This window comes from Lytechinus pictus, chromosome 16 (genome assembly GCF_037042905.1).
Source record: "Lytechinus pictus isolate F3 Inbred chromosome 16, Lp3.0, whole genome shotgun sequence".
Classification (NCBI taxonomy): domain Eukaryota; kingdom Metazoa; phylum Echinodermata; class Echinoidea; order Temnopleuroida; family Toxopneustidae; genus Lytechinus; species Lytechinus pictus.
Genome location: NC_087260.1, coordinates 27,145,051 through 27,266,946, shown reverse-complemented (window position 1 = coordinate 27,266,946; position 121,896 = coordinate 27,145,051). Strand labels below are relative to the sequence as shown.

General features: G+C 35.1%; 3 protein-coding genes across 11 annotated transcripts in view; 1 reads left to right on the top strand and 2 right to left on the bottom strand.

The window, feature by feature from the left end:
- The first annotated feature begins 2,431 nt into the window (after positions 1-2,431).
- Positions 2,432-64,894, top strand: LOC129279440 (phospholipid-transporting ATPase IF-like). Of its 4 annotated transcripts, XR_010296152.1 has the most exons (32): positions 2,432-2,561; positions 5,628-5,717; positions 11,770-11,850; positions 15,079-15,186; positions 17,322-17,450; positions 19,281-19,453; positions 19,951-20,015; positions 21,312-21,393; positions 22,310-22,460; positions 23,373-23,454; positions 24,641-24,699; positions 26,683-26,877; positions 27,134-27,303; positions 27,826-27,968; positions 28,728-28,831; positions 30,701-30,814; positions 31,074-31,196; positions 32,464-32,612; positions 33,950-34,103; positions 34,577-34,679; positions 35,157-35,302; positions 35,469-35,528; positions 36,482-36,668; positions 37,217-37,296; positions 39,120-39,185; positions 39,572-39,675; positions 40,804-40,821; positions 42,379-42,544; positions 50,121-50,226; positions 54,381-54,447; positions 57,711-57,781; positions 62,509-64,894. XR_010296152.1 is itself a non-coding variant. In XM_064111642.1 (31 exons), the coding sequence occupies exons 3-31, from the start codon at positions 11,839-11,841 to the stop codon at positions 62,620-62,622; spliced, it is 3,234 nt and encodes a 1,077-aa protein (XP_063967712.1). In that variant the 5' UTR covers positions 2,432-2,561; positions 5,628-5,717; positions 11,770-11,838; the 3' UTR covers positions 62,623-64,894. The 4 variants fall into 4 exon arrangements, 3 of the variants coding, with proteins under 3 accessions (XP_063967712.1, XP_063967713.1, XP_063967714.1); XM_064111642.1 differs by lacking the exon at positions 54,381-54,447; XM_064111643.1 differs by lacking the exon at positions 57,711-57,781 and having other exon boundaries at positions 62,509-62,581.
- An 8,037-nt stretch (positions 64,895-72,931) lies between these two features.
- LOC129279327 (cysteine protease ATG4B-like) lies at positions 72,932-94,413 on the bottom strand. Of its 5 annotated transcripts, XM_054915418.2 has the most exons (11): positions 94,287-94,366; positions 91,401-91,744; positions 85,521-85,691; positions 84,598-84,696; positions 83,822-83,920; positions 81,186-81,338; positions 80,215-80,562; positions 79,156-79,298; positions 78,510-78,566; positions 77,837-77,942; positions 72,932-76,321 (listed from the first exon to the last, which is right to left on the bottom strand). In XM_054915418.2, the coding sequence occupies exons 2-11, from the start codon at positions 91,480-91,482 to the stop codon at positions 76,251-76,253; spliced, it is 1,329 nt and encodes a 442-aa protein (XP_054771393.1). In that variant the 5' UTR covers positions 91,483-91,744; positions 94,287-94,366; the 3' UTR covers positions 72,932-76,250. The 5 variants fall into 5 exon arrangements, with proteins under 5 accessions (XP_054771393.1, XP_063967090.1, XP_054771392.2 ...); XM_064111020.1 differs by lacking the exon at positions 91,401-91,744 and having other exon boundaries at positions 94,287-94,413; XM_054915417.2 differs by lacking the exons at positions 91,401-91,744; positions 94,287-94,366 and adding an exon at positions 90,406-90,481.
- An 8,508-nt stretch (positions 94,414-102,921) lies between these two features.
- Positions 102,922-121,896, bottom strand: part of LOC129278618 (protein IWS1 homolog) — a 22,191-nt gene continuing 3,216 nt past the window's right edge. Inside the window, exons 3-16 of one of the 2 annotated variants that reach the window (XR_010296172.1) lie at positions 120,279-121,683; positions 119,628-119,727; positions 118,237-118,303; positions 117,508-117,559; positions 116,670-116,853; positions 115,099-115,246; positions 114,187-114,269; positions 112,671-112,800; positions 111,188-111,305; positions 110,425-110,536; positions 109,109-109,165; positions 108,663-108,774; positions 104,473-108,211; positions 102,922-104,062 (exon numbers count right to left, since the gene is read on the bottom strand). Coding sequence is in view for 1 of the 2 variants with exons in the window: in XM_054914763.2 (XP_054770738.2) it covers positions 108,086-108,211; positions 108,663-108,774; positions 109,109-109,165; positions 110,425-110,536; positions 111,188-111,305; positions 112,671-112,800; positions 114,187-114,269; positions 115,099-115,246; positions 116,670-116,853; positions 117,508-117,559; positions 118,237-118,303; positions 119,628-119,727; positions 120,279-121,683 (2,694 nt within the window). In the remaining variant the exon portion in view is untranslated. Of the gene's footprint in view, positions 108,212-108,662; positions 108,775-109,108; positions 109,166-110,424; positions 110,537-111,187; positions 111,306-112,670; positions 112,801-114,186; positions 114,270-115,098; positions 115,247-116,669; positions 116,854-117,507; positions 117,560-118,236; positions 118,304-119,627; positions 119,728-120,278; positions 121,684-121,896 lie in introns of both variants that reach the window. The other variant, XM_054914763.2, reaches the window with a different exon arrangement.

Genomic DNA, 121,896 nt, shown 5'->3' with positions numbered 1-121,896 from the left:
GGGGGGGGGGTATATCTACACATTTATCTTGTTGGCCGTGTAAATAATTTTTAGTGTGAATGACACCATAGGACTTTGGAATTGTGGCAGCAGTGTCAATATTATGAGAGAAGAAATAAGATATGCATGTACACTTTGAAGGTTAGGTGCTGAGGTATTGAGTTTCATTTACATCACTACCCTTGGGGTGTAAACTTGAACCACCCTATCTTGAAAGAAAGCACCTGGGGCGAAGGTGCTACTTACAGGAGATTGGGGTTAAAAGTCAGTCTGTCTTTGAATTTCGTAGGAGGTTGGTTACAATTTGACGATGCCAGACTTTCTGAAAAGCAAGGGAATTCCCTGTAGCCTTATTGCATATTTGGGACTTGGCTATTTACTGATTGAATTCAGCATAGGAAATACATGGGAGTGATGGGCGATTTCTTGACAGCCCAAATTGCCCCCAAACTACCCAGATGACATGCATTGGGGGCATACACCTCTTCTTGAGTCACCTCAAGATCTGCAACAAATCATTTAGAAAATCAATATCTACATCATGCAGATTTATGATATTTGCATGAAATGTTGCAGAAAAAAGTAGCCCTTCAAATAAAAAAGTTGCCCCCAATATTTCAGCAATCACTCAAACATGAAGAGAAATAATAATCCCTAAAATAAAAATTATTTCCTACCCTAATTGAGTTAAATCACAGAATTCCTTTGCCTGGTTTTGGCAAAATCCAGGGATGAAGATAATGATTTTACCCATGGATGCTTTACTGTACATTAGCATTGAAAAAAAAAATGTTATGTAACATCTCTTGGCTATACAAAGTGATTCCACCCTTTTGAATAGACAATGGGTGAACACCCTTCATGCATGAGTGTCAATTTCCCCACACCTGATGATGTACATGTACTGGTATTTAGCATGCGAACTCCTGCTTCTACATGAACATTTCAGTGACTGTGTAGAGGCATTGCATTGCTCACCCCCCAAAAAAATAACCAACAACATAATATTATCATTATTATTTTTTTTTTTTGGGGGGGGGGAGCAAATAAAATGATGAATATTGAAAAAAGAAACATTAACAAAAACGATACCATCTCATTCTGGACAAAGTTACAAAATTTAGTTTCAATTCGACTTCCTCTATTATACTACATATATGTATATGCAGTGGAAATATCATGTTATTAAATGCTATATACACATTGTAAATTTGCATATTATAAAGCATTACTTTTGATAGGGAAATTCTGTTTGTTTCTATTTGTGGTAACTCTCGTAGGAACTCGGCAGGACAGCATTTTGCTGGTAAACGCCAAGCTGGTATATAACCAATTACCTATGAAACATTTTACGTCTAGGTAAATCAGTCATAGTGGCTGACGTTATAGATGACAGATATCACTCTCGGGCCTTTTTATCAAAGTGGAGACAATGGCAGAGTTGGGATTCGAACTCACAACCTTGCGATTATGAGTCCAATGCTCTAACCACTGAACCACACGACCCGTCAAATGTACATGTAGCACACAGTAGCAGTACTAATTTCTCAAATGAGAAAAAGCTGATAAAATATATAAAATGTCCTCAAATATTTCATTAAATTACAGGTTAATCATTTAAAGATTCTCATTCAGTATTTGCTCTAGTGATCATTTTAACTGTATTTTTGAAAAGATGTACCCTACTCATATCAGGCCTACATATATTCAGGAATACCAGTAATTGTTATATGCATTGGTGCATTGCATACAGAGACCTAGTGTAGGCTTTATCTATTGATTTCATTAAATCTACAACATCCCACAGTACTGGTATATTAAATATACTGTAGCATGAGAAATAATGAACCATCTGTTCATCATTATTCACGTTGAGAACTTTAGATTGTTATTTTTCAGGTATCTTATTGACTGTTTACATACATGTATGATTCCAAAGAATACTACGGGTATTCATGTGCATGTACTTGTAACTCGTGATTACGGGGTAAATGCATACACATTCCAGCCCTGATTATGAGTACATATTTTGTTTTGAGATAAATGCCAAATTTGGAGTCCAAATTATAACTTTTTGTTCATCTTGTGTGTGCATGCAGGGGCAGCAATTTTTTTTTTTTTTTAATGGAAGAAAAAAAATTTCATAGAAAATGTACAGGACAAAAATCTGCATTCCATTTTGTAAAGCCAAAGGTTAGAATTCAATAAATTTTCACATGAACAGCATTATAAAACCAAAACAGATATTTTGTTTTGATTTACTGTAAAATCACTGTCCCTATGCATATAATGTACAGACAACATTCATTGATTACATCCTGACAATGACCTTCAACTACTGAAATTATAAAATACAATGCATTGAAGTCAGAAAATACAATGTACACATGTTCTTCATCATAATCAAATATCTTTCTCTTTTTATTGACTATTTGTAGGGCCTTACAGAAAGATATGTCCCCGAGAACAGGACAGTGTTTGTAGGTAACCAACCACCCCCTGTACAAGATGAAGCCTACATTCCACAAGATTTTCCTGATAATACTGTCGTCTCCTCAAAGGTAAATTTGTGATAAAAAATATTCAAGATGAAAATGATGATAATTATGAATTTATGATGATCAATGATGATGATGGTTATAAAAATAATGACAGTGATAATGGTAATAATAATGATGATGATAATTGTGATGATGATGATATTGATGATAATGATAATGATGACATAAATGATAGTGATAATTGTAATAATAATAATGGTATTTCATACAGTATTTTATACATTATCATGCTTCATAAATACCTCTACGAACATTCATCATTGAAAAAAAAAATGGATTAGTCAGGTCAATTCTGGCTGTTAAACCATTGTATGTAGATCACATGTAGGTGTTTTCATGAGATGATCTGATATCTTTACTTGGTGTTGGTTCTCATTTGTTGGGACTGAATGTAGATGTTTTATGATGATGATGAAGATGATGATGATGATGATATTTATGATGATGATGATGATGATAATGATGACAGAAATGACATAAATGATAGTGATATGCCTTACAAATATCTCTCCAAACATTCATCATAGAAAAAAATTGATTAGTCAGGTCATATCTGGCTATTAAACCATTGTATGTAGATATGAGAAATTATTTGATATCTTTACCTGGTGTTGGTTTTCATTTATTGGGACTGAAGGTAGATTTTTTAGATGATGATGAAGATGATGAAGATGATGATGATGATGATATTTATGATGATGATGATATGATGATAATGATGACAGAATGACATAAATGATAGTGATAATTGTAATAATAATAATGATATTTCATACAGTATTTTATACATTATTATGCTTCATAAATACCTCTACGAACATTCATCATTGAAAAAAAAAATGGATTAGTCAGGTCAATTCTGGCTGTTAAACCATTGTATGTAGATCACATGTAGGTGTTTTCATGAGATGATCTGATATCTTTACTTGGTGTTGGTTCTCATTTGTTGGGACTGAATGTAGATGTTTTATGATGATGATGAAGATGATGATGATGATGATATTTATGATGATGATGATGATGATAATGATGACAGAAATGACATAAATGATAGTGATATGCCTTACAAATATCTCTCCAAACATTCATCATAGAAAAAAATTGATTAGTCAGGTCATATCTGGCTATTAAACCATTGTATGTAGATATGAGAAATTATTTGATATCTTTACCTGGTGTTGGTTCTCATTTATTGGGACTGAAGGTAAATTTTTTAGATGATGATGAAGATGATGATGATGATGATATTTATGATGATGATGATATGATGATAATGATGACAGAAATGACATAAATGATAGTGATATGCCTTACAAATATCTCTCCAAACATTCATCATAGAAAAAAATTGATTAGTCAGGTCATATCTGGCTATTAAACCATTGTATGTAGATATGATAAATTATTTGATATCTTTACCTGGTGTTGGTTCTCATTTATTGGGACTGAAGGTAAATTTTTTAGATGATGATGAAGATGATGATGATGATGATATTTATGATGATGATGATATGATGATAATGATGACAGAAATGACAAATGATAGTGATATGCCTTACAAATATCTCTCCAAACATTCATCATAGAAAAAAATTGATTAGTCAGGTCATATCTGGCTATTAAACCATTGTATGTAGATATGAGAAATTATTTGATATCTTTACCTGGTGTTGGTTCTCATTTATTGGGACTGATGGTAAATTTTTAAGATGATGATGAAGATGATGATGATGATGATATTTATGATGATGATGATATGATGATAATGATGACAGAAATGACATAAATGATAGTGATAATTGTAATAATAATAATAATGATATTTCATGCAGTATTTTATATACATTGTTATGCTTTACAAATATCTTTACAAACATTAATCATTTAAAGAAATTGATTCATCAGGTCATTTCTGGCAATTAAACCATTTTTATTTACTTGGATGAGAATTGATTTGATATCTTAACTTGGGTTTATTGCTCATAAATTGAAAATGAATGTACATGCAGAGTGTTTCATATGATTATGATGATGATGATTGTGATGATGAAGATGATGATGATGACGATGATGAAGATGATGATGATACAGATGATGAAGATGATGATGATGAAGATAATGAAGATGATGATGATGATGAAGATGATGATGATGAAGATGATGATTTTTGATGATGATGATGATGATGATGAAGATGATGATGATGATTAAGATGATGATACTGATGATGATGATGATGTTGATGATGATAATTGTGATGAAGGTGATGGTGATGATGATGATGGTGGTGATGATGATGATGATACTTGTGATGATGATGATGATGATGATGTTGATGATGATGATAATTGTGATGAAGGTGATGATGGTGGTGATGATGATGATGAGGCTGGTGATAATGTTGACATGTTATGTTGATGATCATGATGGTCATCAGTATCATGAAGGAAACATTTGCCTATTTTACCAAGCCCAGTATCTTTCAGACAACCTCATTGATTAATTGCTTTCAAAATGAAAATTGCACAAAAGAGTCTTCTTATCGATGCATGATAAATTCTCCAATTTAGCTCTTCGTCTTTTGATTGCAAATTGCAAAAGCAAATTGCTTTTGATTTTTTTCTGCCTGTAGAGGCATGCACTGTGCAATAACTATAATTGTGATAGATGACTCCCTGGGAATGCGCATAGAATTTCTCCTTTTGAATAATTTACTGTACATGTGCTTATTAAAAATGACCTATTTAGAGTTTGCGGTGTTGCCAAGCAACGCAGTGCTCTCTCTGAAAAGCTGGAGCTGTGTAGTGTTGCTTGTGTGTACAACGGTGAGAATTCAGAGTGTTTGTCTTGGAGTAAAAAATAATTTCTCCTAACACTTTATCATATTGCCTACTCGATGATTCTTCCAAAGTATTGCAGTGAATTTGTTCCATAGATAATGTACATTGAATTTTAGAAAATTCCCAATTCGAAAGGATAACAAAAATGACACTATTTCATCTTTTTTTCCATTTTTATTTGCATTGCATATATGATATCCCCTTTTCTCTCAATTTCGTTTTGCAGTATACAGCAATCAACTTCTTCCCTAAAAATCTATTTGAGCAGTTCAGGAGAATTGCGAACTTCTACTTTCTCTGTGTTGCAGTGTTACAGGTAAATTGTCGTTTATTAAGAATATAACATTAGATTAGATGATAGCATGCACATGTTTGTACATTTATATTCATGTACATTTATTTGGTTATTGCATTAATTAGTGAGTATCGTCCTTGCGATCTAATCACTATATTTTTATCCCCTTTCTACTAATGTCGAGTGCACCATGTATGTACGTCAAAGATGACACCCATGGGCCACGACTCATTACATTCATGTACAATGTAATAATATGGTATTCTATTGTTAAGTTTAATTAAAACCACACATAATTCAGATATATGTCCATCTTTATATGTTGGCCTACATAACATTGTGAAGTAATGCATTTTGGAGAGTAATCTACATATGTTCATTCTCTTCTTCACTTACTCACACACAATATGTTACATGAACAGTGATGTATACAATTTGCTACTGTACTGATCATTTGTATTAAATTAAGACCACAGATAATTCAGATACCTTTGTATGATTAAAGATAAGATATACACTGTACATGAGGGCCCGGATGTATAATTATCTGTGATGTATGTGTAATTATGCCCTTTTGAGAGTAATCAATATTTTTTCATTATCTGTTCTTTAACACATAAATGTATATGTACATGAATGTCATTGTCATAAAGTTACTGAGCACTGTACTGTTCATTTAATGTAAATTGAAACCACAGATAATTCAGTTATGTATCATTATCTGCTTTTAAGAGATAAAGATATATATCGAATTTATCTGTGATGCAATGCCTCCATTCCTGGAGTACCCTACATGGCATTTGTCTTTAACGCCTTTTGGGTATATTTGCACATGGGCCCATTGCCAGCCCGTCACCACTGATCAAGTGGAGTTAATTATTAAACTCTTTAATAGATTTACTCCCATCTATGATTATGATGCATCAATCAGCATACATGTGTAGGAGGTTGGGTGTGTCTGGCAATAGGTGGTTTCAGACCGCCTCCAAGTTCGTCAGTTCCAGGTATTCTCTGATCGGGAAATTTACCCCGATCAGAAGATACCAGGTATTTTGGTAATGTGAAAGCAAACTACGCGTAATTTCCCCGAAAGAAAATACCCGCTAAATAGTAGGTACTTGGCGAAATTACGAGAACTTTCGCAGGGATTTTCCAAGGTCGCAGGTATTTTGGCAATGTGAAAGCAATTTACGGTAACTTTTAGCCCAGCGTGTTGTTGGGCACGGGCGCCGTGGGTGGCTGCTGGGCTAGTGATTTTGAATCTCGCGCCTTGCCTGCTTATACAGACCATACTGCGCATGCTCGTAACTTCAGGAACTTATCCCGAAGGGTATGTTTTGGGGCGGTGTGAATGCAGGAATAATTAAAAAATAATCAAAAAAGTTCTCGTAATTTAACGGGGATTCTTATGATCGAGGCGGTTTGAAACCACCTATTGTAATGTCTTTTATCTCCCTGAATTCTGCAAGGAGGTAAACACAGGATTTTAGTTTTGCAAAGGTAAATTAATTGAATTTTCAAATGAAAATTAACAAATCGAAACAGATTTTCTATCTTGATTTATCAGTATTAAACCGAAAGTCACTTTACAATTTCTATGAGAATGAACGTAAAACACAGTACTACATACTACATGTACATAGAACTCTAATACATAGATGTTATGTGCTTAACATTTCAATTTATTTTTAACTTCAATGATATTTTATTATTATAATTATGGACATTTATTGAAACAAAGCAAAGGAATATATAGTTATTTACAAAAAATAAAGATTTTAAAATTAATTTAAAAATATGGTATTTTTTTCTTATTCAGTTGAATTCTTTGAATATGATAATGTGCAGTATTTAGTACAACACTTCAACCCTAAAGATATCTTGATAAAGACTCTATTTCCCCAAAAGTAATGATAATGAAACTTCAAGCTGCAATTGAATAAAAATAAATAAATTTTAAATAATCTGTGGAAATTATGTGTAAGTTAATAGTCAATAGATAATCATATTTTTCTTCATTAAGTAAGTACGGTGTACTAACATTGTCAGCAAAATTTTAGCAAGATTTTTTTCTTCTTATTTCCCCCTAAATACATTTGACAAATGATTTTACAGGGGAGGGGCTTAGTTGAGGTAAAATGGCATGTGGAGATTGATAGCAAAATGAGTGTTTTCTGTATCAGATAATTAGTGGAATACCCGGTATTCAGAGTTAGAAATCATTTTCAATGGCACAAAATCATTTCTAAGCACAGTAAACTAATAATGGTACAAGGAAGAAGAGTGTTACCATCATTTAATAGTTTTGTAATTATAATCAGGTTTAACATTGATGTTAATTGTCATTCAATAAATTGAAATTTGATGTTCTTGAGTGATCACCAAATACGCAACTTTTAAAATCTACCTCATTTTTCAAAACAAACATATCCTAAAAACAATTAGTAGAAAATTAATGGAATGAATTCCAACTTCAACATTATGGAAGTATTTTTTTTATGTTTCATGTATCAGTCATTGGCAAATAAGACAAAATATGGATATTTTGAAATGTAATGCAATTTTGAGATTTAAAAAATGCATGCAAAATGATATGTTTCTAGGCATCATGTTCATAGTAACAAAGGCTCTGAACTTTCCACTATTTCGTGCGTTGTAATTGGCCTCCAGTATCGTTTCCCAAAGCATATTTATTGTATTTCTCCATGTACATGTATTATTTTAGCTTTATATTTCTAAAGTTTGCTACCTGTACATTTCAGTTGCATTTGCTGTTTCTGTTTTGCAAAGAGAATAGTTTAGTAAAGGTCAGTCATGTGGTTAAAAGATGACGAAACCAATAGCAAACAGGATACAGGAAACAATAGGATATATCCATTCTTCCCTTCACCTCTTGACTCTACATGTATATTGGGTTATTACTACCATTTTCAAGTTCTCTTTCTCTCTCTCTCCATATCTTTCTCTTATGCTTTTCACACTGTAATTTTTTCCCTTAACCCCGGGGAAATTGTTGGGGCTAGGGGGGGGGGGGGGGCTTAGTCCCACCAATTTCCCAGGGGCAAGCTCTGTATGGTAAATCATCAATATTCATGAGCTGTGGGATAGTCCGGTGTTAAGGTGTTAACCCTGGCCAATCAGATAGTATGGGGTCAAAACAGACAGTGTGAATCCAAAAGAAAGATAGTATGGGGTTAAGGGTGCGTTTATCCGCCACTTTTTTACCCTAGAATCATGATTTGAATCATGATTCAAATCATGATTCTGCAGAATCACGATTGCGTTTAGTCGAAATTGAATATAATCATGATTAGAATCACAAACATGAAACACGAAAAAATGGGCGTTTGGAAAGACGTTTCTGCAGAATCACGTACGAAAATGTTCGAATAAACGATATCGTGATTACAATCATGATTATATGACCTCACTGTTGTGTCGGGCTACTTTCGGTTTGACTCTTGCCAAGCTCAAGGCGCTCTATATGCTCATTGTATGTACATGACTATGTACTATGAATTCATTTCTTGTCATGTTCAAGTTCTGTGTTGGTCATCGCATCGTCCACTACTTTTCATTTTTTGGTCATGTCTTCAACTTCAAGTTCTAGTAAATGAATTAACTGGACAGACAATGATCTCAGTTGTTGTTGAGTATACAGTATCAATATCAAATTGGATTTACGCTGAAATTCACTTCCGAACACCATTTTGGATAAACTAACAAGATGAATAGAAGCATATGGACCCTTTATGATAGAAGTAAACAAAATGAGGTATAGACTGAATTCTGATGGAAGCAAAAGAATTTTCGAGAGCCGAAACACGTGCGAAAAACTTCCTCTGTCAAACTGCGCACTAGTGATGCGCACTGGATTGACCCGAATCTGAGGAGAAACAGCATTGGAATGAAGGTCGTCTAAACGCTGATTCTGTGATATTGTGATTCATGTTTGTGTTTTGAATCATGATTCAAATCATGATTCTGGCTTGAGGTCGCATAAACGCAGCCTAAGGATATTCCGGGGTTAAGGATAGTATGGGGTTAAGAAAATGCAGTGTGAAAAGCATATCTGTCTCTCTTGCTCTCTTGTTATATCTTTCTGATCCTCTAGTTGTTTTCTGCCTACATGTATATCCTCTCAGTCCCCTTTTGCTAGTCTCTGTCTTTCATGCCTCTCCCTCTTTTTCCTCATCTTTCTCATACTCTGGGCCAGCAGTAATTCTCGCTCTTGCCTCTCTATCTCTCATACTATCTCCTCTTTGTTTTTATCCTCTGTTTTATCTTTCCATGTTTCTAATATTTTCTCAATTTAACCCATTGTGTCTGTGTGTGTCTCTCTCTTTATGTCTTTCTGCCTACCTCCCAACTCACCCCTCTTGCTTTCTATACAGTTTTTTGGGCTCTCTTTCTGTTGGTTTTTATCTCTGTCTGTCTCCCCTGAAACTCTCTTGAATCATTTGTGACGTCCAACATCTTTGCAGAACCTTTGCGTTCTGTCTATCTGGTCCCTATTGTGCAGCTGCTGTGTAGTGCCTTTGTTTACATTGCACACTGAACCAATCAATAATAGACAGATCTGTATAAAATTTTATTGTTCAAACTAATTGACCCGGTGAAATTCAAGAGTATGATAATGAACTCCTGCCTATTATCTCATATAAATCATATTCAACAATATAGAGGTCGTTGCTTTTGTGTTCTTTGCTGGATTTGAATGGCAACCTCTGGCTGTATGCACTTGATGTATTATAATGATAAAAATGATCAAAATTTATTCATCAAAATCTTAAACAATCAGCTACAAATTACCTTCTTTACAGATAGCAATATGGATGATGAAATACATGTAGTATATCACATTATTTCAATAGCAATTCGGGGGCGTCATGGTCTAGTGGTTCCGACTCTCGTCTTTCAATCAGAGGGACGTGTTCGAATCCCAGCCATGGCGTGTTTTCCTTCAGCAAGAAATTTACCCATATTGTGCTGCCCTCGAACCAGGTGAGGTGAATGGGTACCCGGTAGGATTTATTCCTTGAATGCTGTAGCGCCAATATGGCGGCTCAGCTACAGCCGGGGTAATGATATGATAATATAAAGTATCAAGCGCAGTAGAGTATATGCAATTATAGTAGCTGCGCTATATAAATGGACCATAAGGCCCGGAAGGCCCCTAAGAAAATCAAATACATACTGTAATACAATTTTTTTGGCTTCCATCCAGTGAATAAGATTGCATATTCACTCTGAAAAGTAAGTCAGAATAAATCCTGGAACAAGCAGGATTTGAACCTCTCATCTACTGATTTCCGGTCAGCGACATGGTCACCAGGCCATCACTGTTCCATTGCATAATCATCATGAAATAAAGAACAAATACACTTAGTACCACTGATTATCAATCTGACATAGTCTGCCATTGACAATGAAATGGAACGTTAATGAAGTTTGATGTTGTATAATTTGCACACTATTTCTGGCTTGCAATGCATCAAGTTAATAAGATCTCCTTTTCACAACTGGCAGTATAATATGTACGTAGCCACTAGATGCATCAACTGGAGTTTTTCTTCAGATGAAGTTCCCATTGATGAGTGATGTCTTATTATATCAGAGGAATTGCGGTAAAACAAAATAATTTTAGAGTAGTTCAAATGCATACGTGTATTCACTGGCGGCAAAGCCGGCCCGTGCCCCCCTTTTGAGAATCAAAAGTAAAATTTGTAATGTAAAAATTCTGTTGAAACAGAAGTGTGCCCCCCCTTTTGAAAGTGAAGACTTTTTTTTTTGCTTGTCAAATTTTTTCCTGGGACGAAATATCCTTGATTTACGGTTAAAAAACTTTTTTGCTTGTCAAATTTTTCCTCGGAAAAATGTGCCCCCCTTAAGGTAAACCTTGGATCCGCCCCTGTGTGTATTTCCCCCCAAATGTACAGGAGATCTATAATCATAACTGATGATAAAGCCCCATATCAGCAACAACAATAAAAATTATGTATTTAGTTTTTTAATTTTAATTTTGATCTATATGTATTGATTCTCCTTATTGTCTTTGTTTATCCTTTTACAGTTAGCCATTGATACGCCAGTAAGTCCTTGGACAAGCATATTGCCTCTCATCTTTGTAGTAGGGGTTTCCATGATCAAACAGGTAAATATGGAAATAGATTTGAATACATAAGACCGATAGAGAGATATGCTTCTGTAGATTTTAGTTTGGCCCTTTTAAAGGGAAACTTATTAAAGGAGAATGAAACTCTTGGAGCAAGTTAGCTTTTGTGAAAGCAGAAAAATCAAAGAATAAGATCAACAAAAGTTTGAGTAAAATAGGACTAGCAATAGAAGAGTTATGAGCATTTGAATGTCGAGATCACTAATGCTATGGAGATCCTCCCATTGGCAATGCGACCAAGATCTATGATGTCACAGATGAACAACTCTCCCCTTTTGGACACTAAAAATATACCCCAAAACATCTCTTTTTGCTCATTCTAATCATATGACAAACGATTCATCAATGATAGAATGTTGTGAAACATCTGTACTTGTCCTCTCATAAAGAGAACACCTCACCTTGTGATAGACTCTATAAAAGTGAGAATATAAGTGAAATAAGTACTAAAGTAATGAAGGAGTTGTACGTGTGTGACATCACAGATCTTGGTCGCATTGCCAATGGGAGGATCTACATGGCATTAGTGATCTCAATATTCAAATGCTCATAACTTTCTTATTATTCATTCAATCTTCCTCAAACTTTCAACAATATGTTTCTTTGATTTTTCTCTTTGATATGGATTCAGCTGGTTTCAAGGGTTTCATTCTCCTTTAATCACCTTTTTGGTGATGTATGTTGCTGCCAACAAGGTTAAAAGAGGAAAGGAATCTGAACGATGCTGATGTAATCAACAGTAGAGGGGCAGGATCGCCTGACAGTTATCTATTTAGTAGCTCCTATATCAGAAAATAAACAAGAGAGGAAGAGAGATTTATTGTTCATTGATAAATCTCATATAGAGTAAGAGGTTGTGTTAGAGGTATTCATTTCATTAACATAAAACTGCAATACATGTCTAAACCGACCATCCCCCCCATCCATAAAATATCCCTGATTCTGGATATGTTTGTATATGGGAAAGAAAGATAGCATCAAAATATCATTGATAGGGAGGTGACAGATGCATTTAAACATTTCTATTGAGTTGGAAGTCTTCTGTATCAAAGGATATGTATAAGAGAGGGAGACCAGAGATTTATGATTTATTGATACAGACTGCATGGGAAAGAGGGAGAGTTTAGTATGGTTGGCCTGATAGCTGTCGTAATGGGCATTTTTTTCTTTCATTAGAATATCCCAATCATGGGTAAGTGGTATGGGTGAAAATCACTGACCCAGGGCTGGCCTGCGTCCATCCTGAGGCTACTGTTGGAGTGGTTCTGAGTACATACAGGTTTGCTAAATGTGGCCCAAGGTTGTTTTGGCATGTTTACATCTGTTTAATTTTCTATCCAAAGCAGGCCCAGCGATTTTCTAGATGTAGCAAGGGTCATGCAACACCTCCCTTTACCTCTCTCTTCCCCTTCCTGTCTCCCTGTCCATCCCTCCCCCCTCCCCATGATCAAGCAAAATTTCCCCTGCTTTGACATATAAATACAAGTAACACACAAGTACGCCACTTCATACTTCATTTTAAAGGTTATAGATTAAATTATAAAAGTGATTAAAATTAGTTTTGTATTGTCTAATTGTCCAAAATTATAGGTCTTGCATAATTTATTTTATAGCTACCAACAGATTGTCTTTCACTTTCAGGTAATCCTGTCTTTGAAGTGTATTTTTTTAAACTTAAAAATATTAAGGCAAAGCCTGTGTGTAATTTTCATGTATTGTTTAATTAAATATTTCAAGTTTACTTTGATTCAAGGTGTCTTCATAATTCATTAGGCCGGGAACGATCTTGAATTTCCTGACTTTAATGTTTTGTTTTCAAAAGCTTCCTGATATCATTGTGAATGCAAAGAAAGTGTTTTATATATAAACTGGGTCCAAAAGAAACTTATCAAGCTTCACAAGTGCACCACACAAATTCCACTCAGTCAAAATGAACACAATTTTGACAAAGGCTAGCTTCAATAATCTAAATTACTAAGCACATGTCAATAATTAAGAGCTTGGTTTAATAACAAAGAGGATGTAGCCCCTAAAATCAATTGGTTTCAGAATCCAAAGTCACAAAATGGCAAAAGAAAGACCAATGAAATGAGATGGGATTAAACCAAATGGTCATTCTTTGCTTGACTGCTTTTGAGTCCATTCATGCATTGTGCTTCTCTGACCCCAATAGGTGTGTTTGAAATGTTAATTTCAGTTTCTTGTAACTTCTTATTTATTGAGGCAATTAATAAAACATGCCGCCGATGGTCATACCGTGAACTTTATAAACTGGTAGTTTGTTTAATCCCATCTCATTTTCATTGGACTTTCTATTGCCATTTTGTGACTTTGTCTAATTTCAGGAGGGAAAGTAGATAAAAAATCCCCCCAAACATACATTTGGTTTTGTTTTCGATTGAACATGAAACAAAAGTCCTTACTGAGTGATAAAGACAATGACAAATAGTAAGGATGAAAAGAAATTATGCTGAAAAAAGGTACTACATATCTGTAGAAGATAGAATACAGGAGCGTCTTCGAACCAAGGCTATATGCATCTTTGTTTCAGACAATTTAATATCTCACCACTCAATATTTCATGCAGGTATTGTTTTACAACCCACTTAAAAGGCGGAATTGGACTATTAATACTGTTTGGACTTGATATTGAAACAAAAGTAACACTCAACTGCACTTGAAGCAGTCAATTATATTCCTACAGTACTTATGTGTACATTATATGCACTTGTCATTTTTATCCTTGTTCTTCAATACAGTCACACTACCTAATAATATACAAATATATATAGTAGTTGCCTTTAAAAATTATTTTTAGAACTGATCTTAATGCCAAGGATACATGTATATGAACTCATATCTTTATGCAGAGTGGATATATGTGCGATTTTATTATTATTTATTATTGGTATGATGATTATGTTGATTTATTATTATTATCATTATTAGTATTGCAGTATTGTTATTATTGTAATTATTATTATTATCATATTATTATTGTTGTTGCTCTTGATATTATTTATCATTATCATCATCTTTATTATTATATTATGATCATTATCGTTATTATTATTGCTTTGTTTATGTGCATTCTGCCAAGGTTTAAAAAGAAAAGACTCCTCTTTGATTACCAAGGTAATTATTTCCCCTTGCTCATGAAATTAACAAAGGCATGCTCAAACATTATTCTTTTGTTTTGTTGCCCAGGGTTACGAGGATTGGTTGCGTCACAAAGCGGACAATGAGGTCAACAAAAGAGCGACCCTCGTCGTACGAGATGGAGTGATAGAGAAAATCAAATCAAGGGATGTTCGGGTGAGTTGTCAATGTGTGCAATTCTGCCCTTGTAAAACCAGCCAAAAAAAATAATAGTAATCATTCAAAGGCATATAAATGAAAGAAGGCTTGATAAATGTTAGAAATAAAGGTCAGTGAAAAAGCTCAGGAACCTTTTATGTACAAAGTCCATTGGATATAAGAAAATAGGATTTGAAAAACTATTTTTTTTTGGGGGGGGGGACTATAAAAGCTTACATTTTAATACCTGAAAATGTTGTTAATTTGCTACCCCTGTGAGGCAATGAAAAGTGTTCAAAGAGACGCTGAGGCAGGACGCTATTTGTTTAATATGTTGCTTCAAAACTCTGTACCAATCAGATTCTTAATAATCGCATAGAGACATAGCTTATGTGACATGTGCTGTATAAAAACTTACTCTTTTTTTATTTTAAAAGTTTCATTCGTGTAGCAAAAAAAATTTGGTCTTGTACAAAAATTTGTTAAAAGAAATCTTTACACTTTCTTTCACAATATTCACATGACTTGTGAATAATGATATATTGGTCACCTTGCAACGGTAGTCTGTGGGATATTTTTTTTCCAAGTCATGCACTCATGTCACCATGAACTCTGTTAAACACAAAGCTTCACAATTGATCATAAAGTTGATTTATAATTGATTGCATACAATGGTCAGGGACAAAATTGGTCTCAAAGCTTTTATGTTACAAGGTCCAGGAGATTTTTTTTTGCCTTTTCATTGAATTCTATTAAAATAGCATGTTACTACTATAAGTTCAATTTCATGTTTTGTACAATGCCCAGTACCTTTGCTTACATGTATGTCTTCACTGATGAAACCATTTTATGTCATACCGCATTGCCTTTAAAAATAGTTTTTAGTCTTGTACTATTTGTCTGTCCATGAACTGGCATTTGGATACAGGTTACATTTTCTACAAGTGAAAGATTTTGTCTTCATTTGTTGCAGACATTGTATTTTCATTTTGAAGTGGGATTATTCTTTTACTGTATATGTTCAGTAGATATACCCGTAAAGGCCGTCACAGCTCTCTAAACATTCATGATTAAATGGTCTATGGCTACATGTAAATGTGCACGCACACTCTTAGGTGCAGGACAAACTGGTACCCCTATATTTCTAACCATCTTGATTGATGTGGTGATCAACAAAATACAGTGCGTCCCACAAAAAGGAAACCCGTTTTCAGAGATAGATTTCACAATTATTAAATATGTTTTTACTATAAATTTGATGCTCATGGCAAGATTGGAATCTCATTTCTAATTTGATACCAACAGCTAAGCAAATTGTTCATGCATTGCAGGTAACAAACAATAAATATTGAGACATATCAGTATTGATTTGCGCAGAAACTCACGTGTGAATCTGAATCCACTCTCATTTCAGGGATCAGTAAGAAAATCTTAAAGAATACAAAAGAAATGCTTGTTAGCCAATCGTCGAATAAGCTCGATCGTTGTATCACAAACCAATTTTGTCCAAGTTTTCTGCGCAACCTGGTTTTGACATTAAAATTTCAAACTCGTCTTGCTCATTAATGCATTAATATTCTTCTCATATTAGGTATCAAAATAAAAAAGAGGAATAATTGAATTATATGATTATGTAAATGAAATATCATAATTAATTTGCCTTTGAAGAATAAAGACATGGGAATCCCTGTTTCCTTTTTTCTGGGATGCACTGTATACTGCCTACTTAGGTATTAATTTCATCAAAAATATTCTGAATTCCTTATGTCTCTTTTTTAACATGGAATGTATATGAATATTAATTTCCATTTTTTTTATGTACCTGGTAGATAGGATTTCTTTTTCTTTTCATTACCGTTTTTATATCCTTTATCTCTCCCATTCTCTCTCTCTATGTTTGCCCTTTGCTCCATTTAATTTCTGTTCGTTTCAGTTCCTGAATCAGAGACAGTTACAATGTGAATTGTAAGATTCCTGTAAAAATGTGTATGTCTGTCTTCCAGTATTTCTGATTTTTTTTCTGTCTGTCTTATTATCTATCTGTTTGTCTGTCTGTCTCTATCTCTGTATGTCTCTGTCTCTATCTTGGTTCAATGTAAAGTATTTTGTACTCCTTTAACTCCTTTTATATGTACATGTACATCTTCAAACAGGTCGGTGATATTGTCAAAGTCCAAAATAACGATGAGATACCGTGTGACATGGTCTGCTTATCATCGGTCCGAGAAGATGGTGACTGTCATGTGACCACTGCCAATTTAGATGGTGAAACTAATCTCAAGGTATGATACTGTGGCATGAATGATAATAATAATGATTAATAATAATAATAATTTAGTAATAACGTCATATTTTAGCCGGGGTAGCCACTTCATTTCCGAAAACTGTTCTCACAGCGGGCCCTGCTTAACATGATGATGTAATTAATACCCCGGTCTTAGCTATTATGACGTCATAGGTAAAAATGTGAATTTGTAGGTAAGATTGGGAAATAATAAAAGGAGGGGAATATGGAAAATATTTCACTCAGTGTAAAGCCATTCCTTGCTCTGAGTCAAACAAGTAGACAAACAAAATACACCCATATTGTCTCTAAAATGCTCCATTCAAGTAATAATTACTATCATTTTTATTGCCGTTTTTAATCAATATTGCTATTGTTGTTCCTATTGATATAATAAATCATAATCATCATTGCTATTAATGTTGATATTGATAAATGCATTCCTTGCTCTGAGTCAAACAAGTAGACAAACAAAATACACCCATCTTGTCTCTAAAATGCCCTGATAAGGTAATAATTACAATATTTTTTCTTGCCGTTTTTAATCGATATCCTCATTATATTATTATAATAATTATTGTTGTTCTTATTGATATAATAAATTATTATTATTATTATTATTATTTATTCGGCAATTCACACAAAATATAACATTGTAAATATGAGTACACAAACAATTATAAATGCAAAATCTTACTGGCGGTCCTCTGAATGCATCAGTTGGCTGCCGGGGAAGAGGAAAGCAAACTTAATCACTGTAACCGTAATGGTCCCTCTTCCCGACCAACTGGTGCACATAGAAGACCTGTAAGATATAGCATGAAGGTAAATAAAATGTAAAATGTAAAACATTTCATAAACTAAACAACTAACAAAAAACAAAGTACAAGGAGAACATGAAACTAATATGTATGATGACACTAGGTCATGACACGATACTGAGCTTAAACATGAGGAATTAATTCTGGCTTAAAAACTATTGCATAAAATGTAAAGTAAGCAAACTGAAACGATGAAGTATAAAACTGAGAAAAAAGAAGAAAAAAAAAATATGAGAACATGTAGTAGCAAGCTGACAAGAATGTCTAAAATTATATATGTTGACCGGTATATAGAAGTTAAGAAAACATGGTAAAAGAAGTGAATAGGTACATAGGCTTAGTGGGCTTCAGGCGATTAAGGAAACTAGGAAAACACATTAAAGAACGAGTACTTCATATATTAAATTGTATACACAATTATAATAAAGAAGCTGCGATGGAACTGTCCAGAAGATGTTTAAATAATGGCAGGAAAAAGAGGGGAAAAAGCAAAAGAAAAAAGACTCCAGAGACATAAAAGCAGTATAATCAAAATTATAGTTTCGGCTCAAGAATGTCAAAAAAAAAGTATACGAATGAATGATTCCAAATCATACCGTAATTATTAAATTAACCTATCGTAAATTAAACAAAGACTTCAAAAGATAAAGTTAATTGAAGAAGATATGACTTTTCAGCCTGTATTGCCAGGTCTGAAATTTAGAGAGTACAAAGTCAATGCGCAAGTCCCGAGGTAGTTCGTCCCACAGTCTAGGAAAAATGTAAATGGCGGAATCACTTAAACGTTTCGTACGAGCCATCAGGTGATGGAACCTGATATCCTCTTGTCTCCTTTCTATAACTCTGATTTTCAAAGAAATATCATTGCTCTCAACAATCATAATCATCATTGCCATTAATGTGAATATTAATATTATCATCCTCAATATTATTATCAGTACACCAATGATTTCACTATTGTTTTTGTTATAATTATTTTCAATCATTCTATGTTCTTTTCTGTCCAGATATTCAGGTCATTACCGGACACTGCCATTCTACAAACAGAGGAGAGTCTGAATTCATTGTCCGCCGTCGTGGAGTGCCAGCAACCTATCTTAGATTTATACAAATTTGTTGGCAGAATGACTTTATACCAAAACACCAATGTGCCTAATAATAACAGCAATCCTACCCAAAAGTGAGTGGCATTGAACTTCAAAATTTGAGTCAAAAATTAACTAAAATAGTAAGCAAATAATCACTGTTGGTGAAGGTGATGGACGAACTATCACTTAGGAGGCAAGCTGGATGTACATGTAGCTATCTTTCCTCAGCTTCGCTTGGGAAAGATAGCCTAATAATCCTATAGCAAGATTCTTATTATGCCGAATATCAAAGTTATTATAGTCAGTTGTGTTATGATATATACTTTTTGTAGGCAAGTGAAGCCAATACTATTGTGTGTTGGCTGTTTCATGCTCATTTGGCTTGTAAAGAACAGATTCTTGCACTACTTTCCTCAAAGGTTGAAGAATATTAACAAGCTTGTTTGGATACCTAAAACAAATTCAACTTGCAATATCTAATATTCAAACTGCATTATACAGTATACCTCAGTCATGTTATTCATGATTAAGAATTTCATAGCAAATTTTGAGTTTATTTTATTCATTTCTAATTTGTGGTTTATTCCAGGCCTTTAACTGCAGAAAATGTCTTATTACGTGGATGTCGCCTTAAAAATACAGAATATATTTATGGTAAGTACATCTTGTATTTCAATCACACAATAATAACGCAGGCACACCAATAAATTTAACTCCAAACCTACCAGAAGTATTTCACAGGAAATAATTACATAATATTGGCTTACTTTGTGGGAGATACCATATATATTTTTCCTGAAGTAGTCTCATTTTGCCCGAGTCTTGATGAGGGCAATATGGGTCTACTGAGAGAAATTTAATATGATATCTCCCGAAATTATAGTAATTTGTGTTGAGTTAATCAATCAGACAGACAAAATATGCTGCTATATCTTGTCTCTAAATTGCCTCATTCAGTGTTGCTGTGCATGACATATTTCTATTTCTGTATATCCTGTTTGTGAATCCCTAGTTTGCACTTCAATTACGCTAGAAATGGGAATGAAATAGAATGCATTGGAGATGAAAATATCCTGTCTATGCATTCTGAGAGCTTTCAAAAGGTTCCGGCACATTCTGTATATGCTTGCGAATGTGATCCTAGACATTCAAACAGTCTTCTCAGTGTAAAGTGATGAAGACTTATTATTAATTTGATCTGTGTGATATCTGCTGATAAAATAATAACTCAAAATTTGACATCTGTTCAACCCAGAATGGGAACATTACTAAATGTACTCTAAATGTAGTAAATGTTTCTCTATATTTTCTGATACTCCAATATCATTAAAAAAGAAATGCATTTGAGGGAACCAGGGCCCTGTCTTACAAAGAGTTACAATTGATCCAATCAATCTTAACTCTATGGAAATCCATCCATGCCATAATTTTTCCAAAAGAAATTTGCACAATCTCATTAGTAAACAAAAAAATCACACTGAATCTTCAAGAGAATGATAAATGTATTGATATACATCATAATCTATAGAATATTTTGAACAAATTAGCATTTTAGATGTTGACGTTGCTGGCCGTCCATAGTTGAGGTTGATGGGATCGATCGCAACTCTTTGTAAGACGGGGCCCTGTTTTACCTTCAATCACAAACATGCATATGCAACCAATTGCTGCTTGAGAATCTGTCGTTATCAAATAGTTGCCAAAGTGAAACCATTAGATCCTATCGCTGACTTTGACTGCATTATTACATGCCTCCTGATCAAAAGCAGTGAATTCACCAGAGTTTACAGAAGGAATATGACACAATTTCTCGCACTGACTTAATTTTCTCCCTTTTGCCATGATACTAATTTCAGCAGGATTTATTTGCCATTACAATTATTCTATCCCTTTGAAAAAGCATGATTCTTGAATAAAGTATTTTATAACTCTGTTTCACCTTCTTCTCAGGTTGTGCAGTGTACACAGGAGAGGAAACCAAGATGGCCTTAAATTCTAAAACCAAAGGACAAAAATTCTCCTGTATAGAAACGTGAGTTGAGGCTGACAGTTTATGTTATTTTATTTATTCTTTCTTTCATCTATTATTTATATTTGTTTTTTTCATTTCTTGTTATTTTATTATTCTTTTTATTTATTTATTTATTTTTTATTATTTACTTATTTATATATTTGTTCAATTATTTATATATTCATGTATTCGTGCATTCGTTCGTCCGTTGGTTTGCTTGTTTTGAGGGGGAAGGGGAGTTGGTTGAGTGACTAAATTTTATTTTTCTTTGTATGAATGTTCTAACTATCAAAGAAAACATAATTCCTGTTTTTCTTCAATTGGCAATGTGACAGAAATGTCAACATAGTTGTTTTTCATGCAAATTGGCTAGTTTATAACTTCCTAAGGGGATCTCTATCAATATTTATTTATATCTGATACATAATGATAATAATAATAGTTATATCTTATTTGCTATTAACCATACTGTACCACAGAAGAGAATATATTAAGATTGAGGAAAATGTAGTATTCTGAAAGAGAATGTTTCTAGTGGAACTTATATATAGTCACATGTTATTCCATGCTCTTAATTTTATCAGAATAAATGTAGCAGTGAAGGGAATGTATTTGTGTTGCCAATTTGCAGAACAAATACTGATCAAATAGTGCTCCTGATAACTCTTTGTATTAAATTGTATTTTCTTTGGCACAGAGTGATGAACTATTATCTTCTATTCATGCTTGGAGTATTAATCTTTGAGGTATCACTATGTACTGCTGAAATAGTGCTCCTGATAACTCTTTGTATTAAATTGTATTTTCTTTGGCACAGAGTGATGAACTATTATCTTCTATTCATGCTTGGAGTATTAATCTTTGAGGTATCACTATGTACTGCTGAAATAGTGCTCCTGATAACTCTTTGTATTAAATTGTATTTTCTTTGGCACAGAGTGATGAACTATTATCTTCTATTCATGCTTGGAGTATTAATCTTTGAGGTATCAATATGTACGGGATTGAAGTATTTCTACAATGCAAGGTCTTACGTCCCGTTCTCATGGTACTTCTATGAAGTAGCCAAAGCAGACTATGAGATATCGGTAAGAATTATGAGAATGGGAGGATTTCGGTTTGGTGTAAAATTTTGTTGGCTTCTTGCTTCCTACACTTTAGTTGTGATTATGATAATGGTTCGATTTGTGATTATACAATAGTTGAATAAATGTTGATATATGTCTAATAGAGATACATTAAGTACAATAACATTAAGCACCTGATTATTTTCAATTTAAATGAACACATTTTGGTACAGTTTTTGTAGCTAGGACATGATCGACATTAGAATTTGAGTATGACATATAGTGTACATATAAATATGACATCAATGTTGGATCACATATAAATGCATTTGATGCTAATGCTAAAACTGGACAATATATGATATATCTTATATGTTTTTTTTGCTGAAATTTTGTGACGATGTATGAGCAATGATGTCATACGATGAGACAGAAATTAGGAATGGGCTGAAATCTCGTCCTCCTATTTTGTTTTATTACTTTGTCACACAACTATTTTTTAACTCTGTCAGATGAATTCTCTTTTTTAAATGAAGAAACATTCTTTAGTTTTGCAAATCTCCAGGCCTTCCAAGATCATATCTTTCTTGGACTGAAAGGTGCTCTTCTTTTTTTTCTCACAGTGTATGTACTCATTTTAGTGTTTTATAGACAATAAAACACAAAGATACTTACTGATATTATTAGCCCAGCAACATCATGGATTTTGTAGGCCTTCAAAGATGATATTTTTTCTTTGACTGTAAAGTGCTAACCATGCCAATATTATCTTTCTCTCCTTTTTTTCACAGTGTATATACTCATTTTACACTACAAAAACACACTTCCTTTAGATAGTAATTGATATTATTAGCCCAGCAACAGTTTCCAGGAGAGTTTTGGCAATAATAAATAATCAATTTCATTTCTTGTCTTTTCATTCTCTGATTACAGTTCTTAGGAGTGATGGAGGACTTTCTATCCTTCCTTGTGCTTTATAATTACATCATTCCAATTTCATTGTATGTGACAATAGGTAAGTCATATTTAGACAATTATTATAGATAAAGGATAATAAGTGTAAACGTAACTTACTGCTGATCTTTAGACACTGAGAGGCAAATAAGTTTTGTATAACTTTATGCCTACTTCCAAGGTATGAAAAGCAAAATAGTAAAAAGTAATTAATTATTTTATATTACAAATTTGTGGTAATGATAAATTGAAATATCCTGCTTTACACTCAATTGTTTGAGATGCTCAGTGTTTTGGTATCCATCATTAACAGATTTTAAATGTGTGATAGATTAATCTACATTGAAGTTATAATGTTATCAACATTAGAAAAATTACAAAAAAATAAATATGTGTACTTCACATGATCTTGAACTGCTATATGCATGAAAAGAAGAAAGAAATATGTGCAGTATCGAAGATGTGGATTTATACCTTATAATCCAGTTTAAAAATATTATTTTTGTCCTTCAAGGAGTTTAATCTTTCATTAGACTGATAAGCAATGTTAACCAATGAAAAGTATTGGTTGGCGTGTGGAAATATGGAACTGATGGAATAGGGAAACAAATTCTGCTTTATATAGAAGTTTGCAAAATGTCATGAAAATGAATAAATGTTGAATAGAATGTGACCATGTAAGTTTATCAGTGTTGCTAGAAGATATTGAGAAATTTAAATATTGTTCTCACCACACTTGAAAATACATGTATACCTCAAAATTTGTGGCTATTCATTGTCTTTATTGATGCTACTACCCGATCATTCATCATTATGTCAATAAACCTAGATCTGGGTTCTGTCTTACAAAGAGCTACGATTGATTTGATCAACCTCAACCGTATGGAAATCCATCAATGTCATTATTTTTTTCTTCAGGAAATTTGCACAATGTCCTTAGAAAACAAAGATAACAACACTAAATTTTAAAGAAAACTAAATATGTGAATAGACATCATATCTAGAAAATATGTTGAACAAACATGCTTTTTAGATGATAACATTGCAGGCTTTCCATAGTTGTGTTTGATTGGATCAATTGCAACTCTTTGTAAGAAAGGGCCCTGCATGGTCATTGAGGCTGCAGTGGAAAGCTGTATTGTATTTCTTTTGCGAGAAATGAAATAAATAAACAAAAGTTGAATTTCTCAAGTTATTATATAGAAGATTACTAAATAATACAAATGTGTTTTTTTTTTCCGTTGCAGAAATGCAGAAGTTTCTTGGATCCATGTTCTTAGGATATGACATAGAGATGTATGATGAGGTAAAGAAAAAAAAAATCAAATATAAAGTAAACAATCTGTATGTTTTTGTCTCGCCTGCATAGCAGAGCGAGACTATAGGCGCCGCTTTTCCGACGGCGACGGCGGCGGCGGCGGCGTCAACATCAACATCAAATCTTAACCTAAGGTTAAGTTTTTGAAATGACATCATAACTTAGAAAGTATATAGACCTAGTTCATGAAACTTGGACATAAGGTTAATCAAGTATTACTCAACATCCTGCCTGAGTTTCAGGTCACATGACCAAGGTCAAAGGTCATTTAGGGTCAATGAACTTAGACCATGTTGGGAAAATTATTTTCAAAATCTTAACCGAAGGTTAAGTTTTTGAAATGACATAACTTAGAAAGTATATGGACCTAGTTCATGAAACTTGGGCATAAGGTTAATCAAGTATTAGTGAACATCCTGCTCGAGTTTCAGGTCACGTGACCAAGGTCAAAGGTCATTTAGGGTCAATGAACTTTGGTCAGGTTAGGGGTATTTGTTGAATTACTATCATAACTTTGAAAATTTATGGATCTAGTCCATGAAACTTGGACATAAGGTTAATCAAGTATTAGTGAACATCCTGTGCGAGTTTCAGGTCACATGACCAAGGTCAAAGGTCATTTAGGGTTAATGAACTTAGGCCAAGTTGGGGGTATTTGTTGAATTACCATCATAACTTTGAAAATTTATGGATTTAGTTCATGAAACTTGGACATTAGGTTAATCAAGTACCACTGAATATCCTGTGCGAGTTTCAGGTCACATGACCATGGTCAATGGTCATTTAAGGTCAATGAACTTTGGCCGTGTTGGGGGTATATGTTAAATTACCATCCTAACTCTGAAAGTTTATGGATCTAGTTCATAAAACTTGGACATAAGAGTAATCAAGTATCACTGAACATCCTGTACGAGTTTCAGGTCACATGACCATGGTCAAAGGTCATTAAAGGTCAATTAACTTTGGCCGTGTTGGGGGTATTTGTTGAATTACCATCCTAACTCTGAAAGTTTATGGATCTAGTTCATAAAACTTGGGATATAAGAGTAATCAAGCATCACTGAACATCCCCTGTGAGTTTCAGGTCACAAAACCAAGTCAAAGGTCAGTTAAGGTCAATAAACTTAGGCCATGTTGGGGTAATTGTTGAAGTGCCATCATAACTTTGAAAGTTTATGGATAGAGTGAATGAAATGTGGACATGGGTGTAGTTGACAGTCTTAAGTCTCCGTTCAAATGTAATTTATGGTCAATGAACGTGGTATTATGTCATTATATGAATGATGTTTTTGTGAATGATTATTTTATAGTAGTTTTCAAAGTTAGCACTGCTGCTATATTAAATTGCGTGATGCAGGCGAGACTGCCAGAGGCGTTCCACTTGTTTGTCATATTGTAGCACTGCTGTTGCTATAGTAAGAGTAATCCAGGGGTGGTATTGCATTGTGTTGTTCCCAAGGCAATGAGATTAATATATTTTTCCATTACTTTCATCTAATTTCTCAATTAAGTATGATTATGCTAACATGTCATAATTAAAACAAGTGCGAGAACCATGCTTGCTATCACGCAGAAATATTTGCGCCACGCGATTAGGACGCCTTTTTTCATTTCCAAATATTGGTAGGCCTGTGAAACGAACCCCTGGGGAGCATTTCATCAAATTTTGTCTGACAAGTTGTCGGATCTGACAACTTTCCTTGATTGTGGTTTGCTGAGAGGCATTGTTACTATGGTAACTCTAGGATAAAACGTCTGACAAGTCCTTTCATGACATGCTCCCCTGGTGTTTTCTCATTGTGGTTTGGGTATTAAGGGAGATGTGACATGGTTCGTGGAATGCCACAAATTTATTTCCTCAACACATGTCCATGTCAACATGCTCCACTTCCCAATCTATTCTCTGAGAATGAATAGAACAAACCACGTTGTGTTCTTTATTTCCTCTCCTCTGCGTTGCCATGGAAACAGAAAACCAACGAGCGTGCTGTCGCCAACACGTCTGATCTGAATGAAGAGTTGGGCCAGGTGGAGTACATGTTTACAGACAAGACCGGTACCCTCACTGAGAACGAGATGAAGTTCAGACAGTGCTCAATCAACGGGGTCAAGTACACTGAGGTCAAAGGTCAACTTCAGCCCCAGAAAGAAAACGAAGGGAATGAGGTATGTGACCATTGATTCATTCGGTTGTTGTTGCCTTTGTAGCCCTATGGTATCATTCTTTACGATACTAAAGATGTTTGGTATGATTTTCTAACCTTTGTATGAACAGGTACTATTCTATAGTTTGAATATATCATCATCATCATCATCATCAATCATCACTGTCATATGCTAAAGGCCCTTCAATGTAGATGTTGATCTCTATACCATCTGACAATGCTCGAATCAAATTCTCCCTGATACATTTCCTTCATAGAGTGACAAAGATGAGTTCTTGCTGACCATGGCACTCTGTCATACCGTCCATGTCCATAAAGAACCTGCATCAGCAAAGAAGGTGATGAACGGTAACGTGGGTGAGGCACATATGCTGCAGTACGAAGCATCTTCACCAGATGAAAAGGCTCTAGTGGAGGCAGCAAGCCAGTTAGTATTACACCAATTATGCCATTTCTTTATCTGTATATTCTGTCCAACTTCTGTCCAAGCTCTTGGACCGCAAATAACTAGTGTGTTCCGCAATACACAGCATTTATAAAAAAATTATGGTTAGATCCATTACCCGGTAAGCTTTTATGCAATAACATTTCCATAGCGAACTGTGAAAACAAGAATTCACACTTATTGTCGTCACTCCCAAATATCCAAAATAGGTATTAGTGCTGATAACTCACCCTGTTGGCACAAGCAAATTAACTTCAAAATGCAGCAATAATAAAATGTGTATTAAAAAAAAAAATTAATGACTATTGGTTGATTTTGTGGATAGGTGGCAATTTTGTAAGATTTTTGTCTGGGGGGGGGGGGGTACAAGACAGGTCTCTCCCATTGGCTAAAATAAAAACCAAGGGGGAGCGGAAATGTCAGTACACCCCCCCCCCCTCCGATTGCTGCCACTGGTTTTGTGTCTCTATTTTTGTAACATTTGTGTGTCTTCCGTTCCATTAGGTATGGTACAACGTTCCTAGGAGGCACCCAGGAGTACCTAGACGTCAAACACAAAGGACAGACGCTTCGATACCAGATACTTAACACCCTGGAGTTTGACCCGACCCGGAAGTGCATGAGTATCATTCTAAAAACGCCTTCAGGTAATGAGGTTTATTCTGTAATCTTGGTCTGAAGGTCACTCTTGAGTTTTTACGACCATAGGATTTTTACATGGACCACAAGGCTTATATAGCACCAGTGGATCATGGAAAAGCACTAAAACCCATTCTTTAAAGAATTTTTTCCCAATTTTTTAATTATGTTTCTTATTGAGTTTTGATGCAGAGCCTCAAAAATCATACCAAACACATAAAAAGAAAGAATCTACCTGTGCACTTTCATTTTAATGGTGTTATGGCAACATCACATTGATGTTGCAATGTTTTTGAAAGATGATGTGCACTAAAATTGGCAATGCAACAGAAAATTCAAAACCATGTTTGTCCAGTGTTTTCAGATTCATTAACTTTCATATAATGAGAAGGGCAGATATGAATGAAAATTAATGAAATAAAAGGAACCCATTTATCTACCTCTGTGTGTAAAATTATTTTTAGAGGACGAGATTTTACAACCAAGATCTTCCTGCTATCAACTTAAAGTTGACTCAGTAGACCACTTAGTTCATGAGCGGTAGGTCTTTTGTTCAATTCATGGATGAGTCACTGCAAAGTTTAGGTCTCAAGACTGACAGTCTTGTTCCTATATACTGACTTATAATACATTTATTAGAATGGAGAAGGAGGTTGTCTTTAACAGGCCTTGCAAGGAAAATCCCATATTTGATTTGTATTTGATTGTACGTATGAGTATGAAGAGAAAAATGTACTAATCCTTTGTTATTGTTTTTTTCTGTGAAGGAGAAAACCTGCTTCTATGCAAAGGGGCGGAGTCATCCATCTTGAGGAAGAGTATCAGCGGAAAGAAAAGTGAAACCGATCAACACGTTAGCGACTACGCCATGGTGAGAACAAAATATTTCTAGAACTGAGACTTAACCCTAAATAGACTGGGCTATTTTGATGCCTAAGAAGACTGAGGGGGGCTGATTCAGCCCCCCTCTTATGGTCTCGGCTGTCGATCGCACGATCGCAACAAAAATTGGCACGCACGTTACCCATGGCATAATCTACAAAACTATAAGGTCAAATTCTGTGAAAAATCTCATTGCTAATTATGCTAATTTATGCGTAAAATAAAAATTTTGCTCTAATTAATTAAATAGTGCCACTAAAATGCTAATTTTTGGTACACAAACTCTTTACAAGGATCTTATCAAATGTACTCTGAAAAAATTACAACATCACATTTATTTTCTTATGTATTTTATTGTTTTCCAAATTCCTTATGTATTTCTTTGTTTTTCGACTCTTTGTTTTTTATTGTTTTTCAATGGAAATTGTTGGGGACTTTATTTTGACCATTAACCAGATGGAATTAATTTATTTTAATCAGTAAAAGGAAAAATAATGATACATTGATGAATTCGGGCTAAAAACACTATTTGCATTGGATTTGTACACAAATTTTATGTTTTTGAGCAATTTTGGGCCTGCATGCACTTACAAAATGTTCCGTAATATCGGAACTGCATACCCGGGGGTCGCAATTTTGGTCTCAAAAGTTGCGCGACACTTGAAAGTAAAAAGTCAGCGAGCGACGCGGTCAAAAAAAATTTGTGCAGCGGATTTAATCGTGAAAAATGTTGAGGGGGGGGGGGCTGAATCAGCCCCAGTCTTCTTAGGGTTAATTCTCAAAAGAGGTTTCAATTGTACCATGGTACAAAACCATGGACTATGCAGATTTATTTCATAAACGCGCTTCATTTTAAGCTCACTTTGCCGAAAGCGCGTATTTAATTGGATTGAACTTTGTGTACACAATGAAATAAGCGTAATTATGTAAAAAAATCTGCTTAAAGGTATTGTTTAACTTTGTGAGCAGCCGATTTAAAAAATTCTCAAACCAAGATGAAACATGTGTACAAGTGCATGTATTAGAACTAATAAACCCTGAAAACAACCATTATTGAGAATGAAAAGCTAAAACTACATGGCAAACACCGATTTTGTAAATAGGCGTCTTATATACGCCTAAATAGTACACAGCAGTGTATGGGATGAAATTAAGATGGTGTTTTTGGTCACTTTATATTTCAATTTTTGAAGCACTAAATAATTATTTTCGAACGCAATTTTTTCTGGGCTTCATTTTTGTAACATATCACAGACACAGGTGACAAGTGTGACCTTCTAGCTCAGATTTTTAAAAAGTCAAACCAATGTTAACCAATCACTTTAAGTCCATGGTTTTGTACCATGGTACAATTAAAACCTCTTTTGAGAATACGGGCCTTAAAGTCTTGATGTAGTACTAGTATTGCAGTAGTATTAGTAGAAGTGCTAGTGGTGATGATTCGTCTGTATCTACTTGGTCTATTTGCGGACTGCCTAATTGTCAGATCATATGACACCATCAAGGCTAGACCCACTTGGTCTTCTACCAATTCAGGACGATAATCGTTGGTCCAACCATCACTTGATCTAACTGTCATGCCCAGATGGTCCTCTGTCTAATGAAAATTTGGATCATAAGCATTTTATCAAATCATCTAAAATTTAAGAAAATGTTAACTGGGCTACATGTACATGGCAAAAAGATGAAATGGTTGGTTGACAACTGGTTGTAGATAAACAAGGACTAGACCTTGCGGGATCGGACCAAATGGAAAAATAGACAATAGTGGTTGAAGATTTAGTGGAAGTTTACTTTTGGAGTAACTACATTGTGTTTTATGAATATTGATGGGTTTTTTTGTTGTTGTTTTATCCAGGAGGGTCTAAGAACATTATGCTTTGGTAGAAGGAAACTCAGCGACGATACGTATGCAACGATGGAGGAGAAATTGAGACTAGCTTCTACGGCTCTGGATGACAGAGAGGAGAAGGTATGATCTTTTTCATGTTTCATCATTAGATGAGATTCTATATTAGATGAGGTTTAACCGTCCTTGCTATATTTTCAAAATAGTAATGCATGATAATCATTTACACAAGTAGGAAAAAGTATGAAAAATATTCCAGCTGAAAATTAAAAACAAAAATAGCTGAATTTAGCTAGCTCAGAAGTTGAACTTGTAGATCCCTGGTTGAAATTGTACTTATGGTGAACTATGATTTATTTGAATTCATTATATTTTCCTACAGGTGTCTGAAGCATATGACATGATAGAACAAGACCTACACCTGATCGGAGCTACTGGGGTTGAAGATCGATTACAAGATCAGGTAGCTGAGACTATGGCGGCTCTCAGGGAAGCAGGCATTAAGGTAATCTTAATCCTATTTAGGATTAGTAATACAATTTTAATTCACCTTGTATTCAGTAATAATAATAATAATAATATAGGATTTGTATAGCGCACGTATCCACCTTGCTAGGTACTCAAGGCGCTCCTATATTATCCCGGCTAAGCTAGTCTACCGATTCTAGTGCGCGCAGCTTTTTGAGGAATTACTTCCTGCTGGTACCCATTTACCTCACCTGGGTCGAGTGCAGCACAGTGTGGATAAATTTCTTGCTGAAGGAAAACACGCCATGGCTAGGATTCGAACCCATGACCCTCTGTTTGAAAGGCGAGAGTCAGAACCACGAGACCACGACGCAAGATGTAGCTGAGACCATGACATTTGGTATGAGTAGTGTAATCATAACCCTACAAGCAATTAAAATTTGGTAAATTACTTATTGGTCTGTACCCGCTTCTTCTTCTTCTTCTGTCTTGTGTTGGGTTGGCAACCTCATCTACTTTCTGTTAGTCTCATTTCATGATCTAATCCTAGTTTGTCTACTAATCATTTGGTCTAATTGCCATTTAATCCATTTAACATTTTGTCTCATTTCCAGTTGGCTATATTCACTTTATAATCTTATATCCATTTGGTCAATGGTTCGATTAAATATTTGTGAATAAAATTGTCATTTGATGAAGTGAAAAATGATTAGACGATGTGGAAATAGACCATCTGGGTATTAGACTAATGATAATTAGACTGAGTGGCCCGTATTCTGAAGTCGGGTTTAACTTAAACTCAGGTTTAAAGTTGTGGTTTAAGTATGGATAGCCAATGGTGTCATAAATCTGTAACAGTAGAATTTCAATTTATCGGCTCATTTTCTCTCTAATCATTCTTAAATGTTTCGGAAGGATATATAGGATAGTTTTCTATACCAGTCACGAGTTAGGAAAGAGCACAGTAAACATAAGAAACATACAACTTAATAAAAATTTTGGCACTTTTGGCTTCCCATAATTTTAGCACAGAGTTTTACCATGGTCTAAGTTAAACCTGACTTCAGAATACGGGCCAGTGGGTATAACAAGTGAAGTGCTGAGAAGATGGCAATGACATCAAAGTGATAGTAGACTAAGTGGACGCTGCCCATGTGGTTTTAGAATGTCTGAGTAATAGACCAAAGACACTTCGGAATGAATTTTTGCCAAAGGAAAACACATCATAGCCTTAGTGTAGTAGGCTTGAATATAATATATCAGCAAGTTTTTTTACCAAATCCTGTTTTCGATATCCCTTACAGATTTGGGTTCTAACGGGAGACAAACAAGAGACAGCGGTCAACATCAGTCATTCCTGCGGTCACTTCAAGGATGGAGTGGTTGAACTCTTACTGGTCAAGCATGAACTTGAAACAACCTGTGTCCAGACACTCAATAGGCTTGCAGAACAGTAAGTACTTTATTTGAACTCTTGAAATGTCAAAGGAACCCAATGACATCACTAATTAACTGAATAGTGCTGAATGTTCTGTTGTATGTTGAAGGTTAGTAATAGTATTTTGTCATTTAGCTCAGTCGGTAGAGCGGGGGTTTCGGATTCCGGTGACCCGGGTTCGTTTCCCACCTGGTGCGCTAGTGCCCTTTTGTATTAAAGGCTTTATCCTCATTACCAGGTCCCTCATAGAGGACCTTAAGCTGTCTGTCCTCTGGTTGCTTGCTTACAAGCATTTATGCTTTCTTAGCAATCAGGTAAAAAATCACCACCATTTACCATTTTGTTTTAGTAATATTGAGCTTTTAATTTGCACATTCTCTAGGAGACTGCTATGAATCTAGTATTTTGTTTAATGAAGGAGAGTTGACAAAGTAATCATATTGTAACCTTTTTCAGATGATGTTTGCATGTTGGTGTGAACAATCGCCGAAGTGGTTTACGGTACACCATGTGTAAAGTCCTTGAAAGGACTGAGATAAAAGTGGATAGAGGTAGAAGTGAAGTTGAGAGGCGGGAAAGTGGAAGTTAGGAAGTAGATTATCTTTGGGATTGAGTGTAGTCTTTAAAAGGACTGTAAACCAGAAAGAGTGGAGAGCTTGAGTAGTAGGCAGGATACGAGGCTTGACTAGAAGGCTGGTTGAGTTCGAGGGGTGAGAGTGGCTTGAGTAGATGAGAGAAGGCTGGCTTGAGTTGGAGGGGTGAGAGTGGCTTGAGTAGATGAGAGAAGGCTGGCTTGAGTAGATGAGAGAAGGCTGGCTTGAGTTGGAGGGGTGAGAGTGGCTTGAGTAGATGAGAGAAGGCTGGCTTGAGTTGGAGGGGTGAGAGTGGCTTGAGTAGATGAGAGAAGGCTGGCTTGAGTAGATGAGAGAAGGCTGGCTTGAGTAGATGAGAGAAGGCTGGCTTGAGTAGATGAGAGAAGGCTGGCTTGAGTAGATGAGAGAAGGCTGGCTTGAGTAGATGAGAGAAGGCTGGCTTGAGTAGATGAGAGAAGGCTGGCTTGAGTAGATGAGAGAAGGCTGGCTTGAGTAGATGAGAGAAGGCTGGCTTGAGTAGATGAGAGAAGGCTGGCTTGAGTCGGTGAATGGAGTTGTAGAGCAGGAGCTGGAGAGGAGACTTAACGTTTTTGGCAGGTTGACTGTCTGTCTTCAGGAAGACGGACAGACAACCTGCCCGAAACGTAAGTAAGTTTACAGAATGATAAGTATAAAAGGATCACAGCTTTGCTTTGAGGACAAATAGTGAAAATTACCACTCCCTTCACTCTTTGTGACCTCTTTGAAACTATCTTTCAGAATGAAGCTAGATCCTCAGAAGCGATATGCGCTGGTGGTAGACGGACCCAGTCTGGCCCTGGCCATGAAACATTACCAAATGGAGTTTAGGAATCTCTGCTTAGATTGTGAAGCTGTACTCTGTTGCAGAATGTCACCTTTCCAGAAAGCACAGGTATTGGTTTTTGCCAATTTTAGTAATAACCAGATAATGATGCGATTATCTTCTACTGGTCATATTTCATAGCAATGTAATATGCATATTCATGTCTTAAGGACTAACTTTACACCTTGGCTGTGGCCAACAGCAGATTCAGAATTGAACAGGGGGTGTGTGCATTTGTTTACATACTTACCTATTGCTTTTTTTTCTAAAATGTTCACATCGTTTCCTCTGGATGGGCCACTGACTCCGGCAGTCAGATAGAATTTTTTTTTTTTTTGTACAATACATTTTAAGAGATACTGTATTGCCCCATTTCACACTGTCCTTTCATTTAATATTTTCTATATTCTTGTAATATTCATCACCTTACAAGTTTCCAGTTCATCTGCCATGGTTATTCTTTGTATGCTATTTTGTAGGTATTCAAATAAGTTTTATGCACCCTTTTATTCTGATAATTGTTTCTTTGATGTTTGAAAAAGGTTGTAAAACTAGTGAAGGAATCTCCCACCAAACCTTCAACCATGGCTATCGGTGATGGTGCTAACGATGTTAGTATGATCCAAGAAGCTCATCTGGGTCTGGGTAAGTAGATACAGTGAGTGACCAGTGATTAAGCTGGTGGTGGTGGTGGAGATGAAGAAGATGAAGATGAAGAAGATGAAGAAAATGATGATGATGACGACAATGATGACGACCACCATGATGATGAGGATGACGATGAAGAAGATGATGGTGATGACCTTTTGAATAATAGATTGATAAAATCATTTGCAAAAATGATTTGGATTTTGATCATTTAGTCAGGATGGCCAAATTGTAGTTACTTAGTTTTCTTCTATTTTCACTGGGTTATGATGTAGGAACATTCAATAAGTCTAATAATACAGTGTATGGATGATTTGAAAGTATTTCATAAATTGTACATGTATCTTAAATTGCTGATTTAAAAAAAATTATCTTTGAAGTGATACATATACCCTTGAATTTCTCGGCTTTAATTTTCAGTTATGTGACCAAATATGACTGTCATAATGATTTATATCTTACATTTCCCCCTAGGAATTATGGGTAAGGAGGGCCGACAAGCGGTACGATGCAGTGACTATGCTTTCTCTCGTTTCAAATTTCTCCTCCGAATTCTTCTCGTCCATGGCCAGTGGTACTACCATAGAATAGGAATTACCGTCCAGTACTTCTTCTACAAAGTAAGTCTCAATTAATGGTCTAGGTAGTTGTGAGAATTACCATAAAAAAGGAATAACTGTAAAAAAATGCAATTGTTTTGTGCACATAAGATAAGATGTATATAAAGCTTCCATATTTCATTCATTGATAGCTAAAACCTCTAATTGATTTTCTTTATTTTTACAGAACTTTGCTTTCATCACCTGTCAGTTCTACTTTGCTTTCTTCTCCGAGATGTCACAACAGGTATAGTATTAACACCTTTAAGCCTATCTTAAAGGAGAATGAAACTCTTGAAGCAAGTTAGCTTTTGTGAAAGCAGAAAAATCAAAGAATAAGATCAACAAAAGTTTGAGTAAAATAGGACTAGCAATAAAACAGTTATGAGCATTTGAATGTCGAGATCACTAATGCTATGGAGATCTTCCCATTGGCAATGCGACCAAGATCTATGATGTCACAGATGAACAACTCTCCCCTTTTGGACACTGAAAATATACCCCAAAATATATCTTTTTGCTCATTCTAATCATATGACAAACGATTCATCAATTATATAATGTTGTGAAACCTCTGTACTTGTCCTCTCATATAAAGAGAACACCTCACCTTGTGATAGACTCTATAAAAGTGAGAATATAAGTGAAATAAGTACTAAAGTAATGAGGGAGTTGTACGTGTGTGACATCACAGATCTTGGTCGCATTGCCAATGGGAAGATCTACATGGCATTAGTGATCTCAATATTCAAATGCTCATAACTTTCTTATTATTCATTCAATCTTCCTCAAACTTTCAATAATATGTTTCTTTGATTTTTCTCTTTGATATGGACTCAGCTGGTTTCAAGGGTTTCATTCTCCTTTAAGTGTTTGTGAAGCCTGTCTATGTGTTGGTGAAGCCTATCGTAAGTGTTGGTAAAGCATATCTTAAGTGTTTGTGAAGCCTCCTAAAGTGCATGTCAATATTCATATTTATTACTAGATTATATGAATGCATGTGTCTTAAAATGGTAATGATGTAGAGGATATAAATGCCGGTCAGCGTAGCCGTGGTAGGGGGTAGTAGTATGCAGTGCTTGGAAACATTGTTTGAAGCGATATATGAAATGTTGCATATCATTATTGTTGTTGTTGTTATTGTTAGTATTATTATCATTATTATTATTATTATTATATCTATATTTATTTTCTTTGCAGCCCATGTTTGACAGCATGTATCTAACATTATTTAACATCACCTTCTGTGCGTTACCAATCCTACTCTTTGGCATCTTTGAGCAACATCTATCGGCCAAGATGCTCCTAAAGAATCCACAGCTCTATAAAGATAACCAACGTAATGCCTACTTTAAGATGTGGAAGAATTGCTACTGGGTAATATTAGGTGAGTTTTCTGTGAAACCAGGCACCATTGCATTGGCTGTGTTATCTTACATGTAGTTCAAAATGTTGGAGTTCAGTATAGCTTTAGGTTCAGGTTTGTTTTGAGAAGTTTTCAAAGATTTAGAATTGCAACTGGGTCGTATTTAGCCGAGTTTACCGTGAAACTATAGGGTCATTGTTAACCAAATTATCCCCCGGGGCATAAATGGCTTCCATTTGTTTTGCATGACAAGTTTTTAATCTAAGAAGCTTGCACCAGGACGTTCCGTGACTAAATTCTTGTGCAACATTTGAGACCAAATTGTGACATCAGTGTATGTGGTTCCTAAGTTTGTAAATGCATGCCATACCAAAAATTGCTCTGAAATGTGATTTCACATAATAATCAAATGCAAATTCTGTTTCAGGTGAATATTCATAAAAGGGTTCTATTAGGCGCCAGTGAGGATCATTTTCAAAGTTTTACTGGTGACCCTCGCCTCAACATTATTGGACTATGTTTCATCAGCAGTCAAGGGGTTTAATGTTGCATATTTTTTCTCTTTCAAGGAATCTATCAATCTATCGTCTTTTTCTTTGGAGCTATGTTTCTCATCAAGGACGATGTTTCTCTTATGCAGAGTATGAAGGTGAGAAATCCATGTTGATATCAGAATTTTTGAAGTAAATTTTTAGTGTCAAATGTTTTATTTCATCATGAAGTCATTCTTCCTTCAATTTGATTATCACCATTAGCTCTACCATCATCATCATCTACAAGGCCTTCATCTTCACCATTGTCACCATCATCCTCATCCTTATTATCTTGATCTTCATCACTTAAATTATGAACAGATTTTGCCATTCTGCCGTACAAATGTATTATGTACATGTATTTCATGAGTTTTAATCTGGGATTGTTATTTTTCTTTCAAGCAATTTGCTTATGATGACAATCCTTCTCCTGCAAATTGTGTTCGTTATAATTTGGTAGTAGATCATACAGGGTGTATTTGTTTAGAATTATATCTTTTTTAAATCATTTTTTTCTCTCTATGGTTCATGCCAAATAACAGTAATCAATATATTATGTTTGTTATATGTCATGGAAAACGTATTATACAAATTTATGAATGCAGAAGGAAACATTATGTCAAATCAAATCAAGAGTAACATTTTCTAATACCCTGGAGAGAGTTATTGATTGAATTCAAGTGTTTCAAAATTACACGTGCCACTGACATAGCCAAGTGCTCAAACACCTGAGGTGGCTCCCATTGCCTTCAAAATCACAAAATTAGACATGTGGCTTTTTGTTTGTGATAAGGATGGATTTTATGAATTTGTAGTAGAAAATTGCCCTTACATATATGAGCAATGTAGCCAAATACACGTGACGGCTGTAAATGGGAAGGCTGTGCAATGTGCCAAGTTCTGGCCTTACAGTGGTCGTAAAAAGTTTGTGAACTCCACCAGAAAATGAACATATGAATGAATGAATGAATGAATCTTTATTTCATTTCAATTCCGACAACAACAACAGTAGTAAATCAGTGCATTACAAGTAAATAGCAAAGAACAAAAGTGAATAATTACTGAATTATATATATAATACATGTACTACATTATTATGGAACATTGCAACATGGATGAGATAAGATGGAAAAGAAATGTGGTGACCTAATAAGAAGCTTAGCTTGTGGGCCATAGGCCACCAGAACTTAACACATAATCAATCATTTAAAACCTATAAGAACAAGCAAAAACAAAATGAAACAAAATTGGAGTAAATAACCAAAGTACTTACATACATATTTACAAAAGATACACTTAAAAGTAAAAAAATGTGAAATGCAGAATGCAAACACATTTTAAAGTGTTCAAGTTCTGCCATGTTTAAGATAGTTAATTGTAAAATCGGGTGATGAAATATTACATTCAATGAAGTTTGTTTCTCTGGGCTAACCCAAGATCGTTGCAGTTTTGTTGTCTATGTTCAGCACTCAGCATGAAGGATGCATTTCATGGTGGGTTTCACTAACTTTTGAGCACAACAGTATATCTGACATTTGTTTGTACATGTAGATAATGGACCAAAGAAGAAGCAGACCATTTTGTTAAAATCTAATCTGAATATTCAAGAATGTGGTCTTTAAAAAAACCCACAAACATCCCGAAAGTAAAAGACATGTGCATGAATGTAATATTATTTACATATAATTGGAAATTAGAAAGGAATTTGCAGTATGTCCTGTTTTTCATTTCAATCATTTTTTTGATAAAAATCCCAACCTCGACTTTGTTACATACATGCAGTTGCTTTCTAGATTTGGTAGTTTACTGCAGTGGTTTGGATTGCTTTGGGTTTTGTTTTTATGTGTACTTCTATGATTTCTCTTTACATTTTTTTATTTCTTATTTTGCCTTTAAACTTTATAATGAGTATGAAATGTTTTCCTATTTTCTGTTACAGAACTATGGTCTTTGGTCATTTGGTACTTTAGTCACAACTGGATGTGTGCTTGTTGTCAATTTTAAGGTAAGCTTATTACTCTCATTGTTTACTTAACATCTGTACATGTATGTCTACCTCAAAAACATTGTTGTGGACTTGGAGAATAGTACTAGAGCAGGCCCAGTCTCCCTAATTGTCCAATCAAAATCAAAATTTAAAATTAAAATCAAAATCAAAATCAAAATTGAAATTGAAATAAAAAAATAAAAAAATTACATTGCCTGACTTGGACCGGGAATGTTGGACCAGGAATATTGAGATGAGAAGAAATATTAAAAACAGCTTTCTGAAACACCAGTAGTTTAGTTTTTAAAACATTCTAGATCACCAGGAAAATACTGTTACATGTATTTGACACCATTTTGTGTGAATTCAATCTGAAATGTTTTAATATTCTTGTTTAATCACAGCTTTGTGTAGAGATATGCAACTGGGACGGCTTTCAGATAGCTGGTATGATCATTCAACTCCTAGGCTACCCAGTTCAAGTAGCGCTTTATTCAGGATTATTATGGTGAGTACTTGTTAAAATTCAGAACAAACTCACCAACCCTGTGTAGTCTCTCATTGACTCTGTTATAAATAATCAATATTAGAAAATACCTACTGAAATTAATAATGCAGTTAATAAATTAGCCTATAATTTTATTTGTTTAGAGAAACAAATATTTTGAGGGGAAAAGCATTTCCACCCATTATTTTTACACATACACATTACTTGGTAGCTTTCTTATTGCGGTATGAATATATTGAGTTGTGATTTAGTGTGTTATCATTCAAGCGGGCCTACATGTATATTGCAATGCTACACTGCTCAGAATGTAACGCTAAAGGGTAAGGGAACTGGTAGATTTGAGTAGTTGAGGAGTTTGAGGTATTGCTGTACAAAGCTGCTGGTTCTTTATGGTTTTAATGTTGGTATATCTTGAGGGTTGGGGGAAGTAGACTACTAGTATGCTGACACTGGGCTTTGTGAGAAGCAGTGAAAACCCATTCTGAAGTCGGGTTTAACTTAAACCCTGGTTTAAAGTTGTGGTTTAAGTATGGATAGCCAATTGTTACATAAATCACTAACAGTAGATATATCATATTTCAGCTCATTTGGATCTCAAAGCATTCATAATTGTCTTGGAAGTATGAATAGATGATTGTCTTCACCATCAATGAATCAGGAAAGAGCACAGTAAACATAAGAAACATACAACTTAATAAAAAAAATTGACACGTTTGGCTTCCCATAATTTTAGCACAGAGTTAGACCATGGTCTAAGTTAAACCTGACTTCAGAATACGGGCCATGTAGTTTAGCGGCGCTAGATCAGCCAATTGAATTGTACCATTGAGGTGTAGATGTTCTTTTTCTTCATTCAGCGTAAATCAGAGAGGTAATGACTTAACAATATGAGCCAAGGAAAAGAAAATGATTAAAAGCAAGATAAAGTCTATTTAAATTAATTTGGAATCGTTCATTCTTAAATATCAAATATGAACATCATCAAATTGCAAATTTAAATATATTAATTCATTATAAACAAAATGAAGTGATGTATAATATGATGTACTGCAATGTAAAATTATATGAAAATCGTAGGAAAAATTCACAAAGTTTATTTTTTCTCCTTTCTATTTTTTTTGTTTGCAGGCATGATATAGTTTCAATGTAAGTATTCAGTTACCACTATTTCATGTTTCTTTTTAAAGATATCATTTAGTCTCTCATTGTTGTCTCGCCTGCATAGCAGAGCGAGACTATAGGCGCCGCTTTTCCGACGGCGGCGGCGTCAACATCAAATCTTAACCTAAGGTTAAGTTTTTGAAATGACATCATAACTTAGAAAGTATATGGACCTAGTTCATGAAACTTGGACATAAGGTTAATCAAGTATTACTGAACATTCTGCCTGAGTTTCAGGTCACATGACCAAGGTCAAAGGTCATTTAGGGTCAAAGAACTTAGACCATGTTGGGAAAATTATTTTCAAAATCTTAACCGAAGGTTAAGTTTTTGAAATGACATCATAACTTAGAAAGTATATGGACCTAGTTCATGAAACTTGGACATAAGGTTAATCAAGTATTACTGAACATTCTGCCTGAGTTTCAGGTCACATGACCAAGGTCAAAGGTCATTTAGGGTCAATGAACTTTGGCCAAGTTGGGGGTATTTGTTGAATTACCATCATAACTTTGAAAATGTATGGATCTAGTTCATGAAACTTGGACATTAGGTTAATCAAGTACCACTGAATATCCTGTGCGAGTTTCAGGTCACATGACCATGGTCAATGGTCATTTAAGGTCAATGAACTTTGGCCGTGTTGGGGGTATTTGTTAAATTACCATCCTAACTCTGAAAGTTTATGGATCTAGTTCATAAAACTTGGACATAAGAGTAATCAAGTATCACTGAACATCCTGTACGAGTTTCAGGTCACATGACCATGGTCAAAGGTCATTAAAGGTCAATGAACTTTGGCCGTGTTGGGGGTATTTGTTGAATTACCATCATAACTTTGAAAGTTTATGGATAGAGTGAATAAAATGTGGACATGGGTGTAGTTGACAGTCTTAAGTCTCCGTTCAAATGTCATTTATGGTCAATGAACGTGGTATTATGTCATTATATGAATGATGTTTTTGTGAATGATTATTTTATAGTAGTTTTCAAAGTTAGCACTGCTGCTATATTTAATTGGGTAATGCAGGCGAGACTGCCAGAGGCGTTCCACTTGTTCTTTCATTTAATAGTTCATTCTTATTTCAGATTTCTTTTTTATTTCATTTGTTTGATTTAGGTATTTTTTGTCTTTAAAAAAATGTAATACAACTTGATCGAATTTCTTGCTGAAGGAAATTCATGCTTGGAGTAGGTTTCAAGCTTATTACCCTCTGTTTATCATCACCATTCAACATTTATTTCATTCTATGTAAAAAAAAGTTTCATCAATAGGTAAACATGTTTGTCAAAATAAAATAATACAATGATATAGATAAAATTACATGATTAAAATGGAAAATGGCTGCTGAATAAAACCCTAAAGGGTATGTCTTGACAGCCACCACAACATTTATCAAATCATTGTAGGAAAATAATAATTGAGAAGGAACTAAACATCACAATAGATTGATGGCATTAAAACACAGCAAAAACAACAAAATAACCTAAAATATGCAAAGAACATGAGAAATACAAATAAATACATCTATTCCGATTCAGATCATTATTTGACAGTACCGGTCTATACTGGGTATTCTTCGAGGCCCATAATAGCTGGACCGTATGGTTCTGGATCCTGGGCGTTATTGTAGCTTGCTTTCTTCCGGATTACATCTTCAAGACCACGTGTTACTACTTCTTCCCCAGTAGAGCGGTGATTGCTAGGGTGAGTATTCACATGAGGATAAGATATTGTATGTGTGGGACTGTATCCAGTGTCTGGTTAAATGCTGGTGGAGAGTTTGTGTTCTATATATCTGTTTGGAAAATTTGATATTATCATCTGTACTGGTACATGTCTCTGTGATTTGAGTAAAGAATTCAATAGACATATGATACAGTGTTGTGTAAGTACATGTACGATCTTGCCCAACATTTTCACTCTTCAGGTAAATGCATACACAAACCTGAATATGGGCCTGTTTTATATGTATTGTTATCAAATGCAAATTACAAGCTAATGTTACAAGCTACTGAAATCTGATAATTTGATTGGTGTACAACAGGTATGTCATGTTCATGAAACAGTTTCATATATTTATAACTTTTCAACAGAGACTATTAAAAGGTCTATCATGTCTGAATAGGTCAATGTATCACATAGAAATATCAGTATTTACAATAGATTGTAATTTCTCTGCACATGGTTCAGAATACACTTACAGTGAAACCAGGGTTTAGAATACAAACCTCTATCTTGAAGGTCAAGTGTACCCCAAAAAACAGTTGATTTTAATAAATAGAGAAAAATCAAACATGATAAGCTGAAAACTTCATCAAGATCGGATGTAAAATGAGAATATTATGATATTTTAAAGGTTCGCTTATTTTTCACAAAACAGTTCTATGCTCAACTCAGTGATATGCAAATGAGAGAGTCGATGATGTCACTCACTATTTTTTTTTTTTTTTTTTTATTGTTTGAATTATACAATATTTCATTTTTTTCAAATTTGACTATTAGGACCTCCTTGCCTGAGCCACAAAATGTTAAAATAATGAAATTTCACGTGTTCAGGGAGGAATGAAACTTTGTTTCACATGACAATGACGAGAAAATAAAAATATTTCATATTTCATATAATAAAATAAAAAAGAAATAGTGAGTGGATGATGTCATTGGTCCCCTCATTTGCATACCAAACAAGATGTGTATATAACTGTTTTGTGAAATTAAGCAAAACTTTAAAGTATTATAACTTTCTTATTTTACATCCGATTTTGATGAAATTTTCAGTGTTACGCTTGTTTGCATTTTCTCTTTCTACTCAAATCAGGTTTTGTTGGGGTGGACTTGTCCTTTAAATTCATGGACATGTTATATGCTGTATGTGTTTACAAACATGTTGTGATGATCCACATGTATGTGAATGGGAAATAATCATGCTGTAGTAACTCTTACAACAGTATCTGTATGTAAGTTGGAAATGTGTTTATTATATATTTATGTGCGCAAAGAAAGAAAAAAAAAACGAAGGGAAGTATACTACTATGCCCTTTTTTGCTTACTATACATGTAAGTTAATTAAAAATAATCATGATTAATTATTAAAAAAAATATATAGACAATTACAGAAAAGAGATTAATTGCCAAGAGATTGTCTTGTGCAGTCATGTTGCAACTATGTGACTAACTGGCTCTTACTAGTAAAATGTTTCAAGCTGAAAGCCTTGATTGAAGATCAAGAAAAATTAAAATTTCATATTCTCTCCATCAAATAGAAGTTCCCTTTCTTCCTGAATTCAGAGTGATTCATTGTGAAACCAAGATCCTGTAATAGAAAACTATTAATATTTTTTTTGTTACAATTTTGTGTTCTTATCTTGTTTATGATGAGAGCTGAAGGTATGATTGCTATTTTGGAGATTAAGGATTATATTCTCTGTACATACCACCTCATCTGTGAGTTAACCTCCCCCATTTATCTTTCACAGTTATCTCATCTCATAGCCCGACTCCTACAAGTCTTTGACAAGCTAGGGTATCTAACTTCAATATTGGAATGATTATACGCATCCATTTCCCCTCCCCTCTCCATTGCCATGCCCCCTTTTGCTACCCCTCCCCGTAATCATTTCCCCTTTCCCCTTCCCTTCTTGTCCCCTTCTCCCCCTTCCTCCTTACTTCCCTCCATTTCCGTTGCCCTTGCCCATTTCCCCTCCTTTTCCCCCCTTTCCCTCCCCTCTCATTCCCCTTTCCTCCTCCCCCTTTGCTCTCCCTTTCCCCTCCCATTCTCCTCTGTTTCCTGTTGCCTTTTCCCTCCCCTCCCCTCCCTTCCCCCTCCCCTTTCCCCTCCCATTCCCCTCCCATTCTCCTCCCTTTCCCCATCCCCTTTATATCCCCTGTCCCCTCCCCTTTTTTGTCTCCCTTTCCCCTCCCCTCCATGGGCCTGTTGCTGAAAGAGTTTTGTTTCTAACACAAATAGTAAAATGGAAACACATGTCCCTGATGCATGGTTGTAATTGGTTAGAAATCAACATGCATTTAATTTCTTGATTTGCATTTGATCATATCTCTTTCTGCATTGACCCATGTGCTCTACCTCAGAACTGAAAGTATAATAGGTGTACAAACACCACTCCTAAAAATCAGATGCAAGCATATATTAAAAGGCTGCTTGGAAGAAGTCTGATCCTAATGGTTTTCTACAGCTTTCCCAATCTCCAGTTTTAGTGGAAAAAAAGATGCTGTGCAGGGAAAACCGCATTTCCTATGGGCTCTAAGACACCGTTCTCACTACCTTCCTAAAACTAGTTTACTAGAAACTAGTTTAGTGGAAACTAGTTTAAGAGAACGGTCGAAGCAATCTTCCAAACCGGTTCAGAAAACCACCTCGCGATGTAGTTTTCAAGTTCGCTTTGCCTCCTTAAACTGGTTTTAGCATGAGGACACAACCGTTCTTTGAGAAGCGATCTTCGCACATTTTGAGCGCGCTACTCGACACGACAGGTGTAGAATGCCTACGCTGCGGTTTCGAATTTTGTGCGAAATGTGTCACCCCACTGAGAGTGTTTCCATAGCAACAAGATCGCTTTACGTGAAGTGATTTTGAAAACCACTTCCGTGTGATCAAGTGGGAACGCTAGCAAAGCGATCTTCCAAACTGGTTTCCTGAATCGGTTTCCAGTAAACTAGTTTTAGAAAGTGTAATGAGAACGGTGTCTAACTTGTGCCAAGCTACCTAATGTGTGCATCTGATCAACTTGATAAAAAAGTAGCATTTTTTAAAGAGTTGCATTCAATCGCAAGTTTTATTGGATTGGGTTCAATAGATCAATCTAAAACCAGTTAAGTTCTGAGCTACAGCACAATGTGTACAGTTTTACCCCTCCCTTTCATTACAAAGACTAAATTTATCAAAACAGTAATTAATCCCACTTTTTTGTTGGAGATGATGAAGTGATGTTTGAAAGAAAGGCGCATGGCCTGCTGTTTGCGATAACTGCATGAATTGTGTAACAGGATGTTAGCCTTAACAGAATGAATCAGTATTGTAGTTTGTAAATAATCTCTGCATTTTGCAATTTTAGAGATTGCTGAATGCCAAGCTTTGAATTTGTAGTTATTCAATGATGTTATATGCCATATATCTGATTCATGGTATAAAGTATAGCTTTGATTGGTGGCATTGCGATAAGTTAAGTTGGGACTAAACCAAGGTTGGAATTCTTGATTTCAGTAAGCTCAATATTCATGACAAATACATTTTTAGAGACTTGAGTGAAATTCAATCAATACTCATATGAATAACAATATTCTTCCTGACCATTATTAAATATTTTAGGGCATAAATCCTCGTACTTTTTTTTTGGACAGTGTGAATTTAGAAATGTGTTCTGGATAATGTTTATTGTATAACAATATGTTTGAAGTGGTTCTACTTTATTATTTAATATCAATCAGGTATCTACATGTAGAATATAAACCCTATGTACATGTACATGTATCCTGGCTGCCAAATCCCCCCCCCCTGATTTTTGCCATTTTGATAAAGTTTTCACTGTACCCACATACATGTACATGTCCATCACCTGGCCATGAAAAACATTTTTTTTGGCTTTGTAATGCATAGGACCCCCCCCCCCCTCCAGAGGACAATATAAAAACTGCTTTTGATTTTTTACAAAATTATTTTTAAGAACAGAGCTGTAAGGTTATTTTTCTTACCTAAAAAAAACACACAAACAAACCATGAGCTAAAACCTGGAATTGCTCTGCTGCCTTTTTGGGTACTTTCAGTCATTTATCGTAAGATTTTTCATTTAATTTCTTATCAGATGTATTTAAGATCAGACCTCCGAGTTCATGTAGATACACATGAAGATGATGAAGAAGAAGAAGGTAAAATGAAAATACTATACCACACAATTATAAATTAGGTGACGGCTAATTATATTGCATTCATGGTGAAGATATGATGAATATAATAACACAAATATACAAGTATTAACAAAAGAGTTTAATCTCAGAAATCTGACAGCTTGCTTGTTAGAAAAGTCAAAAGAAAATTTTATAAGCTTTCATCTGGATTATTTAGTGTCATTGTATTTTTGATCTAAAACTGAATTTCTGACCCCAAAATGAATGAACAATCAACAAATGTTGCCAATTTGAGGATTGAAAGCAGATCAATAATTACATGAAAGCTATTTGTCTCAATGGGTAAAGACAAAGGTAGTGTAACTTGCTATTGCCACCAACATTTGTCCACTCTCTGTGGGTAGTGTTAGGCAGTAAAATATAAAAAAATATTAAAATTTGCTTGAAACCATGACAAAATATTGATTGATCCAAAGTAACTTGCAATAATAGATCCTGAGCACCATGAAGAACTTGCATTATGGTAACATAATGACGTTTGACTCCTTTTTCATTTTATGAGTAATAGTCCTTCATGTTTTGAGTATTACTCATTATGAATAGTGGACCTTGTGAATAGTGCTCAGAGTGAAAATATTGTATGAAGCCAGTGTAATCAGTATGGTTGAATCATGGTTTGTATATATTAGAAATAACTCCCCAGCTCAAAGCCCGCATCAAGTTTCCAGGCAAGGTTCTCTGTATGAAAGCCCAAACTCACTTGGTTTCAAAAATATTTTGTAAAAATAGAAACTTGGTCATCTGAAAGATTGATTCTATTCGTGCAATGTTCTGTCCAAAATTGAAGTCGTATAATTCAGTGAAAATGAGATTTTCAATGCGAGTTCTTTATCACCAGTTCTTGTTTAAAAATAATATTGCTTGAAATGCATGTTAAGTTATAAACACCAAACTACAAATTCCATTCCCCACTTGTCCATTGAATCTCTCCTCAAAATTATTCCATGTTGGATAAAACTTCATTTGTTATTTTGTTTTGATTAATTTTGAAGTTTAAGATCTGTTTCTTTTTAAAGGTCTCACATTTATTTTGACAAATTTAATTGTGGGTTATGAGGTGGGTGAAATGCATACAGTATATAGATGTATCACGCACAGGGGTGTTTTATAAAATTTTATAATTGCCTTTGGTATGATGCATGCTGGGTATTCATTTAATCAATTTATTGATCGAAGAAAGGGAAACATGAAAAATGTTGGGCTCCTGTGAAATTCACCACCTTGAACGTTTAGCCCCCTCTCCCTCCCCTCTGCCAATTGCTTGACTTACACCATAACAAAAGTATTTAGAAAGTATCCCACTCAGCATTTTTCCCGTCCTTCTACAATGTAGCATTGACAATTCCACAGTTAGAGACGCTGAGAAAAATTCCTGTTAAAGAATTGGAGCAGGGGATTCCTTGTACAGTCTTCTGTGAGGTGCCTTTTCAGCTAGTATGCTAATTTGCTGCTTCCAGTGTGGAAACAGTGAAAGGCGCTGAGCATGATTGTGCTTAAAGTCGCCCATAGACTTTTGCTAAAGTGCCGTACTTATTATGTAGTATGCTCGGTGACTGCAGCTTCCCCCAACTTATTGGTAGCCAGTGAAAGACGCTGAGTGGGACTTTGCTTTATGATACGACACAGCCTTTTGTTGTGCTTTTGGTTGTATGCCCTATGTTGTAAGACACTGAGCATGACTAGGCCTAAGCATGACGTTACATTGTAACTTAAAGATGTGGCATAGAGGTAATGTGCTCAATGGCTGCTTCTCTCAACTAGTAATATATGGTCAGTGAAAGACGCTGAGGGACGTGGTGCTTTGGTGCCTGTACTATGTTCAGTGGCTGCTTCTCTCAACTAGTAATATACATGTATGGTCAGTGAAAGACGCTGAGGGACGTGGTGCTTTGGTGCCTGTACTATGTTCAGTGGCTGCTTCTCCCAACCAATGCCTGAATCATTGCATGGAATGACAATTGACATACCTATGCAAATAATATTGCATTTAAATGTTAATGTATCCCATTATTATCCAGAGCTCTTTATTTAGCAGATGAATATTGATAACATGTAATGATTCACAGCATGACTAACACATATCTGATGCATTCTTTGTAACTTTCTTTGATTTAGAAACAGTATTATTGTAGCATATAAGTTATACATTTTTATGGCATCGCTTGATAATATGTACCTTGTGTTTTGTATCTAGACAAGTTTTTATGATGGAATTTGTAATATTTGGACAACTTGAAAATATTGACAGAATTGTTGTGTTAGATTTCATGTCGTTCTTTTTTATGATTAATATTATATAAGAATAGATAATATTGGTGACTGCATGTACTGACCAAAATATTCATATTTCATCATAGTATGCAAAATGAGGAATATACAATGTACCTCCAACCAAGGATTACTGATACATGTATTAAAAAAAATACTGTGGTCTTTGTTTGTTAAAAAGGATATCTGAATATTTGATCTTACATCTTATGTTATTGAAATATTTTTTGCACTCCATGGTTAAGACATGACGAAATGTTAGTACAGTAAGTGCATCTATTTTTAGAAACATGAGCATTAAAACATTTCCTTTTTCCCATCTTTTATTCCCCCATGCATCCGCAACCTGGCCTGTTTACAAATGGTGCTGTGGTGACCATTATCAATGCATGCATGACCATATGTGGCATTTTGATTCCACCCAATCCCACCATTTTTGCACCCCTTATTTACCATTTCGTGTGTGTTTTTTTTTCACTTGCAATATTTTTGCACAATATTTTTTTTGTACATTCACTCACATTTTAATTGTTCCCATTTTGTGTCTTTAATACTCATGTGCAACTGATGTTGTTTGGTGGTGTTATTTAATACATGTATATCTGCACACACCCATTAAATAAAAAAAAATGGATCATAATTTGCCCTAAATGTGATTTCCCAACAACACACACAAACCAATCTGTGGTGCATGATCATTGGATCATTTGATTTGTCATCCATCTTTCCGAACATCGCATTAAATTCTATCAAAATAATTTCTCGTTAATTCCATATCAAATGTTTTTTCTTGAATTCGACACATTTACTGTTTTTTTGCGACACAAACACAATACAAAAAATGTGTGATATGATTTTCACTTGTATTTTCCTTTTTTTGTTTCAATCACTCACCTTAAACTCCACCCTACCTTGATGGCTCCCATATTACACTATGCTTCATTTTCTCCTCTTACACCCCACCCTCGCACCCCACTCCCAAATTTCTCTTAAAATGCCGCCCCTGGCTCTTTTGCCACCCCCCTTACCATTACATGCATCTATTGGAACCCCCAACCCTTCTTATGGTGGACTTAATGGTGCAAATAAGCAGAAATATGATGATGCATGCTTGGCTTGCATGCGATGGCGTCGGCGTCACTCTAGTCGACTTGAGGACAGTTCCGATGCCGACATTACACGCAGTAATGCAAATCTAGGTAGGAGCTGTGTGAATATAGTCAATGTTTCTCTCTCGATTTCTTTAAAACGATATCTGGATTCTGGATTGCTATTGCTTGAATTTCTCAAAAGAAATAAACTTGATAGTTTATTAGTATTTCCTCATTGCATGTTAATACATGTATGTTGAATTAATTTCTTATAAGAAATAAACTTCTAGTTTTTCCTTGTTGCATGTAAATACCTGTATGTACAGTGCGTCCCAAAAAAAACTATACACTTTTGAAATGGCTGCCAAATAAAAAATATAGCATTTTGGGAGAATTTTTTTTACATATATGGAAAGCCAATAAAGTCAACTTTCAAATGACACCAAGAACTTGGAAAACTGTTTATGCTTGAGCGAGCACTGCCCACTGAAACAAAGGGTATGAAAATTAGGGTGGGCTGGAATTAGCCTTCCAATTTATGTCAGTTTTTAAGAGGCAAATCCTTTCGAACTTGCAAAGTTAAGGGCGTTGTGATAAATTAATGATCAACCGTAACCAGTTTTGGTTGCTTATGCAAATTCTATAAATTATTAAATTGAACTTTAATGCATGAGTGAACACAAATTACACTTTTGGGGCAGCATTTCAACTTTATCATTTGGATCTCTTTTTGGGCAGCATTTCAACTTTATCATGTGGATCTCAGCAGTGTGTTCATGTGAGTCGGGAGAATAGGGGGTGAGATAGGACTTAAGTGGGAGAAGTAGGTTGATGGAATAAGGGTCAACATAACATTCAGCCCCCGCCCCCTCCCTCTTTCCCGCCCTCCCCTCCTGTTGAGAGACTGATGGCTATTGTCATGTACGCGTGAAGTCCAGAGCGGAATGTTGATTTAATGATTAATTCTGAATTGGGGCATCAACTTTTTCCTATCAATCATTTCATCAACAATTTATCAGTAAATCAACTCATTCAATGTGCAATGTGATCAATCAAACATTTTTTTTTCAATAAATTATTTCATTAATCATCATAATCATTAAATTTCTTGGTAATAATTCAATAAAAAAGTGACCATCAGCCTCCGGTCACTTGGCAGCTAAGTTTTGAATAGGCTACAATCCAGGAAGTGAGACAGAGAGGGGGGCGGGCTGGGAAATTGAGGTGGAGAGGGGAGGGTACATAATTATGACTTTTAATTTGTAAAAGGACAAAAAGAAGAGGAATGCCATTTTAACCAAGTCTTAGCATATCTCGCCCTCTTGCTTGTAACAGGTACCATCACATTACTCTGACTCTCACGAACACACTTCTGAGGTCCACAAGATGAATATGCTACACTAAAATTTCAATTCCTGTTCACTCATGCATTAAATTTCAATTTAGTAACTCACGAAATTTGCCTAAGAAACCAAAACTTATCTCACTCATTAATTTAGCTTAGCAAGTTCCAAAGGACTAACCACTCAAAAAACTGTAAGGCTAATTCCTGCCCAGCCTAGCAGAGCTTAGTGTCTGAGGAGGAAAGAAGCGGGGGTGGGGGGTTGAGATGGAGGGAGGTGTTGCTAAATGTTCTGTTGACCTTTATCCCATCAACGTACTTCACCTACCTAAGTCATATTACCCCCTCTTCTCCTGACTTTCATAAACACATTGTTGAGATCCACATGATAAAGACAAAAGGCTGCACTAAAAATTGCAATTCACGATCACTCATGCATTAAATTTCAATGTAATAAACGCATTAAATTTTCACAAACAACACACTATCACAACTGATCTTTATTTCACCAAAGAACCCTCAACTTTGCAAGTACCAAACAAAAAACCTGAAAGAAATTGGAAGGCTAATTCCGGCCCACCCTAATTTTCATACCCTTTGTTTCAGTGGGCAGTGCTCGCTCAAGCATGAATAGTCTTCCAACTTTTTGGTGTCACTTGAAAGTTGACTTTATCGGCTTTCCATATCTATAAGTTATTTCCCCCAAAGTGCTATATTTGTTATTTGGCAGCCATTTCAAAAGTGTATAGTTTTTTTTGGGACGCACTGTAGAATGTGTCTCATGCTCGTTAATCTAATGATATCATTTCATAGTCGATACAGGTCTATAACTGCATTGTGCTAATACATGTATTTCTGTCTTGTTTCTTCTTTTACTTTTGGTCTTAGTGTCTTTTGTGGTGCTCTCCCCATCATCCCTTGTCTCTCTTTTCGCTCTTTATTTTTTTCTCTGCTCTTAGTTTTTTCTCTCTGTTTGTCTGTTATTTTCTCTCTTGTTTCTTTTCGCTATTCTTCCCACTTTATTTATCTTGCTCATTCTGAGAACATCTTTGATATTACCTCTCTAATACTTTTTGGATGAATATATTAGTTCTAATATTTTCATTAATTTGTCTGGAACTGTTTTGTAAGTCTTCCCTAGTCTGTATTATATAGGTTTATTAGAGTGACCTTATGTATTTGGCCTGATGGTCATTAACATTTCTAATGTTAGACATTCATATCAATCAAATATAATCATACCTATCTTTCCAATAATTATATGCAATGTATTTTGTATATGATACTTCACTTCGAATAGCCTTTAGGCGTAGAAAGGTTTTAGGAATAATTAGACTACAATGTACATTACTTGTGTCATTGAAAAAGGCATAACATATAGTATGTTACTTCAGTGTCATTATATGATAATAACTATCTAGAAACTAATTCATTCTTTCACATTGATGAATATGCTTTTTTATTGTATTTTCATTTGTAGAAATATAAACATCTGATTAGTGCCAACATTACTTTCATTCTTCTCATTTAGTTTTATCTCAGCCATGTGCATATTGCCTTCCAAGCATTTTCAATCTATTTTTTTTCTTCTTAGTAAGTCAGTAGTCCAAAGTTTAATATGGTTTTGCTACCGTGATGAGGGAAGGTCAAACCCTCCTTAGTTTTCTTTTCCTCCACTAATATGCCAAAACAAAAAGTTTCTACCAGGATTCATTCTTAACTTTACAATCTGACTAAAAAGAGCTCATATTAAGCAATTACGATGTAAGATCTTTTTTACATACGTGACCAATTGAAAGTGATAACACTGAATTAGTTTCTTGGATTTGAAACATGTCCTATCAACTGTCTTCCTGACTGTAACCAATTGAGTTCCTTTACTTTTTTTTATGTATCGTGAAGTCCTTGCACCTGTCTTTTCAAAGAGTTACAATGTACAATAGATTTGAATTATACTCAAACTGGAATTGATCTTAAATCAAACACAAATCTCTATTGCATAGCTCTTTATAAGATATGACCCAGATGTTCCATTCTGTAGCTCACCTCTAAATCAAGGGTTGTCAAACAGAAGGACATAACTCACCATTTTCAGATTTTTGTAACATTAATATGAAACATCCACAAATTCTGAAAACCAAAAAGCCTCAATTAATTTCAACATAACTTGGTAATGCCTATAAAACAAAATAATACTTAAGTGACTAGTGCATTTGCTTGGTAGAAAATTATCAAATTGTTTTATTTCGCAAAATCATTGTTGTTTTTCAGTTAAGACCTTCTGTTTGTCAACCCTTATGTGTCTACAATCCAATGTAGTATGGTAGATAATGCTGCATAGTAGAAAGCCGTATTTGATAAATTATAGCATTTGAACAATGGGGTGATCATGCCTTGTAATATTCCAAATTTTGTGAGAATTATTACTCCATACATTCACAGGTACAGATTCATTTTCCAGTGCAATAATGTCCATTGGGAGAAATTCAATCTTTTATGGTTTAGGTCTAGGAAAATCATCAAAGTAGGATTAACAATATCACAAATGTGCTAGCTGTAAGCTGCACCAAAATTATGGCTGCCATGAAATAAATTTGCACTTTTGCAATCTCTATTCATTTTATAATATGGTTTAATTAGTTAGTCTGTTTAAAATGTGATAATTTTATTGGACAAAATTAAGGTCCTTAATTAAAGCAAAAGATGTTGACATGGCAGTTTAAATACTGGTCAATATTTATTTAAAAGATTTGTAATTTTAGTACAAAGTTTGATCACCTTATTAATATTTTCATGTGCTTGGCAGATTTGAATGTATTATTTGTTTGTGCTGAACCATTTTTAATATTTAATTTATCCTTGTTGTTTGTATTCTTTCCTCATTGCTTCCCCTTTCCCTTTCTTCTCCACGTTTGTTTAGTTGTCCATGGCATGTTTGAAGACACAGAGTTATAAAGAAAGCTCCATCATTGATCCCTGTACATACAGTATGTGTCATGTTTTGTGTTTTCAATGTCAAAGTCGATGGCTTTATTTTTTAGCACTAACACTGCATAGCTTGAAGTGGCAATTTTTTTATTCGTGAATTAATAAATGCAAAGTGGGATTGTTCTTGCAAACATGGTGCAAATTAAATATGGTGTTGCTAATTCATATGGGAAATTATTATAAATTTGGCCTTGTAATATTTAGAGATATATTGTAATATACTTGCCTTGCTATTTCATATTGGAAATTATTATAATCTGGGCCTTGCAATATTTAGAGATGTGGTCAATTGTAAAATTTGTTCAGGATTTGCCGAAGAGAATTTATTGCACTTGATTTTAGAAATTGGTTGTCTTTGTTACATTACATGCCCTACATACATACAGTACTTATATGTACCTCTCTCTCTCTCTCCAAAAAAAAAGAAGTTTTCCTTTGCACTTTAGGCATTTGTTTAAATATGAAAGATAAACTTTCATTGAGTGCACACTAAAGCTATCCCATGATTTTTATTTTTTGAGTAGAATATTGTAAATAAATTCCTTCCAACTTACATCAAAATAAACTAACATTAACAAAAAGATTTTATTAAATGAGCAGAAATCTTGATAAGCATTCCTTTGCAGTGCATTTATTGGTTATGATTGATTTGAATGGTCACTTTCCTGAGTTGTGTATAGTGATTTGTTTACACTTTCTTATCATTTGCAGTATTCATATTCACCTTGAAATTTCCCAAATACCAGGTTTATTCTCAAAGAATTTTAAAAGATAAGAGTCTAGTTAAGTATATGACATTCCAAATTTGGAAAGTGTACAGCTTTTTACTGAGTTCTAAACTTCTAATGGATCAAAGCATCAGTTTGCAAAATGTCATGTTACTAATAAATTTTATTTTCCGTGAGGTTTGCAGTCACTGTGGTTTTCTTCTGATGAAGGCAAATATATATCTTTATATTTCGCTCTTTGATATGTTAATATCACTTTTAAAAATATAGACAGAAACCTAAAAATCTCTTGGGAGATGAGGAATAATAGAAGAAAATTATAAAAAAAATTTGATTTCCATGTAATTCATGGTGTACTTTTTCAATAAAATACACATTTTTTAGATCATAAGATTAATTGCTATTAATTCTGAAATTAGAATGAAGTGCTTTATTTTCTCTCACTCTTTCCATCTTTTTTTGTTGTTCATATTACTCAATGTTTTCTTCTGATGTGCAACTCTTACAATTTTCATTTCCTCTGGAGTTTGTTTGTTTAATCCATTTGAATTAACAACTGATTTCCTAAGAATTTAAATACATTCATACGAAAGGGTCTTGCAAGGACCGTCATTCATGGCTCTGATTTACTATGATGTGCTGTATGAGATGCAATTTGATCATATTTGCAAAACTATTTATCCATAAGAATGAACAAAAACATTTTTTTATAGATTATATATCTTGTGTCATCATATAAACATGGATGTACATGTAAATGAGAGATAAACAATTTTAATAGTTAATGGTAAATTTGCTGATAAATTTACAAAAGGCGCCTCATATGATGTATCATTAAATTGGCAAAACAAAAGACCTTCCTTGCAAAAACCCTTACATTCAATCAGCTCCAGCCTCACTCCACATGAATAAGAAGGATAATGAATTTGGTAGTGAGATCTAAAGCTCCATATTATAAAGAAGCATTTGACTTAATATAGTTGCCTGAATGTATTTCTCAGATTTTTATATATTAGTCTACAATTTCATGTGTTCAAGAGAATCTGTTGTACAATACTTCTACATGTATGTGATCATATTCAATTATATCTCAGTTTCATAAACTTATGTACTTTATTTCAAATTTCACCCATTTTCATACTAATTGTTGTAAGTGGTTTGATCGTTTGTCATGAATTTCTTTTTTTTTAACTTCCATGATTGTAATACATGTAGCTTAAAAATAACATTGTAGATACATTCCTCATCTCATATCATCATCATCATGAACATTTTGACGGTGGGCTATCTCAAATTTAACTATTTTTGAGAATGGCTTAGAAAAAGCTTTATCTCAGGGTTATGACATCTACATGTATGTAAGTGGCATCCTGCTTTTACCTATAGAGAGTTCTCTACAGGAATTGAGATACTCTTACCAGACCATCTTTGCCATAATTCTTAAATATAGCTTTTTCTGAGCTTTCTCCCCAAATTTGGTTGTAATTTAGCCTACCAATGAATCATTTTTTAAGCTGCAGGTTTGCTTTATATTCAGTTTAACATCATTTGGATAACGCAAGTTTGATTTAATCCAGATTACTTTTAACTTCTTGAATTGCATGCTGTGTGAATGTTTTGTGAAAATATTTTCTTTTTGGAGTTTGTATGATATATATTTACACTAAAACATGATACATGTATGTGTAAATAAATTACACTATTGCAATATGACATGAATGAATATTTAATTGTATAATTTTAAAAGACTGCGAGTTCAATTTAACAAAAGATGTGTTTATTTTTTTTAAGTTGTGTAGTATTGATAGTAATATTAGATATGAAATTGGTATTAAGAAATATTCAAGGCTGTTTGTATTAATTTTCAAATTGGGATGTATTCATTACTATTTTACCTCAGAAAGATTGGAAAAGAAACAGAATTAAAGAAATAATTGATTAAGACGGTTATTTTCTCTATCTCTTTCTAAAAACAACAACATGTGTTTAAAGTCATATTCAAAATTTCTGTACAGTTCATTGAATCAACAATTTTCAGGTTCAATAAACTACAGCTCTATTTCAATTGTTTTTGTTAAACCGTTTTAAATTCAAGTGACATTTTTAGTTTTTTTCTCTACCCTTTTAAATTCAATAAAAAAGAAGAAGAAAAACATTTGCAGTGTGCCTGCATCCAAAATGTTTGCAAATTGGATCACCACCTTTCCACCATTTACATAATCATTTTAGTCCACTTCGTTCATTCCAGGCTCCTTAGATGGTGGTGGAACATAACATATCACCGATAGATAGAATAAGTCATATATAAACCCTTCATGCTTTGTGTTGCGGTCCCACCATCTAAACTTACTCAAGATCGATCAAAGCTATCATAATATTTCATACATTTGGTTGGTTTCGAGTCGGCTTTGTTGGTTTAATTGCAGCACTAGAATGTTACTTGCACGAATTTCTATATATTCTTCATTCTCATTTTATTTTGCTTACATTTTTGTTTGTTTGTTTGTGTGTTTGTCCATCTTTCATCTTAACAGAGACCATCTCAAATACTCCAGAAACGCAGCAACAGCACACAACCTCTTCTGCTAACTTGATCTGGCAAGAGGTATGTAGTCCCATGCATATATATTCATGGTGAAGGTTTCGCACAGGCTTTTTAATCACTTAAAATTTCAGTTGGGAATCTGTTACAGTAGTGTTTGATAAAGAATTTTTAAGTCACAACAGCTTTACAAATGACTTAATTGATCCTTCATGTAAATCGATGCCCATGAAAATTGGGAATATGTTATTTACCACAAGAAAGGATTACCAGTCATGCATAAAGTCCAAACAGCTTCTTACCCCCCCCCCCCACCCATTACTGTCACATGTATGCCCTCACTGAATAGCTTTAGTTAACACATCATTTATTGAGTCATAAACTCATTCACAATGTCATGTGTGTTTTTATCTACAGTCTCTTATACTTGGTTTTGTGGAATTAATTTTTCTTTAAGTGTTTCATATCTTATGCTGATTAGAATGAAATTATATCTAAAGAGCCTCAAGATAGATGATTATCTAATGGTCTCTCAGGCTATATTTTTGAAGATTTTATAATGCAGACTGGGGCCGGTAGTTACACAAAGCTACATGTAAGCAATGATCGTACAACAATCTACGATTGATTGCATTGACTATAATGTACAATCAATCATGAAAATCAAGTGTACGATTAATTGCTAACCCTTGTGTGACAGGACCCTGGTAACAATAATTCATCAATCCTCTTAATTCCTTTGATTGAACAAAAATTGCAATCAGAGTCCAATCCAACATTGGATTGAAATTTTCAATCTGATACGTTTGAAATTCAATCTTATTTGATTGAGACTTTTGATCCAATATTGGATAGGTCCCTGACCACAATCTATTAGATTGACTTTCAATATGGAATTTAAAGAGGCATGATTACGATTAATTTCTCTATCCAAAGTCACCTCTTTGAAATATATATATATTTTTTGCACATTACCTTTTGCACATTAGTTAGTATGGAATCAATATTTTCATCATATCTGCTTCAGTATTGGAACATTATATCTTCTTTAAAAAGTTAGAAAACATGAATACCATGCAAAAATTAAAAGGTGTAAATTGATAACCCAGAAGAAGTAATTCTGCAATATATTTGTGTAACTCTATATTCAAATCTTTCAAATTGTTTGAAGATTACTCTTAATATTTTTTTTTATTCAAGAAAGAAAATGGTGTAGCAATCCATTATTTTGATAAAGAATATGAATTTTACCAGTATGTTTTTCTACAGCATATTAGTATTATAAACTTCATCTTTTTTTTTAGATAATAGTGTTAATGTAAATGTAGGAATTGGAGTAAAGCTCGTAAAAGCTGTAGGGTACATTTCTCAGAAAAAGTACATGTATCTCATCACTGGTGATTAGTATTAAGACAAAAAGTTTAAATATGTTTTACGTTGTCCCTCAAATGCCAATCATTTGTATATATCATGCCTGAAATACATGTAGCTCATGATGTGTTTATATGGGTCATGAAATGTTATACATTGCATGTAATGGTCATCAATGCATCATTCATCCATGCAAAATACTGAATCTGTACTGAAAGTCCATTCATATTATTTCAAACATGCCACCTACCACTGGACGCTCTGTTATTACTCTTAACCCGTTCCAGACTGACATATTTAGCAAAATGCATGTTATTTGTAGATATTAGCCCACCTATATGAGGCTCAGTCTTCAAAGGGTTAACATGGCCAAGTGGCACCACATAAATGTATGTAAATACCATACAGCTGCAGTTCGTCTGACATGTCAAGAGTTATTCATATTACTATTTTCATTTAGCTTTATAAATTGATCCTGTATCTTCAGCTTTACTGCAACACTGCAATATATATTTTTTTCATTTTCACCTAATTTTTACTATTTTTTAAAATCTTATAGAAAGTTAATGTGATGAATTCACATTCATGTAATTGAAGTGAAGCCAAACCATAGCATTAGCTTGATAATACATTTTGCTTCTGATTTTTGCTTTGAAAAATGACAAAAGAGGAAAATGTTCACCATCATACTGCGATGTTCACAGTTCCTACTTCGATGTGTTGGTACCAGAATACCCCTAGCGGTTTCCATGCATTGGATCCATAAAGAAATGCCTTTATGCAGTACTTTAATGGATAGATAGCACTTTTTGCTTCTGACTTCTGCTGTGAAAAATGCAAAAAACAAAGAAAAAGGAAAATGTATGCCTTCGTACAGTTTCTGCTTTGATGTGTTGGAACTGGAATACCCCAAGTGTTTTCCATGCATTGGATACACGAATAAACGCCTTTATGCAGTACGTGAATGCACAGATAGCTCTTTTTGCTTCTGACTTTTGCTGTGAAAAATTAAAAAAAAAGGAAAATGTTCACCATCGTACTTCGATTTTCACAGTTCCTACTTCAATGTGTTGGTACCAGAATACCCCTAGCGGTTTCTATGCATTGGATCCACAAAGAAACGCCTTCATGCAGCACGTGAATGCATAGATAGCTCTATTTGCTTCTGACTTTTGCTGTGAAAAATGAAAAAAAAGAAGAAAATGTATGCATTTGTACATGTACTTTAATTTTTACAGTTTCTTATTTGATGTGTTGGTACTGGAATACCCCTAGCGTTTTCCATACATTGGATCCACAAATAAAATGCCTTTATGCAGTACGTGAATGCATAGATAGCTCTTTTTGCTTCTGACTTTTGCTGTGAAAAATGAAAAAAAAAGGAAAATGTTCGCCATCGTACTTCAACTTTCACAGTTCCTACTTTGATGTGTTGGTACCAGAATACCCCTAGTGGTTTCTATGCATTGGATCCACAAAGGGACGTCTTTACGCCGTATGCATAGATTTTTATTTATATATATTTTTTTGGCATTAACCTGCAAAATCATTATGTGGTGATAAATAAGGACCTTCTTGCATTGTGTGCTCTTTTGTCATGAAGAGACCATATTGGAAACTCTCGTCCCCCGTAACATAAAGCTTTATAGTCTAGTCTGCAGGCACTGACTCATATTTGACATTTCAACCAATAACAGGTTTAGAGTGAAGACTAGACTCCAAAGACAATAGTGAATTTAGTCTCACTGCTTCAGACTCAGACATTATGCACTAAGCAAATTGCAAAAACAAAGGGTCTGTGCCTGTAGACTAAGCTTAGCAATCAATCATGGGACTTATTTTTTATGATTGATCATACACAATAATCAATGCAATCGATCACAAAAATCAATCACTGGTTGTGTGTTACAGGGTCCTTATTCTCCACACACCTTTTGAGGCCGTACCTACTGTACATGTACTTACATGTATGTTATGTGGGCGCCGTGGTCTAGTGGTTCTGACTCTCGCCTTTCAAACAGAGGGTCGTGGGTTCAAATCCTAGCCTGTTTTCCTTCAGCAAGAAATTTTTCCACAATGTGCTGCACTCGACCCAGGTGAGGTGAATGGGTACCCGGCAGGATTATTTCCTTGAATGCAGTTAGCGCTGGTGATGGTAACTTGAGCTAAAGCCGGGGTAATAATAGCAGCGCTTTGTATCCTCAGGCAAAAAGTGCTTTATAAATCCAGCTATTATTAACTTATGACTACACACCATATCTTTCTTTGATCCTGCTGAAGAGTTTACTTAAATATAAATATTATATAAAGCTTTGTGATCATGGTTATAACCTCCATGGAAACTGTCATCTGATTCTTTGTTTAGCAAGGCTACAGATCTTTCATATGATTGGTTATTGAGCAAAGTTATCATGATATGGTATATATAAGTTTGTGTTATTATAGATGGTTCATGTAAAGGCAAGCCTGGAGGCCATTTTGCCTTTTTTTTTGGGGGGGGGGGGAATGGTACTTGTTTGGGATATTTGATCAGTTATGGCCCCCTCAAGTTACAGTGATTTGAAGTCATTGCTTGCTTAAACTGATAGTACAGTATTCTAGGATTTGTATGGTGTAGGAACTTACATTCAGTGTATGTGTATTATGGAATGTATACCTCTTTTTTTATCAACATTTTTATTTTAATTTTCAAAGATTATTTTTGCTACCCGCCTCCCAACTCCCGAGTCCATATTTCAATCCTCCAGCTGTATATGAGAGAGTGAAAAAAGGAAAACTACCTCTCCACCGTACCCTTTTCATTTGAGGTGCCTATGCATGTTACAGAATACATTTTAGACATGCTTTTGAATGATCTCTAGTCTTGATAATGATTTGAAAATATGTAACTTATTGCTAAAAACACATACCTTTATCAAATATGTAACCATGGAAAATTACAAGACTACAGGTGTGTGTGTGTGTGAGGGTGTGTGTGTGAGAGAGGGTTTTGATCTTTAGTACCTAAATAAACAAAAGGAAACTGGCAAATGATGTCTTAAGATGACTATTCCTTTTTTAAACGAAGATGAATTAAGACTCACTGTTCTTATATTTCTTCACTGAACACATCTTTGATAATGTTGGGAACAGCGCCTTAAAAGACATGAATAATCGATACATGTATTATAGCTATCAAACAGTGATCATTTTATTTTAAATATTATTTGTTCACAATTTTATTATGATGATGTAGACGGGTTATTGAACTGGTCTTCACAAAAGAATTGCCCTCTGTGGAACTGTACTCTGATGTGTTTTTTATACAAGGATCTTATTTATCCAGATCTATGTCCTGTTGCCATTTGTCCTTTGATGTTGTGTGAAACCATTCAGTTATAACCTTTTCTTTGTCATTCATTCTCTTCCTATCTCTGCAGTCATCAAACAAGACAGCTTACCACAATCCTAGCATCGAAATGGAGGACGGGTTGCCTCTAACGACCTACAGGAGAACGACCAGCTCCCAGAAGGCTAACGGCAACATGGATTAGCAATCAGCATCCCCCACCGAGCAACATCAGCACCATTGCCTATTGCAAAGCAACAAATCAACCAGGCAACAAGCGTGGTGAGGGATGATCACTGGCGATGATGAATATAGATATGATGGTGAGAGACTAACTTGCATGCAACATTCGTCACTCGGCAGCATCAGCCACATTTTCACCTCGCAATGAATTAACGACCAGCGTGGTAACAGGAGATCGTCAATGGCTGTGATGGTCAGCAACATTGGATTCACAATCAACATTCCTCACCAGGCAATATCATTCATCAAGAAGCAACAAGCTTGGTAAGGGATGGTTATTTGGGATCATCAACAGCTGTGACGGTCAGCAACATTTGATTCACAATCAACATTCCTCACCAGGCAATATCATTCATCAAGAAGCAACAAGCTTGGTAAGGGATGGTTATTTGGGATCATCAACAGCTGTGACGGTCAGCAACATTTGATTTACAATCAACATTCCTCACCAGGCAATATCATTCATCAAGAAGCAACAAGCTTGGTAAGGGATGGTTATTTGGGATCATCAACAGCTGTGACGGTCAGCAACATTTGATTTACAATCAACATTCCTCACCAGGCAATATCATTCATCAAGAAGCAACAAGCTTGGTAAGGGATGGTTATTTGGGATCATCAACAGCTGTGACGGTCAGCAACATTTGATTTACAATCAACATTCCTCAACAGGAATATCATTCATCAAGAAGCAACAAGCTTGGTAAGGGATGGTTATTTGGGATCATCAACAGCTGTGACGGTCAGCAACATTTGATTTACAATCAACATTCCTCAACAGGAATATCTGCAACACCATTCATCAAGAGGCAGCAAATCAGCATTGCAACGAGCGTGGTAAGGGATGGTTTCTCATGGTGATTAATGGCTGTAATGGTTAACAACATGTTGCGCTTATCTCTTTCTCAATCACACCACCAGGCAGATCTTCTACAAATTTACCGCGGATAGACAATTCTTCACCATCTTGGAAAAGGCATGTATAATTTCTGCTCTTGGTGGTTTGGCTGCTGTATGATGTTAAAAATGAACATTAAAAAATTATACTGGTAATACCAGTAATGTCGTAATTGGAAGTTGTGAAATAAAATTGTGAATGCCAATGATTCTTCTTGGTTGTGTGCTGGCTGCTTTAAAAGGATTCTGATTCAAAAGAAATGAAGGAAACTCTTTGCATGAGGACTACCGACAATGCGTCATTGATGGATATAATAATAATAAGGATAATGTGAAATTTGCTTTGTGTTTGAACTCCTGTTAGTTGTGTGCTGGAACTGAAAATGAAGGAGAAATTCATCATAATAATTTTAGAACAGGAGAACTACTTACAATGGAATATTTGAATTTCTTTGAGAGAACCTTTGCATTAAAAAGGGATTTTGCAATTACAACGGATTTTACTCCAGCAGCTTTTTTGTGAATTGTGGGTAGTTGTCATATATCATTTATATCATCATTTATGGACATGATGATATTGTACATAATTATGGTGTGATAATTATATTTAGAGCTGCTCTTTGATTATGTCTTTCACATGTTATGCCTTGGATGAAAAATTGAATAAAATGCCTAATGTTTGACCAAAAATCTATCTAATACAAATATGTGATTTATGATATTTACTGTCAAGAAATGTTTATTATGATCATATTTTGCCTTCAAATGTCATATACATGGACAGAGAAATGTAAGTGACCAAAAACATTTCTTTCAAGTTCAGATATATTTTATTTTCAATAAGATTAATTGCCCAGCATTTTCCTGTGTACATTATAAGATGTAGTAAAATGTAGAAAAAATTTATGTATGGCTCTGAAAGATGTTCCATACAGCTGTTTGTAGTATGGTAAGCTAATTTGTCTGGCTCTTCAAAACCACTGAAACGTTTCCTAAAATTAATTTTCATTCCAGGACTGAATGAAAGAGCGGATTCTCAGCTTTAAATGGGTGAATCAATCTATGGCTTTTGATTGTCATAATCCTCTGTAAAATACATAGTCCCATATATAAAGTTTGCTTTTGAGAAAAGCAGATGTAAAGGTTGTAATCTAGTATACCTAAAAATCTGCATTTTTAAAAATAAATGATCTTGTTTTTGTAGCCGTGCTATCAACCCATGCTTGTACTTCTTACAGTTATCAAAGTTCATGAAGGAAATAAAAAGAACGGCACCCCAATGTACAGTCATGAAGTGAGTCCTACAGAAGCAGCTCCATAGAACATCCTCATCGTTTAATAAAAAAAAAAAATCTATTGCATCAGATTTAATTGTGCTAGAATTACAAGCACATGTGGACCTTTGCATGTCGTGTCGATCAGAATATTGGACACTAATATAATTTTAGTATTTTTCTGACTTTTACCCTTGGATCTTTAATCTTTGCCAATTTGTCTTAATATTCCTAAATCTATGCTACTCAGTGCTAACTGTATTCAGTTTCATATTAGATGAATAATGAATGATAAGGATAGAACTTATGCTATTTAATTAGTACATGTATCACTTTTGCCTATTTTGTTATATTTGAACGAGTTAAAAACAAAATGTCAAATCCCTGTTTTTATAGGATATGGATTCACCCATTGAGGGATGTATCATGAATATCATCCATATAAAGGCATGCACTTTTGTGTATTTTATTATTTTATTTTTATTTGGGGGGGGGGGGGAGCGCATTTGGGTTAACGACTTGATTGTGATGATTAACAAATTTTACGCTAGATGTACTAAACTACCCCTACATGCAAAGTGTAATGATATATTGAAGTTCATTATTTTCAATGTCCTAATAACATGCTGTATCAAATTTTCTTTTGATGCCTTCCCAGACGATAAAAAGGAAAATATAGCAGTTTGTGTCTTTGAATTGTTTATTAAGAACCTCTATAAATGTTCATATGTGTTAGACCACTGATGCCTCACTTAGATAATTTCTGCCTACATGGACTTTCAAATGATGTGATTTATACAATTTCTTTTTATCTTTTTCACAATGTATGGATCATAATCCTTCTTTCATTTTATGTGTCTTATTAATTCTTCAGCCTACGTATATATAGTAAAACAATTCATTGTGTGTGAAAATATCCCACTGTGGAATAATTACAAACTTGTACATCTTTGTCGTTGAACAATTTATGAATCAATTACTTTGTTTGTACTTCTGAATCCTCAGTGCTGTAGTAAATGTATCAGTTACATTCATTTATTGAACAATTTGTGCAATTTACCTCATTTCTAAATATTTTTTTTCTTCAATGATTCATCTGCATAAGTGTATCGATATATCATTAACAGATCAATCATAGTAATAATATGATGTAGAGTCATGTTTCAAGGGCATGCACAAGAAAAAAAAATTGGGAGGAATTTGATCATGCAATGAGTCGCTATGTCAGGCATTCAGTTGTTGCAAACTTGATAAAGGATAACATGGGACCATCCACCTCAAAACCAACAATAAGTCACTGGGAATGAGTTTCTGCTATTAGCCAATTTATATTTCTGGGAGACTAAACTACTATTCTCAGAATAGTACTTTTGTCTCCCAGAAATAAAATTAGGAGAAGAAGCTTATCTGAAAGAGCACTTATTAGCTCTTTGTCTCTCTTCTGTAAATTATTGCAATTTGTTAAACCAAGGAGATACAGGGGTTTCTTTGACACTATTTTTCTAGACTGCTCAAAGTTGAAACCCAGCTAACAGGCGAGCACATTATGCTCATTCATACATGCTGGAGTGAACCTTCATTTCAAACTTCATTTTCTAATATTCCTTGTAACTCTCACTGAAATTCTTCTTCATTAAATCAAGTACTAGAATGGGTTATTGTTGATCAACTTTCGCAAGCTAGATGTAGATATCATTTTATAGCTTCCAATCTGATTTTTAAAGCTTGATAAAAACCTGGAAATTGATTTCCTGATGACGTAATGTTGGACTGCGCGTGACTTTCACATTGCATGTAGTAAAGTACTCAAGCGGAAGCCACTGGGCATGACAAATGATTTTTCTCTTTGCTCTTTTTGGTATTAAGAAATTAGTGAACACTCTTACATTCCACCAGCTTGTTTCAAAGTTCTATTTAAGATTTTTGTGTTTGCCTTGTTTATCATTTCATCATAGAATTAAGACTTTTTTGTACATACAGTATGCACTTACAACAAAATGTCTGTATGAAACCATATAATATGATTATTTAGTTTTTAACATTTACATGTATTGTATTAGTTATTTTAATACCAATCAGTACTTGGGTGATTTGCTGCTCAATTAGTTGCAATTAAAAGGGTATATTAGAAACAGCTCAAAGTATTTTTGTATATTCTTTTTCCCTAACTATTAAATAATGATCACTTTACTTTGCACAAGTTCACTTGTGTTATGACTTGTAATATACATTGATGTGTATGTTTGTCTTTGCCATTTATAGGCAATTTCACATTTATTATTATAATTTCGAATCTTGTTTTACTGTTACCATGGTTATCACCCACATTGTGTTTTTTCCGTATCTGTTGCTGTTTGTACATGTACTTCATAATTATACTGAGGATTGATAATACTTTCATGGGAGATATTTCATATAGCTACAAGTAAAGTTACAAGCAACTTCACGACTGATTGGAATGAGCCTAGTGAGTTGTTCAATCAAATTTGCTTACAAAGTTGAATTTATCTTGACAAAAGACTTTATGAAACTTCCCTTGGGTGATTAAGGAAGTACTTTTGTTTGTTACTGGAATTTTACACATTAATAGAATATATATTTTCAGTTTAGTTGTATTCGGCCATGTTTTTAGTTTGTATTTACTACAAGGGAATTAATGTTACACAGTTATAGCCAAGAATCAAAAGTAGAATTTACTTGCATTCATTTGTCTATTTTAATTTGAAGACACCATAGCAGAGAATACCAAATATTTGAGATGTAATGAGTGCCTACTTGTTTATGTCACACCTTGTCAATATTTTGTGATTATAATTCTACATTCCACCTATGTTTTGTGATTATTACAGAGTACTTTTGATAGATATATAGATATTTTTTCCAAACAAATAAATTGGTCATGTATATATGTAGGTATGATATTCAATGATGACCTGTATCGAGTTGCATAAAAGTTGTTATAATCTAAACTTTGCTATCCGTTTGATGGTAACTTCCATGGAATCCTCAATGGTTATTGGTTGATGAGCATCGTTGCCATGGTAGTTTTCATTGAGTGGCAAAGTATTGTAGTAACTCTTATGCAATAGGCCACAGGGATTGTTTTTATGAGTTTTATAAGTTTTAATGAGTTGAACATCGAACAAACGTCGGTCTTTGTGTTAAAGTACTGTAGCTCAAAATTGTATTGTTTCAAGAGCAAACAAGCTGCAACAGGCATTTAATCATACATATACCCATACTTTCCATAAATATTGTCCCATTTAAACACTTTTTATTATTCTTGACACAATTAATGACATGTAAAGAAGGGAGTTTTTATTGACTTTATGGTTCATTATATGAGATCTTTTCATCACTTTCATTACATTAATATATCAAAAATATTACTGAATGATTCAGAACAACATGGCGCAGCAATAAAGAAAGTTTCTTTACCAAAAATCAATGATAAAAAGTATAAATGGGACAGTGTGAACATGTATGGCCAGTGAACGTACTGTAGGTCATGCCCTTCTTTAGTAATACAAAGATATTCTTTAGTGTGAAAACTTTTTAAAATGTGTCTAGTGAAACCAGGCATTTGTCACCAAAATAGAATTTGATATTATTAATTTCTATAAAAAGCACTCAAAACCCCCATCCATGGGATGGTTCGTATATCAAGTTTAGCAAATAAATCACAAAGATATACTGTCGCCAATGAGTTGTTGGCATTGCCAATGTGCTACTTCTGCAGATATTCACAAAATTAAATTTTTCACAAGTGTTCAGATAGACAAGTGCTTAATTTGTGTTCATTTGGACACATTTATCAAATAATATGAATAATCTAAATGAAATTTAGTTTTTTAGAAAGTAAATATTGAAATAATTGAGAGTTTAAACGATTTGACTGCAATATAATTGGGTAAGAAATGATTTATAGTTGTTTTATATTATTAGATATATGTGAGAGAGAAATGATCTGTCTTGTGAATTGGAAATGAAAATGTTGGAGATTTGTTTGATGAAATCAGATTATGCAATGTACATTTTATGATGAAAGAGAAAATTATGGAATAAATTTATTTCTTAGATTATACAACTCCTTGTGTGATGTGGTTTCTCTTTAGTATTAGATTTCAAGGTCCTACTAGTATATATGTGTTTTGCATCATGTGAGAAGCTGTTCAGTGCCAGGCGGTCACTTCCATTGAAAAGTGGACAGCATCCGCGAGAATCATCCTAAATGAGCACCCCAAACGAGGGGTAAATTACCAATTCGTCCACTCACCACATGGTCTACTTTCATTTAGTCTAATGCCATTCCGTCCAACATTTCATCAAACAACCATTTGGTCCAATCATCACTTTGTGTAATCACCTGTTCGTCTATGACCATTTCGTCTCATAACCACTTAGTCTAATCAATTTATTTTATTTTATTTTGTCATTTTGCCTCCGACTAAGATTCTGCTAGGATCGAAAGCTTAGGCCCCCCTTTTGACTTTCCAATTTATTTTCATTCATTTTGCCCAATTAACACTTAATCTAATTAGACCAAATGGTATGTGTACTAAATGGCTATTAGACGAAGTGGATATTGGATGAACTGATGGTAGACCAAATGATAGTAGACGAGTTGGCAATCGGACGAATTGACATTGGACCAATTAAAAATAAACCGAACGAGGATTCATTGGCAGGCTGCTAAGACAGGCTAAACACAGATTTTTCTCAGATGTCCCTGATTTACTCGACCTAAAACAGGGATTTCAAAAATTATTCAGTCTTCATACATAACTGATAATACCAGGATATTCCCTGTCATGCACTGGGTATGCAGTATTCAGGATTTGGGTTTAGGTTTGAGGGTTATGGATTCCATGTAGAATTTGGACTTAGGTAGTTATCAGGCCTCTTATGGAGGTGGCATATAAATATGGATTTTCTGTTCATGGGTGTAGTTATAGTAGGTCCTGCAGTCGGTGTAAATATTTTGCTGTCTACATTTTCATGATTATTTAATTTTTTTTTTGAGGGGGAGCATTTTTAACACTATTCACATTCTGCGCCTACCCCCGATAAAACGGTCTTTTTTCCACGTTCTATTTCTCGCAGATGCTGTCCACTCTTGCAAATCTCATTTCATTTTTTTACTAAATAAAATGATTATGTCATACATGTAGGATTAACAAACCTATAACAAGCCCTACTATTTTCCTTTTGGATTAAACAAATCTTCAAAATTATGAACCCTTGGATTAATGCCACAAAATGTTCTGATTTTCAAACCCTTTTTCATTTCAGGACTAATCGGAGGAATATTCGGAATATAATGATCGGATACCGTAATTTCATCATCATGATCATCCGTTGATCAGTATTATACTAATAATAGGCATTTATATAGGGTCATCTATCTAGAAATAATCTATTCCGAGGCGCATTGTTATTATTATAACCAGGGGCTTTAGCTCGAGCAGCCTTGCAGTGCTCGGTGCATTCAAGGAATTAATCCTGCCGGGTACCCATTCACCTCACCTGGGTTGAGTGCAGCACAATGTGGATAAATTTCTTGCTGAAGGAAATTACGCCAAGGCTGGGATTCGAACCCACGAACCTCTGTTTCAAAGTTAGAAGACTAATCCACTGGGCCACAACGCTCCAGTATCATTACCACCATCACCAGAGGATCATTGACACCATCATCACCACCGCCACCACACAATAATTGGCACCATCATCATTACCACAACCACCAGACAATCATTACACCATCACCTCAATTCATATATTCACATTCAAAGTACATACTCAATACGATCATGTACGATCATATAATTTCAATTCTGAATGACAATGATGAAAATTTATTCAGCTTATTATTAGGTGATAAACTTATATTCAAAATATAGAATATACAATTTGTTCATTTAAATAGATTACACATGTACATGTACTTTAATACTTACATCACTCTGAAATTTTCAAAAACAATTATCAAAAGCAATAGTATAAATTTCAGTAATGAAACAGTAAAATGCTGCTGCTAATGATCTAACAATGTACAATATTGTACCTGATGTTATATTTATATGTGCTTATTATCATTCTTCATAGATATAGGCATTTGTTAGGCTAGATATTGTTCTTCAAACAACAAGAATATTAAAAGCTGAGCAAATATTCTGCATGCTCCGAACAAAATTGGCTAAAAATAAATAAAATATGAGCATCAAAATTTCTCTCCATCCGAGGGTCTATTGGAATAGTCCTGGAGAACTTTATGAGTGATAAGTTTGAAGTAGGCCCATCGGAGGCAAAGTCTAGAGGATAACTTTTCAAAGAAATAGTTAAGGATGTGACAAATCCAAAGGTATACGCAAAGCCTGGGCCCTGTCTTTAAGAGTTACGATTGATCCAATCAATCTCAACTGTATGGAGCTAAAACCGGGGTAATTATAACAACGCGCCTCGGAATATAATATTTCTAGATAGATGGGGCTATATAAATGCCTATCATTATTATTATTATTATTATGGAAATCCATCCATACCATAGTTTTTCTACAAGAAAATTGCACACTCTCCTAGGGAAACAAAGAGAATCACACTGAATCTTCAAGAGAATGATGAATGTATGAACATACATCATATCTAGAATTTGAACAAATTTTCATTTTAGATGTTGATGGCCATTCGTAGTTGTGGTTGATCGGATCAATCGAAACTCTTTGTACGACGGGACCCTGGAGTCCAGTCTCAATTTGCCAAAATTACAGAGTATATTTTACTTAAAATCATTGTCTTTTTTTTATATCCTATTAGAGCAAATTTGGCAGAGGATCTGTCATTAGAAGAACTCTAACTAATAATGAGACTGAGCACAGAATTGTTTTATGCAATTATCACAAGAAGTGGCTTATCTTGTAGATGTCTTCAGCCTGCACACTGGGCCAGTATTCTGTAAATTATTTCATTTTTTGTCGAATTTTAATTAATGTCATAACAAATTTGAATGTGCTCTTTGTGTTTGGTTGAAGTGCGCAATATTTCGCAGATGGGCTAGAATGGATATCAAGAGTTTGCAATATTACGTCAATTAAGCACCTCATTTCTGATGACAATAAAAATATGATGAAATCATTTTCAGAATGCTGGACCTGGGGCCCGTTTCATAAAGGACTTGCAACTGTTGTATCTTTGCCATAATGGCAACTACAATGGCAACAGGGCTCAGCAGCCATTCAAAAACAAGGTTACCATGGTAGTTGCCATAATGGCAAAGTTACAACAGTTGCAAGTCCTTTATGAAACGGGCCCCTGGTTTTCATAAATTTTGTTCTCTTTTAGCATTGGAGTTTAATAGTGCCTGCTGTCACATGTTAACATCCATGATGTTGAAAGATTATTAGGGGTTCATAACAAACTATAACACTGAACATACATGTATATTTTGACAATGGTTTTAAATTACAAAAGTTTTTTTCATAGCTTTACTTATTCATAGCCTTGCAATGATATTCATTGATATTATGAATAGTCAATTAAATATGGAGTTTATCCCTTTTGTACATGTACATGTAATCTAGTTCCGAAGAGAGATCCGGGATAGCAAGTGTCAAAACATTTGGGATTAAGCTTATATAATTCCTTTAATCAATGATCTTTTGTCATTCGTTATTTAGTTTGCTCCCCTTCACTTGAGCGCCTTGAGCATCTCTTACGAGATGGATATGGCGCCTAATAAATTGCATATATCACTATTATTTCATTGAATGGAGAGTTCTGCCGTATCACCATGTAGATTAGTCCTGAGAAGGACTGTTGGTTTATCTTTCTGATAGTAGCTCTGAAAACTCCAGACGAAGAGCAAAGCTTATGTGCTCGAAAAATTGAGAATCACAGTTCTTTTCAGAGCTACTATCAGAAAGATATTAAACCAACAGTCCTTTTTAGGACTACATGTAACCTCCATGATGTTACCGCAAAACTCTCCATTCAGTCTTATCACCATGCAAACCTTCAAAGCTTGTTTTATTACAGAAACATTCAAGGATAAAATGCAAGTAATAATTGCAATGTATACATGGGCTGGGCATCACCTCATACCTCTCAAGATAAATAAACTTTGTTGATTATGTAATATCAACACCTCTACATAATATACCAACATGTATTGATATAAACATTTTCTGCAGAATACAGGGATGGTTTGAACAATGAACATACTAGTTTGATACATACTTTTAGGCATTTGAGGATGCATATTGCATTGCATGTATACATGTAGCTGTGGAATAAATACAGACGACAAAAATATGGGATGTAAAATTTTAATCATACAAATGTTATGGGAATAAATAGAGTTGCTTTATTTGTAATTTGTGATCAAAATGAGTGAATAACAACTTGCTTAGAGAACTAAATTTTTGTCAAACTAAAAGTATATTTGCTGCAAATTGAATTATAAACTGTATGTTTTTTTTAATGTTTTCTGTGTTCTTTTTCTCATGCCTAATGGTGAGAAAACTACAATTATAAATGTTCATTCATCTGCATTTTCTAGTGTGAAAATTTCAGGATAATAGTTTTCAGACCACTGAAGCATGGGACTTGATCCAAGCCAGCAGAATGATTATGTAGTGAGAAAATAATGTGGATATCTTGGCTACAGATAATTGTATATAAATGGACATCACAGAGTTAAACTTTTGTCTATAGTTATATAAAAGGAAACAGAATATGAGCCATATGTAATTGCAAAATCCGAAAATGACGCCAGGTTAACATACTAAAAAAAAACAGAAGTAGTAATGCATTTCTGACTAAAATTTGCATATAAGTAAAAGGATGAGCAGAAAAAATAACCTCTGAGTGCAGTCGTGATACAATTCTAAAAAGCCTGTTAAAATAAATTAACATCAAAGTACCTGTGAAAATATATTTTTAGGATTGGTGCAAAAAAAGAAAGGAAAAAACAAACAAACAAGCAAACATATTTGGGCAATTACATATCAAAATAATCTTTTGGGATATTCAATCCACAATTTTCTCCAATCTAACCTCAATACATTAAGTTTTGAAGCCATGATAATTTGAGAGCATTTAAACCTCTTGTATGAACCAGAAAACAGACATTTAGGGTAGATCCACCAAGTAGGGGGTCTGATGTACATAGTAAGAAATTGCCAATCAACAAATCTGTATGTTCATGTATTAAAAAGCAGTGATAAATAAAAACAAATTAAATACAGACACAATACCTCAGTTGACAACCTTCAGAGTGAAACAATGAAATAAACCTAAAATCTTTTTGACTGAAGATGTATTATAAATATAAAATATTGTAGCACCCTTGTGATTCCCCTGTAGTATTCCAGGTCTGTTTCATAAAACTTGTTATAACAAATTTACAAGTTAAAAGCTACTGAAATCCTTCAATCTTATTGGCTGATGGTAAAACTGCTACAGAAATTGCACATTTATTATTATAACAGCTCTGTATGAAATGGGACACAGGCCCGTTTGTTAAAGAGTTACAACTATGGTAACTATGCCAATATGGTATAAACTATCACGGTAAGGGGCTCAGCAGCCAATCGCATCCAAGGTTTCCATGGTAGTTACCATATTTTAATTTCAAAGTTACCATACTGCCGTACTTTGGCAAAAGGAATCAAGTTACAAAAGTATCATTTGTTGTAAATGAGCAATGTGTGTTCAATAGGCGTCAATGCAATTAAACAGCATATTTTCTTCAATATCTTTCCATAGAACGATCATTTCTTCCCCAAATTTTGCCTGAACGTGTAACATACAGAGGGTGTTTCAGAAACAACAATAACTCAAATTTGACTGATGTGTCTTTATGAAACAGGCCCCAAAGGTAATGGAACTATTGCCACTGTTAAAAATACTCCTCATATAATTCTCGTGAGGGATTTGGATGTTTTAAGAAACCTGGTCGGGGCAGTGTGATTTTCTCACATTCCTTTTCTATGAAATGAAAAATATTCTAATACAATCATGGCAAATACAAATAACATTGTACATGTAAAATCTGTAAACCAGAAAGAGACAAGGTTAGACATTTCAATCACTCACATTTTCTGATAATTAATTAAAGTTTCTAAACCTCAAATGGTCTTGTTCTGTATCACAAAGCTTAAAATTAATTACAGGGCTGATTTTGATGAATGATTACATCGGCCATTGTGAGCAATCAACTGCACAAATAAACTGTACGATCAATTTCCAAATGTGTATTTGGGGGCATCGAGCCTCATGATTCAATCTTACCCCAATGCCATGTCTTATAGACAGTTAAAATAGATCCAAAATTGATTTAGAAGTCTCTAATCAATCATAATTCATGAGGAGCATTTCATGAAAAATTTTTGTCACCAAGTTTCACTGATTAATTTACCCTCAGCCAATCAGGTAACAACTGTCGGTGAAAATCACCAACTTAACTTGTGAAATGCTCCCCAGGTCTTCTTGTCTTAACTGAAACAACATGGTTTTGGATACACACGAAGAAGAATATAAAGGGAAAGAAATCTGCTTCACATTTGATCTATAAAGTTAAGTACAACGGTGTTCCTGCAACTATGTGAGCAATTCTTTCATGTGATCACAGTGTAGGATGTTGTGTGTGATCTCCCAGGTAACACCAAACCTATATGTGTAGTGCAGTCATGTTTGTAGAGTACACTGTCAATGTCATTTGAATCATCTTGTCAAAAGAATTACCTGCAAGCCTTATCCTGACATTGCTGATGAGACATTCTACAGCCAAAAATGTTCTTTAGAAGTTCCTTTTGATAGACGTAAGCTTACAACATGCACAAGTGACGGCTTTGATGTGGAAGCTGAAAATGTTCCTGAATGTCCTCCTTCCATTCTTCCATCCATAACTACTAAGCTCTGTAAGGCGAACTGCCACAGGGATATCTCTCTGGATGCAAGTCTGTCAGTATGCTTACACGAATCAAACGGCTGAATTACATGTAATAATCTGTCCATTAATGCAAGGTTCTGGATAGGCAAACTGCCACAGGGATATCTCTCTTGATGCAAGTCTGTCAGTATGCCAACACGTTTCCAACAGCTGAATGAAGTGATACTCCAGCCATTGATGCAAGGTTCTGGAAGGCAAACTGCCGCAGGGATGCCTCTTATCAACTGAAGGCAATCGCTTTTTGACCACCTACAAAAAGCACTCTTAGAAATACCATTCCTTTGGCTTTGAACTGAGCTATGATAAGCACGCTTTGGACGTTCATGTTCAAATATATGCAGACCAGATCACCTCCCTAGTTTGGCACATAATAATATGAAGTCTACTTTGGTCACTGAGAAATGAAGAAATGATTTTTCAGGATGAAACTGTTTGTTCGGTGACTTTCATGCCAGCTCATTCATGTGATCATCAAAGAAACTCAAAATCTTCATCAGAGTTATTGTGGAAGTCCTCGTCCGGATATTCACAGTCACGGATTTCTAATCACAGAAGAAACAAACAACAGAAAATACAGCAAATTAACATGTAAACAAAACAGCAGTCTGACATTAACATAAAAAAACAAAAATGGCTAATTATGTTATAAACAATCTACATAAAAATTGGCAAGTTACTGGCAAGCTGAATTTAGCTTGATAGTAGTCTACTTCAATCTTTGTAATAATTTTAAATGTGTGTGTATTTGAGTTTTGTCAGACGTGTATCAATCAGATATGATTATTTACGTCTGGGACCGACCTTTAACGTCACCATCCAAAGACCTGACCAGGGCTCGAACCTCTGCATCAATTTGTAACGTCCCCACAGCTTGGATTACAGGCGCACGCCCAACGCCCATTTAATATTTTTAAAAACAATGGGTGGGATAATTAATAATATCCACAACCATAAGCATAGTCAGCAGACACAACTCAATTTTCAATAAGAATAAGAATAAGAACCCTCTATTGTCATCATGTATACTACAGTATGTACTTTGATGATTTACCACATGGAAATTGTATGTACAATATCATGATTTTATTGCTAGTAAACAATATTTATTTGATATATAGACAAAAGATAACAACCATGGAGTGCATTGACATTCATGGTAGATATATTTTGCAGCAGGGTGCTACATACTTTTTAGAAGCACTTTCCCGGTTGGGCAAGTAAATTTTTAAATAGTTGGAATATACTTGCCCGAAAAAATCCTTGAAAAAAAAGTTTTACAGTGTACCTCTTCAAAAGAAAGTATTGCGGTTTTATAAACCATTGAACTTCTTTTCTGTCTTTTGACCTGAACTGATGTACCTTGTTATTGCATGTCTTTTGACAAAGTGATTTTATCTTGCCCGCTATGACCAAAATTAGGATCGATATCATATAAAAATATTGAACCTAATTTTGGTCATTCCACTGAGAGAATTTTGCTTTCCCAATTCGGGCAAGTACATGTAGTTTGGGTCTTTACTTCAAAACAGTTGCCCGACTCTAACTTTTACTTGCCCTGGGCAATCGGGCAAGTGCTTATGTAACACCCTGTTTTGCAGTTTGATGTGAAATTTCACTTTGCTTTGCTTCTTTGTGCCAATGAAGGTTACTCTGCACCCTGTCTTACAAAGATTTATGATTGATCCAATCAATTCTATGTCAAAAATCTTCATATAAGAAAAATACAAACATTCCTATGGAAACAAGACCAGGAGGGATGCAATGATTCATCAAAATAATGATGCATATATGAGTATAAAATCATAACTTCTGAAGGTGTCCATGGCGAAGAAGAATAGTGTAGTAGGTTTCATGGTACACCATGTATCTTTCTTGGGAAATTGCTGGTCCAGAATCAGGGTGTACCGTGAAACCTACTACACTATAAAATCATAGTTAGAAATCTTGGAATGGACATTTATTTCACTGGCATTGAATTAATTTCCATATTTGTGATTGATTGGATCAAGTGCAACTATTTGTAAGATTGGGTCCTAGTTAATAATAAATGAACTTACCAAAGCTAGGTTCTATTGAAACACTGTTGGGTTCAAAGGGTGGCCAATGTTTAGGTCTTGTTTCCGTTAATTCAAACATTGGACTCAGATCACCATCTGATATTACCTGTAATTGAAAGATTCAGAGTTTAAATCAAATGAAAGTTGGAATTTCAAATTTCCTATTCTAATTGGAAAACAGAAGAATTGGAATAAAATAATTTGCTTTCAAACCAAACTTTTCTCAAAATTTAAAGTATATTATAACATATATAACCATTCCAAAAGAATCCAATTAAAATCTGACTTGGGCAATATAGAAAAAATAATGAAAAAACAACAAACCCTAACTAACACTTGACCCTACCAACAAACCTCAAAGTATCAACTAAACACTTTAGGAAAACTACTCCTGAGATACTAGTACTTGAAGACTGCTGCATTCATAGTCTGGTTAAAAATTACAATTTTGCTTAAAAATATCAGGCCTCTGAAATGCCTTTGAAATATATTTGTAACTCCTAATTACTAAATAGGTCAAAGCTTTGTTTATACCACAACTCAAATTCCAATGTAATGACAAATCTTTATTGCTTCAATAACCCCCCCTCCCCCGCAAAAAAACCCCCAAAACATGTACTATTTGTTTTCTTGAAAGCAATCTATTCTTGTTCAGTCCCATTGGTTGACTTACATGTTGTATGTTTCTACACCAACTGTTGAAATCCTCCTCTGAGTGGCAGAAAAAACCCTAAATAAAAACAAGTAAAAAAAAAAAAAAAAAAAATCATTATCATCACATTACATAAACATCTATGCAACTATTTCCATCTTTATGTCTGATCTTTATTTTGAGAGGTGTTGACTGGAAATTTAAAAAAATGCTTTGCAAGTTTGCATGACAAGAACATGAATATGAATGAGTCTTGTATGTCAATATCATAACCCAAATTTGTTTTTTGAACCAGAGATACATTTGTTTGTTGTACATCTGGGAGTATAGGAGAGGATGAACCATGATATACCACTGGCAACTGACCACAATAATCACTGGCAGGTCAGCAGGGTATAGGCCAGACATTGCCTGAATGTCAACTGGAGAATATTTGCCAAGACTACCAAAAAATCAGCAGGGCATTTGCTGGGTATTTAAAGCAAACTTGACTTTGCCAGAACTCTATGGGTGACGGTTTGATTCCAGGGGTGTCAAACTAGGCTACAAATAAGCTAGTAACCATTTTGATTTATTAATGAGCTGATTCATGTTCTAAACATTATCATCGATTGTGAAAAAGAAAACAATGATGATGATGCAGAGGATGATGTCAGTTAAAACTCACCAAGGCTATTGAAGGATCAAGATTCCTAATTGGCATCCTACTGGCATGTTCACAATGAAAGCTTTCATCTCGTAGATATGCCCATTTATCTACGTCGGCAGCTGGCTGAGTTGTATGTGGGTCAAGGTATACCATCTCATCACCTAAAAAAAAATCACAAAATAACCATGCTTCAGGATAATTCCATCAAATATGTGAATCCAAATAGATTTGTGTGCAAGCCTGCAAAGCAAAGAATAAGGTCAACCTGACCGAGGTCAAGGACAGGCCAAGGCCCGAGACCAAAAGCCAAATACTTCGGACCTCCAAGGCCAACATCAAGTGCACGATGACAGAGGCCACAGGCCAAGGACTATACATCTGAGGCCACCAAAAGGCCAAGGCTACATAATTGTCCTCAAATATAGGTTGGCCTTGAGGAACACAACACTGAAATCTGACCACCTACAGGTGGATCTTTCCTAATTAATTAATTGTTCAATTTTGCAGTGTACATTATGATACACTGAACCTTGAATGTAATGATTGCTGAAAGTTGCCAAGAAGAGTAGTTTTTAAAATATTTTTTTTCTTGGATAGGTTCTGATGCATTTTGTATGGGGTAGTAGGTGTCATGGTACACCATGTATCTTTCTTGGGCAAATGTTGGTCCTGAAAAGGACCACCCAAACTCGAAGTTTCGACAAGTGTGATCTTGTCCTCTTCAGGAATGAGCAAAGCTTGTAAAAGCAGGCCTTATACAGCATACTCTGTCAAGGTGCCGTATGCACGGTGCCTTGCAGGGTACATGTCTCTGATTGGTTGGATAATTCAATCATTTTGTATGATTATTAATGGTCTGCATCATAGGTTATTAAGCCAAACTAAAAAAAATATGGTTAATTTGTCTTGAAAGTATAAATTCCGGTAAGCATTTCATGAAAAGTTTAGTCATTATTTTTCACTACTAAACATCCTACAGCCAATCAGAAGCAGGGATTTCTAGTACCTTATAACAATAGCGAGTAAATATCACTCACTCTCTGTTTCATGAAACACCACCCCCCCCCTTGTACTTACCAAGTACACCAATAAAGTAATGTGCATGATTAGGCTTCCCTCCTATCACTCCTAATGACTGCGGTAACGTGAAACACCTTTTGAGTCTTTGCATGTAAACACTATTAATCTCATTCAGTCCAAGTCTGAGAGGTATTATGAGAAACAACGATCTCCAGGACATTCCCCGGGGTGAGACACACGCCCCTTCCATGAGTCCATTGGGTAATTGAATGTTTGTATCTTCGGGGCTGAGCTGTGCTCTGTGTCTTATGTTCTCCGAGGATGATGTCCTTCTCCTCTTCCCGGGTGACTTGGATCCCCCACTACTCCTCTCTTCTGTTGTACTGCTCACTGTGCATAGCTTCCCTACAGGGGTGGACACAAACAGAACAAATGTCAATTGAAGGGCTACATACATGTACGGGTATAAACTCGGCATAAGAAAAATCTCTTTTAACACAAAAATCTGTTTTAAACTTTGGAGTAATTTGTCATAGAAGAGGTAGATAACATGTAGTTTACATAAGAATCTGATACAAAACAGTGGTTTGACTTGAGCGATTATGTGGCCTAAAGAAGGTCAACTTGAGTGTAATTCTACATGTTTACATCCAAACAAAAGCCAAGTTGAAGCTCAAAACAATATTAAAATATTTGAATTTCACTATAAAGTATAGTTCTATAAAGATTGCTAAAGTAGGTGAAAAAAAACATTCAAGTTCCTTTCAAAATGTGTTTCAAAGCTTGAAACTCATTTGTCAAATTATCAAATGTTAGAAATGTTTGACAATGTTGCTCTAAGTCTCAGACTTTCAAACTGCAAGGATCCAAAAGCTTATACTATTAGCTTGCCAGTTAATAATAATGATTTTATAACATGAAGAACAAACGTGACTCAAAATCTAGAAAGTGTCGGTGTAACCAAATTTTGCAAGATAAACCTATGACCACAATGAAATTGTGATGGAAACGAACAAATTTTTACTCACTAATATCTTCGATGACGACAGTATTATCAAGGGCTACATGAACAGCGAGGTCGCTCCAGGAATCAAAGGGAGATAACTTCCTGATGACCTGACCTACTGTGTTTGGTCCAAACCAATCACCAACCTTCTTTCCTTCACCTACACCCATTTGAGCTTGAAGGTTGAGAAAATAAAAGGAGATGGTATGAAAATAATGCAAATCATAGAGGGCGTTAGTAAGAATTATATGTACAAGGTATCTTTGGGACAGTGTGAACATTTTTGTGGCATAGCAGAGGGCATTTTGACAGTTTAAAACTAACCAGTGTCTGGTATTATTATTCTAACGCCTAAGTAAATGCCTGAGTAAAATGATATGTATTGATGTTTTAGAATATAGTGATGTGAATATATCCTAGATATTTCATTGATATATTTATCCTCATCTTGAAACCTTGACTGGTCAATAGAACTAGTCATTAGTACATTTTCGTGTATGCTAAAATAAATTACTGGTCATGAGACAGATTTCAGCCAATCATTTGATCAGGATCAATATCATATTTTCATAAAAAGGTCACATGTGACAAAAGAGGTGGCTAAATACAAAAGTGACTGAAAATGGTCTTAAAAATGTCTAAATTCCAAAAACATATCGCTGCAGGACATCATGTGATATTCCCCTCTTGTAATCTTTTGAGAAGATGAAAGGAGATAAAATGTGTATGACTTCTATGAATTGCCACTTATTTTATAAACCCACTTTGTCTCCTGTTTGTTTGGTGTTATTGCACATATAAGTCTAATCCTAGATTTTCAATCTTAAAATTTTACAATAATGGGGAGCTACTTGCATAATATCACATGACTAAAACCTACAAAATCCATAACTCTGTTTAGTCTGATGGATTTGATGTTGAATAATCTGCTGATGTGGTCTAGTGGTTATGAATCTCATCTTTCAAAGGGACGTAGATTCAAATCCCAGCCACGGCATGTTTTCCTCAACAAGAAATTTACCCACATTATACTGAACTCAACCCAGGTGAGGTAAACAGACCTGCCAACCTCTGGGAATGAAAAACTGTATTCTGTGATTTAAAAAAATGTATTTTTCCCAAAAAGTGTATTTCATAATATTTCATTGGTGCACTCGCTCATCGCGGCGCTCAAGCTGCATGCAAGCTAAAATGCGCACTGCTCTTGCAGGTGAAAAAAAACTTTGAAACATGTGTATATCTTCACCCTGGTTTTAACAAAATGATTGAAAAAAAACAAGTTACCTGAAATTACATCGATCTAATAACCATATTTGTGTACGTTTCATAAAATAGAGACATATAGAGATGATTTTGCTCAATAAATTACGATTTTGTAAAAAAAATATATATACAGTGCGTCCCAGAAAAAACGAAACCGAGATTTAGCGATGATTTATCATAACTTAATCATAAATAAAATAGACAAATGACCTACCAATGTAAAGCTTAGAATCTCCTCTTTCACCTGGTATTACTTAGATTATTCCTCATTCACGCATGATTGAGCAAAAACAATTTGAAGAAAGGATGCCAAAAACTCATTTGGCGGGGGGTATCTGAATTTCAAAAAGAAAATCACATGACTAAAAAGTTCAATATCTTCTCTTTTCTTTGATACCTAAATCACAGAAAATGGTCAAGTAGTAAAAAAGTTATGATCCCTCGAAACAATGCTTGTATTTCCATAATTTCATTAAATAAACGTGTTTTCACCAGTTTCCCACTGAAGCTATCGCACGGTAACAAAAGACTTAATGCATGGCTGATCGTCAACAAAACGGAGTGTCGAGTGAGTTTGAACGCTAGCCTGTAAAACCTCTTCATTTTATGAAATTATTGAAATTCAAGCCTCATTTCAAATAACCAGAACTTTGTTATTTCTTGACCATTTTCTGTAATTGAGGTATCAAATTAAAGAGCAGATATTTAACTTTTTAAAAATGTGGTTTTCTTTTTAAAACCCAGATACGGCCCGCCAAGTGACTTTTTGGTATCCCCTTTTCAAATTGTTTTTGCTCACTCATGCGTGAATGAGAAATAATCTAAGTAATTTCAGATGAAAGAAGAGATTCTAAGCTTTAAAATGGTAGGTCATTTGCCTATAGTATTTGCGATTAAGTTATGATAAATCATCGATAAATCTCGGTTTCGTTTTTTGTGGGACGCACTGTATATATACATATATATATATATACATGTATATATATATATTTTTTTTTTTTTTAATACAAAAAACATATTTTTTAAAGAAAAAATGTACTGCCGTAGTTTGGTTGCAAAAACGTACTAAATACACCTAAAACATACTGGTTGGCAGGTCTGGGTAAATGGGTGTATTCTTTGAATGTATCAAGCGCCTTTAGCAGCTGGGGTAATATATAGTGAATAGGCAACTAAATAATCGGCACCTCATAAATGCTATATATTATGGATTTTCATCAAGCTATCGTCAGACATACATGTACATGTATTTCTCTCAGCTTTTCATTTTTTTTTTGTAAACTCAACTTGATACCTAGGTGAATCTATCAATCTATTCATTCATCGTTAAAGTTTTTAACCGTCCTGTAAACTATTTGTTTAGCATTAATTTGCTCTGAAGGGCCATAACCATACCTATTTGGTGAATTGAGTAGCAGCTATCTTTCTTGTCAAGGAAGAGTTGAAGGATTTTAAGATACGTCTCATCTTGATCCTGGGGCCGCCATCTCCATTCTATTCAAGATAAAAGAACATTTTCAACAAAACTTGATAATTTCACTTGTAATAAGATGAATGATAGAGAATTTTCAGTTATGGTTATGATTAATCACAGACTTTATTTCAAATTGAATCCAGAAATATGATTACCCAATATTTACAAGTAAAATGAATGAATTAATGAACATTCAATCAATAATTGAATCAATTAAAATAGATGTAAATGAATGAATAAAAATATAAATGGACAAATAAATAAAATAAACAAACACATACATGCAAATGAATACATGTATGTACATGTATACACCCAAATTATTATTATTTTTTTAATTTACTTCAAATTATCAGTAGCAGAAAAAAGCTGCTGAAAACTGCTTATCTAAAAAAAGAGAGCCAATGGAGTAAATTTGAGAGTCAAAGGGGCCTAAGCTTTCGATCCTAGCAGAACCTTCGTCGGAGACCAAATTATCAGTAATAAGCAAAATTGGCAGCAATATATAGAGAGAGAGAGAGGGGGTGTTGTTTCCTACCCTCAAATTGTAAATTCAGAACTGCAGGCTACAGGACAGGGTCATCTCTTCCCCCCCCCCCCCCGACTAAAAGTGATATCCAACAAATTTGAAGAACTCACTGTGAATGCCTATATGGATCTAAAGATTAAAGACACAACCTGTGTATCACAATCATACCTCTTCCTAGGTGTTTGCAGACAAGTGCCTGTGCTAACATCATTTGACCACACCGTAGCATGCATCCCCATCCTTGGTCTGTTGTTGGTCCAGTTCCACCTGTCAAATACATCATAACATGAACTTATAGGCCCGCATTCTGAAGTCGATAAGTATGGATAGCCAATTATTACATAAATCACTAACGGTAGAGATATCATATTTCAGCTCATTTGGCTCTCAAATCATTCATAATTGTCTAGGAAGTATAAATAGATGATTGTCTTCACCATCAATGAATCAGGAAAGAGCTAAGTTAACATAAGAAACATACAACTCAATAAAAAATTTTGACACTTTTGGCTTCCCATAATTTTAGCACAGAGTTAGAACGTGGTCTAAGTTAAACCTGACTTCAGAATACGGGCCAAAGTCTTGAAAATGGATAAATGTCAGGTCTACCCCATCAAAAGGTAAACAAATAGGGAATTTAAAACAATCATAAAATAACACTGAATATTTCATTGAAATTGGATGTGAAATGAGGAAGATAAGTTTCACTTTATGCACAGCACAAGTGATGTGCAAATGAGATAGTCCATGGTATCATAAACTTCTGTATATTTTTTACAAGTATATGAAAAATTCTTTCAAATAATCTAATTAAAAGGGAGATATACTGTATAGAGGGCAGAGGTGGGGTATGGGCTCAGCAGCAACTGGTGAGGAAGGGCTACATGTATATCTGAAAGACCCTTTTACATATGACAATGACAGTCTTGAGAAAAATCCAAGTCTGGCTTCTAGTTGGTGGTGACTAAGGTCAAATTCTTCCAAGGAATTTCTTAGAGAAGTCTAAAGATTCATAGGGAACACTATTAAAGAAAAATAGGAATGGAGTTTGCGGATCAATCATCGATGAAGGAGGGGAATCGATCTCTTACCTATATTTGAGAACCCCTTGCGGTACGTGAACCACAACCTTGATAGGACATCCAGCCTGGCTTCTAGCTGGTGCTGCGTCAGGTCATATTGCTTCCCGAGGATCCAGATTGGTCCTAGGTCCGTGGGGAAGTCCTCAAAGGCCACCATACCACTCTCATAGGTTGCACATGCTGCATGGGGATAGAAGACCAAATGTGGCATGTTAGGTCCAGGTACTAATCTCTTTAGTCTAAACATGCAAGTCTACAATGCCTAGTATCACATTGTACCTATACAATCACTCATGCACTACAGGTATTATGCACAAGTATCATGTGCCTGTATTTCATGTTCAGTGCAATTGTGACAATGCACAAGTACCTGCAACTTTGATATTTACTTTTCAAATACTAAGTCAATTTTCAAGCAATGCAATCAATCAATGTTCTGTACATGCACATAATATACATACAGCACTATACTGTATAGATTCTTGGCACATATACAATTTGAGTCAAATCTATGACAATCAAAATCTGTTCAACTTTCTTTAAAGAGAGGTATTGAAATAATATGTTTTTGCATAATCTGGGGACCTGTTTCATAAAGAAATATAACTATTGAAACTTTGATTGTGATACAATACATACATGTACATGTACATGTATGTCAACCCAAGAAATAAACAATTATTCTATATGTACATGTACACTTCTAATTGTTACTATTATGAAAGCACCAAAACAGGCAATATACAACTTTAACAGCGAGTATTTCCTGTACAACTACATAAACAGTATACATGTGTTTCCTGTACAACTACATAGCGTACGCATATCAAGAAGTATGTATACATGTAGTTGCACAGAACTGTCTTCACCAGATACTGCTTACAAACACGTAGGCTGATAATTTGAACAAATTTGAATGAACAAAGGGATATAATAGAATCATTCAAAATGTAATAAAATACTATTAAAAAGAAAATTAAGTGACTATACAGGGTTCCCAGCTCTTCAAGAAAACAAAATTCCCTGATTTTTGGATCCCTGATGAAGTTTATAAATTTCCTGATTAATCATTTAAACCCAATTCCAGTTTCGCAAGTTGCTGCAGTGAATTACATATATTTTCAGTATAAAAACAATAATGTAAAAAATAATTAGTACCACCATAACCAGTCATTCAATGGATATTGTTTTGATATGCAACAAAATATAACAGAGTCTGACTGACTACCGTGCTTTCGACTTTTGGGCTGATCAAAATTCCCTAATTTTCCCTCATTTCAGTCACGCATCTTCCCCTGATTTGAGGTATTTTTAAAATCAAATTCCCTGATTTTTCCCTGACTGGAAAAAAGTAAAATAATTTTCCCTGATTTCCCTGATTGGCTGAGAAGTGGGAACCCTGCTATAACGTGTGAATCTTTATAGAAACTTAGTTTTTTTAATGTTTGCTTGATTTAATCATTTATTTTATTCCATTCAATGTTCTAATGATTCAAGAATTATTGTGCACAGGTCTGTATGTCATTGTTTTTTTTTTGTTCATACTGAAGTGTACAGTATATATAGAGTGGGACTTTGAACTGTACAGAGCAATATTTTGAAAAATATTGTCACTGTTTTTTCAGTTCAACAGACTACAAAAATAAATGAAAAAAACAACAACACAATTTATGCATCTGCTCCTACCCTCTACTCTACAAGGAACATCATACTTGCCTAAGTCTATACTTGAATAAATATTAACAGGATAGAAAGACATAGCTCTTGGCAGTGTAATAAAAAGTGTTCTGGTGCAAAAATCAATTCAGACACACAGTGCAAGGTGCACAGTACTATTAAAAACAAGTTTTCTCATACGTTGGATTAATAATATTCATGACGACGGATCAATCAATCCGGGTAGCAACAAAATTATCATTGTTAAAAGAAAACAAATATCCTGGGCTTTTCTGGTGCAAAAAATGTTCAGACACACATGCAAGGTGCTAACAAAACAAGTCCTCTGACTCCTCTCTATATTTGCAATGTTCATGAGTACTCAATCAATCCTGGAGCCGATCAGTATTAAAAAAACACACTAAATCCACATACTTTGTCATTGAAAACTATGTAAGCATTGAATGATGGAGTCAAACTGATTATGTTTTGGCATCAAAATGTAAAAATCTCTCACAGTAGCTACATGGATGGAACAAGTAAACTTATGCAAGTTCCCACAAATTATCCACATCACAGATGGGCATCATAAAGATTGTTCAAACTTCATTTGGTACACAACTGCAGTCTCCAAAATGTTCAATTATAAATCTTTCAATGTACAGTGCAATTGTATGTGTTCAACATCACAAATATCCGTGCAAGCAATAACAAATCCTGATTAAATCCTGTGTGGTATCCTTTTACATACAGTGTACATGTTCATTGTTACCCGATTGTTACTCAACAAAACTGTTTACTTTTACAATGAAATTAGCAGATTTGTCACTGTTTGCCTATGTGTCAAATACACATGAAATGGTGAGTAGGTGGCATCACGGTATTCTAATTTTAAGAACAGTCCCACAACACAAATGTCATCCTTGGCTTTACAATTCTCCAAAATGCACTGAAATATGTACATGTAGGAAAGAAGTGAGTCATGTATACCTGTACATGCATGTAATTAATAATAATAATGATATCAAGCAACACCTGGCCAAAGTTCATGATATTGATAAAGACCACGGAGAACTGGTGTCAACAGATAGATTTAAGATTAGATATGATTAAAGGACTAATTACATACAAAACACCAATAATGCTGGCATGTTGTATTGCAATGTATGTCAGAATGAATACCAGTCATTATCAAGTACTGGTACAAGTAGCTGGTATTTTGTGTAGAAAACAAAATTAAGCCATAACCCCCCCCCCAAAAAAAAAAAATAATAATAATAATAATAATAATTATTATTATTATTTGAAATTAAAATTTTTTAAAATCACAAGTTCCATTCATTCTTCATTCACTATAAAACAATAGTTCTAGTGGCTAAGATGATGTCCCTAACATACATGTATGATTTATTTTCCAATGCTTTTTTTCTAAGTTATCATTTCACCAAATGAATGTACCGATACTCAACACTTTAATATCACAGTGAAATATTCTTTCTCACTGCATGTATTTTCCTCGTCAGTAAACCTTGGTCCTTTGTAGGGCAAAGAGATATTTCCCTTCAAGCTTCCTGTAATAAGCAACCCATCGTTTTCATTAATAATAAACATGTGACTTGAACTCAATGTTTTGATCCATGTTCAATCTAATCTCCTCAAATAATACGAGTGCAAAGTCCAAATCACTATAAAGTCTAATATCAGTTTTCCCTTTATTTTTGTTTTCCTTATAAACTGCTCCCCCGTATTTTGATGTACACCTCAAAGTATCATATGTAAAGCAGGTCATGCTATTGAAGGCGGTCTACAGCAAAAGATTTATGTTGTAGGTAAACTTATGATTTGATATACATGTACATGTATTTGACTTCTGGATGAAGAAGTACATATACACTGTATGGATGTCATTTGTACATGTACACGTTTTAGCAGGGGAAAAGCTAAAAAAGAAAGATATAAATTCACAAAAATATCATTGGGAAGGAGTTCAAAATTTGATTTCAAGGCATTTCTGTAACATTTTGATTTAGTATTTTGTTCCTACCGGTATCTCTACACTATTTATGTATGCTACCGTATCAAGATGTTTTGCTACATGTACACCTCTTAATATCTCTAATTAGAAAATATTCTTTACGTTTTTTTAATTGAACTTCAATTTGAATATTCAATTTGAAATTTAGGTAAATAATTATGAACTTGGCCTCAAGTATACAACCCTCTAAAATGAAGTAATAAATTAATCTAATTTTCAAGAGAGAGAGATACATGTAAACATGTATATCATATCATCAAATTTGCATGAAATCTTTTCTTGCAACATCTTTACAAAGTCTTTTCCGAGAGGATTACAATGTACATACCCCTTTTGTAGTGTCTCTTCTTCATTTTATGAATCCATTCTAATATCATCAAGTGATCTGATCTACTATACGGAATAGAACCAATTAAGTCACAAACTCCAACAGGCTGAAGACAGAAATGCAACATCGGAGTATACGCAAACGTAGAACTGTCTTGCGCATGAAATCGTCGGCAAGTGTTGAAAATACAGTTTGTCTACGAGGAAATCGTGTTAAACTTTGTAATCGGAAATAGGCGTGGCACTTGCGGCGGGAGAGAATTTTCAGCAAACCATTAAGTCATGTGGACGCCGAGCACGAGCGAAACGAAATGACGTTGAACCCTAAAACTGTTTTGCAGAATAGAAGTAAAAGTCACTCAAGAATATTGCGCAACCCGGACAACCGTGATTCAATGTAAGTCAAGTCATGTTGACAATATTTCATAATGAGAATGGATTAAGGCCAGCAGTATAAAGTGGATTTAAGATGCTTTTGTAAAGATTCGCAGATTACCAGTACATGTCGCTCTACATGTACCTTTCAGACTGGTACTGGTAATCTTCCTCGAAAGCTTTACATGATCAATCATAAAATTTCTAATACTGACCTCGGAAACAACAATAAAATGTAAACTTGTTTTTTGTCTAGCTTAACCATTCAAAGACATTTAAGAGGGGTGAAACCTGGATATCGAATCAAAATCAGTATGGTTAAGAATATGAAACATACACAAAATAAAAGGCAACATATAAGAATTGCCAATACATAGACAACGCAACTTTTACTTCCCAGCGGTATTGCGCAATACACGGCTGACCAGTTTCAGTCTGCACGGCGGCCTGTCGCAATATGAAAATTCAAAACTGATTCCCAAAAAGCAATTAGACCCTTACCCATGAAGCGACCATGTTCACGCGATTCCAGTCGTTCAAAGTCATGACGACGATTTTCCATGACTTGGTATTGGCATGCATCGTCTTCCAAGAAATCAACAGAAAATCCCGTTATCATCATCCAAGTCAATGTTCAGTACAATGTCAATGCATGCAGTAAAATGCACTGCCACAGTCATATCCTGAACAATTACAGTACATGAAGTACATGTTATCTTTGTAAAGGATTCGAGTGGCATCATCATTCAATCATACCATACGATCTACACATTTCAAAACTAAATTACAAGACAATATTAACATATTTTAATCATTAACAAAAGATTGATTATGGCTTGCTTCCTCATCATTTTTTTTTCTTTCGAAGATGCACCGAAGCTTACAAGAGCAGCAGCCTTTGTTTCAGTTTCTATTACTCTTCATATAAAGTATCGCATAGCAAGGTACTTGAGACATAATCATTATTTTGATTAATTTCCACTTGTTTTCATCTGCAATGATTGTCGTCGATTACAAATGATGGCCTATTTAGCAATGATGTCATTATTCTTCAGAGCAGTATGAACTTCTCACAAAATGAACTGCAGATAAGTTAACTGTTGAAACATGTATCTCCTCAGAATCTTCAAGAAAAATTGAAAACTCTTTCATAATATACTGTACAGGGACTATTTTACCAAAAACCAAGTCCAATGTTCTCAATTATATATATCCAATTTATAATTTACTGGGTAGCTACAAAGGTTCTGTGATTTGAAAGGGCTATTCTTTAAATAAATCACTTTTGATATAAATATTATACATAAATATAAAAATATGATACAAATATTTTCCCCTTTTTAATAGGTATCGGTAGTCAATAGTCAGTTTGTAAAATGCAAATTCCAATATATACAAATTTCACCTATATTCTTCTAATTAAATAACAGAGAGTAACTTTATAAAGTATATTATGAATTATGATCATCATTTACATCCTCATGCATGCAACTTACACGGAACATGGACATGTATATCCCTCGACATACAGGAAAGCATATTCAGTCCTGATCGGTGTAGCTTCCTGGATGTTGCCATGGTAACCAATGATCCAATTCGCACAAAATGATACCAGTGTCCAAACTATCTCTTGACCACTATTGACTCATTCTTTAATCATATTTGTCAGAATTCATAACAATGTTAATACGGCAGGCTGTACAAGGCACAAATTTGGCTGTTTTGTTTTGTTAACAAAAACAGCAAAGAGTTGGAAATCGTAAAATCTGATGACGTAGAACTTTGCTACATGGCAGCAAGCACATCACAATTCCCGTGACTTCCTCTTCTTACATCCGTGCTGGCAGGAAAGGTTAAAGGTAAAGATGAGTTCATGTCAAGACTAGAAAAGCACAAAATTATATGCTCAAATAATATTCATTTTGAAATACCTGATTCTATAAAGTAGTGCGGACTTTCAGTAAACAGTAGGCCTACATGTACAGTGCAATAAACCTTAATTTGATGGTTGATTATTTTTAGATAAAAAGTGCAATCCAAATCAGAAGCAATAAATAATATTCCACACAATAATGGGTATATGTGGGGCTACACAAACCAATTTTGTCTAAACATGACGTAAGTAAGGTACACAAGTATTTCTTTCCCAGTCAGTAATCATACTGTATATCCAAAATTCTCCAGAACAAAACAACAGAACACGACACAATGCAAAAGTATATGCACCAAGCTCAAGTCTACATGAATCAGCTATTAAAGCCTCTATTGATCAAATCCTTCCAGGGCAAGGGTAGAAAGTCTTATTGGTTAATTATCTACAGCAGATTTCCAAGGATTCAATTACCAAAATCATCTAATTAACTTCAACGTCCTGTCTCTGTTACACTTATTTTGCAAAGATTAAGAACTTTGCAATGTCATGGGCAGAATTTAGGCAAGGCTTGTTTGTGGACCTATCCAACATATGAAAATAAAATCTGCATTAAAATTGGCATATTAGTTTCAACGATTCTCTCCAAATTCAAGCACTTCTGGGAACTTTAACACAAAAGCAGACAACATCTATTGTATTGAGTTGAGAGAATATGAGTTGGCTCTGAACTTCGACAATTTTTATTGAAGTAAAAAAAAATTGAGAAGGAACTATTTGCTCCAATTACAGGAAATATTGCAGAGATACATTAGAAAAGCTATGGCAAAAATTACATAACTGTACCAGGATATGCAAATTTCAAATAAGATATTATTGACAAAAAGATATTTACTTCGCTCAGGTTTTGCATTCATTTATTGCCTAATAAACAAAGTACAAACAGAATAGGGCTTTATTTTTAGAGTAAACAATTATATTGACAAGTCACAAGACAGTGAGATCCTGAATATTACACAATCTAGACTGTACTAGACATCACAAGTTTATTGCTAATCACCCTCTAATAGACTTCAATGTTCTAGATTACAGCATTTTAACTTAAATACATGATGTCATAATGTAAATCTTAAAGTTCACTTCTCTTGTCTGTGTGTAAGAGAGATTGTGACGTATCTGGATAAAATTCATATTCAAAGGAAATGACATTTACATACGTAGGCTTGTATTGAGCAGATCGCGCAACATACACAGACCTTGATCCCTACACATGTACCTGTTGTATGTAAGTGGAAAGTAAAATAATTTTGCTCAAAAATTAGAAAGTTAACAGTATTCACCAGATGGTTGTGCAGTAATTTTATCAAGAAAATTAGGAAAGGAAATGACTCATAATGGTTAAAAAAAAAACATACATGTATTCTTTGCTCCTAATTCACAAATTTTGAGGTTAGCAACTCAGCATTCGATGTCTGTATCAATCTTTTATTCAAAAGTTACAATTTTTTATATCAATACTTATTCTAAAAGCTCAATGTACAATGTAGGCCTATCTAGAAGTCACAGTTGACAAAAGTATGCATTTTTGCAAACAAAAAGGGTTGCCAAACAAAGCATCATGGCTATACATGTAAGGGGGTGGTGTTTCACAATTTAGAGTTAAGTGTAACTTAGAGTTGCACAATTAAATGGCCATTTGCGTGAGGTATATAGCGCATCATCGCACTGGTCAGATCATGAGCATTTGACCTGCACTTCCGAATATCAATCAATCAGATTATGCATTAAATAATGTGCGAGTTGGGGTTTAAGCATGACTCTATTAAAACAAAAAAGTCACATTTAACTCTTAACCACCCCCTGGAAAGATTTGAATGCTGTAATGTGCATTATGTTTCAGCTCAAAACTCATAAAACTCAACATTCATAAATAAAAAATGTACAACTTGAGAGTGCATGAATCAGCATTGCAACAAACGACAAAATTGACCCAAGACTGCAAGAAGATCTACATGTATGAGGTCCTTCCCTGTATAAAGCCTGTACATGTATACCAATTCACATGATTTATCAAGGGTACAATTCCTGCCCACATGATCACGCATTTCAATCTCCAATGACAATGCTAGGCTTTCGGAAACAATGGAATAATAGCTGATCTCAAGATATGTTTGACTTTCATATTCAAGATCTCTGTTCCATTAGACCTGGGTCCTGCCATACCAATGACCTTCACAAATATCGTGTACAAATCATTTGGTTGTAAACTTTGGTCGAAAACAAAACATCGCACAGAAATTCCTTCCAAATTTAATACCAGGTACATGTACTCAAAATACAATTGACACAACAATCACTTTTAATGCACACAGATGCATCACTAAAGACTCCATAATATCACGAGCCAATTACTGTTTCATAGGAATATAAAACAGTCTTGTAGGCTTTTCCTTTCAATTTTTTCAGGAGCAGTGCACAAGAAAAACTAAATTAACACAGCATGGGTACATACAGTCTTGTGACTCTTGTCAAATGTACAGATACTTCATGTAGCAATAGCAATAAGATTGTCTACAGTACATTCCAAGTATGTAAAGAAATGTTACATGTATGTACATGTAGACTGTGCATGAAGCATTGGACCAACATGTATAATATGAGTAACCCTTCCATGCCTCTGATGCAATCATATGCACAGAAAAGATATTGTCATTGATCACTGACTCATCAATTATCAGACAACACTTGTTGTGACAAATCAAGTCTTCATGTTTACGCAATGCCAATGACCTTGATGAGTCGCTCATATAAAGAGAGTAGGGTTGTAGTTCACAAGGAACTCAATACATTACCAAGTACAGTATGGGTTGGATTGAAAATGTTTTCTGGAAAAAAGAATACAGAAAGAAGGGCCATTTTCTCTGGGATTTATGTAAATTGTATTCCAGATACATACAGCTCTTATGACCATTTTTTTTTTAGCTTGCTACTGAAGCAAAACTCGAGATGTGCAAAATGCTATAAAATTCCATCTATTTTGTAAAGAGCTACGTTTTGTAGACTGTTTTGACCCCACCCCCTTCCAACACAAATCATACCCAAAGTCTCATTTAGACAAAGGCCATTAATAATACTTCCCCTTCTGCAGGAAAAGCAAGATAGTCTTCTTCCTTTCTCAAGGAAACTTTAGAAGTAGTACGGCAAATCAGTACTAAACTCATTGAATGAAAAATGTGTCTAGCACATCTTCATTCCACAACCATAGCAAAGTCTCATGGGTATTAGGCAAAAACTGAGATAGTAATTCACTTTGCAAGATACTGTATTTCTGATATATTGCTGTAATACATAGTATGCCATTACCATGGCAAAGCAGTGCCCGACACAACTGAGGATAAAGTTTAAACTGCCAGATTTGCAACCAACTGACTAAAAAACCTGACAATCCCCCCTCCCCCAACTCATACATTGATCACCGACACTAGATAGAGTTTTCATGTACCCCTTCAAAAGTTTAAAGTTTGCTTGATGGGGATAAACTTACAAAATAAAGATAATAATAATAACAATAATAGGTGAATAAAATAAATAAATAATTAGTTCAAAGATAAATTAATCATTACAAATAAATCAACTAATTAATTTCTAGTCAACAGATATTTTACTTGCCCCCCCCCCCGAAAAGAATATCAATAACCCTATTAAATAAAATACATAGAATATTTATGCACAAGTATGCTAAAGTTATTGATAGACAAAGTCACTCAATAACTTGGGAAGCTCAAAAGAGGGCGGCAACACAAATAAAATAAAATAACACATCTACAGATATAGAACTACACAGTGAGTAGAATGAGCATACAATGTACACATCAGGACAGAGCTTGTAAAAGTTTTTCTTCTTCCTCCTCCTGCTTCTCTCCCTCCTTACCCATCTCCCCCTCTTCCAGGGTCGGAATTACACAGGGGGGGAGGGGCGATTTTGCCCCCATGACAGCCCAAATCACCCCTAAAAATTCTCAAAACCCAATGCTTTGGGGCGACCATTTATTTCAGAATCGCCCCAATAAAATACCATCGACAATGTAAAAAATACTTCACATAATTACGTTCTCCGGCGGCGGAGCAAGCGCATCTTTTATATCGCCCTTGCCAGCTTTAAGTTGAACGGTCGATGCAATATCCGAACCTTCCGTAACACCGGATAAACGCGCAATGCAATATGGGATGCGGAGTACGCATAGTCTTTAGCACAGGGTTTTTAGAATTGTTGACGCACTTGCCGCATGGCTTATGTACATGTACGCGTGCACGATTAGACTGCACAGCTGGTAACGAGACCACGTGCATCGTACGGTATATTATGTAGGCATGCACAGAATTGTATGCGATCAGCTGGTGATTGTGACTGCTGATTATCGACATCGTCGAGTCGGAGTGCGAGATGGATAAGTTTCTAATTCGAGTTCAACCTGGCTCTGCCAAACGGCCAGAGCCAGCGCCAGAAGCCTCTCCAAATCGAGATACTGTTGAGAAGGATAAGCCAAAAAAGAAACAGTACTGTACAGAGACAATCGACAATAAAGTATTGGCTCGAATCAGAGGTGTGTGGAGCTGAAGGCGACTCTAGTGCACTAGCGTACCTACGGGGGGGGGGGCAGGGGGCAGTCTGCCCCCCCCCCCCCCTGACGAGTCACAACCCATGCCCTTTTTTTTTTTTTTTTTTTTTTTTTTGCTTGTCAATTTTTTTTTCTGGTACGAAATGCTATATTTGTGGTTGAAGACCTTTTTTTTTTTTTTTTTTGCTTGTCACATTTTTGGGCGGACGAATTTGGGTACGCCACTGCTCTGGTGGGATCACTGTTGTTTATTGTAAGGCCTGTAGCCTACAGTAATTACAGTTAAAAATGTTCTGAGCTTTTAGGCATCACATTGAGTCTCGGAATGTCAAAAGGTAATTGCTGATATGCGATTAAAAAAGTAGCCCCAATGTAAAAAAAAAAGTAGCCCCTAAAAAAAAAAATTATTCCTACCCTGCCCTCTTCCTCAGGCCTCCCCTTACTGTAATCCTCCTCCTTTATTACCTTCTTTTGGTACCCCAACCACCTCAACCAGACGTCCATGTACATGTATCTCCTTCTCCCACATCTTCTTGTCTTCATCCTCTTCCTCCTACATGTACATCATCGCCTCCCTTTGTTTTACCCCACCCCCTCAATCACCTCCATTCAAAACATGCATCTTCTCCTACCACCGATCTCCTCCTTGGGACTCCTCAATCTGGTTTATTTTCATTGGTCCAATGCCAATCCGTCTAATTGCCAACTCGTCTATTATTAGGTCTACCATCAGTTTGTCCAATATCCACATGGTCTAATTGCCATTTCGTCCATTCACCATTTCGTCTAATAACCAGTTGGTCCAATAGCCATTTAGTCCATATACCATTTGGTCTTTTTTAGAATTAGATACATGTACAATGTAAGTGTTAATTGGGCAAAATAAATGAAAATAAAACGAATATTAGACCAACTGGTTATGAGACGAATTGGTCATAGATGAACTGGTGATAAGACGAAGTGATGATTGGACTTGGACCAAATGGTTGTTAGACAAAATGTTGATGGACGGAATGTCATTAGACTACATGAAAGTAGACCATGTGGTGAGTCAACGAGTTGGCAGTTGACAAATTGGCAACTTACCCTCAATCTTCCTCCTCTTTTATTAAACCACATCCACTTCCTCCTTCACCACATTCCATCTCCCTTTCATGACCTCTACCACCATCATTACCACAATCACACCCCCCCCCCCAATTCTTTACAACCACATCCACCATACCATCCCTGTCCCCTAGCACCACCTCCACGATCTCCTCATGTCCATCTCCTTCCGCTCGACCTCCTCTTCTTCTTTTCTCTCAAGTACCTACACCTGAAGTTCATTCTCTTCCTTCTCCTGAACATTATCAGCAGCATTACTTGTTCCTCACCTTCCAATTTCTTCCACTTTCTTTGCTTCATCCTTTGCCACCCTGACCCTCTTCCAAGTCTACCACCTCCACCACCACCATCTCAATGGCAATCACTGCTAAAAAATTCACACATTCCCCCTTCTTCTATTGAATCAATTCAGTAGCATCTCCATGTTATATCCCAAGCATCTCTTCATGACTCCTTGACCACCCCATCCACCACCACTTACTCCTCATTCTGATCCTCTTTCTTTTGCTCTTAATATTCCAGTGCTTACTCTCCATCAGACTCCCCCCCCCCTAATTTTTTTTCGGGGGCAACTGTTCAAAACTTATTGCCTAAATCTGTAACATTGGATATATACTGTATGCTAAGCTTTAACATTGCAATGTATGGGAAAGTTTTCAGGGCTCCTTTTTTAGCTTACAGCGCTATTTTGAGCACTTCGGGGCTAAATCCCCCATCTAAATTTTTCCCTGCTCTCCATGATCCCCCCTCATTAAAGGTCAAGTCCTCCCCAGAAAAATATTGATTTGAATAAAAAGAGAAAAGTCAAAGTAGCATAACACTGAAAATTTCATCAAAATCGGATGTAATTGTAAAATAAAAAAGTTATGACATTTTAAAGTTTTACTTATTTTTCACAAAATAGTGATATGCACAACTCAGTGACATGCAAATGAGAGTCGATGATGTCCATCAATCACTATTTCTTTTGTTTTTAATTGTTTGAATTATACATTATTTCACTTTTTACAGATTTGACAATAAGGACCAACGTGACTGAACCATATAGTATTAAACAATACTAATTCCACATGCTCAGGGAGGCATTAATCCTTGTATCGCTTGACAATGAGTTGAAAATTAGAATATTTCATATTTAGATAATAAAATACAAAAGAAATAGTGAGTGGATGACATGATCACATCATCAGTCTCCTCATTTGCATACCGACCAGGATGTGGTAACTGTTTTGTGAAATTAAGCGGAACTTTGAAATGTCATAACTTTCTTATTTTTCATTTGAGTTTGTGGACTACAATCCTTCATCTCCTCAACTAGCATTACTTCCTCCCAGCCTCCACACTACTTCCATGATCTCCTTGCATTTCCTCCATCTAAATACATCTCCTCCTCCTCTAGCAGCATGTTGGTGGTCCCACAATCTTCTTGTCCCCACCATCCCTTCCTGATCTCCTCCTCCTCAAACACCCAGTTTACATCGTACCTTTTCCTCATCTTCCGCTGCAACACTGATCCTTTTTGTTTAATTGCATGTTACTCCCTGTCAATAAAGATTTGAGGACCTCCAGTCCAAATTTGGATTTTGTCCCCCTTTAAATGTTAATCTGTGGCAAAGAGATCTTACTCAATACCTTGACATGTTCGTGGAGCGTTGTGGCCCAGTCGATTAGTCTTCGGACTTTGAAACAGAGGGTCGTGGGTTCGAATCTCAGCCATGGCGTAATTTCCTTTGGCAAGAAACTGATCCACAATGTGCTGCACTCAACCCAGGTGAGGTAAATGGGTACCGGTAGGAAGTAATTCCTAAAAGCTGTGTGCTCTATGAACGCCTAGGTTAGCCGGGTACCGGTAATATAGGAGCGCCTTGAGCACCTAACAAGGTGGATATGTGCGCAATATAAATACCCTATATTATTATTATTATTCTCAATTTCATCTCTGTAACTCTAACTCTCCTTCTTCACCTCCACTACTACCATCGCTTCCAGCTCCAGGGCTCCGCAAATCCATCATCATTTTCATCCCCTCTTAACCTTCCTCGCAAACAAGCAATATCACTGCCGATAGAGCCTTAAACTTTTTACAAAAGGATTCCCCCCCTCCCCCCGATCTGTGTAAACATAGGCAAGTAAATAGAAAAGACAAATAATACAAAAGAAGCAAAATGGTAATTAAATTCACTTCCAACTCCAAGTTTCAAGCATGATTTAAAAAAACACAGAATTTTTTTAAAAATACTTGCTGGCTGTAAAACTGTGTAAGGAGTCAAAATATGTTCTCTCTGAATTCGCACTAAAAATTCATTAAAAAGATGGTTAATGGTTATCTAAAGTAAAAGTGACAGCTAAAACAACAGAGCCAAATCAAACTCAAGTCTTCGAAATTGAATCGAGGCTTGTCAATGACATAGTCAGAGAGTTGTCATGTTATTGTTAAGACAAAGCTCACTGTTATTTTTGTTAAAAAGTTAACAATATGTCAAAAATTGTCAGTGTGTGTGTGACTGTTGTGTATGAATGAATAATTCTTTATAATCAAATTTAATAATAAGGATGACTTTTAAAAATTATCTATGTGATTTAATTCAGAATATTTGCTAAATAAAAATGGAAAATTAAGACTAAAGACTCTTTATCTAGTCCAACATCCCCTGCAAATTTGCACAGTCACCGTATCATGTACCGTATCTCCGCGCCGGGAGTGTACGGCAGAGAGTGACCTGCGAACCGTACGGTACATCATCTGTCCCTGGGCTTGGCTGTGGCTGGTCTGTGCAGAAATGCCAGAAGAAATATGCACTGGCCCAATTCACTGTTTCAATACTTACCCAAAAAGGAGACATTGGAATCTAGAAGAGACATTTTTGCTCATTCAACCTTCGGCGGCGATGTGCTCTTAAAGAAAGATTTCTAGCCAAGCCCAATTACACTCAATATTTTGTAAACATCAGTCGTCAGTCGGGATCACGGGTAACAGCTGCCGATTTAGGGGTGCAACCACATTTACGATTTACATTGGGCGTTTCTCGATATCCTGATCAGCACGGCCAAAAAAAAAAGAGAGAGAGAAAAAAAAAAGGGTGAGGGTTGGTATATCTGTATTCCTCTCATTAATTAGTACTAAATTAAAAAAAAGTATATATATTATTTTTATTTATTATTTATTTCGTTTTGTTTACCCATCAGGGTAACCCCATCAGTGGACTAAGCACTGTTTTTCTTGGGGGCCGGGTTGGGGGCCCTGCATACAAGTAAAAAATACATACATATAATAATTACAAACAATAAGAAAGGGTTAAACAAGGAAGAAAATATCTTCAAAGAGACAAGCAACCTAGCTGCAGGACATACACACAGATATACATGTGTGTATGTAGAACAAAAGTCAACATAATACCAAGGAGATATAGAGTGATATCTCCTTGATCAGTGGCGGACCGTGAACCGGAGGAGACAATTGATTGGAGGGGCACTGTATTGTTTGTGAACAATGCTGTGCCCCTCCAATGCTTTGTCTCCTCCGGGTCACGGTCCGCCACTGTCCTTGATAATACGGTGCATATGCAAATCCGGCATATAACTATAATTATATTCCCTATGATCATATGTTTATTGATTAATTTTTATCATTACTTGATTGCTCGTCCCTGGAACCAGCCAGATAGGGGAAGTTATTTTTAATTTAGTAATTTCTGGCTCTCCAATAACATGTAGCGAAGCTATAGGATTGCCTTGTAACTGCACTTCGGGTACCACTATCCAGCTGATTCCAAAGAATGGCAGCACTATGAGAAAAGGCCTTTTTTCCAGCCTGCGTGCGTACAAGCGGTACCACTACACCATTGTGAACCGAGTTTCTAGTTATGTATATAAATGCATGCCCCACAGCTGTAGTATATGAAGTAATCCTTAAAGATCCTTAAATCAAATCCATGGATTTTAAAGTGCATCACCATTAAATTGTGAATATTTACACCATCTTATATTTGTTTATTTGCTCTTTAAAAGTTTTTGGATATTTGGCAATTTTGGCATCTCCTCCGAAAGATCCTGACTGGTGCTATAAATCACTCGAAAATTACTTTATGCCGGCATGCATGAATGGGGTTACCAATGTTTGTATTTTTAACTTATTGAACTTTTTTTAATAACAGTAATACATTATAGGCCTATTCTTCATGTAACATTTTCATGTTTAATAAAAAAAATGTTTTAAAATGTTTTCTAAAAATGTCCACTAGTGATATCTAAAAAAAATGTTTGTTTCCAGAAAGTTGCATAATGTGATTGTTATTACATCTGGATATAAGACTACACCTCACTAGATACGAGACTGGGTTGCGTGAACCAGCCTCACTGTGTCTTCTGTTGGCTTGCCAAGTTTACGGTGAAAGTAAAGATGTTTACCCAATTCTACATATGGTGGCAGCGGTGGGATGGAAACCCACACCATCAAAATGATTGGTGCCTCAAAGCACATAAAAACCCCTAATAAAACTATTCCATTAATAAAAATATTATTGCTCAATATTAAACTAAAATGTTCTAACCATATTATGACCTAAATTATGACCGTACATTTTGACGTCGTTTTCGTAACGTTTAAAACCGTAAGCCTAGTGATTGATCAGTTAATTTGCCTACACCTAATTGCATATATTGACCAATGCAATAAGGCATTAAAATCAGTCATACAATTTGTTACGTGGCCATGGAAGGAGCAAACCCAAAGCTGTAAATATAAACCTTTGCTATTATATAAAATAGATACAAAAATAATAAACAAATGCGACAAATTCTCTACATGGAGAAAGGCCTCATTGGCTTATGAATTAAGCACAGTAACCCAATGTTGCAGATTCAATACCTGCCAACATTTATGCATAATCAGGACAACCAATGACCGAGGGTCCAGACTAATCCATCGGTAGGGTCCAGGAGCAGAGCCCCAAGAAGGCAGTGCCCCCTGAAGCTCTTTTTAGCAACTTTGACCCTAAAGGCCTGAACTCTCAATGGTGGGCTAACTTACCCCATGTGCTGAAACGCATCATTTGATGTCATTGGCCAACGGAGGCTATAAATTTTGCATTTCTCGAAGGTGGGTTAAGTTAGCCAACAGGGGATAGTTAGCCCATGGGCCAAATTTAGCCCGGGCTAAGTTAGCCAACCTGTGAGAATTCGGGCCTAAAAAGACTTAAGGTATTTGAGATGTGTTCAAGATGGGGGGGGGGGGGGGGGCACGAAATGGTCTATGGCGATTTTTCATACACCCCTCATGAAATTTCAGAAATCAGAATGTTCTGATTTTTGGTCATGTTGAAAGTTGAAAATCAAAATACATGTAGTTGGAAAGTCTGAGGTTCGAATTGTGTAGATACCATGTATTAAAAATGGAAAGAAAAGCCACACGGAACAATGATATATGAACAAGTATTTGATTTATTCAGAAATGTTAGGATCACAGGAACTGTACAATTAATCACATTTACGGTACATATATCCATCGCCTTCACAGGAATCAAACAATTCACAACATAAATAAAACATGAATCTAGCTTTAATTTAGCATGATTATATCGCTCTTCAAGTGGAATGACCAAATCAAATTCAACAAAGTTTTTATTAAGAGTACCACCATCTGAATTTCAGACAATACCTAGTCTGCTGTGCAAACCCTTCACTCGAGTTAGGGTCTGAATGTGCTGCCTATTAATACCTTGTGTACTGAAGACCCTCTCGCACAATTGAAACAGCAAGTTTTGTATGTGCTAGTTTTTGCGTGGAGACCCACTGGTTAATCAAAGTTTCAATCAGGGTCTGTGCCTGCAGACTAGACGATACCTATCTTTTATTTTCCATATTTCAGGGTGTCAAAGGATACAAAATCAAATTAACAAAACAACTCCTCTTTTTCAAGAAATACCAGCAGAACTTGTTATGTGTACTGAATTATATTCATACATATGCATCAAATATTGTTTAATAGAATAAGCTGGAAAGTACATAATATAAGAGACCATTTGCTAAGATTTATTGAACGGCAGGTTTTAAACCAAATCTTACTTTTTCCACATAGTGATGACTTAAACTGTGTATACAAAATAGGAAACCCAACATTTATATCTTTTAATGAGAAAATTAATCATAAAAATAATAATAGACATTTATAAAGTGCCATCAATCTAGAAATAATCTATTCCCAGGTGCACTATACTTACTTCAGATTTAGGGATGACTAAACTCATATTTCTGCTAAGTACAATCTACATTCTAAAGATACCACGGTTATGTTTCCAGGACCATGCATCATACGACACTGTAAAAGAATAAGTGGGACAAATTAAGAGTTGGTTCACTTCCTCAGACTGAGCCTATGAATAATGCAAGAGTTTATAGTAGATTCTCAGATAAAAAAACCAACGTTATTCAAAAGTGATCAATTTTGTTCAGTTTTTCATTTTTGAATGTTTTTGTGTCCAATGTAAATGGCATGAATTTGATTCACTCCCATTTCTGTATGGTTTCTGATCAGTGGTGCTCATAGATTCATGCTGCTGGTACCCTGGTGACACGACATTTGCTCCTGCAACAATCTAGAAATAATCTATTCCCAGGTGCACTATACTTACTTCAGATTTAGGGATGACTAAACTCATATTTCTGCTAAGTACAATCTACATTCTAAAGATACCACGGTTATGTTTCCAGGACCATGCATCATACGACACTGTAAAAGAATAAGTGGGACAAATTAAGAGTTGGTTCACTTCCTCAGACTGAGCCTATGAATAATGCAAGAGTTTATAGTAGATTCTCAGATAAAAAAACCAACGTTATTCAAAAGTGATCAATTTTGTTCAGTTTTTCATTTTTGAATGTTTTTGTGTCCAATGTAAATGGCATGAATTTGATTCACTCCCATTTCTGTATGGTTTCTGATCAGTGGTGCTCATAGATTCATGCTGCTGGTACCCTGGTGACACGACATTTGCTCCTGCAACAATTGCTCCGGTCTTGATATCCCAGAAGGCATAAGATTTAAATTTTTTGTTTCAGAATAATGTAAAGATTAGGATTAGGGTTTATTGGAGGTTAGGTTTTATGTTTTGCTTAATGTGCAGATTTTCCATCTGAGCAATTGTTGCCGGAGCAAATGTCATGGAACCGGTACCCTTATCAATGTATCATTCCAATATGGTACAAGTTACACAATTATGATTATTACAGATTGTGAAAAATTTTCTCAGAAAAATGAATTACATTTGGGTTTCTTTTTTTTATACACCCTATACAAAGAGGGTTGAATATCTATTGTACCATGTACATGTAGTATGTACCACATAAGAGGCAAAGAAATCAATCAAATAAATGGGCGTAAGTCCAAGAAATTTTGGGATGCAACAGAAGTCACCATAAAATTAGTTGCATATCTACATGTAGGATAGGGTAGCACGTACCCCTGAATTGTGATTTTATGCATTAATTAGCATAATCAATTAAAACAAATAAGTTTGAATAGTTTTGGGACAATTATTGATCGCTTGATTGATTGGCATGCATGGCATCCATGGCAAAATCTCCAGAAGTGGATGGTTACTTGCACCACAATATTCAAATATATTTTTAATTAATGATGCTAATTAATGCATAAGATCATAATTTGGTTGTGAATCTATATGAAACACCGCCCTGGTAATCTGTCTACCTAAATGGAGTTTTTATTCATGGTGTATCTTGCAAGGCCAATCAATTTGTGCAATATTTCATGTTCAAAGTCAAAACACAAGGAAGTGGCTTGATCAACTTTTCCTTCCTGGTTTATACTATAGTTTGCTGTTACAAGGGCAATGCAAGTTTGAACACATCAGGGGAAAAAAATACTTGGGGGCTCAGGGCACTTTTGTCCCTGAAATGTTCCAAAGCGCCCTGGAAAATCTCCACTCAATGGAATGATAAACCTTACCCAATGTTGCAAATTTCTGGAGAGTTTTGTGAAAAGTAACACCCACCCCCCCAAAAAAAAAATTATTTGCCTATCATACATAAACGCCTTTTGCTTGCCCAAGCCATGGTCTCTGCCAAACTTCATGAGCGTTGGGAAAGTTTGATGTTGGTTATTTTATGTATATGTGGTACTGATACAACATGTGGTACTATAACTTTATTATCAAACTATACTGCAATTTATAAAGAAAAGTATCCTGTTTCAAAACTTACAAATGTTTTAACATTCATTAAATGTGATCCTATAATAGTCAGAATTTTTTTTATTAACAATTATAAAACTGATGAAATAACTCTCTGGATCATAATAATTCAAAATTTGAATGAAATTATGAATCATTGTCTCATTCCATTTTGGCTATATCTCAGTCCAACCTTTCTATCTGACATCTTCATAAGCAAAGAGTTCAATCTGAAACTTCATTCCACAAATGACATGTGCATGACTTTTGATAGTGAACAAGAAAAATAAAAACACACATCATATGCATCACTTTTGATATTGAAAAGGAAAAGAGAGAAGTTTCTTGAAATGCAAGCATCCTCAAACTTTCTCAAAGGAGGTTGGTGTTAATCACAATAATGCTGACTGGCCTAAAAAGAAACACATAGCATGGAATGCATTCTGAGACTAACATTACCAGCAACTTGTTCTATGTACCCCGGTAAGTGGTTGACTTTGAGGATTCTTTTAAATAAATATTCAATCACAATGCATATTCCACCTGCTTTACTATCTTTCCTGATTATAGAAATATGACCATATTTGTTGAATTTTATTACAGATGATATACACACATAGATGTAAGGCAGAGCAAGTTTTTTAAATACATCATTTAGATAATGCTGGTCATTCTCTCTTAACATCTTATACCATGTAATCTCAATGAGCAATGTCGCCAAAAAGACCCGATGGCTGCAACAAAAAGGAAGACTGTGCAATGTGCAAAGTTATGGTCAAATATCTGACATTCATTAGCTTTGCCTTGGTCGAATCTCTTCAGTCTAAAAAGGAAAAGAGAAGTTTTTTTTAATGCAAGCATCCTTATAAAATTTTAAAACTTTCTCTTTGATTAATAATAGGTAAATGGCACACGCTTTGCATAATCTAGGCCCAATCGCATAAAATCTATTGTTATAATAACTTTGTCATCTGATGATATCTACCATGGTAACAATACTCAACAGCCAATCAAAATCAAGGATTTCATTTTGATTACCAGTGGATGGCAAAGTTAGATTAACATTCATGCATTGATTCCAAGTCTCAGAGATGCTTTGTGGGTAGTTCCTTGAAATGATCAACATTTTGTAGGTCTGAATCCCCACAGCCTTTAACTGGCAATTTTCCAGTTCATTCTTATATTTTCTTTCAAATTCCAAACAACATCAAGAGTTTAAAGAATTTGCAAAAGTAAATGGAAACTGAGTCTGTCTAGTAGATTCATGTATAAGATGACATATCCATTCCTCCATTTTTTTTTCGAGGAAGATTATTGTTTAGCTATCCCAGACCATGCACTGTGATACATGATGTTATTAAAAACAACTTCATCAAGTACCTTATCAGTGATTTCTATGGAAAGGTTTGCTCCAATCCCCTCTTAATACAAGGATTTCAGTAGCTTATAACAACGATATTTAATAAAGAAAGTTGACACGATACTTAAAGGATTGAGTGAGAAATCATTGTCCTTCATTCTTTTATAACTTAGAATTCATAATCGAAAATGTTTGTTTTCATTTTAAGTTTGGGGCTTCATCAGCAAAAACATTTCCACTCCTATTTATGACCACTGATGAAAATGAAATAAAAAAAACATAAACAAACCAAAATAGTGAAATTGCTGAAGAGGGAGAAAAGCATGAAAAGATTTGCATATTGGCGTACAGTACTTCTTTTCATCCTAAAAAATGATTCAAATTGTGTTTTCAGAGTGCGATTTAAAGTGACTCTCTGTTTACACTGTTTCATATCATCCTTAAATAGTTGAAATCCTGCTTAAAGAGTCTAATGCTTAGTGCAGTTGCTAGCTTCACAGTCCATGTAGAAACATAGGCACATCCCTTGGGCAGGCTGCAATTACAGGCTAGGATCTCTGCCTTCATCCTCGCTTCCTATGACGATTAGACTATCGCAATACAGAGTATCAGGAGCTGTAAAAAAGATTGTGAAGCTTTTTCTGAATTGTTGAACGTTGGATATGCAGCTTAAACCTGCTATGGACGAAGAAGACCTGTTATACTGACTTGCTTTCTCCACATAGGTGAACACTCTTCCGCATCTTTAGTTGTCATAGCAACTCATGATGCCAAGCAATGCAGATGACGATAGATGAGGTATCATTGAACATCACATTCCAATCTTGATAAAAATACAACTCTGGCGATGCATGGAGACGGATATTTGTGTTTAACCTTCACAACTTTCTTTCATTCTTTGCTGTGTCGTGGCCGTTTAACGATCACATTTTCACTGATCTCCAAAGCTCACCAATGTCAATTGTTATAATAGTGATAAGCCGTGTGCCTCCATCATGTCCATTGCATCATATGCCTTGTCCTTTAATAACCATGGTAACTATAGAGACATGCCACGCCCCTCGATACTGATGGAGACAGCTCGCGGATTCTTGTTTCGCACCGCCGACTTCATATTCTGCATCTTACGAGAGTGTTTGTCCAGTCTCGTCACTTTCTTGGTTGCCTGTGCAAAAGTAATGGCCAAAAAAAATATACAATTGCCTTGAATTAATAAGATCCTAAATAAGTATTGAAACAATATCTTTAATGATAATGAGCAATTCATGATTTTTTACAAGATAAATCTACAGCTTTTAAATTTTCTCATTTCCCACTCTAAATAATATCCCTTATTAATTGTTCACTTCAAATCCTTTGAATATATAAATGTACTTATCAACATCTCATCTATAATATCACATTGATCACATCATGCTACATTTATGTCATTGATAATACAGAATACACAGCAATCCTTCAAAGATCAAGCGCTTGATCAGGATAATAGTATGCAGCGCTTTGAAAAATTGTTCTTAAATGCTTATGTTACATATTATTATCATCTTTATTATAAAACTACATGTATCTAGAAATACTGACTGTACAACTTGAAGATTTTGCTCAACAAAACTCACCTTAGAAAATTCTCTCTCAACATTCCACTTTGGTCTGACGACATAGTCTTTGGTAGACGGGAGAGGAACCCTTGCTCTGCCTACCCACCCCTTCATACCTGGACGGAGTCCCCTGATAGAAGGAAAGCACACAGGAAACAGTGAGCATATGTGAACAGATCAAGCAAACATGTAGCCTTTCAGAAAGACTTCCAGCTATGGTCAATTCATCATTATGGCAATGACAATTGTAACAGGGCTCAACAGACGATCTCGATCAAGGTTTTCATGGAAGTTACAATGACGACAAAGTTACTTTAGTTGTAAAATCATATTGTTATTCCTTGATGGATTTTTATCAAACCTTGATTAACACGTTTTCCTATTTTTCCACTTAATGGCAGGGTGAACTCCCCCTTTTAAAGGTTAATTAAGAAGAGAAATATGAGGAATGTTTTACTACTCACTCTTCTCCTCCTTCCAATGCTGTTTCTATATTCTTCTTCTCAGGAGTATCATCAGTACTAACAAGGAAAGAAAATAAAGAGAAATTAGCTTGTATTCGAATTAGACAGCAAAGATCTCGAATAAAAGCTGCTAACTTCAGCTTTTGTCATTACACACTCCAATTTGTCATATTGGCAACTAATTGTCGAAACTTAGATTTTTATTGTTCACTTTGACATTGACCTTCACCTGTGACCTGAAATTCTCGCATGATTGCCGATACCTCATTGTTAAACATTTTCTCCATAAATATCTACATTTTCCTGTGGTATAACATTTCTAATATTGAATGAACCAAATCAAACTATAGAATGAAAAATTTTCATTTAGTATTTTTCTTTGCTAGAATCTAATGTCCCCATTCAGTGTTCCGTATTTTGCTTCCAACTTCGCCCTGGCCTCCACCCTGAGATGGCGCTAATAGCACCATCCCGGGCGAAGCCACTTCACACAACTCTTCTTTTGCAATTTCATGACTCTGCACTACATCAAATCAGTTCCTGACAAAACTAAATCATTAGTAGACCTACAGTTTCATGACTGTGTAAAATTAAGGTAAGCTAAAAGAAACAAAACAAACACAAATCCAGGGTCAGAATAACCGATGTGTTACTCATGGACTAAGATTAAAAAAAAAAATAATAATAATACCAACATGCTTATATAGCGCATATCACTGCCAAATGCGTCCCTATGCGCTTAATTGGATATTATTACCCTGATAATAATGTTCAGATTATTAAAGCTTTTTAAACTTTCTACAGGTGCTCTTTTTTCTTCATCTTCATTCCCACACAAAACTTTAGTCTTCGTCTGTATGCTTATGTATTTCAGTTGTTTTCTTTACCTAGACCACTTGTATTTGTGATGAATGTAGGTTTTTAAATGGAAAAGAATAAACAATGGAAATTGAAAATCTATCGTCATGTGGAGGCGTCATGGTCCAGTGGTACGACTCGTCTTTCAATCAGAGGGTCGTGGGTTTGAATCCCAGGCATTGTGTGTTTTCTTTCAGCAAAAAATTTACCCACATTGTGCTGCACTCGACCCAGGTGAAGTGAATGGGTACCCGGTAGGATTTATTCCTTGGATGCTTTAGCGCCTATACAGCGGCTCAGCTACAGCCGGGGTAACGATATGATACCAAGTATCAAGCGTAGTACAGTATATCCAATTATAGTAGCTGCACTATACAAATGGAATGCATTATTATCATCATCATCATCATTATTATCAACAGTCCCCTTTTGAAGCAAACAAGGTAAATCTATCTCACCTCATTCTTCTCCTCTTAGCAGCTAACTGTTGTAGATCCCTTTTCTGTCTGTCTTCTTTAGAGATTGATCTGAAGTTAGATTCCACTCCAAAAATTGGTCTTGACCACTCGTCTATAACACAAGCATAAAAGTCCAGATTAGATAGAGAAGACAACTGATTCATTCCACGTGGCATTGTGTCCTAAGTCTGTGCAGTGCACATACAGTGGTGCTCAAAATTTAGTGAACCCCACCAGAAAATGAACATATTTCAAGTCTTCAAGTTCTACCATGTTTTAGATATTTGATTGTGAAGTCAGCTGATAAAATATTACATAAAAAAAGTTTGTTTCTCTGGGCTCACCGACCATTGCAGTGTTGTCTATATTCAACACTCAGTGAAGGAGTGCATTTTGTGGTGGGTTGACCTTTTTAGCACAACTGAATGTAATAAAATAAGACATGGAACAACAATGAACTCTACTATCTGCAATACATGGATGGATATTCATCCAGAAAATCTGAGTCAAAAGAGTGAAATAATATTGAATTTCAGAGAAGGGGGGGGGGGGGTGGTCTGGGGAACTGCCAAATCAGACATAGAAGAAGCAAGTGGATGAGGAGTAGGTGGGTTGGTTGAGGAGGGAGGATGCACTGAATTATACAAGATGGACAGAGTGGGTAAGGGCAGTTGCCAAGATGGTGAGGTGAATTGGGATTCTGGGACACCCCTGTTCTTACAAGGAAAGAAGTGGATTTAAGACTTTGTACTGACTAACTTACTTATGATCTTGCCAGCTCTTTCTCTGATGTAACGGAGTTCCTTTGGATGCCTGTACAGACACATGACAGCCTTGCCGATTTCACTTGTCTTTAGCATGTGCTGGTCAATTGGTGGAAACTACAATATTAAGAGGATAGAACGCAAAGATAATGTACACATGACACTCGTGATGATTTCAATTGTCTTTAACGTGCTGAGAACTACAATATAAAGGGGATAGATCAGGGAGATAATGTACACATGAGAGCATTTCCCATCTCTCTTGTCTTTAACTGATTAGTTGAGCATTTCATACCATACAAGTTGCGCCCTTATTGTGACATCACTCCGTTGCATTCATCCTGAGAGATTGGTCAACCAAAGTGGGTGATTTCAAGTCCGGTGTTGGCGTTGAAATTTGGATTGCTTCCCCTAGCTCCAAAACTAATAATATTGAGTTTGTAAAACTGATACAGATCACATTATTGACATCTCAACAACTAGTGAGTGACTTTTTGGGACCATCTTCATTTTATGTTTGGTGTTATAATCGTGTAAAAATTGACCAAACACCAAAAGGTCAACACTGAACTTGAAATCACCCAGTGTACTTAACACCATGCATTAATTAGTGTTTCTTATGCTACCGCTGCAGTTTTCCTGGGATCTCACTCACCATTCTGCTGATTAACCCTTTGAACCTGAAAAGCCGGAATACCGGCTTCACCATGAACATACATATACCCGAAAAGGCTTCAAGTCATGTTATGTAAAAAACAAGGGTTTTAGATATCAGGTGGCCTGTAAAAATGATGTCATTTAAAAAATATTCAGTCAATATCTTCAATTTAGAATTTTGTTGACGATTGGCTTTCATTTATAAGGTTTTAGCATAAAAATGACCAAAATAAACTACCCTACCAAGAAGGCTCGTGTGATAATACAACAGTGAGTCGTATATGGACTTCGTGTAAGCTATTGCTGAATTTTACTTTGTCAAAGCAGTGATTTTGAGATTATCGTTGGTACGGGAAGCTAAACAACATCGGCCGGGTCAGGCCTGGTACAAGCGGAGTAAGGAGCCGCTGACATAGTTGGGCTCGAATCATGAGAATAGGAGTTCATTTTTTTCAAATGTAACGTATTTCTCCATTTTGCCGATAATCTTGATATTGGCAAATAATTCAGGGTGATGGTCACGATCGTCCCAATTAATTCAGGGTTCAAGGGGTTAATCTTTATTCGTCGCTGCGCTTGGGATTTATTGTTCACTTAAATATTTCATTAATTTCTAAATTCTCACTTGCGGCCCATGCTATTATGTAGGTCTTGGGGGGAAAAAATGGTTGACCCGCAAGTCTCTCATAGTAATGAAAGCTAGCGGTGCATGCATTACATAATAAATGAATCGGAAGGAATTTACAGACTAGAAAGATAATAAACATCATAGAGACACATGCAATTCTTCATGTTCAATATTATTAAAGAGACTGGTATACTAACCCCTTGTAAGATCTTGATAAATGATTCCCTAATGCTGAGATGAGGCAGACTTTTATCAGGAAGAGGTTTCAACCATTCAGCCATTGGTCTCAGTACACCACACTCTAAGAAAGACAACTGCAGGTCTGACCTGTACAGAAACAAGCAAAACAGAATAATTACAGTCAAATTTTCAAAATTTTAATAGTAAAGTCATGCTTTCATGCAATAACCCCCCCCCCCCCTGTTTAAGAGCTCTGTTATAGGTTTCCACAGCCCAATAATCATTCTATATTCATGAAATGATTGGTAAAATGGTTATTATTTTAAGAAAGTATTTTAGCAACAACCCGATATGTACATTGCATTAAAACAAGGAAATTAAGATATAATTCTTCTTTATTTAAAAAACGAATTGTGCTCCTTTTGAATTGTTAAAGGGGAATCCAGCCTTGGCCATAAAATGTTGTGTTGGGAAGGAGAAAAATAAATTAAACAGAATGGTGAAAGTTTAAAAGAAATCGGACAAGCAATAAGAAAGTTATAGCTGCTTTAAAATTGAGATCCCTAATACTATGTAGATTTCAAATTGGCAACTGGGTAAGTGAATTATGACAAGGGGCAAGGACAACTTTCCCATAGGCCATGTACTTTATTATCAGGGATTTGTGGTTTTCTCCTTAGTACCCATTCCCCTGGGGCAGTAATCTAAATATAACCCAGGTAGTATATTGTTTTATGTCCTCATGAAAGAAAATATAATTTGAAATAACAATTTTGGGGAAAATGACATTTTAGCCATAATATGTATTGGAGTACATGAAAGGGTAGTCCTTGCCTTACATCACTGTGACATCCCATATGCGGCCAATTTGAAGTCTCCGTGGGTATAGTGATTACCAATATTTACAACTTTTAAAAATTCATAACTTTCTTGTTGTTTGTCCAATATTGTTCAAACTTTTACCTATCAACTTGTCTGATTTTTCTTTTCCTTATAAAAACAAGTTTTTATTTGGGTTGGATTCCCCTTTAAAGAAAGCAATATTGTGCAGGGGCCATTATTTATTTATTTATTCATTTATTGACATATATTCAATTGTGTTGTAATTGGAAACACAACATTTCTGAAAGTTGAAATCTAGACTTTCCTTCTAATATTCAAACAAAATTATCAGTGCAATAAAAAACAATGTGTGAAGCACCCTTTAAATTTGGTTTTGATTTTGGTCATTATTTCAAGAAGCACTTCATTTTTTATTTGTAAGATTCATGATTTTTTAACAATACACAGTTCATTTTTACATTGTTTACACTGCACCTGAGTATCAAACAAAACAGACATAGTTCACAAATGTAATGTTAACAGAACGATGTCGAAAAACAATGTATCAGAGCATGTTACGTGTATAGAGATAAATAATTAGATTAATAAATAAATGAATACATAAATTGAATAAATAAACAAATGAATAAATGAATGAATAAATAAATGAATGAATTCTTGTAAAGACAACGATCAAAATCTATTACTTACTTTTTCAACTGTGACATGACAGCTGGAAGCATGTTGAGTTTTTTGGTTGCAGCCTTTCTGGCATTATTTAACCTACGATCCTCCTACAAGGTAGAAAACACAAAGTTTGAGGATTGTTCAGACAACATTAGACCTAAGAATAAAACTCAAACAATCAATGCATCTGATCAGTTCACCAACAATCCGTGAATGAATTCTACCTTTTACACTTATCGAATGTTCGCAAGATGTTGATTACTGATTTGAAACTTTCGATTATCAAAAGTACATGGCTATAATCGTTGATATTTGACAACAAAGTGCAAGATAACAGATGAAATTTCGGCTAAAATTTAGTAAATTCCAAACATTGTAACTCTATCAAGACACGACAATGATGGCTATGCCGTCAACCGTACATCATTCAGCTGTATTGACGTGCATGCATAGGCACTTTTCTAAAACACTGGACCGAGTCAGCTTGCTCATTATGTGTGACCACCGGTAGGTCATGTAAATGGGTAAACTTTTTTGTGATTTCTGATAATTCAGGAATCTTGATTGTTGAGCATTATGGCCCAGTAGATTAGTCCCGAACTTTGAAACAGAGGGTTGTGGGTTTGAATCCCAGCCATGGCGTAATTTCCTTCGGCAAGAAATGTATCCACATTGTGCTGCACTCGACCCAAGTGAGGTAAATGGGTACCTGGTAGGATTTATTCTTTGAACGCTTTAGCGCCTATTAATATGGCGGCTCAGCTACAGCCGGGGTAATAATATGATACCAAGTATCAAAGTGCAGTTGAGTATATGCACATAATAACTGCGCTATATAAATGGACATATTATTATTACTGTTCAAACTATTTGATCATTTATCCTGGTAAAAAAGAAAATTGAAAAGTAAATTCAGGATTCAAGAATGCAACTAACCTGAGCTACTTCATTCATCTGTTTGATCATAGCAACAATGATGTCATCGTTATCGTTGATAAAGTCATCGTTGTTTCGTTTCCGTCGTCTAATTTTATTCTCTTCCTTCTTTTTCTGCAGCATCATGTCAAAGTCAGATACAAAGTCACTAAAAGGGAAAGAATGCAATAAAAATATCATTAAACATCACCAAGACCCGAGAGATCTTCCATCAAAGAAGTTACATGAAATGGAAGAATTTCAGAATGCTTGGTTGAAAACAGTAGAACCATTGATTCAATGATACATTGAATTTATAAGTTGTTTTCTTAACCATACAAAATCTTGCAGATTTTATCTTTTACTAAACCTAATGATTACTAGCTTTCAAGTGTATCTACACAGGAGCTAAACTATGTAAACCAAAATCATCAAGGTTTTAAACTCTGAACCAATATTGTCATTCAACAACCCTACAGAAGCAAAGTGATGGCAAGACAATTAAAGATTGTGAGACCGCCAGAGGCAGGTGGTAACATCAGATGGTATTGCGATGGAGGGACTTAAACACTGGGTAATTTCAAGTTGGGTGTTAACCCTTTGGTGCTGGGTCAATTTCTATATTATCATAGCACCAGACGTAATATGAAAGGGTAGATAAATTGCCAATTCGTCCACTCACCACATGGTCTACTTTCATTTAGTCTAAAGCCATTCCGTCCATCAACATTTCGTCAAACAACCATTTGGTCCATTGACCATTTAGTCCAATCATCACTTCGTCTAATCACCATTTCGTCTATGACCATTTTGTCTCATAACCAGTTGGTCTAATATCTATTTCATTTTCATTAATTTTGCACAGTTTAACACTTAGTCCAATCAGACCAAATGGTATATAGACTAAATGGCCATTGGACCAACTGGTTATTGGACGGAATGGCATTGGGCTAAATGAAAGTAGACCATGTGGTTAGTGGACGAACTGATGGTAGACCAAATGATAGTAGACGAGTTGGCAATTGTATGAAAGTGGCCCGGGAACGAATCTCAATAGGTATTGAGCTGTCAGTGGTGCGATTTGAATCATTTTTGTAAACTCCGATTAGGTTTTATAGCTAAAGAAAGCAATCAAGATTGTACTTCCTAAATGTAATGCCAACAGTACACCTTACTTTAAATCACCCACTACGTATCAAGACAATCCAGTCTCCTTGTCGCAAAGACCCCAGTTATCTATTTTTTTCTAAATTCAAATTACGTGTTCTTCATTGTTCTGAACATCAAATTAAAAAAAAAAAAATTTATGACATGTTCAAAACTTGTGAAAAAGTAAAATTCTGTAAATAGTGAAAATCTTTTAAAAAAGGTTTCTATATTTATATGCATGCACTAGTTTGCAGATACAGAGCTTGGCAAACAAAATTAACCACTGCGAAAAGGTTTGACTGGCTTAGTTAACTAACTTTGTTATTTGAAATCAGATTTTGATAAAATGTTAAGCGTTTTGCTTGGTGAATTTTACTCTATTTACGTGGAAGTATAATTATTTTTAGCCACGAGTACCCATTTATCTTATCACGGGTACTTACGCTCCACCTCTTCCGCTATCTAGACCTTCATCTGAATCAGAGTCTCCAGGAGGAGGACCAGCAGGCGCTTCAATCTTCTCTATCTCATCATCATCCTGCTCATCTCGGATCTTCTGGATCGCATCTTCCATCGCCGAGGCATCCATCTCAGCATTGTCATCATCGTCGTCACTTGATAAGACGGCTAGAGATTAGATTGGAATGCAGAGATTGTTTAGAAATTAGACAATGAATATTGGTTGACACTATATTAATTCATCAATCCTAAAGCTTACAAATTTACAACAAAAACTGTCAGCCATCAATTTGTAAAAATAGGACAATCGACTTAAGCTGATTTTATTTACCAATTAAGCTTTACTCTGGTCTTTAGATTCAAGAGGTTGGTGAATGATGTCCAGATAAGCAAAAAACTCAGAATTGAAAAAACAAAATTATTTTCCCTTACTGCTGTCACTTTGAACAAGCGGAAATCTCCAACTGGACCTATTCCCACTGATCAAGACAAAGATTATGACGAACATAACTTATCACATGTTTACATTCTTCCTCTAACTTAGAATGACAGACTTTAATCTAAAAAAGTAAGGTCAGTTTTCTCTTACAGCACAAATTGGAGGCTTTAAATTTCAATATTTTTAGAGTAAGGCCACTTTTCTATATATGGTATATATCTACATTGCAGCACCATTGTAAAACTTTAAAAAAGGGCGCAAAAATGTATAAGGCCAATGAGAGGGACGATGAGGCTAATTGATAAGGCATCTAAGCACCTGTCACTCCATGGACTTGGGATTACTTTGAGCCCTGGAGAGGGATAGTGAAGAAAGAAACTTACTTGTGCTCTTCTTCTTCTTTGCTGGTCCTTGCAACTCTGCTGCACCAAAACCCTAGTTACAAAAAAATATAGGGGATCATGTTGAATGAGGAACATTTACACAAACAATGTACAATGACATGATATTTGAAAATATACATGTATGTATAAATATATTGTACCATTGTTTTAGCTGATGGTTTTATCTAATTTATCATCCATTTTACTATTCTCCTTGTATGAACACAGAAATATAATAAATGATTTACTGGTAAGTGAAGATATGTATTATATAATCTGATAACAAATATGTTAATTGAATATCAAAGATTTTAATCAAAAGTAACATTGAGAACTGATACTTTAAGATCATTTGATGTAAACAGTAAACCGGCAATTTCGCCCTCATGACATCCAAAATCGCCCCTAAACTTCCCTAGAAATGTAAGCTTGGAGCGACCATTCTTTCTAGAGTCGCTCCAAGATCTATCACAAACAGTACTCAAGACTATTAAGAAAATCAATATTATATCTATGGCAGAATAATTTGCCATTATTGCACAATTGCTTGTTACCCCTAAAAAGTAGCCCTTAAAATGAATCAAATAGCCCCAATATCATAGCCCCTAATGAACTATAAAATTATTTCTTACCCTGGATATAAAAATTAATTAAAAATACAATCAATGCATAAGGATACTGGTGGATAAATCCATAGACAGACTAATGCATGATAATATGGAGACTTACCTCAAATTCTTCTTCTTCATCACTGGAACCGAAGATATCTGCAATTAATTCACCTACAGCTTCTTCCCTGAATCACAAACAGGTGAGAACAAGGAAAGAAGAGGAAGGTTACATACAGGGGCAGCGAACTGACCAATACCTTGACTGTGTTATTAAAGCAGGTCTTGAAGTATACATTTTGAGATATAAACAAGTTGAATGCCTCTGGCAGTCTCACCTGCATTAGGGCAATTCCATAGGTTGGTGGACATGAGCTCAATGTGTCTTTGTACATATAGCCCATCTGAACCGTAACGTGAGTAACCACTTTATCTGCACCCCTAGTAAAAACCACGTGTTCTTTATTTTTTTAAATTATATACAAATTTGTCTCACTAATATACTTCTTTGAAATGGATATAATCAACTTTCATAAAAGCCTTGCATGAGGACACTTTTCACTTATGTCCACTTTTCGTTTTATGCATGTCCAAATCATGTAACATGAGTAACCGACACATTTCAAAGATTTGCCAGGAGCATAATGAAATTTCCCAAGTTTTGTTTTTATACAAAGGATAGTCAGACTGCGTACTATGTTGTGATAAAGAGATGTTTAGTTCTCATCAATAATAATGGAGTTACAGCTCCAAGTATGAGTCAAGGTGTCTCCAAATGTAACGTGAGTAACCGTGGAATAGCCCATTAACCAATTCATTATGCAACACTGCTTACTTTGAAAACAGTTGCGAATACATGTAAGATAATTGTTATTCATTTTGTTCAAAAAGAGAGGGAAAAGAGGAAACACTCATTTGATAATATAATCCTAATTTCATTGATCTCAAATGACCTATGCCAGTGATCAGTATTTACATTTGTCCATTTGCTGATACCTGATAACCATTATATGAAAGTTCTATGGAAAAGAACTTCACCCTGGCAATAAGTTGGTTTTAATAAAAGCAGAAAAATTTTGAAGAAAAAAAAAATATTGGTGAAGGTTTTGATGAAGATCCCTAAAAAAATAATATATTTATGAAATTGTTTTTTTTTTTTTTTTCATGACGTAATATGCGAGCAGCTCCCCATATATCATGTATTATAAATTCCATAAATTCCAATATTTAATGAAACAGGATGAATAATTTATTTCTTGCATAGTTAGAGAAGGGGGTATGAAATGATGTGGCAGCTGATAATAAATGAAATTACTTCCATTTATAGAAAATGATATTTTAGGGAATAAACACAACATATGGAGGAGCTTCTCATTTGTGACGTCACAATATCAAATCAGATCACTGTTATTCCTTGAAAGATCTAACATCCACAAATATTTTCCTTTTCTTATTAAAACTAACTTATCATCAGGGTGAACATCCCCTTTAAGTGAATATAGGCAGACTTACTTCTCTTCTTCACTTTCATCACCACTATCCTGGGCTACAGTTCTCCTCTTTGTCTTAGTTCTCCCTATCACATCATCATCCTCATCATCACTTGCTTCACCTGTTAACAGAACATAATAAGGATTATTTTACTATGATAAATATAGTCAAACTACAAAACACATTATGGAAGAAGAAATCTAACCGTAGACTTTCATTCAATTTCGATTACTCAGCCAAGAAACACCAAACACAAACATGTTGTGCACTTGATAAACTGAAATTAGTCAAGTGACCGCCATTTCATGAAAGTTGACAGCACTAACAAAAAAGCTGTCATTCTATGACGTTAACTAATGCTTCTGAGCCCATTTAAACCATGGACTTTACTGAAATTGTTAAAGCTGACCATGCAGTGATGACAATTTGTATGAAACGGTGACTTGTGGGTGTTTCGTAAGTTACGAGCAACTAAACAAACGACTGGTGATTCTTCCTTGTGACAAGTGATATCCATCAGATTTCTATTGGCTCTTATAAGTTCCTAAGAAAGGGTCACCATTTTGTAAAGCCACTCGTAAATAACTTACAGTTTAACCCTTTTGCTCAGATACATTTGGAACCCACAACCAATATTAAAATGGATGAAATAGGAAATGAACAATTTCATACCTTGTAGTTCTGCCATGAAGTCATTACTGGCATCAGCAACAGCATCGGCCTCCTCTTCCACTTGTTCTTCTTCTGCTTCTTCTCCAGATAACCTTGCCTCTTCTTCTTCCTTCTCTCCTTGCTCTCCCTCCTCCGCTTCTTCCGTGATTTCTTCCATCACTTGTCTTTCTTCCCCCTCCCCTCCTTCCTCCTCTTCCTCTGCATACTCGATGTACTCCTCCACCACTTCGGCATCCTCATCGTCATCATCGACAATCTCCTCCCATTCCTCTTCTTCCATCTCCAAGTGTTCCTCATCCCCAGCTTCGATGATTTCTGGTTCGGGGTCACCGTCCTCATCGTACTCGGCCTCAACTTCTTCTTCCAAGATTTCCTCCCCTTCTTGCTCCGGGGAGACAACCTCCCGACCATGATGCTGCTGTTGCCTTTGGAGTTCATCCTCCGCGTCCTCATCAACATCTTCATAAAGAGGTTCTCTCTCGCCTTCATCTTCGTCTTCATCGTCACTAAATTGCGCCTCGATTTCTGGAATGTCATCTTCTACCCGTCTCTGGTCCTGGATTGGAGCATCCTCAAAATCAGCCTCCTCATCATCATCCATCTGTTCATACAAGTCATCATGTTTCTTTTCAACCTGTCCTTGCTGCGCATCGTCATCTTCGAGTTGTTCCTCATCACTAAGGATCTGTTCATATTCATTGCTTGTGTTTTGCTGGACATAACCACCATCCTCCTCAGCCCCCTCTTGCCTTGACTCGACTCTCCTCTCATCATCACTGGCTTCTAAATCCCCATCACTGACTTGCTCTACATCGCTAACCTGCTCTAAACCTTTGTCCTCCTCTTCCTCATCTTCGTATGGAAGCTCACCATCACTTTGATCATCTCTATACCCTTCATGATCTCCAGCTTCCTCTTCCTCTTCTTCATGTTCCCCCTCTTCATGTTCCCCTTCTTCATGTTCCCCTTCTTCTAGCTGTTCCCCTTCTTCTAGCTGTTCCCCTTCCTCAACTTCTTCCCCTTCTTCAATCTCCTCCCCCTCCTCTAACTCTTCCCCTTCCTCTACTTCCTGTCCATCTTCAGCACCATCCCTTTCTTCGACGTGATGCTCTTCTTCTCCATCAGAGTAGTCTACTGCTTCATGCTCTCTATCATCTTGCTCGTATCCATCTTCTGACCTCTGTTCATTGACTTCCTCGCCTTCCTCGGACCCCTCATCTTGATACTGTGGAGTGCCCTCTTCATGTTGGCTGTCATCATAACCTTCTCCGTCTCTTACAACCTTCCTCTCATCATATTCTTCATCGCTAACTTGTCTTTCCTCCTGCTCTTCTTCCGCATCTGATACTACTTCTCCAGCCTCTCCTTCACCTTCTTCCTCATCAGGTGATTCATATTCTCCTTCCTGTAAATAAAAAACAGATAAAATGGAACAGTAAGACACTCAGACATTGCACAAATAACAAAAATAAAATGAGATACTGTACATGCAGTTGCAAAATATGCAAAGAATACAATGAATATAACATCTATCTTTTTCTTATTCAGAGTAGTCCTGTGTCCTTCACACTTGAAGATTAATATGAAAAATGAAATGACATAAAATAATGTAAATCAA

Coding starts and splice junctions, on each gene's coding strand:
- LOC129279440 (XM_064111642.1), top strand. Junction 22,461..23,372: donor AAGCAGACTATGAGATATCG/GTAAGAATTATG, acceptor CTCTGATTACAG/TTCTTAGGAGTGATGGAGGA. Junction 57,782..62,508: donor CTAACTTGATCTGGCAAGAG/GTATGTAGTCCC, acceptor CTATCTCTGCAG/TCATCAAACAAGACAGCTTA.
- LOC129279327 (XM_054915415.2), bottom strand. CDS start 89,657: ATGTTGCATTTCTGTCTTCAGCCTGTTGGAGTTTGTGACTTAATTGGT. Junction 85,692..89,530: donor GAAGAGACACTACAAAAGGG/GTATGTACATTG, acceptor ATCCCCATGCAG/CATGTGCAACCTATGAGAGT. Junction 78,567..79,155: donor TTGATCCTTCAATAGCCTTG/GTGAGTTTTAAC, acceptor GTTTTTATTTAG/GGTTTTTTCTGCCACTCAGA.